The sequence below is a fragment of the Phalacrocorax carbo genome, chromosome 4, assembly GCF_963921805.1.
Source record: "Phalacrocorax carbo chromosome 4, bPhaCar2.1, whole genome shotgun sequence".
NCBI classification, from domain to species: Eukaryota; Metazoa; Chordata; class Aves; order Suliformes; family Phalacrocoracidae; genus Phalacrocorax; species Phalacrocorax carbo.
This window is the reverse complement of record NC_087516.1, coordinates 11907709-12051887: the sequence shown is the minus strand read 5'-3', so window position 1 is coordinate 12051887 and position 144179 is coordinate 11907709. Positions and strand designations below refer to the sequence as shown.

General features: G+C 41.6%; 2 protein-coding genes across 2 annotated transcripts; both read left to right on the top strand.

Moving 5' to 3' along the window:
* The first annotated feature begins 74129 nt into the window (after nt 1-74129).
* Nucleotides 74130-79829, top strand: GPR78 (G protein-coupled receptor 78). Its single transcript, XM_064449051.1, has 3 exons — nt 74130-74842; nt 75319-75432; nt 79393-79829. The coding sequence occupies exons 1-3, from the start codon at nt 74175-74177 to the stop codon at nt 79628-79630; spliced, it is 1020 nt and encodes a 339-aa protein (XP_064305121.1). The 5' UTR covers nt 74130-74174; the 3' UTR covers nt 79631-79829.
* An 18000-nt stretch (nt 79830-97829) lies between these two features.
* CPZ (carboxypeptidase Z) lies at nt 97830-134131 on the top strand. Its single transcript, XM_064449050.1, has 11 exons — nt 97830-98046; nt 110645-110668; nt 111901-112275; nt 113067-113279; nt 115395-115591; nt 116554-116715; nt 123330-123488; nt 127449-127584; nt 128662-128801; nt 131677-131776; nt 133563-134131. The coding sequence occupies exons 1-11, from the start codon at nt 97959-97961 to the stop codon at nt 133916-133918; spliced, it is 1950 nt and encodes a 649-aa protein (XP_064305120.1). The 5' UTR covers nt 97830-97958; the 3' UTR covers nt 133919-134131.
* Nucleotides 134132-144179: the final 10048 nt, after the last annotated feature.

Sequence of the window (144179 nt, the reverse complement as noted above, 5' to 3'; positions counted from 1 at the left end):
CCTCTCTGCATACCTAGCTGGAGTTTCCTTTTTTGCACCTTGTCACAGTTGCCTCCTGTCCTGCTGTTGTGCATCTCTGGAAAGAGCTTGGCTCTGTCTCCTCCTTAACCCCTTATTAGGCAGTTGAACACAGCAGCTGGGACTGCCCTGGCCAGGCTGAACAGGCTGGCTTGTCTCAGCCTTGCCTCACACACAGCGCTTTAGCCCCAGGCTGCCTGCAGGAGAGCCGGCTCTGGTTTGTGGAGCACCCTCTTGTACTGGGAGCCCAAAGATAGACACAGAGTACTAGATGTGGCCTGATCAATGCCAAACAGAGGGTAATGAAAAATTGTTGTTGGGACTTTCTTCTAAAACTACAGCATGATCCAAAATTTGATACCATAAATAGATAGATAGACAGACAGAGAGATAGATAAGGAAATAAATAAGTAGTATATTTTTAATTCCTTCTTGATGAAAACTGAGACATGAATCTAAGGAAGTAAATTATGTGGCTTAACTTACTGGCTTCCACAGTTTGTGCCACAGTATCCTTATTTCATAACAGAAGAAAGGTATTCCATGATTAAAAATTAATTAGAATTGGAGATTCTAATCAAAATAATTATGGATTTGTACTTTGACAATAAAAGGCAGTAAATGAAACACTGAAGTAGGAAAAATAGCAGCGGATGTGGAAGAAAGGTAAGTTTGCCTGTTTGGTGTTATCACTGATATGACAGCATAGTTTTAATTTCCTAAATTAAGACATACATGAAATGGAGATAAAAATAGCTTTTTTATTTTTTGCTCACTTTGAATCATGGGAATATGTTGTACTTACACTTCACTGCTAATGCTTTTCACTGAGGGCTAATGTAACCATTAACACTTGCACTTGTCAGCCTTTATGAGCAAACTGCTGGTCAGAATAAGGATTGGAGCTACTCTTTAAGGGGTGTCAGCTGCCTGCCTCGCTTGAGTGCAGAAGAAGTGAAGATAAGTCCTGGAGTTGTCACCCATGATTGTCCCTAGATCCTGTTAATGAAAAAAAATCTCACCAATCTCCTGCTGTCAAACATTTCATATTTGGAAGCCTGAAACTAGGGGTGATAATTCCAGAGTCATGAGCTCTGCAACTGCGGACAAGAATCAACAGTGTAAATACTGTAGCCACAGCTGATAGTGTTGATTAATAGGATTGCCTTGGATCCAGCTGTCCCTATCAAAAAGGACATTATTAAAGAATATGGGCTGTCAAAATGCATACTAATTTAAGGTTCCCAGAAAGTCATCATATGCACTATGGGGAAATTCAGCATGCTACAACAGGTCTATAAATCTCTACCTATCTTCCTGGCTCCTGTGTCTAGCACTGTACTGGTCTTCTGTATTGCAGCAAATACTTCAATTTATCTTTTCTCCTGTGTTTTCCAGTGCTTTCACAGCTATGTGCAGCCTTATGCCATCACACAGGTGTAGAGAGGCTGACTGCTGCACTCCTGGTTTCACAGGAAAGGATTTCTGGGCAAATCATGCCATAGGGAGAAATATACCTCCACTGCACTTGCTGCTTCTGCAAAGCATATTGCAAAGTCTGCCTGGAGTCATGTAAGTGTGATGCAAAGTTGTGTGAGCTTGTGTTTCGATTCTCATTTATCAGGAAAAAAATTAAATGTGAGAACTTTAATATGATAGAAATAGTTTCAATTTTCTAGCAAAAGGAGAATATTAACATGGGAAGATCCAAGTTCAAATTAATTTAAATCTTATCATGAAAAACTGATGAAGGTCGTCTGGTCGGAAAGACAGCTCCTTACCTGCCTATTCACAGCATGCCATTCGCAGAGGTGGTCCAAGTGAAAGGCACGGCAGAGTCCACCATTTTGTTTTCACGTTCATTTTGACAAGAGTCACTGGAAATTACCCTCGTAAGTCTGATAGGATTCCTGTGGCTAGCAAAAGTGGGAACAATTCAATATTATAAAGTATTTATAAGTCCCCAAGGCACATTTACAGATGTCCTTGGCAACATCAATTTCCAGCCTGTTAATAGCTTTAAAAGCTAAAAGCAGAACTGTAGACCTTTTCTAGGCACCAAAAAGCAGCAAATGCTGACAGACAAGTAGTAAGTAGGCAGATCCCTCTCTGCCTACCTCTGATAACAATCAAGTTGCTGTATTGTGCATTAGCTTCAGGGAATGGATTAGCCCTTTTGGCAGCCCACTGTAAAGCACTTTACAGTAATCTCATTTTGAGATCTCAAAGGCATGAATCATCCAGGTCAAGTTTAAATCATGCTTTGAGGGTCAGATTCCTATCTTACTTACACCACAATGACTATAGAGCTTTTGTGTTAGAGCCAATGTTGTTACACAGCCGCACAGCACCAGTATGCAGGTAATCAGGACGGGGCCTGCAGGGTGAAAAATTGGCATACTAGTAAATATTGGCTGAGGGAGGAAATATGGTTTACTATATACAGCAGTAAAGAATTAACTACTTCTAACATTGAATGAGGAGCTTTCTTACTGTAAAAAAAAGGGGAATGGTCCAATTTCAACTAAATATTTAAGGTTCTTACTGGTTAGGTTCCTACTTCTCCACTGAGTTCTCTGGACCTCTTCTATGGCCAAATTATAAGCATTTAACAGGCAGACATGAATATTTGAACACACATATCCTCCCATCACATAAAAAAATGCCCATCTGGCTTGGGATGAGGTCTCTTACTTCTGGCCACATGAAAGAGATGACAGACAAGAAAGGTGGCAGGCAGTGGACTGCTAGATGACTTTATCCAGCCCATGTGCTGCTCTCCACTCACATCTGAGGGTCCCCAGAAAAGAGGACTAAAGTGATGCTGGCTTTGGAGACCTGTTCTTGGGGCTGTATTGTCAGTATCGGCACTGTAGGCAGTATCTTTGGCATTTTTCCTGTTGAGCCTACTGACTTGTGTGAGAGTATGCTGCAGGCTGCATCCTCAGGAGTCACATGATTTTCAACCTCATATCATTTAAACAAGGTATATACCACCGAGCTGCTTCTCAGTCATGAATATCTAGGTGTGAAAGACCTAAATACTGTAGCCTCCTCAGACCTGCTTCTATTAATTTCTGGCAGAGCACATGTTTATACATTTTTTTGAGGCAGCTGACCCTGCAGTCTCTTTCCCTTCTCATCCCTACCTTTCCATTTAAATTGCTTACATTTTTCTCATTTGTAGGTTCTTGGCAAGTGGAGCAGGTTTGTTCCACTAAAGGAGAGAGCCAGGGGTGGGCCTAGTGCTAATGCAAGAATTTGCTGGAGTTGCACACAGCTTTTCCTCTGCAAACTGCTCGCTCAACCTGTGCACCCTTTTCTGAAGGTTTGCTTTGGAAATAATGTGCTTAAAAGCTGTCTGGATCTCAAGAACTTCAGATGCAGAGGATTTAAATGGTGTCCAGAAATCTAAAATGGAACAAGATGCTGCTCTGTCCAGTGACCTGGAATAAAAGCAATGTGGCTGAGAGGAGCTTGCAGGGTCAGGTAGTCCATGCCCTGCCTTGCAGCAAGCTCAGCTCTTCCTAGACTGTTACTGACAAATGTGAGTCTACCCTGTTCTTAAAAATTCTCCTGTGGGGGAGATTCTGCTACCTCCTGAAGCAAACTGTTCTGATATGTGCTTGTCGTCAGCTGCCTATTGATATGTAACAGCCCTGAGAAGTTGGACAGGTCTGAACCTAGGATCCCCTACTTGGTTATTCCGTTTTGATATAAGCGGTTTTGGTGTGCACTGGAATATTCAATTTTGAAGTTTTATGGGGTGGGGAAGACCAGAACTCTTGCTTCACATGTCAAGCATTTTCTCTGACTTTGAAATCAAAATGACGAGGGTCCCCCAGTAATTCTAAGCTCAAAATACTTGCAAGGCAAACTTATGGAAGCCATAATTTCTGTGGCCACTGGTCAAACTCAGAATTCTAGGATTGTTAAGCATCTGGTTGCACGGTGGGGAGTCTGTCAGCCTCGTGAAATGCATTTTTAGACTTTGCCACAGGCAGTACAGGCAAGGTGGTGGAAGGGCAGGCACATTTCCCTTGGAAGGGTAAATTAAACCAGTGTGTCCCTGCTAAATATGCAAATTATTGAATTGGCTTATTCCTGCAGGGGGGGAAAGAAATCCGGTTAAAAATTGCTAACTAGCCTTTTAGAAAACTGACCCACCACCATGTGTTTATCAAATACCCCTCAGGTAATTTTAGAGATGCTTTTGCATGGATTTGCTGGGTCACAGTACAGATGCAAAATTCTTTTAAGTCATCCTACAAGATTGTTTCTGTTTGTGTTTTCTTGTAGCATCCCTCTATATGGACAGACTCTGACCTCAGCTTGAAATATCGCCAGACAAGAGCCTTTCTGCGTGCGGGTTTTGGAGAAAGTGATCTAATAAATGGAGGGAAAATACTGAATTTTGTATGTGTGTGCAGTTTTGTGATAGTGTATCTCTTATTGCCTGCAATGTAATCAGTTTTCATTATGATTAATACCGCACTGCCAGTGAGACAAACTGCCTCCATACAGACATTCAGGGTAAGAGCTCACTGAGTGGGTTCACAGCTCTTGGGTTCACTTTCCAAGAACTTCAAAGACGCAGTTAGGCTTTTTTAGTTTGTCTGTTTTGCAGCCAGAACACCAATATTTATGATTCTGCACATGCTTTGATCCTTCTGTTAACGTCTTCATAGTGGCTGACAATGTTTTTGCAAAAGTTAAAAAGATACCTCAGCTCTAGCAAGAGCTTTTGCCTGTGGAAATAAACACTGCTGCTTCTCCCCTGTGAATAGTGCTGCTACTCAGCTGCCATTCAAGCCCACGGTTATGAGGAGCATTTGCAGAAAAATACACGCTGAAGGCAAGAGTACTTTCTTTTTTTGCTTACACTTTGTTGCCTCTCACAACAATTGGCTTTTAAATGCTTCAGTCAGTGACCAGGCTTTTCTTTGTTTTGTGAATGTTATTCTCCCACCCAGAAGCCTACAGCATCTACAAAACCACAGGTGGCTCCTTTACAAAAGATGTGAGGCAAAGCTATTTTGTCTGATGCTTGGGCAAGAGGAAGTGCAAACAAATGCTGCTCAATTACACAAAATGAATTGAATGGGAAGGCAGGACACGTCTTAGCAGAGTGCAGACAACCCAGGATGGGGACAGGACACTCTTTACTATGCAGTTGTTGTGAGAAATTCCCTCTCCGAAGCAGTGGAAAGGGACAGAGATGCAGCTGTCAGGCATGCTCTCCTTCATCCTCATTACCCTCATCCCCAGCACTAGAAAACATGTCATTAAAATATACACATCCACAAGTCCTTCAGCAAAGAAAGTCTATTTGTAATTGGGTTCATTTATTTAAGATGTCTTTTAAGTAATTCAGCTCCTTTCTGGAGCTTAGTGAGGGTCTCTACCTCAGCATCTCACACAGCACCAACAACTTGCATCTGGGTGATGTTTTTTGGCTGTTCATATGAAAGCTTTTCTCCATGAAAGGAGCAGAGAAGCAAAAGGAGCAGCAGAAAATACTGGGAAGATAAGAACAAGAAAAGTTCAAGAACAGGTATGGGTAGACCATGGAAGTGCTTGCAAGCATTCAGGGTAGGTTTCAGGCCCCCAGCTAAATCACTGGCATTTGGTTGTCTCTCTATGAACTATGCTTTTAAAAACCTGTTAGAGTTAATGGAGACAAGAGGGCTGTGCAGCTGACCAGACACAGGCCTGAGGGGAAACAATTGCCCTGGGGCTTCTCTGCCATAAAAAGGCAAGTGGGTCTCAGTCTGCACCAGCTCACATGTTAGTTGAATCTTGCCATGTATCTCCTCATTCTCCTTTTCTTCCTCTTCTCCTTCTTATTTTTCATTTGATACAGTTTAATAAGTATATAGCTGAAATGATTTGGAGGCTGTTGTGGTTTAATCCAGCAGGCAGCTAAACGTCACACAGGCGTTCCCTCGCTCCCTGCCACCCACCAGTGGGATGGGGGAGAGAATCGGGAAAAAAGGACAGTTTAATAGAACAGAAAAGGAAGAGATAATAACAACAATAATAATGGTAAAAGAATAGAAAGAATATACAGACTAAGTGATACACAATACAATTGCTCACCACCTGCTGACCAAAGCCCAGCCAGTTCCTGAGCTGTGATGGCTGTCCCCCAGCCAACTCCCCCAGTTTATACACCGAGCATGACGTCACGTGGCATGGAATATCCCTTTGGCCAGTTTGGGCAGCTGCCCTGGCTGTGGCCCCCCCCAGCTTCCTGCTAGCAGGGCATGAGAAGCTGGAAAGTCCTTGATTAGTGTAAGCACTACTTAACAACAACTAAAACATCAGTGTGTTATCAACATTATTCTCATACTAAAACCAAAACACAGCAAGGTACCAGCTACTAGGAAGAAAATTAACTCTATTCCAGCCAAAACCAGGACAGACACCTACAAAGACAACTACCACCATCAGTTGAATATGTAGTCACAAAACCAACCTTTAAAGGTTTGCAGATTACGTGTCCTCTTCTAGTTACAATCTGTGGGTCACATTGTGAGGCAAAGATGTTTTCCATACACAGCATTCTATGTTCAGTGAAAAAATTTGCCTTTCATAGTCTGTTTGCTTACTTGCTTGTAACTGACCATGCACAGTCCGTAGACCACCTTTTGATGTGAACTGTAATGAGAAACGCTGCTGTACTGACAGCTTAGGCATTTATGTTGTAGAGAATGGATCCACTCAGTACCTAAAATTAGGCTCATATTAGGTGGGTGCTTGCTTTACTTACCAGAAATACAGTCCTATATAATCCTGGAAGATACATCCCTCACCAGGAAATGCTCTCAAAGTAATTACAACAGCCAAGATTGTTATGTTTCCTCTCTAAGCTAAACAACTGCATTTCTTTCAGCTGCCCCTGAAAAGCCATGTTTCCTTGGGCTCTGATTATCCTTGTCACTCTTTTATTGACATGCCAATTGCTCCCCTCTTTCTCTAATTACAGTATTCTGGACAAGAGGCAGGATTCCCGCTGAGGCCATGCCAGAGCTGGAAGGAAGGTGAGGATTGCTTCACATCGTCTGTAAAACACACCTGCCTCTACAAGCCAGAAGGAGGTACGTAAATACAGTGCAGCTGTGTGACACAGTAAACTCATTCAATTTGCAGCTCTGACCCTCTTCTCCAAAACTTAATGCTTATCAAGTTCTTTCCCATCTTCTATTTGTGAGCTGATTATTCCTACCTTTTCACCTGTCCTTGCTGAATTGCGTCTTATTTTTTTCCAGACTGCTACTCCAGCTAATGAACATATTTCTTTCCTTTAATTCTACATCCAGAGAGCTCACAACTCACATTAACCTTCAGATTTTATACAAATTTCATAAAGAACACTCCCCATTCTCGTATGAGTCATTAATGGAAATACTGAGAAATGCCAGGAGCAAGCTGGATTTTTGCAGAAAGGTACAGGACATCCTTCTAGTTTGACAGTGAACACTGATAACTTTTGGCATAGGGTTTTCAGGCAATTGTATATAGCTTATAACAATTTCAGCTAGGGCAGTCATTTAGAAAACACAGTATAAGTACCTCCAGAAGAGTATTCAATCTACTTTAAAAACTTACTGTTAGACAGCAAAATGCCTCCTTTTTACCTGAATGCTGCCCAGCAGAGGGTCAGGGACTTTTTGCCACTATTGGCAGCAATAACTTAGGAAACCAAGCCTGGGAACCCCGATATACATGACATTACTCTAGCTGGTTTGAAAAAATGTTGTATTAATAGGCTTTTCATGGTGTTTTAAGTAAAAATACAACACATCACATCCATTTCCTTCAAGTGTTTTGGATCCATTGTGGAATAAAATGCATTAATTGACATCAGTTGGTCTTGAGAAATTCACGTTGCTGTTGCTGGCTTTTTGGGGGCTTGTAAATTAGTATTTTTGTTGCAGTATTTCAAGGAGTGTTGGAGTTGGCTCGCTAGGCTACACTTCTGACACTTTTGTCTTCCTACTCCAGCCTTTTTCTCTTTTTTTAAACAGATATGACACAAACTCTTTCCAAGGGTTCTGCTTTCACCTGTCCCCCATAATTCTCAAAAGCAGTCCTTGTGAACTGCCTGCGATCGCATCACTTGGCTCCCCATAAGCACCAGTGTGAGTTCTACTGGCTCAGACCGAGCCAGAAATGCAATTTATAGAAGTGTAGTATAATTTAGGTTACAAATAACTTCTGGAGGTCATCTATCGCAATCCCTGCTCACAGGGCCAACTTGAACTTATCTAAGCATTTTCTGCCTTTTTTTTCTATTTCCCCCACCCCTTACTCAAGCTTAAGATCTCTTTTATTAGTAAGGTTAATTAATGTAGCCATTTGATTACTCTTAAAGTCCAGAGAAGTCTAAACAAAGCAGAAGATAACACCAGAAAGCTGTTTATTAACTTTCTAGTCTCACACAGTGATGGAGCAGGTCCTTTTGTCTTCTTCTGAAGAATATTTTCATTGAATATTTCCCTTTTTTTCTGCCTGTACATTTGTCAAAGCGAAAAATGAACCACCTTTTGGGCATCTTGCCTCTACATAATCCAGCAACTACTGCACACTTCTCCTGAATAACTTGAATTAGCAAAATAATATTTTCAAGACCTTCCAAGAGTAAAAGTATTTAGAAGTGCAACTGAACTCTTCAGTCTTTTTCTTCACAACAGTGGTTCCAAATTCACTGTATATTTGTTTTTCAAAGGAACAATTATTAAACAATTAATATTCTTTTCAATACAAAGATATCTGATCCTTTCCTTACACACTTCAATGGAACCTTACTGCTTGCTTCTGATCTTGCCCTTTCTACATTGTTACTCAATGTAGGGCTCAAAACTGTGTCAAGAATGTGCCTCTTAGAAAAATCTGACCATAAAACTCAAGTCACTTTTAACTGGGGTGGTTTAAAAAATGTAAATACATTCCAATATTTATCTAGATTTGTTTTCATTGCCCTGCTAGACTTTAATCTGTCTAAATCTACAGTGTCAAGGTCATTTTCCCAGAATTACTCAAAACAAAAACCCATGCTCCTGTCTTTCATTAGACAAGAGTTATTTACAGGCCTATCACCTTTTGACACAGACAGTATAATAACAAATCTTATTTGTATTAACCTCTTGAATATGGTAGAAAAGCATGTTACAGTGTAGGCATTGGAAACTCTTCCTCAGGTTTGATCTCTTTCAGAAAGAAATCAATATAATTTCTAACTATTTGATTTTGAATGAGGCCTCTGGGCATTAACTTTATAAATGAAATATATTATCACTTGTATTGATTTTTGCTTGGGAAAGAAGGCTGGCACACAATTTGAACTACTCTGGGTGTCTTCTTGGAATAGCATCACTCCGGCCTGATAGTAGCTGATACGCACACCCAGAAGAGAGGAACTAGTTAATGCTGCTGCTGGCATGGAAACCAAACCAGCTACCACAAGCAACTGGCAAAAGTCTGAGAGCTGGATTTTCAAGGCATTTAGGTGTCTAAATGTTTGTGCAAATCCTGTTCTTTATTTGGTTGTGGTTTCTAAAACCCAAAGAATATGTCTACAATAATCAATGTGATGTCCAAGTGAATATGAAGTAAAATAGCATGCAAAGATAGTAATTTGAGTCCCGAAAGCAGTAGAGCTGTGTTAGAATTGCATTATACTGGACTAATTAATACTTCTTCTTGACAAGGCAGTTGCCTTGGAACGGGACTTTGCTGACAGGGTTGTAGCTGCTGAAGCTGTAGTCAGCTGGCTGAGCGCTGGGCTAGGTGCTCTGCTCTGCTGTACTGCCCAATGTGAATTCGTTGAGTCAATAGGATCAACCCATCATCACAGATATTTCAGTTTTTGAGAGCTAGAGACTTACAACTTAACTCTTGAAGGAATTTCAGAGTTGTTTTCTGCTTTTTCAAGTGAGGTTTAACTTGTAGCTAAAGCTTCTTTAAAAGGTGTTGCTTCTTGGGAAGTGTTATTAAAAAATAACCTGAATTAGGACTTGATATACCTCTGAAATGTTGAATGTTTGTAAATACTTAAAAGAGCATCACTTGTTCAGGAGATGTGGCATGTTAGTGTGCTTCAGATATCTTATTTCAGTATAATCATTTGTTCAGGGATACATTTTCATGTCTCACAAAAAACCACAAAGGTTTTTCCATTTAAACAAATCACTTTCTGTTACATGGGAATTTAAAGTAATTTACCTGTATATCTGTAAAGCAAATGCAATAAATACATTTGTCTTCTGTTTGGATTCAGCTCTACAGGATCATTTTCTCTTTTCAGCTAAGGGAAAATATGAAAGATGACTGAAAATGTATGTTGCAATATTGCAATGTGCTGAATTCATTCAACTGAATTTCCTAAGGGAAAATATTGAGACATCAGTATCCAACTCCATGCCTTGGAATGCCATCTAGTCATGTATAGACTCACCTTTTCTTCATGTAAAAGATGAAAACGCAGCTACATTCAGATCGTAATAAGTATTACTACTACATTTTTTCCCTTTTCTTTCTTCTTCTTTTTCCTTCTTACTTCTTTCTTCTTTCACCCTTCTCCTCTCTTTTCCCTTCTCCTTTCTTGTCTCGTTTTCTAAAACAGAAAGTAAGCGGGAACCTGTCTACCGCCAGGAAAGCGTGGAATAAAGGGAAGCAAAATCACAGAAAATGTCATTTTTGAAATGGTCATGTATGTCAAAGACCAACAGGGAAGACTTCTGCTAGGAAAACACACAGCAGAGGCAGGAGAGTGAGTGAATAGCTTTAAAGCGCCCTGGAGATGCAATGATGACACTTTACATGTGAAATACATGCACAAAATGCTGCATGGATTTAAACGAGTAAGGGCTCATGTAATAGTTATATATTGCATGGTTGTTTTTTCCGTACTTACTCACTGTTTCCTAACAGTCTGGTTTTTTACTACAAGGCTTCAGCTACTCCAATTTTAAATGTTAGTGCAATTATCAAAGAAAGTTGCATGAACAAAGATGTCTTAAAACACTAAACCCCGACATTTCATTAGTGTCAAGGAAAGCTCAGTTAGCTGCATCCAGAGCTAAGTGATCATATCTGAATGCACAGTCATGACCATGCTTGTGCAATAGGCACTCAATACAACTGTGTATGCAAATGAAGTCCAATATTTAACTCAAACCTCTGCAAATCATATCAATTGATAGCAGGTCATCCCCCCTATTTAATGAGAATATAGTCCATTTTGGAAAAAGTAATTGTAACAATCTTAAGGCTTCAGGAACTAAGTTGGAGTGCAATGCTCTCATCAAACATGTAGTTAAGGAAATTAAGGTTGACTTTTTGCCCAAATATGTTATAAACTGTATTGTGGCTATGGCAAAGAAAGTATTGGCTCTGTCAGCTATCTCCACTGTGAGGAAAGTGAGCCAATTTCTGCAGTTGAAGAAGCCTTTTAAAAAGCCCCTTAAAAATGGGGCCCAATTCTTCAGCTACAAAACAGGAGCAACACCCACTGATTTTAAAATGTGCCACTCATATTGTTCAGTCAGAGAAGAAAGTGCTGTGATTAAAATAACAAGAAATAAATTAGTTTTTTTGTCTAATAGTACTAAAGCACCAATTGGTGCCCATGTGTGGGGGTACAATGATGCAAACATTTAAACTGTTCAACTAACTACTCAATCTAACTTGTAATACATTTCAGGGTTTGATTACAGATGACAGCTTTATACCTTTTGCCATGCTACCATCAGGTTTCGTCCAGCTGGTAACGATGTTTTGGAGGAAGAGGAATCTATCTTTGTGATTGCAGCTTCTGTTTTCCAAAATATAGTAGCTTTGTGCCTTAGAATAAGGCAAAGGTGCACAGTACCTGCACAACGATTTCCAACATTTTCCTTAAGAAACTCTTATCTGTTTTCAAAAATCGGATTTTAGTTATAGAATATGATTCCTGATCCATGTGAAATGTTTCCTGTTTTTGCATGTCCATGTAGTTGTGATGTAGCTTGTGTGTGTTACCTTTTAGGGAATATACTCATCCCTATTCAACAAAGAATGGACAGCTCATGTATTTTTTTCTCTCAGAAGTACTAGGCTTTTCACTATTGTTTTGGTTTAGGTATTAGTCCTAAAGTTTTTCCTGGCCAAGATTCTCCTGAGTTTCAAATCTGTTGTTGGATTGTTGAGATACTTTTTAGTTATCTGTGGAAGTAATTTATCATTTGAGTGGCTTGTCTACAGTCAGCTCTGGTTGCTGGCACTAGTGACAGCCTTGATGAGTGCTGAGAATGTCACAGTCTACAAAAAAACATTTAAGAAAAATTGGCAGACCTGAAGGACATTCTTGTAGTTATATAGAATGGAAGCCAAAAGTTTGTTTGTTTTTTTTTTTTAAAAAAAAAACAACAAACAAAACAACAAAAAAACAAATAACTATATTGGAATAGGTGCATGAATGCATTTTAAGATAACATTTTGATAAATACTCTGAAATGTAGAGTTGTTTGTTCTCCAATATACAAAAAATATTTCTATGGAAACATTTATATTGATCATTACAGATGAGATGCTGAAAGATATCCCAATCAGATAAATTTACCAGGCAGGTAAAGTGTCCATCTACTACATTGCTGCGGTTCAGTGACATGCTCTCCCATCTACTTCTTGTCTACATAAGGTGTTATTTAGGAACAGCTGTTGCCTTTTAAATGAATGAATTTTGTCTTTATCAGAAGCTGTCAAATTTAAAGAAGTCTTTTTTAATCACTGAAGCACCAAGCTTTCCACTTAATGATGTATAACACCGACTTGGACAGAAATATACACCAGAACAAGACTAAATGTATCATGAACAAGCTCAGGTATTTTTGAATCACAGAACATTTTGTATCAGGGTTGTTTTAAAACCCACCAATAGCAGGTAAGTGCCTCGATGTAGTTTATCTCCTCAGCAATGTGGCCTGCTACATACATTTTCTTTTTACATCTGCTTTTTGTAAGAGATTGCCTCCAGTTCAAGGTCTTACCCTTATCTTCAAGAGACTCTAGGCAGGATTCATCAGACCAGATGTAGACTCCTACATCTGAGTGAGTCAGCACAAGCTCACTGTACTGTCAGTGAAGAGAAATAGGTGTTTGATGGCGGAAATCTTCTCATCCTGAGGTGAATGCCTAAAATAGTGTAGACAAATCTTACCCAGCAGTACTAATTTCTTTCTGTGGACTATATTTGGGTAAGATGAATTCCACCCGCACAAAACTGAACCCTCTGCAGCAAAGGGAAAAAGTGGTCTGCTGACTCTAAACACCAGCTGGATTATTACAGAAGACACTCTACTGCAAGTATTTCTCCCGCTGGGACTGACTGAGTGAACAGACAAGTGACAACCATTTTACAAGATGTAATGAATATTGGAGGAGTTGTGGGTTACAGGGAGGGCTGGATGTGAAAGTACACAGGACGTGGCAACATATCATGAGATACAAGCCCAACTGCTCTTCCTGATTTGGTAATCTGCCATGCAGCTCTTATTTTATGAGTATAAATGTACTCCTGTTCAATGTAAAGACTATATTTCATAAGTCAGTGACATTGGCTTCCTACTCCTCTTCTGGGAACAATTAAAATATTTCATATTAAATCAGTGCATATGTTGCTCCTGGTTATCTCTGAGATCACTTAGTCCTCCATATGAGCTGAAAATAAATGCTTGGGACATTAAAACTACTGCTTTTTACAGTGAAAAGTCATGCTGGGGAGTGAGATTTTCCAAATGAAGACTTGCTTTTAGAATTTGGTTCTCTATCAAGTCTAGCAGAGAGTGTTTTCTGACTTCTGTGGCAATGAAAATGTGCTTACTGATTATTTTCCTCTGTACAGCCTACTATCACTTGTCAAGAAGAGATGGATGTTTCTAGGTCTCCACAGGGGAATACTGAAAGCCAGTACATAGGGAATTTATTTCCTTACCTAAACAGCTCCTGGCTACAAAATAGGGTATTATTCTTTTCACATGGGCTGAGGGCCTTTGTGAAAGTATGCTGCTGTTTATGAAGACATGTCTGTCAATTTAATAATTAGGCAGATATCAGCTTTCATTCAGTGGATCAGAAATAATGTACTGATTATCTAATCCTATGTTGTTTTGCAGACTGATTGAAACAGTGTAGATGACTCCAAGCTTTCTGATTTCTTTCATTATCATTAACATAATTTTCTGTTCAGTGATTTTTTTAATAGTAATTGGTGCTTAGCATTTATTACCATTGTTGTGCAATCTATGCCAATACTACGAATTCCATGTCTTTTTAGCATTACACTAGTCTGTATGGTTTTGGATGAATGATACTCATGAGAATAAGTAGATTGTTAACTAGTTAGAATAAGGTTTTCTGTGTGATATGGTTTAACTGGTCGTGTTCTGATTCAAAATGACAACACTGGAACTCATTCCACAGAGCAAAATAAGTTACTTTTACCTGAAATTAGTAAAGGGGAAGGGAGACCTGGGATATTTTGAGGCTACGATGATCTTGCTGAGACAACTGCATATGATCCACCAGTTCCCATGACAAGAAGTAGGTTATCCAGCTGATCAAAAGTAGTCTCATCTCATGGGGAGCTAAGTACCTATTTGGGCTCACTAGCTAAGGTCAATACTGATTACAGCAAAATCATAGACACCATGATACCTATATTTTGGCACTCAGATATCTACAGTCTGAACTGTCTTCATTAAGCAGACCAAAAGGCAGTAAAGACTTTGAAGCCCATTGAGCTGCAGTCTGAAATTCATTTTTTCATTTTCTGTCCTTACTCAGTCCCACTGAGAACACTTATGAATTTGAATTTATGAAGAGCTTGTTCTGAACTTACTGTTTCAGGAGTGTGATGGCTTGAAGACACCATCCTTTACAAACTTGAAGGACATGTCTTTTTATAAGCCTTCACAGCAGACTGTCCTGTAATGCTGGGTATGGTGCCTTTGAAAAGAGAAAGTGAAAAACAACGGTCATATAAATCTACTTTACTAGACTTAGAGTATTTGATAAGAATGTTGTTGCTATGTTGTATCTTGTGTTTCTAAGAAAGATGTCTTCTTTATAAATTTCTTTCAATCCTCACAGTCTTCCCTTTTGGAGGTGCAGGTTGGTAACACTGCAAAAATAATGAAAACATACTGTTGTGGTTTAATCCAGCAGGCAGCTAAACATCACACAGGTGTTCCCTTGCTCCCTGCCTGCCACCAGTGGGATGGGGGGAGAGAATCAGGAAAAAAAAGTAAAATTCATGGGTTGAGATAAAGACAGTTTAATAGAACAGAAAAGGAAGGGATAATAATAATAAAAATATCGATCAAAGAATATGCAAAGTAAGAAATACACAATAAAATTGCTCACCACCTGCTGACCGAAGCCCAGACATTTCCCAAGCCATGGTCCTCCCCCAGGCCAACTCCCCCCACCAAGCATGATGTCACGTGGCATGGAATATTCCTTTGGCTGGTTTGGGCAGCTGCCCTGGCTGTGGCCCCCCCAGCTTCCTTCTAGCAGGGCATGAGAAGCTGGAAAGCCCTTGATTATTGTATGTGCTACTTAGCAACAACCAGAACATCAGTGTGTTATCTACTATCAACTGTCTCATACTAAAACCAAAACACAGCACCATACCAGCTACTAGGAAGAAAATTAACTCTATCCCAGCCAAAACCAGGACACATACTTCTGCCATACTTCTGTGGGACAGCCTTCAATGGGGCATTTGCCAATGGTTGGCTGGAGTGATTAAAGCCTGGGACATAGTCTGGGACAAAAAGAAGATTTTACTCCAAGTTCTCCAACCCATATCTCCCACATAGACAATGGCAAACACAGTTTAATGTTGCAGTATAGGGAAGGTAAGATGTATAAGTAGCAGTTCAGGTTTCTAGGACTTTTACTCTGAGTACTGGTAACTCAGGTTCTACAATTCCTATTGGTATGGGATGGATATTTTTTACCTGTTGCAGGTAGGAATATGTGACAACTAAAAGCTTGTAGAAAAATGTGGTGGCAAGTTTCAGAAAATGCTATTCCCTCATGAAGGACAGGGACTCAATCTGGAAGACAGACTTCACAGAGCAAGGAGGACTTGTAAGAGTGTAGATATGTATGTTAAGCTGGTTTCCATATCCTAACTTAGAAGAAACTTGTTACAAATTGCTTTAGAGATAAATCTAATGCAAAATGAAATTAAATGTGCATATGTTCCTCTAGATACACAGCTACCACCTTTTCTAATTACTCTCTTATTAATCACATCTGTGGTGCAAGAGCCATGCTATAGCTTGTGACTGACTCTCAGGTATGTTTGGAGAAGCCTATGCAGCTGGCAGACATGGAATATGTTTTCCAAATATGGAGAACTCCTCTTAGTGAAGGGTTAAAGTACGCTTATGGAAGGATGCCCTAGTAGGGCAACCCAAATAGCAGTTTTATTGCTCAAGTGTGGTATAGGTACTGCATCCCAGCCCTCAGACCAGACACGCATCTCAGTCTTGCATTGATCAAAGCCTTAAGCTAAAGGTATTTTTAACTCCGACATTTATAAACTTTCCACTGTGCTTTGACTGGCTGTACTGGCAGGAAAAGCCAGAGAGTGATGTGTCAGGCTAAATGGCTGTTATCAGATATTCCCACAGAGCTTCAAAAATAGCTGGTGAACATGTCTGGTAATTGCCACACTTAATCTCTGGATGGTTCCTGGTCCTTCTGCTGAGCTGCTCTGCTCATTCTTCAGTGCAGCTACGCCCATGGAGGTTTGAATCCATATCTCCTCATCCATCTCCTTCCTCTGCACTTACAAAGAAAAGTTGCAGTATCATGCTTGTAGAGCGCAAACATTGGACTTGATTGCAAAGTATCAGCCATTCAAAACCTCTGAATAGTAGGTTCAGGTCCCATTAATTTGTAATAACTGTAGAATGTGTTTTTTAAAAATATGCTGGCAAGCACCTTTTCTTACTACTTTCTAGCAGAAATATTACAGCTTCTTTTGACCATGTCTTCTGAGGGCAAGGTACTTAGCTAGATCAAACGTATTAACTTATTATTTCAAGACCCCATGCCAAATCTTACACAGGTCATAAACATTAAAAGCATGATTTAAGCAGCATTGAAGGTATGGTATCCAAAGTATCTCAGTCAGCTGCTGCCAAACCTGTCTGGTTGTAATGCTCTTCAGAAACCCATAATTCTGCCTGTGTGCATGCCCAGAACAGCTCCAGATGAGGCTGTGTCCTTCAGAAGATGTTGATATAGTACAGGGCAGAGGCACACAGAAATGCCCAAAAAGCAAGCCTAAATGCTTGACAAGCTCCAGCCCCTTAATAGTACTGATCTACTCTGGCTAACCACACTTCCTAAGAAGCAAACTTGATTTGCCTGGATGGATTTTTTAAAGTTAATACAGCTATGAGACTTCCCCAGTCTTATCTAGCTTATTCTAAGCCAGTATCTTTGCCCAGCTGAGCACTACAATTCTGGGATTTTCTTTACTTGTTCACAAAAAGGCTTGATCACATGCACAGAATAGAGTCCTTTATGGAGTCTCGTTACAGCAACTTTTCTTGGAAATGTGGACAGTGATGGTATCCCTCTTGGATAAAAAAGTCTAGTCCTTAGAACAAACCAGGCAGTAAGACCTCACTTCTACTTCTTCCCAAAAGAGGTTCCTAGACTTGCCAGTGTAAGGCCAACATTGTAATGGAAGACGGATCATTGCACACAAAGTACTCACCTTGAAATTTTACTTGCATACATTTCTTGGTCTACTATTCCCCACTTGTAAGCACCCTTTATTGGGCTGATGGATGTTTTGTATACTCTTTTAGGACATCTCGTCTCTTCCACATACAACTCAGAGTTCGGCTGCCCAACTCCATGCTCAGTTCTTTCTTCAAGAGCTTCTCTTGTGGGTGCTTTACCCAGTTACTCAGCCAAATTATAGTACTCCCAGCAAAATTAGTGGCTTATATGATGGTCAACATTTTGCGTATAGGAAAGAAAGTTGTGTCACCACAGTGTCTTCACCCAATGGTATCCTCTTTATTTGTGAAGACATGGAATGGCATAATCTACTCAGATAAAACATGCAAGATTACTTGCCTGAAAATAACAGAAGTTTTTTTTTTTCTAAATTTCAATGAGCCCACAAACTTCTGTCAGCTGCATCTCTTCTTATTGCTGAACTTCAATCAAACACATCCTGAATGTCCAACAATTAAAGCATTAAGTTGAGCTTAATGTCTAATTGGAGAGAATTCTCTCAGCAAGTACAAAAGGGCACTGTCTACTGCCTTCAGTCATGTTAGCTTTCAGTAACAGAGACAGGTAAACTAATCCTTTATTTCCAGCCAGACTACCCTGAAAACAGTCCAGGTCCCAGTGGGAACAAAAGATGCTCCTAGAAAAGTCAGTAATTAGACAACTTCAACTGCTCTACACAAATACCTCATTAAAGTTCCACCATATTCAAGTCTGCTGATGCATAAGACAGACGTAAACATCTCAGCTGAAAGCTTGTTTTCTTTGATTCATTCTCTAAAGGAAATATTGCAGAGACTGTTCATCTCTTTAGTCCAAGCAGATAGCTGTTTTTCTTCACTGATAACCCAATCAAATGTCTATTGTAACTGACAGAAAATTTTCCAATAATTTAGAAAGATCCCATAATTTGGATCAGGTCCCAAGAAAGGCTAATGCAGGGCCTGCAGAATAAACTCCTAGTAGCACTTCATTCATTTATCTTAGATGGAGGCATACTCTGCAGCTGTGCCTGGTCACAGACGCAAAGCGAATGTCAGCTAGAGTTTTGTTCAAAGCTTATATCCATTCGCTGATGTTGAGTCTGATACTTCAGAAAGTAAGATCAGAATGAATGTCTGATTTAGATTAAGCACGGGAGAAAGAGGAGCAATTTTGTTCATTTTTTCTAATTTGTTCACAGTGTTCTGCGTTGTTTACCTTGTTGTGATACAGCTGTCAGCAAGTGAAACTCAAATTATCTCTTGTGAAATATTGATTACAGTGATTGGGACACAGCATTTTCCTTGCACTAGGATCTTAATCTTTGACACCCATTCTTGATTTTACACTTAATCCCCACTCCACAAAACCCCATCCACTGAACCCAGTCAATAGTTTCTGCTGGGCACAAGAACACAGGGTAGTCCTAGTTAGCTTACTGCTTCTGTGTTAGATTGAAAAATCAATTGTCCACTTTTAAGAGTGCTGGTGCCAACTCCTGCCAGTACCTTGTAACTAGCCTGCTTGTGTCTCAGCTGGCAAAGCAAAGCAGAATAGCAATCTGTCTCCCTACACTTTGGCTAAATAACCAGAAATGCTAGAGAAAGTTTGTTTTTCAAGAAGGCTAATGACAGTTAAGTGGGATGTAACCTGTTCATATTGTATTTTTTCCTAACTGCTACAACACCTCTTTGGAAAGGACCTGGTCCTTATTAAAATGAATTGGGGAAGACAGGAGGGAAAGGTGGAGACTGAAGCTGAAAATCTGAAAAGCTTTATTTTAAGGTATTCACAGAGGAAACATACGACTGTGATGCTAATTAAAATAGTCAAAAGAGATTAAAAAAGAAGAGTCTGGAGCCAAAGAGGAGAAGCAGGGAAAGGGGCAGGCATGTGAGGCTTTATTTCGTTAGGAAACAATTCCACCTTTTTTTTTTTAATACAGTGAATTCTCCACTATTTCTAGGCTTTTTCTTCTAGGGATTTACCAATGAGGTTTGATGTTCAAGGCTTGTTTTGAAGCTCCCTGCACTGCAGTTTGCTGTTACAGATCCTGGGGACTGACAGATGCTCTGATCCTTCTTGGTGCTGTGCCAAGAGTGGCAGCAGGTAGTGAACTACATTGTATGCCACCAGCCCATATGGCATGTCCACACATTAATTAGTTCTCAAGAGTCAATCCTCCTGAGCCCACCCATTTGTTGCTTTCATTGACTACTCTCATCTCATTAATCAATGATCCCTTCTCCAAACTCCTGGGAAAGCTGGTTCATAGACCTGTAGCAAGTAAACCTAGAAATCTGGGGTTTTTTAGCATTGGCATTCAAAATGTAGAGGTCTGCAAAGCAAGGATGGCTTCCCAACTTTTACAGTTAGCACACTGCAGACTGAATTGCTGGCTTAGAAAATGATCATGCAGCATTGATGTACTGAAACCTGAATAACTGCAGAGACTTGGGAGTCTCTTCCCAGACATGCTCTCTCTTTTCATCCTCACTGGTGTTAGTTGTCACAGATTGAGTTCCTGACATATCTTGACATTTGGAAGCATATCCCTTTTCTCTAGCAAGACTCTGGGAAGAGAGGAGGAGTAACTGGCCACTTTACTCCAGACAAAAGTAATGAGAGCTATGAGGGAAAAAAAAGTTAGTTTTATCAGCTCCTTTTCAGTTACTTTTTCTGCTTTAAATGTATCCAACTAGAATGCAATTCCCATTATCTGCCTTAAACTGAAAAGGACCTGCCAGAACTTTTCCAGGTACTCTGTTCTTACATTTTTCTTTATGCTTGTTGATTATTTCAAGACACACTCCTATCCCTTAGGAATTTCATGCAGCCAAAGTCATCCCTTGCCTTTCAGATCAAACTTTCGGCCCAGCATTTCCTTGCTCTTTCCAAATCCCTGGGAAACTCTCTCTCCCTATCTCAGGTTTCATTATGTTTCTAAATAAGCCGTTCTTAGACTTGCAAATGCTGATGCTGCCTGCTGGACACTTGGCTTTGTTTCTACGTGAACTAGATTGTTATAATTTCCAGGCAGAAGCTTTGTCAAGCCTTGGACACATAGTTCATATATAGTAATGAATAAACAGAGGGGATGATAAACAAATAAGTAATTTTTTTAAAAACGTCTAGAGTTCCTTTTAGTGCTTGAGAAACACCCTTTCTCTTCAGAGTTTGAATCAGTTGCCTAAAATAGGTTTTGAGGACTAGCTGGGATGCCTTAGACTATCCCACCTAGCCTCCAGTTCCAACACAGAATGCCTACATCTCCTGTAGGTCCTGAGGCTATTCTGCCAGTCCCGTGCAGGTCTCTGCTCACTGAGAGCATCCTGCATGGCACTGGATGCATCTGTAAGGGCATGTAACCTGATACCTTAATGTCTCCAAATGCACTTCTGTTGTATTGTCGTTTCTTTTTCTCTGTTTTCATTCCTACACCCTCAACATCATCTCTGTTCTCCTCTAGTTTAATCTTGCTGGTCAGACAATCATTACTGAGGTCTCCCATGCCACGGAGCCAGCCAGCCTGTGACGGGGAGCTTGGGGAGCCCATCTGCAGACTGCAGTCTTGCAGAGCACGGATGAGGAAAAGGAAGAGGTCTTGTCTAACAGAATCTCACTTAAAGGGGAGATGCATCTGTCCTACAGTGCTGTTTCTGGATAACAGTAGATAGGCACACACCTACCAGGGGTATGAGGGTGCTGTAAACATGCTCTCCCTCCCCTCTGAGATCCAGCTGCATCACTGCTGCAAGGGCAGCGAGAACACATGGTGCAGCACCATGGTTTCGCTTTGGCTCCCTCACCCCAGGTGGTCTCTCAACCACAGGACTGTCCCTCTCCTGCCTGCTGCGCCAGGCTGCAGTGCTGCTCCTGCCATGACACCTTGAATATCAGGTCTGGGGAATATCACTTAAATTACCATACTGTTATTAATCACTTAATCTAGATTACTTTTGCTAATGATGCCAGGCTTTGTACATGGTTTCATGTGTTGGAAGAGTGTTATGCAGAAGGAATTGGTCACTGTGAGTGCTCTTGTGCTTGGGCTGGTTGGAAGGCAGAAGTTACAGCACTGGATTAAAATGAGTTTGAGTGCTGGCGCCTTACTTGCGGAGATTTCCCTCCCCTTTCTCTTCTTAAAGTTTGTTTTTATCTTCTCAGAAGGAGATGAAAAAGAGATGGAGACAGGAAGGGTCCTTTGCCAGGTCCTCACAGTTCTGCTGTTGAGCTTTCTTTCCATCAAAAATGAATAGTCCACAGTCTCTGTTCTACTTGCATGGGCATTACCCTGACAAAAGTGCTGGACACCACTGGCTCATCAGACAGTTATCTCACACATCTCTTAAAAACATATCCATGACAGTTAACTGTGATATACCTCTAGACTTGTCTGCTTTGGGATCAAGGTTTGTTTACATTTCTAAAGCAAAACACAGAGCAGAGAGGTGAGAGTTTGCTCTGGATAAATCCAGAGGATAATCTATCAGTCCATCATTATTGTTTCCACATAATCCAGAAGCTGTACCACCATGTGAAAAGAGGGTGTGTGTTATCCTGAGCACCACGCCACTGTCTCAGCTCTGCTACCTCCAGAGCAGAGCTGGATCATATCCAGCAAACATCAGTCCCCAGGAGGGATGTACCACACGTCTACCAGCCACAACTGTCCAACTTTACAGGTGAAGGGATCTGAATAATTGTCAACGTGGAATCTGCTTTGTGCATAACACTATCTTTGAACCCCAGGTATCTTCTGCACAACTAATATCTGATCTAAACATGATGACTGTATACCCAGGTGACAGCAGTGACACTCCCCTGCACAGCAGCTTGGGAAAGGCCACCTCTGGAGAGAAGGTGTCTGATGTTTACAGAGGTCATGGAGGTGCTTTCTTCTTCTCTTGGTGCACTGAGAAAAGGTGGGTGAGAGAGCAGGACAGAGAGCAGTCTTGAAGCATTCTGACCCTTGGTTGTAGTTTGGTCGCTTGTTCCTGCTGGTGGGAACTGGAGCAGCACCTGAGAGCCCTGAGCTGAAAATGAGAGCCCATCTATTAAGCTGCACAGGAACCAGCCCAGCATATACCTGTACTGGTGTTAGAGGACGTTCCAGGTATGGAGCCATTTAAAGGCCGTGTATTACTCTGTGTACTGCGATTGATCACATCTTTAAACATTTAGGTTACTTGCTGCTTTAAACCTCCCCCCACCTTCCAAATTATAGGCCCAGTATGTAAAAGCTCTCAGTTAAAAAGGTCTCTCATATATATGTAAATCCAACCTGTCTACAGCTTGTAGAAATTCTAATACTAGTAAGTTCATAGATCTGATTGCTTTGGGAAACATTTTTCCAGGTTGTGATGTCCAGAATGCTTGCCCTCTAAAGAATAACATTGCCTCTAACATGAAGATGCATGCTTGTTAAAAATGAATGGGAAATGTTACTCCAATACAGAAACCTATGAATTTGTCTCTCAGAGCTACACATGTGCAATCTCACCAACATGGCACACCCTCGCGAGCGCTTCCTCTTTAGCAAGAAAGTAAAGTGTGAGTGCTGGGCCATCTTGTCTAGATTGTGCTCTTCTTAAAAAAGGTTGGACTAGATGAGCCCTGAGGTCCCTTCCAACCTGTGATTGAATGATTCTGTGATTTTGTGAGATGTCTGCAGCTCAGAGCCTGGGGGGATCCTGATACTTGGCTTCTGCTCGTGTCCAGTCCAATGAACTTGCTCCTCTGCAGCTGCAGCATAGGCTCTGTGTTGTATGGTAAGATGATGTCGTGGTTCAGCCTCAGTTGGCAACTAAACACGACGCAGCCGCTCTCTCACTCCCCCCGCCCCTGTGGGACGGGGGAGAGAATTAGAAGAGCAAAAGAACTTGTGGGTTGAGATAAGCACAGTTCAATAATTATAATAAAAATAATAACTATAATGATTATGATAATAATAACAATAATGATAATATAATAAAATGGAAAAGGAAAAACAAAGGAAAAAAACCAGAAACACAAACAATTCAACCGCTCACCACCCGCCGACCGACCCGTCCCTGAGCCGCGATTGCTGCCTCCCTCCCCCGGCCAGCCCCTCCCAGGTAACACACTGGGCATGATGTTACATGATATGGAATATCCCTTTGGCCAGTTTGAATCCGCTCTCCTAGCTGTGCCCCCTCCCCTCCCGGCTTCGTGTGCACCCGGCAGAGCTCGGGATGCTGGAAAAGTCCTTGACTAGTACAAGCACTGCCCAGCAACAGCCACAACATCTGAGTGTTATCAACATTGTTTTCATACTAAGTCCAAAGCACAGCACTAGGCCAGCTGCAGTGAAGAAAATTAACTCAATCCCAGCTAAACCCATGACAGATGAATATTCGTATGATGTATAACATGATGAAAATGTATATCCATAAAAGTAAAATTGTTATAAGATACAGCTAAAGGAAAAGTCTTATGGTATTGTGATATAGAACAACAAATATACTTCCGTAATGAATTAAAAATGAAGTAAAATTGGGTACAGAACATGATCTTTGGTGGTGGTGGTGGTGTTATTCCAGATTTCAATACTCATTAACTTTATTCTTAAAAGGAGACAGTTTTCAGGCATAATACAGAATTTCACAGAATGCATATTTTATGTACTAATGCTGTATCCACATTCTTTTTTTAGCTCTGGGCAGGTGCTGGTAGACATTTAAAGAGAATGATTAAACCCTAGAGAGTTATTCACATTACCATCAAATTAAGGGATTTTCTATGTTCACAGTTCCTCTGTCTTCTAGCAAGACCTTTTGCCGGAAGTTAAGGGACATCTCCTCCTGTAATTCTCAAAGATGTAGCATAGATTCCCTGGAGGTAGAGCCTATGAAACAAAAAAGCCACAGAGAGGATGATGAGACAGAAAGGGCAAAAGTGGAGTGGAGGAGGGAGAAAACTCCCCAGCGAGACTGTACATCTGCTCAGCAGGGACAAGTGCACGGTGGAATGAAGCAGATCTGAAAGAGAAAATAAATAACTGTCAAGGTAGATAATTGTTTTGATGTTTTGCCAAACGAGTGGGTGTTCACAACAGTCTGAGGAGAGCATAAGTGATTTTGCAGGTGGTCCTAGGAAATGGAGGAGAGCCTGGGGACGGTGGTGAGGGAAGTGGATGTGCAGAACGTTTGGGAATTCATTGCGGTCTGGGAAAACAAACAGGAATCTGAACGTGAACTCGAACCTGCTCACGGTGCTTAAGGAAAAGCCCTGCATGTTACTGTGGTGGTAGGCAACCACTACAGAAAAGTATTCAGAGACTCACTTGTAAGGAAGGAAGTGCCTGAATGCTTTTGCAATGTAAAGAGACCAGAACTGAAAGCCACTTGGGGGATGGAGAATTTCCAGTCCCGTGTTGATTTTTTTTTAATAGGTAATTAACCTCACTCAAAAATCTCAAACCCTCATTTCTGCCTTGGCTTTTCTGAACTTCACTTTCAGCTGCTAGCCATTGAATTACACTGTGCTTTTAGCCTTATAGATCTTACTGGTACCATTGCATGGCCTTGGGTATTTTTTTTTGGTTTGGTTTGGTTTGGTTTTGACACATTAGTCTCATGCAGTGGATGTAAGAAAATATTTATTACCCTGGTTCATTTGTGTGTATTTTAGGGACATCTGGATTTTCAGTTACCCCTAAAAGGCTCCTAAAACACTTTAATATTTCTCAAAGGCAGACAGATCCTTAGTTTAAAGTGGGGTGAGGTAGGCAGAAGATGATTACTGTTTTGTAACACATGATAACATATAACACAAGACAGTAGGTGCTGTAAAAAACTGGTGGTAAGTTGGGGTCATTCACACTCTGGATTGCTTCTACCCACTACCCCTAGAATCTGCACCTGATACAAAAATCATCATGTAAATTTGAACAAATAAGAGTTCACATCTCACCACGTATTATGGTTCACGTCCAAAATACAGACCACGATGTGAAAATGAAAACTCCTAAAATTCTGACTTAATGTGCATAGCTTTTGTACTTCAGGACAAAGCTTGTCAAGTTAAGTGTATTTATTTGCTGAAAGCCATCTGCTGAAAAAAGATTTGTTGTTGAACTGTAATTCCAGGTTATTACTGCAAATTCTGCAATGGAAGGAAGTGGGAATTGACTACTTATTTTTCAGCTGGTCTAGACTAAATGCGGATGACAAGCACTGAGAAAAGAAACATCATTTCAAACACCAGGTTCTGCCTCATGGGAAAGAAGCGGAAGTAATTGATGTCTAAAAGTAAACTACTCATTAGGATGGACACATGTATTAGAGAACCTGCGGATGAACAACAGGATTGACTTCAGTCAGATTTTTTTTTCTCATTCTCAGTGTATAAAAATATCAGCAGTGCATAAAATAGATCTACATTGAAGCCAACACCACAGGCCACCCCCCGGGTAAGATGATTTTATATCCAAGTTTTCTTAAGGACTAGACCAAGGCAAGTTGCCAGAGCTATTTCTGTGGTTCCTCAGCTTGTCCTTCCACTGGGACAAGACTATTCACCGAGGTGAAGGTAGGAACATAATCTTCTTTTGCCAGCCAGCATTCTGTTGTTCATTATAAGCTTGGCTGTGTCTCTGGCTATTGCTCTAAGCTTGCCTTGGTGTTCTTTCACTTTCTTTTGTAATGCCTAAGTCTTCGAGCTGTCTGAAGGCAAACATTACTTAATGGGCAGTATGGTTACCGTTCCACTGCAGAGTAAGGCATGTGTATCTAGTTAATTAAAGCAAAGAGGGGAGAAGTAAGTACCTATGTTTACATAAATGTACAGACCCTTTTACTTAATGCTGTTTAGGGTCAGCAGGGCTGGGACCTAAGGATGACACCAGCTGGACAGGCTGCAGTGTCCCCCCAAGCTGGACCCAAGCCCTGGCAGCCAAACACCAGGAGGGGATGGGTGCTTTCCAGGCTCTTGCAGCATTCTTCCAAACAGCGAAGGGGCAGATTATCATGCTGATGGGAAACCAGTATAACCAGCTTTAAAGCAGGAGCTCTACTCCGACTTTAGGTCAAGGACACAGGGACAAAACCGCTGAATTTAGCAGGGCCCTTGGCTGCACTGCAAGGGGTGCAGCTCTCAGCACCCACAGGTTTCCTCAACACAGCAGCATCTGGGATTGTAAACCATAGAACCTGGTGGTTGATCCCAAAATAAAGTCAGTCAAGCTCTGTCCCAAGTCTACCCACAAAGTTGCTTTTTCTATCATCCCCCATCAAGGAAAATGAATCATTATGTACTCAATTTATTTTCCAGTGCTCCCTATTGATCATGTTGCTGTGGAAGGAAGAAGAGGCCATAGGGAGAGCACTGCATCTGGAAGGCAGGTGCGTTACCTTAACTGTGTGCTCATAGCCCCGTGCTGCTCTGCTGTGTCGTAGCGAGCCCCTGCGGCTACTGATATACCCATGTAAGGAAAGTGGCCTTTCCTACTACAGCCAATAATACACTCTGGCACCAGGGTCTGACACTTCTGCGGGTGTTAAAAAGCAGTGAGAGCACCTAACCATAGAGGAGGTCAGGAACCTGAGATCAGTGTTGCCATACCACAACAGGCAACATCAGTGAAGGATGCCTACTGAACAACACTCATACTTGCACTGTAGCCTGTATAAGAAAGGAGTTAAAGCACTTCTTTCATAGACACCGGTTAAAACCCTCATAACATGGGATTTAAGCTGATCATTTTAAGCAGAACCATGTCTATAAACATCTGAATTTAAAAATGGAATACAGCTACTCTTTCTAATGCTTTAGCTGCCTTCCCACTCACACATGCATTTTTGAAATCCAGGGGAAAAACTTAATCACGCACCTCAGGCAGTACAGGTACAAATTGGTCCTCTGTATTTTATAAACTGCCATAAATACATTATGCAGGAGGACGAATAAGCACTCTTACAGAGCCGTGATTGCTTATTATGGTTTCCAGGGAGTTTACTTCTGCAAAAAAAGGTGGCAATTCACTCACCTCACTCTCTGTTGGTCTTTAGTTTCAGTAATCACTGGATTTGGACTTATTTTTGAGTTTTTTTCTGATGACTAAGCAGCATGTAAATAGCATGTATCACTTCTAGTTATTGTGCTGGAACCATTTTTAAGATTGCTTTAAGACTTTAATTTTTAACTCAAAAGGTAGACAGGGTATTAATTCTTTGTGGACAAGATCATCAGATGGGGAAATTTCTTTGTCACTTCCCTAGATTAGTACCACCAGATTCAGCTGCACTTTCTAAGCTATTGTGAGTGAGAATGGCAGTAAGAACTCAATTTAAATGAATTTCTATTTCATAGGAAATTCTGACATTTGGAAACTTGTTCTCCTTCTGAAACTGAATGATTTGCAGTGCCTTTGGAAATCATGAAAAGGTCTGGGCCATTTTAAAATGCATCATTCTACATTTCTAGGAAATCTTGTACTGCATAGTTGAAATAAAGTCATTTCAATGTCAAAGTGTCATTAACTTTTTGGTAATGTTTCTTCTATGCAAATCACTGCTGAAAAGAGTAAACATCCCAGAGTCAGGCTGAGTGGTTTCTCTTTAACTTTCTTTTCCTGTGGTCCCAGAGGAGAGCTGTGGTGTGCTGGGGGATGAGTGAGCATCACAGCAGATGCTGCTTTTCCCTTCCACAAAAATTTCTAGCACAGAGAAGTGCTGGCTTTTCCCATGATGACGAGATACTTTTTATTCCCTGCCACTAATGAAGTGATGCTGCTATAGTGATGCTGTGCTATTGAAGTAGGTGTCAGACAGGTTAAAAGATCCTGAGGAGCAGAAGATGACACTGGTGGAAGGGGAGGGAAAGCACAGGCTGCAGTAACAGGTCCTGGATAAGGAAGATGACAGTGAGAAATGAAGAGAGAACCAGTGCAGCATAGAGGGATGAGACCTCAAAGGAAAGAAAGAAAAAGCAGCTTCTGTCAACAACAACAACAAAAAAGGAAACAGGATTTGGCTGAGGTTAGTTGGGAGTATTTCTCTGAAGTGATTGGTAGTTTCCTTCTTTTCAGGGAACCTGAACATCTCTGTTGCCCTGCCACTGCTGGGGTAAAGCTGAATTGCCCAGAATTATTCTCATACCCCAAGTGACTGTTGTAAGGAGTTTGCTGTTGTGATCTCCTACTGAAGCAGCCTCCTTGAGGTGTCTGTTGTCTTGCCTAGAACATGGTAAAACCAGCAGCTGATTTCAGCCTGGTTTGGTGTCTTAAAGATAATAAAATTCCAGTAATTTTTTTGTAGAAGTGCATAATGAAAAGGAGGAGGGGGCTGGGATCTTGGACTTCCCCAAGTTTGTACCTATAAATCCTGATCATTATTCTCATAAGTTCTCATTCTCTTGCCCTTTTCTTCTTCAGCAGCATGACATTGCAAAGCACATTACCTTTGCCTCCAAATGATATGAAGCCATGTGAGACAAAGAGCCTTTTAGTGAAGAGTTCAAGAAAAGACTGTCAGATAGTCCCATCTAGGTTGCCTCAGTGTTTGGAGCTAAGTTAGAAGGTGTTGCAATGCTATTTATGATGGGGGTTGAGAAGACAGAAATTAGACGCTGGCATATTCTTTGTGGTCTCTCTGTATTTGATGGGGGCTGCATTTGCACAAAGGGTCATGGCAGATGAATGGACGAAATGGTACAATGGCCCAGCTTCCACCCATCACATAAAGCAGAGCTGCGGCTCTATACCTCCAGGTATGTGGGGGGACCAGACGTGTCTGACCATTCTCCTCCTTCATTAAATCTACCTCTGCCCACAGTGATAGCTTCTCTTTTACTGACTTTCTGCATCCAGTAATAACAAGCCGTGGCTCCTGTGCTTGAAACCATTAAAGTCTTTTTTACTAGCCCCAGTTAGCTACACTTTTTTTGCAGGCATATTGCCTTCCACAGTCAGTCCTTCTGTCCACATCTGCTTCTAACTACAGCAAGTGGGCTGGCTGCTAGTTCTGCGTTTGAAAATGTTTTAGCTTGTAACCTGTTTTTTCCATCTTAGACTTCTATACTTTACTCTAATATTAGGTCTTAAACTCTTCTGATGCCAGCCATTAGCACCTTCCAGGACAGCATCCTTCATGGACACTTGTTTTCTTGTTTCCTCTATCCATCTTTAAATAAGCAAGACTCATAACTATAGGTGAAAGTGCATTTTTGCATTGTTGTCAGTTTACCTGTCCACAATAAATATCACATCTGTTTTCAGCATTTTTTAAATCTGCCATCAAAAATCACTCTCTAATATTTTAGAATAAACCCAAGCATATCTCACACTGTAATCCACTTATCTTGCCATTCTTCTTTATATATTTATTTTCTTCTGGTTTACCTTAATCCTACAAAATTTTGTATTTTTCTTCTTCCTCTTCTTATGCAACTTCTAGTACTGTCCTGTCAGGCTCCTGTCATAAAAATGGGTAATGAAAGTATTGCTTTTTTAAAAAAAACCCTCATTCATTAATCATGGTGACATCTCATATTAACTAGTTAATGTAGAAAGACCTTTGGGCATTTTTAAATCTGTCATTTCAGAAGAACTAAAATGAAGCAATAGTATTTCAGGCAACCAAAGAAAAATTCACCAAGGCAAATTTAATGTTATGCAACTGTTCCAAAAATATTCATTCTACACGCAGAACAATACACTTTTTAAAAGTAAAAATCAAAACACACCAGAGAATTTACATATGAAAGCCTGGCTGCTTTCTAGGCAGAATGTCAGTTCTGTATTGAATCCTTATCATTCTAAGGGCCTTTTCCTTGCAGTTAAAAAGCCCTTTGAACAAAATAGAATAACACACTTGTTAAATTTCTCAGATGTTTTTTTAAGGTGGTATACATACCTATTTGCTAGTGATGACTTTATAGGGAAGCAATATATCGTATGAATGGCCCTAATATGTTTATTCTACTCTTACTACCCCATGCCTTAGCCAACAAGTAGTCCCACAGATTTTTAAGGGGTTTTGTGTTATTTGAATAAATTTTGATACCTGAGTGATTCTTACTATCGTACTGGATAAGGCGTTGAATCTCTTGTGTAGTTTGTCACTGTCATTAGATGAAATTCCTTCTAATACACTCAATATGGAAATATAACAGAAAGTACTAGAATACCCTATGTCACCATAGAAGCCATGTATGATGGGAAAAGACTGTATTTGACAAATTGAGATAATTTTTAAAAAAAATATTCAAGTGAGATGGAAATGTAGAATGTTCAAAAGAGGAAGAAAAATAGTGGTGAAAACAACATGGGCTAGAAGAGTGCCTTTACAGGAATACACCTGAGTTGTGACCTGGCAACATCTCATGCTACGACCACTGAGTCCTCTTGTAAAGTTGCTTTTCTCACATGTGAAGAATACTTTGTCACTGCTCTTTTTTTTTTTTTTTTCCTAAAGAAAAATACCTTGTTTGACTGAGTGTGTATGAGGGCAGTTTTCAGATAGCGGTGTCGTAACAGTGCACAGGGGTAGTGGAAGTGGGTCTGTGACCTCCGATTGGGGTGACCCACACGCAGGCTTGCTAGAGGTGCTTCTTGCCCCTGCTGTACATTTCTGTGCAGTCTCTGATAGTTGTCCAGGTGCATGTTAAAGAGTTCAGTATGGCATTACAAGTCAAATTAATTATTTAGTCTGTATAAGTCTTGAATTCATTACCTTGTATCTCCACTGAGCACAGGGGTATGGCTACATAAATAAATTACTGCAAGATAGGTTGGGCACTTAAACAGTATCAGCTGCCCTGTGGAACTCGTCTGGTTGCACACTTTTACTCTTTAAAAATATGAGGAAATTTGTGATAACTTCTCAAAGTTTACAGTTGGACTCGATAATCTCAAGGGTCTTTTCCAACCTAAATGATTCTATGATTCTGTGATTCAAAGCATGTAAACTACTTTTCAGGAGAGTTTCTGGGAGTGGTTACTATGAGGCAGCTGACATGCTATACATCTACACTCATTCTGACATTTTGATAACTTTGCAATGACTCCCAAAATATGGGAATGAGAAGATCTATACACTGTTCTTAAGACAGCAAATGATGTTTTACTTAATTTACAGCTGATCCATCAAAGAACTGAATATTCTTTAAGAGTAGAACATTTTCTGGCAAATACTCGGGATATTTACAATTGACACTTCAAACTGTGGTTAACAAGGCAAAATATGACATGGAAAGGTCATTTAATCCGTTCCCTACCCAAAACAGGATCAACAATACATTTATGATTCTTTACAGAAGTTTGCCTAACCTTTAGCCGACCTCCAGGGTGGAAACTCTGTGACTTCCACAAGCAGTGAATTGAAATTCCTTGTAAATCAGAGCTTGTAATTAAAGAGTTTTCTTAGAGTCTTTAATTTTACCAGTGTCCTAGTAAATATTCTTTGTCCTATCTACCACATATAGGAATAACACATTATAACCTCTTTTAGCTAAAGGGACTTGAAAACTATTTGGCAAGACTTTAAAGAGTATTTTTGAACTCAGATGGTTTACAGTTTCCCATCAGTCTTCCAACAACTTTGATTCATGCAACCGTTCCTCTCATGCAACCAGAAGCAATGTTTCCCAGACTTCTGCCAGACTCATTCCTTGTCTCTGAAATTCCTCTCTTTCTGCATTCTATTTCTGAATGACATTTATGCAAAACAGCTGCACAATATGTTGTTACCCATCCTGTCCACTTGATTACTCTGCTTTATCGTAAGAACCTTGCACTTGTTGAATTTCACACACGCTAAATTTCATCCCAGTTTTGGACCATTGCTCCAGTTTGTCAGGATCATTATTAAGGTGTTATCCCATCCCACAGCCTACACACAGTCATTTCTAGCTTTGTATTATCTGCACTTTTAATAGGCATACTGACCATCCATCATCCAGATTATAAAAAATATTGTACAGATTTTTGGAGAACGCTGCTTGACAAGTATTTCAATTTTGTCAGTGAATCAATTAATTACTCTCTGGAAATGAGTAGCCAAACTCTTTTTTAGCATTTTCATTTAGAGCACTGGGAGTCTGTCCTAAGGCAAAGTTAATAGACTTACCAAAACCTAGATATGTGATAACTACTTTGTCTTTCCATCCACAAAGACTGATGATTCTATCATACAAAGAAATTTTTTGGTAGGTTCAAAAAAGATTATTCTTAGCAACTCTGTGTTATATGCTCCTTGTTTCCTTGCTAAGAAATAGTTGGCTAATCAAGACTTTCTTTGCTGATTTTCTTTTTGAAGATAGTCATGGTCTTTGGCTTTATAGAGTGATTCAGTGCTATAGCTACTGTTGCTGGAGTCTTATAAGCATCATTAGTTGTTCTGAAATTGCTTCAGCCAATTCCAGCCAACAGGATGCTGTTCTGTGCCTTGGAGAATTAAATACCTAACTTCGGTGTCTCACTGAGCAGCTCAGTAAATAGGAATACTGAAAACAAATTTGTTCCTCTTGATTTACATTGAACCAATTGGAAACACAAAATATTTTTTGATTTGGGTGTTGCCTTCACTCTGCTGATAAAAAAACATTACATAAGTGATAAAGCATCATTCATTTTCTAGATAGTGCTGAGATAAAATTGAAAATGAAAAATTTCTTCTGCCCTTCTTGTGATGGTTCTTTCTGTGGCAATGTCCTCTTTAACTGGCTATGATTGATTGTCTTTATTCATTAGTCACAGACTAGTTCAGCTAAATTTTTCACACATACACAGACAAAAAGCCAATCCACCATCAGTATATTTAGTAGAGAGTTTAGTCCACAGCTTGCTGCATTAACCTTATAGTAGAGTTGGAAGACACTTATAATCCCTGATTCTCAGAATCAACTACAGCTAAAAGTAGACTTCAGATCCCTGGTGGGTTTTCTTTAAAGTGAGCAATTTATATTGGGTACTTTGTGTCTCTGCTCAGTGACTCGTCTTCCATGTAACTTCTGTTCAGAAACTATAGACCCAAGAGTTGATTGTGGCATATTTGGGTCACTTCAGAGGTCAATTTTAGCAACTGAATTCTCTGAGGGAAATCTGGATCTAAGTAAGGCCTCTTTTACATTCTTGTTAGTTCTAACACTCTGTAACAGAGCAGACTGTCTGATCGTAAACAATTTTTTTCCCTTTAACTTAGTCAATACATTATATTCTTGTCTTATTTCTTCTTTCATATGTTTTGTAATCAGACTAAGTCAAAAGACACTACTGCATTCCCCACTTCATTAAAATTCTTGTTGGTTTCTTACTTTTTCATCCTCCCTCCTTCTTATGCCTCAACATCTGAAATTCTCAAGTGATTCCTTCAAGGTATTTCAGTCCATGAAAACTCCTCTACAGCTAACCTGCCAAAGTTAAAAGTCATTTGTTCTTTCATGGTATATTGCTTGATTTCCTCTGTGCTTGAGTGGTGAATGTACCTACCTTTGATCAGCCCCCTGGTTTCAACTATATCAGAATTCCTCATAAAGATGGTTCCTCTACATAAGTTTTAAAATGCTGAGTGCCCTCTCCCACGGGCCATCCCAAGGATGGCCCTCCTTATAGATACTCCCCTATCTTTATGCTCCAGGGTCTTTTTTTATTTGGCAGAGCTGAACCAGTGCACTGGGGAATGCCATTAAACACATGTTATGGTCTACAGAAGTGTTGTACTTCAGTTTAATTCACAGTGATTTGAAGGTGAACAAAAGTGGACACCATTATAAAACAGAATGGAAGGGTTCATATGGCTTTTGGGACCAGTTTAACTTTAGAGGTGGTTTCAAACATGTCTTGTGTTGATATTCTGCCATCTCTGTCTCTGCAGCTAGCACAACTGAAGCCTCTCAGTCCTGCCCAGAGTTGGGCTCGGCTATAGCAAAGCACAAGTCTCTTCCCACAGCTGAAGGTCATGAAACCATCCAGAGTCTGCTCCTCTCAATGTCTTTCCTTATGGATTGTGACGGTACTGACCACACTTTCATCCCACAGAGGTGGTACATGGATGGCTATGTTAATTTAGACCATTGTTCTTCAGATAGAGGCCTTTAGTTGATATTTAAGTAAATCTTACTTGCAAGGGTAGTGCAAAACTATTTTATGACTCAATGCCCCCGCTCACCTGTCCTTCCAATATGAGTACGTAAAGATTGAGAGAGGTTATTACTGTCATCTATAAATACATTAAGGAGACACAGGCAGCCTGTACAAGCAGTAAATGGCAGTTGTGCAAAGGAAAGGCTATTAAAGCCAAAGGCAATGTAGGTACTAATGGGTAGATGTGGTCTATGATTGCATTAATGATGAATATTAAAAGAAGCTTATAATACCAGAGTCCAGTGACTCTGGAGTGACTTTCCAGCAGAAATACTGGAGGCAGGAACCAAACTGGATTCCAAACAGAGCCTGAGGCACTTCTGAAGCTGTTTATGTAGTTGTTTTCTGCAGTGGTGGGCAACCAGCTGTATTGACCAAGAAGCTTTCTCCCAGGTCTGTGCTTTGTATTCCTAAATCCTTAGTGATACCTGAGGCACTGCCAATGCATTCAGCAAGGAGTGGGGCATTCAGTACTGCCCTACACTGCTGAAAGTTTGAAGTTACCTCAGTTTTGAGAAGGAGACGAACTAGATTTCTGGAGATCCTTTCCAGCCTTAATGTTTCTATGATTCTACATTGTTTTCTTTACAAAATAAAAATAAATAAAGAAGAAAGCTTTCTAAAGGTACAGGGAATTTTGGCTTTTCATTTCAAAAGCAGGAGCTGGTTTTCTGCAGCCCACTAACCTGCACTCCCAAACATGCTGATGAATTCCAGTAGCAAAGGCTTAACCATGCTGAACTGGATCCCTGAAGCTATTATGGAGTGGAAAGATTATTCTCCTGATTTGTGTTCATTTAGTATTTTCTAACTTGGGCAAAATTCCAAAGGTCGAAAACAATGAAGTTTGAGCAAGGTGAGGTAACTATGTCGGAAGATGCAGTTATACAACAGGGACACAGATCTGACATTGATACCAGCTATGTCAATTGTTTCTTTTTAGCCCAAGCTGGAGCTGAGATATGCATGTCTAAGAAGTGGTCAGATTTAAGCCTGTCTTTGAATTACTAGTCAGTGAGTAAGATTCAATTAGTAACTCCTGGGGTTCTTGAAGAGGCAAGTTCTTGCTGAACTGCAATACAATGTGATGTCATGAAGCTACTGTGCAGCTTGGATTATTTCAGCACTGTTATGTGGATGTTTTAACAACCTCAGGATTGCAGTGAAACAACTGTATTGCTGGGCCAGAGGATCTAAAGCAAGTTATGATCCTATATCTTACATAACTGTTCTTAGGGTCTCCAGGAAGTGGCTGCATTTCTAATAAATTTTCTTGTGGAATGTTTTCCTGGTGAACATTGCAACTGGCATTTTCTGTTTTATATATGACAATGAAATTAGTGCCTTGTACTTTCAAAAATGTTCATTAGTCAAGTGTAAATCAGAGGTGAACTGCTCCAGTTTATTGTTATTCTTGCAATAAGAAAATATTTTTTGAAGCTGGAATCATCCTATTTTATTTTGCTGTTACATTTGGGAAAACTTTGCATGAAATTATATTTACTTCTTGGATGGCAATAGAATTTTCTGTAATGGCTTGGCAAGTAAACAGCATTTCATTATTTCTGCACTCTGTGTCATTACATCATGTTAATCTTCCTATGGAGGTACAAATAAACATGAATTTAACACTGCAAAAAAAAAACATGTGTCAAAAGGCTATTCCTTTTGAAATATTAAATCAGGGTCTTACAATGTGAAGAGAGGTCTGTGTACAACGAGCCTGCGTTTTCAAACAGAGCCAAATTTTTCCAGGAGCTCAGCTTTCAGACCTAAAGAAAAATGGGTTTTTAAACTATGAAGTATCTAAATCTTCCCTCAGATATGAATGGATTATCAAAGGATTTGAAGTGTTGAACTCTCTTAAAATACCAGATCATTCATTTTGTTTCATGGTCTTTCAAAAATTGCCCCTACACTGTACATTCTTTATGGCTTAATCAATTTTGTGTCACACCTGTGAATTGCTATTTTCATAGAGATTCATAGCTGTAAAGCTGTTCTGATACAAAGCTTAATGCCTTTCAAATTACATTATTGTGTGAACAGATGTGTCTGAATAACAGTCCTGGAAGTGGAGGACTTAGTATCTCAAGTATTCATTCTCATTGTGTCATTTTCTTTAATGAAATCCTCCAAAGAGTGACAAATTCAGAGATAAACAGCAATTACTAATTCACAGTGGCTGGAGGGAAGGAACACCCGGCTGCACTTCATTGCACAGCTCTAACAGCTAACACAGCTTGGACACAAAATTGAAGGAGTTGGTCACTGGCTGATTCTTCGTAAATTCAATCTCAGTTTGGATAAAATGGGTCCATAAGCATAAATGCTTGTCTTCATAAAGCAATATAAAAGTACTTCTTTCTCTAACCTTTGTCTTATGAATACAATCTAGAATCTATTCTGCAATGCACATCGGTATTTTGCCTCAGTAAAATGGGATTCTTTTTAATCATCTGGTATGTAATAAAGAAAAAAATCCAGTGTGCATTCCAGTCCCTTTCGTGTCTTTTCCATCTTCTTGAGGCTCACTGTGTTCAATATATACATAGTAGCCTCATTTTACTTCTGGAGTTTGCCACCATGGGGAGCAACTATCACAGCCATTTAGTCATTGCCCATGCAAATGTAGTGTCTAAAAACATCTCTCATATTCAGGTTCTCTTCAGTCCCCATTAAGGTTTACTTTGCCTTCAAAATGTACTTCTTCCTTCCCTTGTCTGTTCCTTGGCTCTTGCCTGTTGACAACTTCCCATTCTCTAGGGACTGACTAAAAAAACTTTTCTAGGGCATGGACTTCAAATCCAACCAAAATGTTCTGCTTGGGTCATATCATGCCTATAATTCCCTCTTCCACCTTTCATATTAAATCCAGGTTCAGTGGTCACATTTCCTAAGTCATTTCCATGCTCAACATAAAATCATATCGGAACAAGACAGACCTGAAGTGGATATTCCTGAAGACTAATCTCCATTGCATTGTCTTTTTTTTCCTTAAGACCTACTAATGCAGTTTTCTTCAATGAATTTAGATCATAGAATCATAGAATAGTTTGAGTTGGAAGTGACCTTTAGAGGTCATCTAGTCCAAGCCCCTGCAATGAGCAGGGATATCTTCAACTAGATCAGGTTTTTCAGGTGGTCTCCTCTTGAACCAAGACAAAATTTTAGCAGTCGTGATAGCTCCTCTGTAACAAGGAGCTCCACACCTTCCTTTGGTATTTCTTCAGATGATTTTCATCCTACCATCTGATCCTTTAGTTTAGACTTAGTCTTTTTACAGGACATGGCAATGAATATCCAAACACTGTTTACCTTTTTTTGTTCCATCCAAAATATATTTTCCTGTTGTATTTCTTCCTCAGTCACATCTTCTCCAATGTATAGACTCCTGATCCATTTTATCAGTCCCCATGAAGAAAAGATTTAATTTTCCTTATCCTTTGCACTTACTTGAAATGAGGACTTGCTGATTTTTATATGCAGTATAGATAGAACCCTATACAAATCTTAACTACTTGTTTCCTTTGCTTCAGCAAACTAAATATGAAAAATATGTCTACATCTAAAAATGTTGAGTGATACCCATGAACTATTCTTCTATCCACATTAGACTATGAACTACATGGGCCAGTTACCAGATGCTAATTTTCCTTTTGAGTACATCTGCGTTAATACTGAATAATAATAATTAATTGAATATGCAAGTAATGTTTAAATGTCACAGCCATCATGTAGAGAGTTTTCATAAACACAGGTAAAATAGCAGTCAAAGAGTTCCACAAAGGACGAATCAGCTTGATTTCTTTTATATTAGCAATAGTTTAAACTCTGAATACTCAGTAGGGTTTTTTTTTAAGAAAATGCATCCATTTCTGGTGTTTGTCTGGAATTAATCAAATTTTAATGGTAAGAATTTAGTGCCTCTGGCTTTTGACCAGTGCTCAGAACCATGCTGGGAGAGTGCAAAAAGATCAGATTAGCTCACATTCTTTAGTAGCAATTTCAGGCTGAATTTTGCGCTAGGGGCAAGGATTAAATTTTCACTAAATACAACATTTCTTACTGTTGCTAACATAACTTTTTTTTGATGTGTAGTAAGGATTATCCCAATTGCTGGGCTATGAATAGGTTATTTTGAGGATTTTGGACACTGTTATGCATTTAGTATCTTCCTGTATTTGGTAAACAATCTTTTCCACTTTTTTCCTTTGGTTATTTTTTTTCATAAACATGCTGTTTCTTGTTCCATACACTTTTCTTTTTCCCTGAAACCATGCATTATTGATTTTTCTTTGTCAAAATTCATCTTATCTTGCATTGTGCTGAATTATAGATACACTGGAAGGTTAGGTGAGCTGCCTCAAACTGCTGAGAGATCTTATCTATTCTCATCCTGTTTCAGGAATAAACTGTGCTCTGTTAAGGTGGTTTTGCTGGAAGTCTAAATTCAGCATTCAGAACATGAATATAACTTTGAAAAATATTGCTGATGACTTGGGTGACAAGTACCCCTAAGATGCCAGAAGAATAAAGGATGGAAAATACATATTCTCAGTTATAGGACAGCAGTTTAAAGAAGTTTTGTTTTGTTTTGTTTTGTTTTTCGGAAGGATCAAGACATGACACCTTTCCAGGAGTCATTGAGTAGTGAACAAATGTTAAAATAAGATTCAAGTTAGTTGTTGGAGAAAGGAGGGTCTATAACCCCCAGATTAGCTTGCCTGTTGAATTGGCTCAGGTAGCAGATTTTCTCAGTCTCTCTTTAAGACTCATGCTCCATGAAAGCTGTGGACAAAACCTCCAGATGGCATGTCAAGTCTTCAGGTGGTTGGTCTTTTTTTTTTTTTTTTTTTTTTACTGTTAGCTCAATATGCAGTGAGAAGTGGATTCTAAATTTGCAGGTAAAGAAACATGCTGGGAATCAAATGTTTTCAATGTTGAGGAAGTAAATTTGACCCTGTCTGAATTCCCATTAATAGAACATGACCTACTTCAGAGTTTTTCTCAGGCTGTACAACACCAGCAAAGTGATGGGGTCACTGCTGAAATTCATTACATAAATTCTATGGAGCTTGGCATGAAGGGTGCCATGAAAGTGCTTTAGACTGTGATTTGGATTGTAGAAGCTCATTGACTACATACAAGAACCATAAGCATCTCTCTAGTGAAGTGGCATTTTCAAAGTAGAAGAACAAATAAGTAAGCAGATGTGGCAAGGTTATTTTGACATCTTGTAAAGCTGCTGTTAGTCAGGAATTTCCAAACTTGCTATACTGCGGGTAGTATCTTAACAAATAAAAAAATCTGTCAACTCATCTCTTTGTAAACATGCAGTGACTTAGAGTGATTACAGCAGTTGCAATTGTATATAAGTATTCTTAACTATTTTAAGGATAAAGTGCTGGCGCATTTCTTAAAAAAGTATCAATTTAAATTTTTTTTTCCCTCCTATATTCAGTCCCTCTACACCATTCCTATCTTCCTTGTTATAAATGCTACTCTGCCATGTGGGTTAATTCTGATTCTTCTAGCTGCTGCTGCACCTTGGGTACCAAGCTTCTGTTAATCTAGCTGTGCTTTCTAATAGTGCTTCCTGCTACCTACTAAGAGTCCACGGGCGAGAAATCTGATTTCTCTTTTGTCTGAGAACATAAGAACATAGTAACAAAAAGGACCACAAAGTTCATCACATCCTTTCCCCTGCATCTGCAGGAAGCCCTGCACTGGGCACGTAACTCCAAAAGGATGTGCTGAACATCCAGTCCCTCTGCCTTTTTTTGCCAGAGGATGCAAAGGGTTTTCAACATCTTATAACAGCCTTCAGATACAAATTCCTGACCTATCCAACCAGTAGGCTTCAGTCCAGAAATTTGTAATGCACAGACTGCCAGGGCACAGTCATTTAATAGCTGTAGATAATGAAGTTTGCTTTGTAGGGCAGGAAATCTGACACCTATCATTTTAAAATCAATGGAAGCAAGGACCTGTGGGCAGACCCGCGGATGAATTATCCATTACAGTTGATGACATTGGTGATATTTAAATTTACTGTCCCACACTGGCCAGCAACAGTCCAGCCCTGCAATGTGGCCTGATAAGTGTTTTCCGATCAGGTGACAGGAGGCTCTGCACCGCTTGATGGAGTTAGGAGTGAAAGTTGCTCACCATCACACAGGAGAGGACTGGGGAGAGATTTTCCTGTGGTTTGTTGACTCTCACGATGTATTTCTTTCAGCTTGCCTCCTTTCCTCTTTTGGAACTGTCCCTAGACAGCAAGGAAGATTACATTTTGACTACAGTGAATATCACTTCATTCATTATTAAATCAATACTCTTAGCCCTATTTACAGCCATGGCTATTTTTAAATTCTTCCAATGCCAGTTTTACAGGCACATTGATTAAAAGCTGATTATAAATGATAAACCAGTTTACCATTACTATAAACTAAGAAAAATTTAAAAACAACATAAATAATGAAGAACAAGCTGTTTCTTTATTTTCTTTCAGGTTTAATAGATTAACATTATCCATAATGTGAATGATAGCATCTCTAAAAACACTTACTACTTTTAGCCAAACAATATATTTGTCAGTGACGATGTCTGTCAGAAGAAATATCAACACATCTGCACCATTTGTCATGTTTTCCAGTGGTCTCTGCTAGAGCTTGGAAGAACAGTGCAAAGCATACAAAAAACCAAGAGTCTTGGTAAATCCAACACAGACTTTCAGGAGTATTGTTTCAGAGGCATCATCCTGCCAAGGAAAAATGTATGAATCAGAATGAGCCTTTGCACCCGTCGGTCTCAGGCCATCATTTTCCTTTTTTTTTTTTTTTTTTTTTTTTTTTTTTGAGAAGATTCCTGTGGTATTGACTTATTCATATTCATCTTTGTCCTTACTTCTCATCTTAGAAGTGACTAGTTAATTTAGGAAGTTTCTAGAAAAAGAGGAAAAATTAAAATTTAAAAATTTTATTTGGTAATAATGCTGTCAATAACATGCGGGTTAGACATGTCTGTGTTCCTTACTTAAAATAATGTACAACCCCCCCATGCTTTAACGGACTCCGTAGCTGACATGTTCAGCTTCCATTTCATTTAGTGGATTCCTTTATTTGTTCTACTTATTGCTTCCATTTCATCCTTCACCAGCAGCAACACTCTAAAATTTGTTCTTCATTTCTTTAAATCATTTTTCACTTGTTCCCATTACCAGTGCACTTCCGCAAGTCTCCCTTTGCAGAACATACTGAGAAGCCAATGTGGGTTTGACAGAAAAAGGCATCACTGGTGGAAAAGGGAATAAACTGCCCCTTTACTAGGAATGTTCCTCTTTATTGTATTGAGGGTTAAACCTTTATAGCAGACTTCTCAATACATTTATAATAGCATGAGCTGTAAATGTGCAAAACCTCCTCAAACCTGCCTATTATTGTTAAAAGTCTTTGGGTTCCTGGGGCAGAGGTTTTAGTCTGAGGCATCTCATTATTTAGACATTCAAGTGTAGCTGCAGATGATGTTTCATGAGTCAGATCTTGTGGCCCTAGCATCATTGTGCCTGACCTCTGAAGCCAGTGGGAGTCTTACATGGCCAAAGTAAGTGGCATAATGTTGTTAGTTAAAAAAATACCACATCCCTGGTTTGAGTAAGAGATGGAGTCCAAGGCAACATGAGTTAAGCAACTGAACAGTGAATTAATAATTCTGAAAATACTGAATAGTACTGTCAGTGAAAAACACTGGTAGTGGTCCCTGTTTTACTGTCAAATAAGAAACTTATATGTATCCTTTTAATGTTTGAATCAGCTTATACATCCGGTTTAGAAAAATGCTAGTGTATTTAGCAAGTATTTAATTAGATTTACTAGGAAAATAAAATAATGGATTTTCCTGGAGATCTAGACCCCAGTAAAGTTCCCTGGGAAGATTCAAGTTTCAGTTAGCTGTTGAACTATTTGCACTGAGCAACAAGAACAGGCTTTCATTAATTAAAAGCCTAAAAAAGGCTGTCATTTCTGACAGCCAGTGAGAAGCACTTTTCCTGAATGATGTCTTCACTAAAAGCTGCTTTGACCATTACCCTATGGTGACATTCCCACTGACACAGAAGTCCGCCTGCATGTGTCTCTGGGGTCCCAACCTGTGATCCCAGGGACTGAAACAAGATCTCAACACTCCTGAGTCCAAAAACTTCTCAAGGAGTACAGAGAACCCAAATGCCATTTAATGAAAACTCTGATTAATTTTCAGTAGTTTGTTTCAATGTAGGTATTCTTTTGTACTGAAGAAATAAATTATTACGTGAGAAAATCATGAAGTGCAAAAACTGGAACCAATTTATTTTAAAGTTACAGGAAAAAATAGCTAGGCCATAAGAATTAGGTGCTCAGACATTAAATGTTGCACTGTCCTACGTCTGAATTTGCTTTTCTTTGCCTTTCAAGTTAAAAAAAAAAACACCTCAAACTAAACCATCCATTATAATGTCAGTTTTGTTCATTTCTATTCATATCTTAAACCTGGCAGGACCATTGTGATCACCTACTCTGATTTCCTGCATGAAAATAAACAAAAATAAAAGACAGGCAACAGAACATTAACAAGTAATTCCTGTATCGGGCTCACAGACAGCAAAGACTTTATTTTTCAAAGAAAGAGATTTAATCTTGATCCTGATATTAAAAGCCGAGCGCATAAACCAGACTGAAAAAATGAAGACTGTATTTACTATGGCTTTTGCAAATCCATGTGACTAACTCATTACTTCCACTCTAAAGTTTTCAGCTTTGAAATGTTCATTCACTCTGTCTATACATTATAACCTGTATATAAGTGATACTTCTAATTGTGTCTGACAGCTGAAAAAATGTTGTGTTAGACACAAACTCTCACTGTTCTCCCCCAGTGCATTTTTCTTTCTTAGTAAGAGGAAGAGCAGTGAAGAAAATTGCTCCACTGTTGCTGATTTTTATTAGATTTCTTTTGATGAGGAAAAAAATTTCCACATAGAATACTCCATACACCCTAGAGGGACTGCTTGTTTTCATAAACAGCATTATGCTTCACTTATCTTTGGTTATTACATTTGAAGAGTAAATAGAACTGTGCATTGGATTAAGGGTAAAATCAGAGTATCACAGCACCTAGGTTTTAAGTACCCAGGCCATAGACAGTATCTAAAAACCAGAGTTAGGTAGATAACAACTTTATGTAAGTAATTTACATATATATGTATATATAATTTACAAATTATTTATTATAGTTTATTATTATAGTTTACAGAAAACCTCTGGATGTTCTGAAATACCCGTGCAGCTAGTAAGAAGCTGCCTAAAGTTAGATAGTATGAAAAAGTGGTGATAGGAAGATCACTGAAGTCCTTTAATTCTTCAGAGCTTAGCTTGACTCAGGTCTTCTGCCACCTGTAATCCACAGTGAGCTCCCTACCATGCAGACAGTAACCCTTGCCGTTATTTGGAAGAACCGAGGAAGGGCTGGGATTTTTCTTTCTTTCTTTTTTTTCCTATGATGTCTTTTTGTTACTGTTAATAGCTGTCAAATGTCAATATCTCTTACACAATATATGTATATTTATTGTCCTTCTTCTGCATGAAGGAGGGAAAAAGCCCACACCTGCAGCCTCCCAGAATGGCCAGAGAAAATGTATGTTTATGGGGAGGGGTATTTCCCATCTCTCTATGGATGCTGTGCAATAAAATAGCCTGAGGAGAAAAAAGTGGAAAAAGGCTTTATAGCTTGTCTTTCATATGAGTACAAGTCACTAAGATTCCTTAGATGAGTTTATCTTCCAAATTATGTCCAAGGTGAGCCTTTCTGCCTTTGTATTCAAAGACTCTTGAATGTATAATGCTCAGAGGGGTGTTTTGAATTCAGGCCCACAAAACCAGTGTGTCTGTATCATGAGGAGGTAGCCATGTGCCTCCTCTCCTTTTCCAAATGAGCAGTCTCATTGCCCTCTCCACAGTGTTGCTCAGTCCCAACAGAAAGCAGAGAAAAACACAATGATTCAGATCTTACCCTCCTTGGCCTAAAGATCTCTGTCTATCTGGGTTGCATGGAGAAAGCAACTGCAACCCAGTTTTAGGGGTGTTTCTGGCTGTGCTGGACATGCCCCATGCCTGTTGATGGAAACCGAGGTTTCCTACATGTTGGTAGGAAACCGAGCTGCCACAGCACTCCACCTCTGGATATCAGCAAGCATGAAAGGGCAGCTTAGGTGACATCCAGCAGCAGAGATGCTCACCAGACATTTTGGGGCATCATCTATTTTGCAAATAAATACTTACTCCTACTCTTCTGGATCAACAACCCTTGCACGATGAGAAAAATTATTCTCTTGGGTTTTTTTGAGATACCAATCACCTTGTATGATTGAAATCTCACATCATAAGGCATTTCCATAACATTTAAAAACCTGCATCAAAATACAGTAGAGCAGAATTCCTGTACAATTTCACTTGCCTCCTGCTTGGAAGGAAATGGCAAATGGATGTGCTCCCGTTGTAGACTTACCCAAGACATTTAAATGAAAGGGGAAATTTTAATATACCAATTTGTTCCTCTTCCCTTGAAATTTGAGTAGTTCAGTGGGTTTAATTTCTCTCTGAAGAAATATTAGTCCACTTAATATTAGATTAAGAATTAAGTGTTAAGACTGATAATAAGATATTTGGGATCACATTACCTGTGATTTTCAGCTGCTGAGCACCTTGCCTCAGTGAAGCTCACAGAAAAAACATGCAAAACCAAATGAATTGGCTGAAGGTCCACTTCAGTGATAAATATATTAAACCTCTCCAGTCAGCCACTGTATGCCATCAACTCATTCTGCTGGCAAGCCAAAAGGAGAGCTGGCTTTCCCCTGTGTTTATGCCAAACTTGGGCAGGTTTCAAAGAAAAGCTGGCACAGGGGCCCTGAACACCTCCAGGGCAGGTGAATGTCAGTAATCCTGCTTTTTAATTTACTCAATAAAAACACTGGAAGCAATAAGAGAGAAGAAACTAGAAGAATCTACAGAAAGTACTGGCCTTTTTTTTTTTTTTTAATAAGGAAGATCAGTGCATTTGATAGTGGGCATGTTTGCCAGCCGTGGCAGGTCCTTGAGCTGCGGCCCGCCAGTTGCTCTCTGAGGGGCAGCAGACAGTACGCCTCTCCCTTCTCCCAGACAAGGTTGAAAGCACAGTCAGGACTTCCATCCTGGCCTTCCCCAGTAAGAAAAAAACATTTTTCCCTGTGGCCATCCAGTGTGTTGTCAGACACTCTGACACAGAAATAAAGAAGATTCCAAACCTCTCCTTGAAAGCTGCAATTTGGCGCAGAGCAACCTCACTGCGACTGAATGCCTTAGGTAAGCTCATTGTGGTGTTTGTCCCTTTAAAGCATGCACTGTTCAAGCAATCACAATTTCTACCAGCCATTCTTTAATCAAGAATCTCTCTATCATTTTAAAATTTTTCTTTCTCTAGAGAACATGGGGAGTCTACAGAATAAATGAGGGTGGCATTGGGACCCTTCGTTTTACAAGTGGATGCTCTGTATGCCATCTCGACAGGACACACATAGTTTTTAATTTTATTTTTATAATCATCTTTTGTTGGCTTTGTTTAGTTTTACAGTTTATTAAAGTACACTGGAAAGCAGGAATTCAGGAACTGAAAAATATATTTGTGCCTCAAATATAAACAATGTTGCTGAAGCTCTTCCTTCTGAGTGATGCAGCCATCTCAAACTCCTGCCAGGAAAGCTTGCCTACGCCCGATCTCAACATGAGTCTCTCTGTCTGGCTGTTTCTGCTGTAAATAAAGTTACTCACTGGTGAACATCCCAGGAAACTTGCTGTGCATACGCACAGAGAACATAGATCCTCAAAAAAAGACTAAAAGAGGAGAGAAACAGGTGATGACCAGGATGAACTGAATGAACCGAGTAAGAAATAATAGAACTGGATTTCTTTTCAGTCTAGGACAATGTACAGTCCATTACTGAACTATACAGCTGGATGAAAGAGCCAAAAAGTACAATTTTGTCAGAAAATTAAAACCAACCAACACCCTATCAATAGTTGCTGGAGCAGTGCAATGTTCTTTTGAGTTAACAGATTTAGTTATATGTCTTGCTTGTGGATTTTCATGAATGCTATTATCTGGAAAAAATGAAGCGGTCATACTTTATTGATTGTGAAGTATTTTTATAACTTCAGCTGAAGCCCCAGTTCTATAGACACTTCACACATACAGGACAGTGAAGTCAAAAAAGCTACTTGGATGCCTGGGATTGTACATTGGTATCTTCAGGAGCAGGCTTTATTTTTCCTGGGCTTTATACTAGACTGTCAAAGAATAAATCCCAGCCCATGACTGCCCAGCAGTAAGCAGTCTGTTACTTATTCAGGTTGGTATTCGCTGTAGCTTAATTAGGAATCTAGGCTGTGCAGGTAGAGAATGGAGAGTGGTATGTTCCTGCAGAGCATGATTCAGAGCACCTCGTTTAATAGCCTAATGATTGCCTAACCTACATGCTCTGAATGCTCTCCTGGAGATGTCTGTCTGTCAGGAAGGGCTGGGCATGTCCAAAGTTGGGAATTAAGAATACCAGCTTTGCTTCCATGATCCTCTGGCTCAGCTCAGCACTGGGACTGTGGACAGCTGTTTGGTGTGAAAGAGCATTAGATAGGCTCCATGTCTGTTCTGTCTTTTGAAGGTCTTTTTGTTAATTTTGTCGATGTCATGTTGGTATGGCCTCGTAGCCTCCATTCCTCTGTGTCCCACAGTATGCCACGAAACCCACAGTATTCATTTTCAGACTCAGAATCCAGATTCTGCATCCTCCGAAAGGAAGCTTAACTTCATCTGAAGGAGTAACCAGAAAGAGACCTTTTCTGTTCTCCCTTCAGCATAAGAACAGTCTGGTTTGTGATGACTCCAATTTCACCCTGGCTTTACGAATGCCAATACATAAAGCAGTTTATTCAGTCTTCTCTCTGCCTACCTTCCTGCTAAGAGACGTTGGCTCAGCTGACAGCATCCCACATGGATTTCACTTGGGCAGATAAGGTGGAAGCCCTTAAACAAGGTGTTTGGAAACCAGTAAGGCTTCCTTAGTTTGGGCTTTCCTTTGAAGGTCCTCAACCTTGATGGGAGGCCAGGTCATAGAAACCCAGTGCACTTCTGAATGGTGTTCTGACCTGCAGGACAGTAGTTTTCCTCTCCAGCTTCCCTGATGCAATCTCTGCATCCTGAAATTTAAATTTTTATTTGCCACATGCAGCTGTCTCTATTACAGCATCAATCCATTCATCCTCAGCAAGTGGGTGGACTTTGTTTCTCTTTTCTGTCAATAGCAAAACTGCGTTTAGCCACTGTACATTCTTATTACTCATAACCGTTCCTAATAAGCCAGTCACCCTTTTCTTTTTTACTTCCCTGGTTTTAGTTAAAAAAGCTTTAGAGTGGGATTTAAACTTGACACTGATCACTGTTGGCAAAAAAATGTTAATGACCAAGAAAGGTAAAAGTATTCCTTTGACTTAAAAAGCACCTGAGGTTACTGCTTGTAAGTCTGTTATTTTGGTGAATTTTGGTACAATCCTGTCATTTACAGCCCATGGATAAAAAAAGGGGTTAATCTTTAAACCAAGTCTAAGGCATTGTAACCCTTCTGAGGAGTTTACTTTCTGTCAGCCTGACTTCTCAACTGGTCTGATAAAGATGTGAAAGATTTGATCCTGAATTTACTGAAACTAGAGTAAATGTTCCCAGTAATGCCTGAGCTCTGTTGATGCAATGTACATTATTAGTAGGACGAAGCTGTTTCAAAATCGTGGTTTTGTTTGTTCCAGTAAGTCAACCTCCAATGTAACAAATTAACTGGTCACATTTCCTCCATCACAGGAGGTATTTTGTACCCCTTCCATTTACAAAACTCTTCCTTCAGGCCTTTAGGGGTCTTCTAATTAAAGTGAGTTTTCAACCATAACAGCTCTCTTGATGAAATGAAATAAATCTACATGTTATCAAACTAAGGCCACCTTTCCCACAAGAACAACACCTCCTGTATTGTTCTGTGGGAAAAATCTCTATAAACTGCAATTCTGGCAACTTCTATTCTAAGATAACATCTCTGAGCTGTGGATTTAAGACCCCACTGTCCTTCTTTCCCTCACTCCATATGCCCGAGGAGCCTAACACTGGCCCCAGATGAAGGGACATCACAGCCAAGCCAGCCATGGGGCAATGTAAGCTGGTACCTCAGCTCTTCCCCCTTGTAGTCCAGTGATTAAAGTGTATTTGTGCAAATACACATCGATCTGCAACACGGGCTCTGCAGTCAGAGCGAGCAGAAAGGCAGATAGCTTAGGGAAAGTAAAATCTTACACAGTCACAGCAAAACCCTTTATCGGTGTCTTTCACCTCAGACAAGCACTGGGATGTCATTGCATCTGCCGTGTTATTTGAAGTGCTTCTGCAAAGGTCTAATCGACAGACCCACAAAAAAGCCCAGTGTTCAGGTTATAAAGAATAAATTGGAAAAGTCCGAATACTGCTCTGTCATTCAGCCCAATATTTTGTAAAGTGTTTGAGCTAACATGGGGCTGTAAGTTTTATTCAAATTCATATTAGTGTGCATTTCAAGGTGACTGCACTCTTTATTCTGAAAAATTCTTCTGCATTACTTCATTCAGACCTATAAACACTTATGGAAAGCACACTCTAAAAATAAATTCCTTTTGCGCTTCTCTCATTTAAATTGCTTTCAGGAAAATGCTGATATCACGAAAGAGGCACCCACATCCATATGTTTACATTTATAGCAATTCTCAGTCACTTTTGTAATGTTAACTAGGAAATTATGTTATTTGAAAAACCTGTAATTACTCACAGAGCAGCACTCTGTCTTCATATTCACTGCTCTTATTAATGTTTATGGTACCTAAAAAAATTGCACTCGGATTCAGGGCTGAGGCACACAGCTGAGGCAGACAATATAAATAAAAAGAGGCAGGCTTTTCCCTTTAGGTGATCACAGGTCGGAGTGACCACCACCAGGCTGCGTACAAGGCGGGGGAGAAGAGACATCACAAGATGGAAGGTGTGTTCCTGCTGCAGAAACAACATGGTCTGCCTGCAGCAGACCTCAGCTCGGGAACAGTTGTCTTAGGGTTGGTACCAAAGAGAGGTTCCCCTGCCCCAGACACTTCGCGGGGAACATTCTTTTCCAGTCATGCGTGTTGACAGATGGGTCTGCATGGGGTAATTCAGCTCTCCTGAATGGTGGCTGGTGGCAGCCGTGCGGTGCCAGCTGATGTATCTCCTCCAGGTGCGGGAAGGGCTGCGGGGAGCGGTGCCCTGCTGGGGGGCTGCTGGGCATGGGAGGAACATGTGCAACAATTTTTGAGATCAGGAATTGAACTGGTTTGGCACTGGAATAAAACCAAAATCTTCAGCTGTTTGGAAAATGCATTCTTGTCAATCAACTTTTTCGAGCAAAATGAAAATCTTCCTTACTCTTCTCAGAAAGAAATAGACACCCTATCATGAAACCCATAAAAATAGATCTTCCAACATCTTTGTCGTTCTTGGGATAATAGTTTGTTGAGTTTTTTTTTGTTGGAAGTATTGCAATCTAACAAACGCCTTGAGCAGCTGTGAATAATGCATCATAGATATATAGATCCTATGGTTTTGCTCCTTACATAGTAGGTCCCACCTGGTCATGTCCCACCATGAGAGGCAAAAGGTCTTTGATGCTCTGTGTGAGTAGCTGCTTCCTCGGCAGATTGCTGAGGTCTCTTTTTGGGGTCCACTTTGATGTAAATAATAAATAATAAGTGCTTTGTGCACTTGAGAAGTATCGAAAGGTTGCATGTCACAATTAAAATGTTTGTTGAAAACCAACAAGATGTTCAAGTTTGAAATGTAATTATACTGTTGGGGAAAAAAAGTTGTTCTGATCGCTGCTAACTCGGGAAACAATATTTAAAATAAATTTTGTATTGACTAGATGGTGTCTATTGTGTCTCAGTGAGAGATGGCTCTTTACAGTGCTGCGAGTGGCTTGTTCTTGCTGTACAGTTTGTGAGTACATCAGAAATACACGGTAGTCACCTAATTACAGAGCAGGTACAGCGTTATTAGTGACGCGCAGTTCAAAATGGAACCATAATTATGTATGAAGATCACTACAAGAAACACTTAATTGCATCACTTACTGCTAACAACTTATAGCTACTAGCATGCTGCTGAGTGATAAAAGCAGTTCTTCCCCACACACTCCTGGGTCGTATAATATGCTAAATCTCTGCCAGGACAGAGATTGAGGAGAAGGGAGTACTTGTATCAAGGACTCAGATATAGCTCTCTAGAAGAATACATTTTATCTAAAGCTGAGTGGAGCTGCTTACCTGTTTTTTACTGCTCAAAAAATGTCCTCTTTTAAAAGCAAAACTTCTCCCAGTGATTCTTGATATTCTTTGGATTTTTTTATCTGTTGTCAGATGTGTAGCATATGAAACAAGTTATAAAACACTGCAGTTATAAAACAGTGTACACTTGTAGAAATGGTTTTAAACATTCTATTGAAAATTCATACATTTATATGTCCGTATTCACATATTCTTATAGTTTACTGTAGTTTCTAAGCATAAGGGTATTTCTAAGAAGTAAAAAGGTCACATTTTTAGTTTAAAATTTTGATTTCTCTAAAATAATCTTGAACAAAAGTGGGGCATAATAAATTTTATCACATTTTGAAAAATTTCCTGAAATTTTCAGTTCATGTTTCAATGTGTTTCAGCTCTATAAAGTGTATTGAGGTTTGTTATAAGAACTCTTGAAGCAATAATATAAACATTTTTATAGAACAGCTTGGGGCTGCTTTCCAAATTAATCTTTTAAATATTTTTGAATTTTCATACTAAAATACATAAAAATAGTATATGCTTAAATCCATTTATTAAAATAAATGTAATTTATTATTAAAATAAATATTTGTTTGAACTTGCTATTAAGAATGGGAATTTTTGTGATTGAAGAGGAAAATATTGGATGTGTATTTTTATATACTGCTTTTTGTTTTCTTGCTTCAGCTCAATATTTACAAACCCATGATAATGAAGACAGTCCTGTAAGATAAGGTTAACCTGAGTTTTCACTTTCAAAGGCAGGTAATAGAGACCAGGCTGTATATATATAATTTTATTAGAAATATTATCTTTCTATTTTCTTGAATTTAAGCTAATGCTGTATACCTTCTCCTTTTTTTAAAAAATGTATTGCAGACATTATCTAGAACCAAGTCTAATTAGTATTTTTATTTTCCTGCACAGCTAGGGGGAGGAAAAAGCAGAGCTTTTGCCTTTCAGTTTTCCAGTACGGGGGAACTGGGAAACATTCTTGCTGGCAACAGAATGAATTGACAATTTCAATTACTTTTCTTAAATGGTGAAGATCCAGGTCTGAATCTGACCCTTTCATCTCTAAGACCTCACAAGGGAAGGGTGATGAGTCACGTGCCATGGTCCACACCTTGGATGCTAACACCAGTAGGCAGGTGTCAAGCAGTGGAAAGCACCTAAGCAGTGGCATCTCTTCCCTAAGGAAGTCAGCATCCAAGACTGGAGGCCTCTGGGCCTGCCATAGGGATGTCCTGCCTTCCAGATTTCCTTTTACTTGACTGTTTCCTTTATTTTTAACTCACAACTCTGTCTATGAAATTGATATAATGTCCACCTTCTGGAAACTGGAAACTTCAGGAATTCTTTAGGATATGTACCTATACAAAAACATACATATATGCACACATACCCATATATATTTACAACCTGCATATAAATATATATATATGTATACATTCACAATCAGTCCCATAACCCCACTTCTCAGTTTATTCTGGAAGTTAAACTGTGTCTTTACAACTGCCTGGGGAATGAAAATAAACAAAGAGGACCTGATGACCCTCCAGATGCTTTCTCAAAGAGTCTTAGCAGTGGGGAGAAACTCCCTGCACAGCTGACAAAATAAGTGATCCAGTGGTGGAGGCTGCATACTTAGATCTTACACCTGGGAAAGTACTGCGGGTCGTGAGACTCCACATGCTGCAACCCAGTGTCTCTTCTGAAGGTAAAGGCATGGGTGGTATGGGGAGAGCCCTGTATTTGCTCCCAGACTGGAGGCTGTGGCTTGGAAAAAGAGAGAGTTATTTCAATAGGACTTTGCAGGCAATTAGCCTAAGGCAGGGAAAAGCTGCCTGCAGCTTCTTACCAGATGCTTTCCACAAATAAAATGCGGGGGGAGGGGGGTGGAATTTGAATCACATTTTAAAAATTATTTAATAGTTATACACAGGAAAAAATTATTTCTTCTGAGCTATGGATTTTCTTCTAATATAGTAGAGACAGAAGTTAGTAACAGCTATCAGGAGGTTTGTGTGTCTCCGTTGCAATGCACCTGAAAATGTGTAATGTCAAGAAGGAATGAAAAAATCAAAAGTGAAAATCTCTGTGAGAAGAAAGGGAAGCAGAGGATCTTCAATTCACATCACTCTAGAGAGGTGAGGCTTTTGATGCACACTAGAGCCCTTATATATCTGTGACCTAAGAAAAAAAGAAGGTAATTGACTGAAGGGAGGAGGAAGTATGTTGAAAAGGAGAACAAGAAATGCACTATGAAATTGCAGTCAAATGTATAAATCTGTGTGGCTGTAAAGGACTTCTCAGCATGATGTTGTGGCCATGTGTTTCTTGGCATTTTCACAAATGGGAAAGTGCTTCTTCCTGAACTGGCAATTGATCTGCTCCCCAGTGTTAATGTTAGCGTAGTTGGGACTTTACATCTGCTAACTTGGTGGCTTTCCAATTGATAAGAAATATTTTTATTTCTGTCTTAATTAATCCAGATGCTGTCACCTTTGGTCATCTGACATGGTATCTATTTAATAAACAGGCTCATTATTCTCCTTCTGCCAACTTGCTTTTCTTCATCTTGGCTCTGCCTTTTCTGCCCTTAACATCCAAATTAGTTGCTTCACCTCCTACACCCTGCCTGTCTGCCCATCGCTTAAAGCAGGAGTGAGACAAGCTCCTGCTTTCAATATCAGGGCCAGGCTCTAAAACATCCCAGAGCATTTGTTAACATCTGTCTTACAGAGTAAGTCAAGTTTTGCCCTAAATGCCTGGGTGGGGGATGCTCTGAGGGCTACAGTGCTGCCACGGTGGGCCGGGGGGGATGCTCTGTGCTCAGGCACTCCGTGGGCAGGAGGCAGGACAGCAGCCCAGCTTGTGGGAGACAATAGGGGTTTGATTTCTGTTTAGATGCAAGTTCACTAGGCATGGAAAAATGCACTTTTCAAAAGCATTTAAGACACCCATATCTGGCAGATATTCACATCGGGGTCATTATTTCTTTCCTCCTCCCTGCCCCCACATTTACCTGGCTCTGCGGAATTCCGGAGTATCTTCCCCAGACCAGGGAATGGGAAAGAAAAACTGAGAAAATATGAAGATTCCTTTAGCATGTTCTAAACAATATATATTCCCTACTTCTGGCATTTTACCTGATTATTTTTCTGGTTTCCTAAGAAAATGCTGTCTTGCTACTTGTCTCTCATTTCTTATCTAATAACTTGCATTGGCCAGTTTCAACAAAAAAATGAAAGAGGAATGGAAGTCTTGGCCGTAGTTAAGTTTAACTAGTTCTGTTAAAGAGGGTGAGGAGAGATAAGCTAAATGTCACCACTGAGGAAAGACAGGCAGAAGGTAACTCTGCTGTAGACTGTAAGTCAGTCAGCACAGTCATACTTCTCTGCGCTGTTGGGAGCAAAGGCGTGCTTCCTTACACGCTTAGGCACAGCACCAGGCTCTGCAGCTGCTATGGATTTATATCCAACCAGCTTGGGTCTGTTTGCACATGCTCAGACTGACATGCTTTGGCATTATCGAGAAGAACCCAAGAGCTTTTAATATCAATAAATGAGAAAAGAACAAACTATTAAAATATGGTGTAAGGAATAGAAAATTGGTAGTGATTTTGAGGGGGAAAATGTCAAATTGAGAAGCAGGAACATTATAGCTGTAGATATTTATTTTCTCTGTTCATATGCCCATTTTCAAAAAATTGATTTTAAAAGACTGCTATTATTAAATATGACTGATTCTTGCCAATGACTTTAAACTGCTCTAAAACTTTCAATCTGTGCACAGCTAATAGAAACCCATGATGTCAAAAACTGGTCAGACAGAGAAGGGTATGTTTATTATTACAGTAAGCATAATAGACAGAAAGGGAGAAATAAAAGCAACAAAGATCTGAATTATCAAAAATTATATGTTTTCCATGGAGGCAACTCTTTCCTAGGTGGATGATCACAAGGAAAACTATACGAAGAATTAGACAGGAGAGTCCAGATTTGTGAGGATGGCACATATATAGAAGAACTTCAAAATTATTTTTCATGGAGGCCATGAAATGACTAAGTGACACACTGAATACTAGTTGGCTGAAAGGTCAAGAATTTGTGAGTAATGTAGATCAGATCATCAGCACTGAGATGAGTGAATGCTGTTCTGATCAGGCTTATGTTCTGTACCATATATGCACCGCTGCCATCACTGGCCATCACATGTATGAAGTGGATGCCCAGGAGGCTCCATAACTATACAGTTTCTATACCTTCCCCCAAGGCTGTTACATTCAGAAAACTCTTTCTAATCTTAATAGCGAATTAAAAACATTTACCATGAAAGGCCAACAGCCATAAAACCACAGTGTAGCACAGAAGGAGAGGAGGAGAAATCAAGGACGTCACCAGTGTCCTAGACACCTGCAACAGTTAGGTGAAGACAAGACAACCAGGAGAACAATCTCAGTGAGTGGGTCTTTTTTTGTACTGCGCAGGAAGGCAAAACCCCAATAACATGCTAAGCCTGGCCATCTGACCCAGGGGGAGACTCCTGTTACTGAAAGGGCAACTGGTTTGGAAAGGACTAATGGGCAGACATCAGACTCCCTGCCCAGTGCAATCTATAATAAAAGTTGCCAGGACCAGTATAATAACTATTGTCAAGCAGTGTTTTGTTTGTGTTATGACTACTCTGTTCCATTTTTTGTTTATTTTTTCCATGTCTCTCAGATGTGCTCACCAACACTATTTCTGCAGGAAATAGTGTCTTCTGTGCCTTGTTTACATAGCTGAAACACACAGCTAAACTAGTGAAGCAGGGTTCCCTCTAAGACATGCCTTTGTCTATAATGCCGACATGAATGCGTACATTTCAGGAATTCTACCTTAAACAGATATCAGAAAGATGTGCTTTACTGAGATACCTCAAGTCCACTGACTGCTCATGAAATTTAGTTTCATATATACTAACCCTATCCTGTACTTTGGTTGTTTTGTTGATTTTAATCCCAACCTTAAATCCATTCCTGTGAGAAGCTAAAGCCCAGCATATAAAAATTTCACCAAAAAAAAAGGTGGTCTTTTTTGAAGCTGAAGGAACGCAGTGTAAGGAATGTGAGAAAAATGAGGGCATGGCTTCAGAGTAAAAACATATAATGTTGAAATACAAGGATTATTAAGCAGTGTCAAGAAAAAATTCCATGGAAAAATGCAATGAAAAGTTACTGTACTAAACATGGAGATTAAATGCAGCAGCAATTAGCATATCAAACATATATAGATCCTCCTGCAAATGGAGACCACAATGCCTCAAATTATATGTCATGAATTTAGCTCACCAAGGAATAAACTTCTCACAAGAATAAGTTGAGGTTTAAATCTTTTTCTCCATTCTTATGGGTCTTGAAAACAAATTATTTGGGGTGGGGGTGGGGGTGCTAAGAGAAGGTGGAGGTGAGGCGGACAGATAAGTGAGATATGGGGTAAAACCTTTACCTTAATCAGACAGAGCAGAAGTTTAAATCTATCTCTCTCCCTCTCATCCTACCTGAGAGCTCAGTCCCAGCAGAGTGGGAAGAGAATAATCTTTCTACCTAGGAAAGGTAAAGATAGAAAACCTTCATGACTTTCTTGCTAGAAAATCTTATCCAAACAGACACAGTCCTGCCAACAGCTTTGTTTTAGTGGATTGATACTTTATCGTGGTCACAGAGCCACAGAATCACAGAGTGGTTGAGATTGGAAGGAGGTAATTTGGTCCGACCAACCCTGCTCAAGCAGGGCCACGTAGAGCCAGTTGCCCACGACGATGCCCAGATGGCTTTTGACTACCTTCAAAGATGGAGACTCCACAACCTCCCTGGGCAACCTGTGCCAGTGTTCACACTTTCACAATAAAAAAATGTTTCATGATATTCAGAGGCAACCTCCTGTATTTCAGTTTGTGCCTGTTGTTTTTTGTCCTGTCACTGGGCATGTGGAAAAGAGCCTGGCTCCATCTCCTTTGCACCCTCCCTTTGGGTATTTATATACATTGATAAGGTCCCCTTCTCTCTCAGCTTTTCCTCACAGCTTTTCCTCACAGCTCTTTTTCTCTCAGCTTTTCCCCACAGGAGAGAGCCCCAGTCCCTTCGACACTTTTGTGGCCCTTTGTCGGACTCTCTGCAGCCTGCCCATGTCTCCCTCGTACTGGGGAGCGCGGAACTGGACACAGCACTCCAGGTGTGGCCTCACCAGTGCTGGGTAGAGGGGAAGGATCACCTCCCTTGACCTGCTGGCGATGCTTTGTCTGATGCAGCCCAGGATATCATTTGCCACATTTGCTGCACTTGCATTTGTTGTTCACTCATGTTCAACTTGGTGCCCATCAGGACCCCCAGGTCTCCACCTGACTCTATAATCACCACTAGTATCTCCACGATATTTCTCTCCTAACCAAAATACTGTGAAACAGGGTGTTGCTTCTAATTTATGTCAAAACCTCTTTCTGCTGGTCTGGGAAGCTAAAGAGGTATAAAATGATTACTTGTACCTTCAGTTCAAAGCCCACCCTCTTCATGCTGCCAGAGTGGTGCAAAGGGAACTTGCTGAAAATACAAGTGAAGTCCATTATTTGAATTGCATGCTGATAATGAACCACTGCATAGAGTATAGTAATTTTAAGAGCCAGAGTGGTTTAGAAGTTACTCTTGCTAAACTCTTCTCTTTGTGATCTCTTCCTGCAAGAACAGCAGCAGTTCTCAGCCAAATAGTTGTGCCTTGTCAGAACTTACACATGCTCTGTTTTCAGGGGATTGTGTCGTTATTTTTACCCTGTTTTAACTCATGCTGTTCAAAATGCTGTGAAGCACATCCCCCACTGACACACCAGTCCTGGAACACAACCACGCAGTTTGCTTCATCTTCCCTGCAGGGACCACTGAAGTTATGACAATCTTCTCTGGTACTACAGATGAGAGACAAAAGCACTTTTGATGAGACTGTTGTTTTTTTTCCAAAACACTGGCCCTACTGATTATTACCTGTTTGCACAGCAGATGGGGGAAAAGAAATCCATCAGGAATGGTTACTTTTCTTCCTAAGAGGTTATGAGACATTATTTTGGGTTGAAATGATTCCAGGATCCACCGGATAGTCCGTTTTATTCTTATAGCATAGCTGGGAAGGCACTGAATGGAGAAAGGTTACAAAGACTAACCCTTGCTTTGCAGATGTGGTTTCTTTTTTTGGTGCAAGCATGATTTTTTTTCCAAGTCACAACAGGACACCAATGGAAACTGGGTCCCTAAATGCCTTTGTAAATCAAAGTGAAACTGTAAGTGAAAACTAATGGGTTCCAGGCTTAAATATGCATGTCTCTGAAAATTTCCCTCACCACCCATTCTAATATAAATGTGTGAAGGGAAAATTGAGAATGTTACATATTTAGAGTTCAGTAAAGCACTTGGCACTGTGCTTCATGAAATCTTACCGCTAAATTAATTCTGATTGGCTTGCATAGCAGCATACTGATGTGGGCTGAAAACTGCCTAACAGATTGTAAACATGTGGCAGTGATAAAAAGTCCTCCTTCTACAGTGTTAAAGATATGTGTCTAGTGGCATATACTGTAGGGATTGCAACTAATCAAACCTCATTATATTATATTAAGAGTATAAACAGCTTCAATATTAGCTGAAAAGAGAGACCCAAATCTGGAAAGACTGAAGTATGTATAGGTTTGCAGAGGTTTATTAATCTTTTCGAGGTCTAGAGGTCAAAAACCCTGAATAGAATAGACATACAGGGCAAAGAGATTAGAATGAGATTAATTTCAACAAAAAAAAAAGATCTGTGAAAAAAACAAAAACCCACAAACCACCCAAGGAACTTAATAATAAATGCAATGACTGGAAGGCAAAAGACTGGAAAAATATAATGATTTATTGACAATAATCAAGAAGTGCATTATACAAAATTTGGCAATATGATGCAGCAAGAAAATAAGCCAGTGATTTCACAGTGTGTATACAAAAGCATGATGTAAAGGACTAATTTTGTTGTGATGTTAGCTATTAACCATGCTGATCAGAATTATTTCACTACTATTGCTTGAAATCATCTTCTTTCTCCAATGAAATATAAAAATCAAAGGGCTTTTCTGTCGTGCGGCGGAACAGCAGTTTGTATATTGAAGCTCTGAGCTACCTTTGGCATTGCAGAAATACAGTGAGTAACACAGATGCCTTTTCTCTATAGCTTCAAGATGACTACATCCTTCCTAAAGACTGCATTCTTCATATTGCCTGACACATATCCAAGGAAATTCAGAGAAGTAAAACAAACAAACAAAAAACTGAACTGTGCTTGACTGCGAGGAAAGACTGAAACAGCCAAACCTGCAGAATTTTCTGAAAAAATGAAGAGGTAGTAGATGTTTTTCTCCTCAAAAATATTTAGAGCCATTTTACTCCATTACAGGCTCACTGAAATCCATTGGAAAACCTAAGAGTAAAATTAAACATTTTTCATACTATTGAGAATTTCTGTAGCATTCAGAATGTGTGAGTATTTTGGAAACACAAAGACAAACACAACCCCTTCACTGAGGAGCGCGTAAATTAAGAATTATTCTACAATCATTTCACTGTAGTTTTACCCTGACACAACCTTATGATATATCAGTTGTTTCACAGAACCCTTCCAAATGCTAGATCTTCAACTTGTGATAAATCTGATTTCCTCTTCAAGGAACAAGGAGTTATTTACTAAGGTTTAATATTGCATAAATAAACGGGTACCGTTGATAATTGGTAACCATATAGCACGATCATGCAATAAATGACGCTATATTTGCACTCCCATTAGCCTTATTTCACTACGTGCAAAAACTTGTTACATCCGTATCTTGGGAGTTCTGTAGCAGCTACAAAGGATGCAGCCTTTTACCATCAAAAAGTCGGGTTAAGAGCTGGCAGGTGATCATGTACTCATAGGTGTTGTAATGTAAACTTTTATTGAGAGGTGTTGGGGGATGCTTCTCCTTCACATTTAAAAGGGGGGAGAAAATGTAGGTTTGATCTCTAAAAATGTGAAGTCTTTCTGGTGAGTGGCTTAACACGCTCCGCTTTCATTGACATGAAGGGAATGGGCCAAGTTGTTTCAAACCCAAGATAATGAGAAATGTCATGAACCTTTGAGTACCTTGATCTATTCTGGCTTTATTTGTTATCTTCTGACTGTTTTCTGCCCCATTGTCCACCCAGTTCTCAACCAGCTGGTTAACAGGGAACAGCACTGATGAGTCTGTATTTGGGTATTTGGGTACAGTTTCATAACAAACAGGCCTCCAGTGTTTTCAGCTTGAAAAAATGGCTGTGAACCTGTATTGGAACTGAACTTTAATCTGAACAATGCAAAACAGAGTGTCTAGGTTAGTCCACCAGTTAAGTCAACATACATTTATATAGCTACACTGCTACTTTTACTCATTTTTTCAGGTATGTGGACAATAAACACATGCTTTGGCCAAATAACCAATTTGCTTTTAGCCTGAACTGGCAAGGCAGAGATGTTTTCTTGTTAATCATCATCCATTAATGCTTAGCCAGCTGAAAAGAACCCTCAATATGACACCCCTTGCTTTCCAGCACTAATGCTATAAATTGAGAATAATTAAAGGCAATCAATGATGAAAGAAATAGATGCTGGGATACTGCAGTTTATTCTCGGTGTGGCCAAATATATATATTCCCAGAGGGAAAAATAAGAATTTAAATTCTGGGTTTTTTTTTCTGTTACTTATATCATCCAAGGAGAGAGGACAGACTTAGGAAAAAAAAAAAAAAAAAAAGAAAGGTATAAACCAAACTGCAGAAAGATAAATAAAATGAAAATAAACAAATAAATCAAATAACATTAAACTGGATCACTTAGATATTATTTTTCCCAGTTAACATAGACTCTACTTCTGCATTCAGCATCTGATTAGAAACCTTATCATTTTGTTTTCATGCTACTTTTTGTTGCTTAAACTGGAGGAAAGCACTACCAGTTTAACCACAAACTATGGTTTGTCCTTGTCTGTAAACCCACTTGGAAAAGTAAGGTATATGCTTAGTCACTCCAGTTTAATCTTACTGAGTGCCTTTGGGAACCAGGAAACTGAGGCTTCAGCAGAGCTGCTGGCCTAAGCACTGCTGGAAAACTGCACAGCCAGCTGAGCCTGGAATAAGAAAAGGGAATGGGTATGAGCTGATCACCCATCTATTGGGGAGGGGGAAACACCGCCCTCAGATCTGCATATTGTTTTGCCGTTAGCTGGAATCATCAGGAGCTTCATCAGATTAAAATAAGCAAAACTAGTTTTGTACCACATTCAAGAAAGAACAGGAGTAAAGCTGGCAGATCAGGAAGGCTCTCCATGCCTCCAGCAGCCACTAACCTTATCTTAAAAAAGCTAGTCTTATAAAACAGCACACATTGTTTTATGAGATTGCAGCTCTTGTTTCTGTTACAAGATTGCTCCTCATAGCCCGAAGAATTGTCTTGCATGTCATTTATATTCAAAAACATAATTTGGAGATTCTGAAGATAGAAATGGCCAGATTTCCATCAATACTCTCATAAAAGTATCTTTTTTTCTCCAACAATGGAATAAGGTTGTCAGTTTTTATTTGTGAGCTGGTTGTTATAAAAATCAATTTACATAAATGGCAATTTTATGTTGAGAAATACCATCAAATTATTGTGTTTCTTAGAGAATACCATGGGAAATTGGTTTTGGTCTGCAATATTTAATACTTTGATTGGGAACTTGGGACATAACATGAGATCACTGATAAAAGCTTCAGCTCAAATGGAGATAAGTAACGATGAAGAGGAGAGGTCTGTAACCTAGAGTGGTCCAGATCACTCAGCTAAATAAAAAGTACTATATAGCATATGCTTTAAAACAGCCAGCGTAAGATTATACCTGAGGGCCATTTAATTTAGTTTATATTGATAAGAAAGAGCCCTCTGAACTTGGGAACAAAGCACTGTAACAAGAATTTTCAGGTAACTTTGAAATCAGCTGTATCTGTTGCCATAGTGTGACTGTTTAATATATGCCTTCTGCATATAACAGAGTGCTTCCATAATCAGTGCGGTGGTCATTACCTGTTGTGACCGCATCTGGGCTTTATTGTGGTTTCCATTGTGAAAGACACATGTTCAAGTGGAGAGGGCTCAAAATAAGAACTGGAAATTGGTGAACTTAATCTGTTAGTTTACAGTAGCAGAATTAGCTAACCAACTCTTTAATCTGGTGAAGAAATGTATAAGCAATCCCCTGGCTGAAGCTAAAGCTGAACACATGCAGTTCAGAAATGAGCCATACCTTTTTCAACAGTGAGAGCAATCAGCCAGGACAACTTTGGTAGATCGCCTGCAATACATTCCCTGCATAAGACTTTTTTGCCATCAGGATTAAATTTTTATTTATGCTATAGTCCAAACAAGATAATATCATAGCCATTTTTGACAGAATGTCAGAAGAAATTATCACAGCTGTTTCCTTTATTTGGCTTTATGATCTATAAATCCTCTTAATATAACTTGATTAGTGATTTTTAACATTAGCTAATTAAAGAAAACACAACTTTCAAGGCAATACTGTCTTTTAAGCTGTTATGCACAAACCCATTTAAAGTTAGCAAACACCTTGTTTTCAAATACTGCTATGCAACATAATTGGAAAGAAATAGCACATACATAATCTCAAAGAACATGGAGGATTTTGTAAAATGAGCTTAAAAAGCTGTTCCTGGCACATTTTTACTAGATCTATCCATTCACAAATAATAAGAAATGCTGCTTATAAGTGTCCTGGTTACTGAGGCCAGCAATAATTGATATTGGTCTATTGTCATGACTACTTTTCTGCAGCAGAGCCTGTACTCCATGTAGTTTACTCCCAGTCCACCATGACTCATGTTTGAGGTCCATCCCTGCCCTGCGTCCAATACAATGCTCAAAGACCAGTCACTGAGCTCCCGCAGGCAGGGTGCCACCTGCTCCTGCTCTAAGCAAGAGCTGCCCCCACTGACCTGGCACACTTCTCAGCTGGTATGATACCTCCCTTCCATCACTGACCTTAAATGATCAGGCACATGACCAAAGATGACAACGTCTCATGCTCATAGCAGATGATTTTTAAGGAATTTGTGCTTTTCACATGTTGCTTGACTAGCACTGAGAAGTATAATTAGTTGCTGTTTCTATAAGGGTAATGTATAGGAGCCCTTAGCCTCATAAGCAGAGGCTAAAAGACAGTGATTTTTATCTGTCCTGCACACAGATTTGATGATGTAAATATGACATGGGACACAACAAATTTTGCAAGTGAGAGGAGTTGGAGTTTGAGTAAGGATGGATAAAATAATGTAAGATAACGAGTGTACAGGCTGATGGCTGCTAATCAGGAATGGACAAGAAGTAATTTTGTGAGACATTTCAAGATGTTAAATTTGTTTCTTTTCAATGTCGGAACAAAATGAAAGCTTTCCAAATGTTTCACTAAACCATAGACAAGAAATGGCTGCCTTCTGCTACCCGGCAATTTGGTTACTGGCCTCCGCAGGCTCAGACCCTTGTTTGGGTTAAAACAAGGCAGATTTTTTTTTACCCCAGATTACTCAGGCAGATTATGGAATTAAACCTAAGGTTTTCCTATCCTAGTTGTACACCTGAATTAGCCCAGCTAGTGAGGGGGCTTTCCCAACACCTGGAACACCTTTTCTGTGGGGAATAAAGGCATTTTTCAGATGTCTTTTTTTAAAGTTGCTATGTCAAAAGTACCAGCAGCTGGGTCTCTATTAGAGTGGCAGGGAGAGCTCACAGCAGCTCTAGTCACCAGTTGCCCAGAACTGCTCTGTGTATGACAACAGACCAGTGTATTTTTACTTGCTCAACTCACTGCATAAAGCTAGATGACGGGTACAAAGCTCTGCTTAGCTGTTTCCAAGACTACTGCTATGTGAATGAAAACAATTATCCAGGAAAGAGACAAAACCTTAAATGACCTTAAGAAGCACAAAAATGAACATAATTATCAAAAATAATAATTTAAAATTCAGAATAAATTAATAATTTGTAACACACCTCCACAGAAATTACAGAGGTTACAAAACTCAGGGGACCTCATCAGCGTAAGGAGGAAAAAATCTTGTTCTGAGAATAATTGATTTGTACTGGGATCCAAAGTGATGGTCAGACAGAGCACAGGGTAAGTTTTCTGGTGCTTCTGGGTGACTGTGCCTAGCCAGGCATAACAGAGTGCTTCAGCTGTGGATAATCTCCCAGAGCCCTTGCAGAGGGAAGGAACAGGTGGCATTTCTTCTTCTACTATCTGTGCTAGATGTACATGCCCACCGTCCTCCCTCAGGGCCAAGGTTTAAGGAAGCAACATGCAAAAATGCTATGTGGGAAACAAGCAAGAGTCCAGCCCGAGGGTTACTCAACTCCCTGTGACCACAGACGCGGGAGAGGTCAGGGCAAGGTTATTCCACCATGGTATACTGGGGAAGAGTGCCCTTCTTGTGGCCTTCTACATAGGTGGGCAAAGGTAGGTGTGGAGCTGGGTGAGGCAAATGGTTCCCCATTCCTGTGTGTTTCTGAAGACCTTATTGACTTTGGCAGCATTTGTTTGTGGCGGGGCCCCTGGCAGAACTGGGGACTGACTTGTCCCATGTTCTCCAGATGAAAGCACATCTCAGGTAACAGTGAGAGTAAATCCCATGGAGGGGTGTGATATTCTTCAATTCTGTGCTTCTGGTGGGAGACTGAGTCTCTCTTCCTGCATAATCGGAGGGGATGATTTGGGACTACATGTTATTATTGTTCCTAAGCAACATCACTTACTGTGGGAACCCCTGCTATGCCAGTGTGCAGAGTTTGCATTATACAGTGTCAATTTTGTCCTGGCAGTTCCTTGATTTTCTTTCTTTACCCTAATGAGAGGGGGGCTTTTTGGTGTTGGGTTTTTTTTAGTACACTCAGTGAAACATGCAGTGAAAGGTGTGCGATAATAGAGACTCCAAGATAGCTGTGCATGCACAATAACCTGTGTTCACATTTAAATGTCTTAGCCCCAGAGAGTATTTTTATGAAAGCAGCATAGTACAGGCCTCTTTATTACCTGCCAATTCCATTTCTTTGAGTGAAGTCACTTCTGAGCCAGAGTTTTTTTCTGCAAGTACATGTTCCTGCGGATAGATGTGGGGGTGGGTAGGCAGGGGAAAGGGATGGGTGTGATGGGAGGACAGTACCTAGATATTACAGAATTGCTGTAGAAAATATCTTGCTATTTATTCCTCGAAGCAGATGGTGCCAGTTGATTACCTTCACCAATAGAAGCTGTACCTGTTAGTGGGGGTGTGAAGAACCCTCTCTGCAGTGATATCTTAGGGAAAGGAAAACTATTGTTTAACCTGTGCAAGCAAGAACCTGTCACTGAAAGATTAATATGTGAAGGTTTAAGGGCTGGGACAGGGGAAGCAGGGTCAACTCTGTACAACACAGGGCTATTGCTCTGAATTATGGGGACCAGACTGCTACACATCCATCCCGTAGGAGAGGATTTGCAGAGCCGAGAGGCGCTGTGCCATAATGCCACAGCAAGTTGTCCCACTGTGACTGCTCTGGTCATGTCTGTGTTCAACCGATGGCAGCTTTTCCCAGCTCTCTCTGTTTCTTTGACTCAGTGTCTGTTTAAACTGCTCCTGAGCACACAGCTTAGGAAAGAGCTCTTGGCTGTGTGCATGCACTCCTTCCTCTACAGCCATCCAAAGGGCTTTGTGCATCTCTGTCCCTGAGCAGCTCAGCAGTGATATCTGTCAGATTAGCCCTTCCACTGCACAAGGTGGGGTTAGGTTTTATCTTGATCTGCTTGCTGAGAGTGTTTTGTATAATAAATCACTATAACCAAAACGGCCCCCATCATACTGTTTCTGAAGCTTTATATTTGATTGCTTTCATTTCCACTGTGGTGGTTTTCCCAGTGGTTTTAAGGGATTTATCTTGGGTTTGCACTGACTCAAGGAAAGCAGAATCAAACCGTCTGGGTAAGATGTGTGGGGGATTTTGAGCAAGTAAGGCAGGAAAAGGAGAATTTCTACAGTACAGCAGAAGAACACATGCTGATTTTTTCATATGTTGGTTCCTGGAACTTCACTGCAACAGTAAATAAATTGCCTCAGCAGTTTCTGAAAAATGCCATTTAATGTTTGCTGGCCCCTGGGAGTGCTAAACATTGTCACATTTGTTGAAAATGCCAGTAAAAGACTCCTGGGAATTTCATCCACATGCCTGCAGCTTTGATAAGTTTTATAACAAGCTGGTGTAGAACAGCACTGTTAGTATGAACCCCTGTGTTTGTGAGGCACTGTGGAAAAATAGCAAGAAAAATGCTCTTTCATCTTTATGTCTGTCAGGTTAAAATCTATCAATATACCAAAGCCTTAAGAAGTGAACAAAATAGATGAAAATGGAAGAAGGCTGCATGTGCTTTTACATGGGGATTCAGTAGGACTCTACTTTCCATTTTATTTTTTTCTGAAGACTGCAGGAAAATTGTACCTTTGTAAAATGAAAAAAATCTGCTTATGACTGAATTCTGGTTAAGTCCTTAATGTTCCGTTAAATCAGGAATAATTCTGTTGTAGAACTAGTCTGAGGAAAGAACTGGCATAGTCCAGGTATTTTGAAGAACTTGACGCTGAGTTACGGAAGACAGAGATTCAAGTTCTTGTGCCATTTGCTGGAGGGAACAGTACTCCTTCATTAATATTTCAGACCTGTATTATAGCCATAAAGATGTTGGTAGTAAAAGCTAGTTAGTGTTTGTTTACTTCGTGACACATACTTTGCTGAAATCAATATCTTTTGCTGCTCAGCAGAATAGCATCTTTTCGCATTCATATTTTTGCATTGTACTCTAGGAAAATCTGGTCAGCTTTATTCCAAAGCAGAATCTTGCAATCTAGAATGCTGGTTCTACCTGATGCCTTGTGTTATGGAAGAGGAAGACAAAATGAATTGGTGGGAGAAAGAGGAACCATTGATGCATATCCATACAGATCCATTTTTAGAACTGTATCTCAGCTGAAACTGTTTTCCTTTCATCTTCCTGTACCCGTGCATTTCCATAAGAAACATCCAGAATAGAATCACAGAATCATTTAGGTTGGAAAGACCTTTAAGGTCGAGTCCAGTTGTAAACCAAGTCCACCACTAAACCATATCAAGTACCACATCTACATGTCTTTTAAATACCTCCAGAGGTGGTGACTCAACCACTTCCCTGGGCAGCCTGTTCCAGTGCCTGAAAACCCTTTTGGTGAAGATATTTTTCCTAATATCTAACCTAAACCTCGCATGGTACAATTTGAGGCCATTTCCTCTCATCCTGTCACTAGTAACTTGGGAGATGAAACCGACCCCCACCTCGCTACAACCTGCTTTCAGGCAGTTGTAGAAAGCGATAAGGTCTCCCCTCAGCCTCCACTTCTCCAGGCTAAACAACCCCAGATCCCTCAGCCACTCCTCATAAGACATATTCTCTCGATGCTTCGCCAGCTTCATTGCTCTTTGTTGGACATGCTTCCAGCATCTCAATGTCTTTATTGCAGTGAGGGGCCCAAAACTGAACCAAGTATTCAAGATGTGATCCCATGAGTTATTTTTACCTGTTTCTTCAAACCTCAGCTCCATCTTCCAAAATCAAATATTTTCTCCTTGAATTATTTGGAGGTCAGTTTTTGTAGACTGTAGCAATATGTCTAGTTTGCATAAACACAAACATGAGCCAGAAGATTTTTGCAAATGTATAGTTTTAATACATCTGCAAGATTATCTGTTGAACTACTAGATTCATTACAATATTTAAGCAATTCTGAAATTAATTTCAGTCAGCAGAACTGCTGCATGGTTGAGCTCCATATTTCTTTTGCTCTTCTCCCTTCCCAGGTAGTTATGATAAATACATATGGTTTTTACTGCTCCAATTTTTCTCCCTGCAAAGTAGGGTCTACAGGATGAATGTGTAGACCTTGCATTTTGGCTTTGTTCCATTTTAGGAAGAGCTTTATGACAAAGCTATTCCACAGGTGGTAAATATGCCCACTGGAATTCTGCCACAGGAACAATGTTGCGGAATTGTATTAGACTGATGAGTCAGGCCTTGCATCTTTTCTGAAGAGACTAACAGCATGTCAGTTATTACTATCTACTTGCTTATTTGTTTTATTGTTCCAGAAAGAATAAAAGCTATGTTAGCCTAGCACGTAAGGATGCCCTGCTTGTTCAAAAGTTCAAATCATAATAGAGCAGGACTCTGAAAAGAAAGAGAGAATAAAAAAGAACGAGGGAATAAAAAAATTAAGTTACTGCTGAATCCTGATGGCCTGAAGGACTCTAGCTTCACTAGAGGTTCATTAACTAAAACTAATGCGACAACAATAACACACCTGCTGCCACTGTGGTGGTGAGAGGATATGTCCATGTGCTTGTCAGGAACTATGAGTACTAGGGCTGTTTGCAGAGCATACTGAAAAATCTCATGGGTATTAACCATTCTTGCTCACTTTGGAAATGGGTCACTTTTTAGCAAGTGGCCTAGAATGAAAAGCTTTGTTCCTAACATCAGTTCTGTAAGTCATTCCATTTCCCCCATGTGTTTAATATAATTTAATCTCCCTCTCTTCACCTATCACAAAAGAATCTGGGGGAAAGGGTTGATTTTCTTTGTACTTGCAAATAATTTGATATAATTTGTTTGAGATCTCCTTCTTTCACAGTGTTTTCTTAAAATTAGAGCCAAATTAAATGTGTTCCTAGCCATTGCAGAATACATTGATTAGAGCTGAACTATGTTCAGTTGTGATCTACATTTAAATTTGCATGACTCGTCTCCTGGAGTGAAACTAAAAGGGATTTTGAATCATCCTTTCCAACAAATACAGTCCATTAACCATTAAATCCAATAACTTGTGGCCAATAGTTTGAACAGATGAATGTGTAGATTTAATGAATGGTGCAGCTATTACAATAAAAGTCTCAAGTACGTACCTGATCTGTACTAACTGAATAGTCTATGTCTATTAAAGGGTAATTAATGACAAGCACCTCTTTTTTTCCCCCTTTTCTTATTTGTATTGCAGCAGTCTCCACCGTCACCAGTTTCAATCAAGACAGCACCTTTGATTATGAAAGTAAACACTGTAAGATCTTGATTGGGAAAATATGTGGGTTTAGTGTGACCATCGTGAGCATTTGCAGTGATTTGCATATGTCTGCTTATACGCAAAAAGGTAGCATGGGTATACGAATTCTCAGGGGCTAAGGTGGCAGATGCTTACTTTTGCAAACACAGTGGCAAGCTGAATAGAATAGAATAGAATAGAATAGAATAGAATAGAATAGAATAGAATAGAATAGAATAGAATAGAATAGGATTGGATTATTAAATTTGCAAAAGACTTCTAAGATCATAAAGTCCAACCATCAACCCAACACCACCATGACTCCTAAATTATGTCCTGAAGTGCCACTTCTACACGTTTTTTGAGCAATTCAGTGATGGTAGCTCAACCACTTCCCTGGGCAGCCTGTTCCAGTGCCTGAAAACCCTTTTGGTGAAGATATTTTTCCTAATATCTAACCTAAACCTCCCATGGTACAATTTGAGGCCATTTCCTCTCATCCTATCACTAGTAACTTGGGAGAAGAGACCAACAGTCACCTTGCTACAACCTCCTTTCAGGCAGTTGCAGAGAGTGATAAGGTCTCCCCTCAGCCTCCTGTTCTCCAGGCTAAACAACCCCAGTTTCCTCAGCCGCTCCTCAGAAGACTTGTTCTCTAGACCCTTCACCAACTTCATTGCCCTTCGTTGGACATGCTTCCAGCATCTCAATGTCTTTATTGCAGTGAGAGGCCCAAAACTGCACACAGTACTCGAGGTGCGGCCTCACCAGTGCCGAGTACAGGGGCACGATCACCTCCCTGCTCCTGCTGGCCACACTATTTCTGATACAAGCCAGGATGCTGTTGGCCTTCTTGGCCACCTGGGCACACTGCAAGGTTTTAAACTAAAGGAGGGTAGATTTAGACTGGATGTAAGGAAAAAAATTTTTACCATGAAGGTGGTGAAACACTGGCACAGGTTGCCCAGAGAGGTGGTTAATGCCCCATTCAAGCTCAGGCTGGGCGGGCCTCTGAGCAATGTGACCTAGTTGAAGAAGTCCCCGCTCACTGCAGGGGGGTTGGACTAGATGACCTCTAAAGGTCCCTTCCAACCCAAACCGTTCTATGACTCTGTGATTCTGTGTTCAGCCAGCTGTCAACCAGGACTCCCAGGTTCTTTTCCACCAGGCAGGTTTCAAACCTCTCTTCCCCAAGCCTCTTGGTCTCACACAGGTGACTTTTCAGCCTCATGAGCTGCAAATGGGTGTTTGAACATCAGACTGAAAGATGGCTGATATGAACTGTTACGGGTTGCTGCTTCTAAATGAGAAAGGGTCAGCAGAGGACCCACATCCCGCAGGAAGTTATGCATATGCTTAACTTGTCACATTGACAAAGGCCCACTGAAAACAAAGGGGGAAATCTAACAACATGATCCCTGCTGGGTTCTTTGAGCCCAGGATGTTGTTGCAGGGGACCATACAACTACTCTACGTGCTAAAAAGTAGCATCATATTTTTTCCTTGCTTTCCGTTACTTGACACCTTTTTTTTCCCTTGTCTTATTTTGATGTGTTCTTTCTCTGTTAGTTTTCAGAAACAATTCATTCTTCATTTGAAAAGGTTGTATGAAAGAAAATTTTGTGTATGTGTAGAAGAGAGAAAGAAAGAAAGAAAGAGGCAGAAGTTGCCTTCTGTCTGGATCCAGCAGGAAATATCTTCTGAAGTAGCTATCACAGTAAGAGAACAGCACATCTAGGTTGTCTCTGTGGTGATATAAAATAGCATCTACTCCACTTGACATCACTACACAGATAGCCTCTAACCCCAAACAGCTGACATAAAAGCTCCATAACCTTGTGATACTATTAAATGAAAGGTAGGTCACAGATGGGTTCTGACTGGCAGGAACCTTATGAATTGCTGTTGTGAGAGAGGGAGTAATGGAAGAACCTCCGCTCCACATGGATACAGCCAGCTTCTCCCACGATGGTTCAGTTCTTCCCAATCCCCCTGTGCAGTGTTCGTTCCCTGATGATAGAAATGCAACAACTGAACTCTGAGCAAACTGGTATTGTCATGTTTTTATTGATTTTTTTCTCAAATGTTTACACAGATATATATTGGATATTTTTTTTTTTTGTCAAGAATAAGCACTGTCAAATGCATCTGCTCTTTCTTAACTTTGGAAATGACAGCTTTCTGATCAAAGAAAACATTCATTTTCTTTCCATCCTGAGGAATAATATAGTACTGGTTCTCTTCCAAATAACACATCTTGTGTCTTGTTGCTTTGCTCTTTCCTTAAGACATATAACATACCATAACAAGCTTTTCAGTTAGTGCCTGATCCAAAACTTTTAACTGCAGTTGGGGAAAAAGAAAACAACGACAACAAAAACCCCAAACCCATTGCCTTCAGGCTCTTTCAAGCAGTTTTATGTGCAGTTATTCACACAGTGGTCACTCTTGTGTGACAAGGCTACGTTGTAGGGACAATATATGCAATACAGAATTTCCTTAGGATATTAATAGCCATTTTGGAGTGCGGGAAAGCTACCTTTTCTTTTTCTTCATGTCAGTCCTGGCGATCAACTGTAAAATGTGACAGTAATTAGACATGGCAGCTGTTTTCCGTACCAGTGTTTTGTTGCACCAAAAACTTACTCCCTCTTTTTTTTTTCTTTTTTTTTTTTTCTATTTTTTTTTCTTAATCTAAGATAAAGATTTATGGCACCTTTGGGAATTAGTCATGTGATCCATTTTTCTGACAGATGCAGAGGGAGAACTTCTGGCCTCTTTCATGTCTGTCTTTTCAGCTTTTGCCACACCATGATAATTGAAATTACCTTTCTTACCATCGCACTGTCGTGTTAACAGTGTAAATGGAAAATGCCAGCACTACCCTAATGTGGGCACTTGTTCAGCTGTTAAGACATTAAAAATGGGGGAGTCCAAGCAGCCAAAGTTTCTAACCAAGCAACATCCCTCATTGCTGGCCAATGGGGACAGTGTAGATACCCAGAAGACAGCCATAGCTCCTCTAGGTGCTATGAAATAAAATGGGGGAAAAGGGCAAGTAATCCCTCAGGTGGACTGGGGGAAACCTTCCAAGGGGCACAGGCACTAGCTTTTTGACAGGTTCCAGGAATGTTGGATGCAACCACTGTGCTCAGGGTGTGCCTGACCACAGCGCCGGGATTAAACTACTAGCAACTCGTCGCCAGGTCTGATCCTCCCTGAGCTGCGCGCCTTAGCGGAAAGTTGGTCTTCCTGTTCTCTCGCCCGCGGTCCGGGAATGGATCAGACCGACTCCGCGATCCCTGGCTGAGCCTGTGCCTCGCAGCCGCTCGTCTGCGCATGAGTCGCCGCGGGAGGCTCCGCGGCTGGAGTATTTCAGGGCTGGGCACCGGGGGAAGATGCTCAGTGCCTGAAGGAGGCCGTGCGCCCGGCGGAGAGGGAGCCGCGGAGCGCGGCCTGAGCCCGGGCGGGCGGCCGTCGGGGCAGCGCCCGCTTCAGCACCTCGGACAGCGCCGGCCACCGCCGCGCCCCCGGAGCCCGATCCGGCGCCGCGCCCCCGGCCCCGCTCCCCTCTACCCCCGGCTCCCCGCTACCCCCGGCCCCGCTCCCCTCTACCCCCGGCTCCCCGCTACCCCCGGCTCCCCGCTACCCCCGGCTCCTCGCTACCCCCGGCTCCCCGCTACCCCCGGCCCCGCTCCCCGCTACCCCCGGCTCCCCGCTACCTCCTGCCCGGCTCCCCGCTACCCCCGGCTCCCCGCTACCCCCGGCTCCCCTCTACCCCCGGCTCCCCGCTACCCCCGGCCCCGCTCCCCGCTACCCCCGGCTCCCCGCTACCTCCTGCCCGGCTCCCCGCTACCCCCGGCTCCCCGCTACCCCCGGCTCCCCGCTACCTCCTGCCCGGCTCCCCGCTACCCCCGGCTCCCCCCTACCCCCGGCCCCGCCCCCCTCTTCCCCCTGCCTGGCTCTCCGCTACCCCCGGCTCCCCGCTACCTCAAGCCCGGCTCCCCGCTACCCCCTGCCCGGCTCTCCGCTACCCCCGGCTCCCCTCTACCCCCGGCCCCGCTCCCCTCTACCCCCAGCTCCCCGGTACCCCCGCGCGGCTCCCTGCTACCCCCGGCCCCGCTCCCCCGGCCCGACTCCCCGCTACCCCCGCCCTCTATCCCCGGTCCGACTCCCCGCTACCCCAGCCCCGGCTCCGTTTCCCGGGCGCCCCGACTTCCCCCCTACCTCCGGCTCCGGCCGCTGGGTGCCCCGGCGTCCCTACCCTCGGCTCCGGCCCCACTCCTCCCGGAGCCCGCTCCCCCTCTGCCTGGCACCGCTGTCAGGGGACCCCGGCCCCGCTCCCCCGCGGGTCCTCTCCCCTCTGCCCCGGCCGGCCGCCCAGCCCCGCTGCCCTCGCCCCTCTCCCTGCACCTTCGGCTCTGCTCCCCGCCCCCCTCTTCTCTGCCCGAACCCCGCTGCCCCCGGCTCTGCTCCCCGCTCCCCCGGCCCCCTGCCCCCGGCCCGCGCCGCCGGCAACATGCGCGGGCGGCCGCGGGCGGCGGCAGGCGAGGCTGCGGTGCCGGCTCGGATGCCCCCTTCCTCCTGCCCTCGCCCGCTCCAGGCGACCCGCTGAGAGATGGACTTGGCAGGCGTGCTGCTGGCGTTGCTCCTCGTGCTGGTGCTGGTTGTCTCCCTGCTCTCCAACCTCCTGGTGCTGCTATGCTTCGTCTACAGTACGGAGATCCGCAAGCAGGTCGCCGGGGTTTTCCTGGTGAACTTGTCCTTTTGCAACCTGCTCCTCACCGTCCTGAACATGCCTTTTACCCTGCTGGGGATCCTGAGGAACCAGCAACCCCTCGGGGACTGCGTCTGCAAAGCCGTGGGTTTCCTGGAAACTTTCCTGACTTCCAACACGATGCTGAGCATGGCAGCGCTCAGCATCGACAAATGGATTGCCGTGGTGTTCCCGTTAAGCTACACCAGCAAGATGCGGTATAAGGACGCTGTGATACTGATGGGCTACTCGTGGCTCCACTCCCTCACGTTCCCCTTGGTGTCCTTGTTTTATTCGTGGGTAGATTACAGCAGCGTTTATGCCTCTTGCACCTTGCACCTGAAGGAAGAGACGGAGCGGAGAAGGTTTACGGTGTTCACCATCGTCTTTCACTCCACCAGTTTCATGCTGTCGCTGGTGATCTTGTGTTTCACCTATTTAAAGGTGTTGAAAGTTGCCCGGTTCCACTGCAAGCGGATAGACATTATTACCATGCAGACTCTGGTTTTGCTGGTGGATATCCACCCCAGGTAATGCGTGCGTGTCCGTACCCGCAGCCCCGGGGCGCTTGCGGTAGGTACCCGGGCGGAGAGGATGGCTTGCCTCCCCAGCACCCCTTCCTGCGCTCCCGCCTGCCCCGGCCACATGGCGAACGCTTCTGCCTCTAGTTTCAGACGCCGCTTGTAGTGCCAGAAGACGATGGTTTGTGCATTTGTAGCCTGCTTTGTTTAAATGCTAGTCCCGCTCGCCGGGTGCTCCCACTTGCCCCAGCTCCCTTTAACGGGGAGCCGCTGCTTTGGTGAGTACGACCGTCCCCAGGCTCGGCGGGGCCGGGGCTGCGCCCCCTCCCCCGGGCGCTGCCGCCCCGCGGGGCCGGCGCAGGGGCTGCCCCCCCCCGCCCCGGGCAGGGGCTCCGGGCCGGCAGCGAGTGCTCCCCGCTCCCCGGGCTCGCGTCTCGCCCCTCGCTTCTTGCCTTAACCCACCGACCGCTCTTTTCCCTTCGCAGTGTGAAGCAGCGCTGTCTTAACGAGCAGAAACGGAGGCGGCAGCGGGCTACCAAGAAAATCAGTATTTTTATAGGGTCGTTCGTGATCTGTTTTGGTCCTTACATTATCACCAGGTTAGTATCGCCTGTTGGGGTGGGGGACTTCCCGGGCCCCGTATGCCCTCTGATGTGCAGGTGCTCGGGGGGGGTGGGGGGTGGGGGGTGGGGGTGGGCTACAGCTAATTTTGGGGTTCCAGAGCCTGACAGAGACCTGGGGCCGGTTCTGAAGGGCAGAGCACACTCACAGGCACACTCACACACTCCGACCCTGCCCGCAAACCCAGCCGCTGGGCGAAGCCTCGGCAGCCTCTGGCTCTCCTTTCCTCATTGCAGCCAGGTCTGGGCGCCTCTGCCAAGAGCAAGAGGCTTTTAGGACAAGTACCAGGAATTAATTACATGCCAGTGGGAGATGAAAGCCGTTTAAAAGCCTCGCCACCCTTCCTTTTTAGCACAATCTGAACGACAGAGAGGAAAGCAGACAGCTTTTCCTGATTAGCTCAGGTCTTTTGTTTTTTTAAAGGCATAAGGCCAAACTTGCTGCTTTAGGAAGCCGAGGTAACATAATTTAAATATATCTAGGCTGATAATTTGTCAGATAAGCTTTGTGTCTGGAAACATTAATGTCTGTAAATATATTGCTAAGGTGCAGCACACCCTTGGTGACGAGGTGTGAGAGTTATCTCCCAGGAAAACCAATAATTAAACTTTTAAAAATAGGAAACACCATGCTCCTCAACGGGTCAGAATCATTGGCATCCACCCCGGTGGTTTGCACCTTTTGAAGTATTCATGTATCATTCCCATTCTGTGCTTGCATAGTCTTTTACATGATATGGTTATTATCTTTAAATCTTTGTAAATCAGTGGGCTGGACGCCAGTGTAACTCTACTGAATTGCAGCACCTCAGGATTTAGCCTTTCATCTCTGAACTGACATGGGCTACATCTTTCACTAGTGATTTTTTAAATATTTCCCACTTCACAGTGTGCTCAAGAGAAGTGAAAATAACTGACTTCTGTTGAGGGAGGTGCAAAACCACCCTGGTGAGGCCTTCCTCATGGCAGCTGCCAAGCTGCCAGGGTCTGCAGCCACACCAGTTTACAGAAACTGGCCAACTTTAGTGCACTGGTCTTACACAGTCACATACACATAGGCCACTTATGATCACTTGTCATTGCCCTAAGAATCTGGGTAGGGGGACAGACTGAGGCCAGTGCACAAAAATGACAATGTTTTTTAACCTTTAGGATGACATTTCTTCCAGTTCCCAGTTGAAAAGGATTCCTGATTGCCTGGATAACTGCATTTTTTTTTTCTGCAGTTGAAAGGATTATTACAAATATTAACATTACATCACAGAGTTAAAAGGTTATTTGACCACTGGTCAGTAATTCTGAACCATATTCTATTAACTTTTGCCATAATCAGGATATAAGTGTATTGAGCAAAGTGGATTTTGCCATCTTCTTTCCATCTGAACATTAAGCAGCTCAGCAAATTCCAGCAGTGCCACATTTTTCAGGGTGCAGATATTTCTCAAACTTCTAAAATAAAAGTGAATTCCATCTTCAGACCTTGCATTTGGCAACTGTGAGGTGGTGCATTTTCTATGTGTGGCAAACTAGCATCTCATGTCACTAGAGAGAAGGCTGAGGGTTGGTTTATATAAATGTGTGTGTCAAGGTATAGCTTCTGTCTCAGTCACAAGGACCAAGGTGGTTCAGTGACAGCAAAATGGGAAGTATTTGGGGAGGGCATCCTCAAAGGTGCCTTGCTCCGAAGGCAAGACTGTGTCCAGGCAGCACTAGATAAGCCATGGTGGTGGAGGTGAGGTTGGAGGAGTTGCTGCCATGCCCGTTTCTCCATTCTTCCCCCATTCTGGTTTTTAGGGGGGTGGCACCGAAGCAATCTCTATGGAGGCAATGTGAGAAATGTCCTCCCCTGTTTTCTTGCTCTTTGGCCTGGTGACTCAGGTTGCATTGTGAGCTCAGTATTTGCTCCTCATTTCAGAAATGTGAATGAGATTATGATCATTGGCAATATATTCATCTGTTCACTAAGAGCCGACAGATTAATTTGATCTTTTTTGTAACAGCACTGAAAACAAGAAAATGCTACTAAGACGCATTCAGATGGATATTTCTAAGGCTGACTTGGTTTGGCCAGGCCCTTTATCTTATTAAAATCTGTATAATTTTCCTTTTGTTGGCTTCAGTGCAATTAAATTTGGGCCCATAATACATGGAGGGGAACACATAGTAATACATCTATTTTCATGTCTGAAAGATACCTTACTCTTCTTGTTTAGTGTCTTCATAAAAACATCAATTTTGTAAATATCAAATATAAATATTTCTTCTATTAGGATGATATACAGGATGGGACAAACGTAAGCAACCATGCAGCAAGTGTCATTAATTGTACATTTATTTATTTCTCACATTTTGTGTTTGATACATTTATTTATTCCTCACATTTTGTGTCTTCCTGTTCTCTCTGTTTTGAATTCACTGGAATTTTTTCCAAGCAGCTTCAGACAGAAGTCATTTGTTTTTTAAATGCACTTGCCATAGGAATGATTTCACTTTTACGCATGCAAATGAGAAATTTTCCTGTCAGAGTTCAACCACTTGTTGCAATGTTCAGTCCTAGTCAGCTTTTCTATGCAGAGGGACTGGAACATCTTCAAAAGTCAACACCCTGCAAGCTGAGAGCTCTGCACTTTGGAAAGAGGCCAAAAGGTTCTTCAAGCCTTGAGAAAGCTTCTGATCTTACATCTTCAAACAGTGATGTTTTAGGGTACAGAAAAGGGCTATTTTGTCTCATGGTGCTTTTGTTTTCTTCTGGAATTAATATACCAAAATAGTATATTCTTGCTGCTGCAAAAGGTTTCACAAAAGATGTACAGATAATAAAAACTTCTCACCCTGTTCTTTCCACCTTCCTGGAGAGTTTACCCACTGCAGATGAGCTGTTTGCCAGACATTTGCGGAATAGTGTGAAGCTTTTGTCTCATTCCTGTGGAAAAATTGTTTAACTTAGTTGCAGTTTCTGCACCCATGATTAATACACCCTTCTCAACTGAGGTGCTGAGGCCACTAATCATCCGTGAAGCACAGACCAGGAGACACAGGTCTGGAGACAGCTGGCTGGTCATATAATGATGATAAAAGTGTTGTCTCCTTGTTTTCTTTGGCCAGACTAGCGGTCAGCCAAGTGCACACAGAAACTTTCACAGGTAAGTAGATGCAGTTGTGTTCCCAAGCATACTATAAGATTGCAGGTGCCACTCAAATCTCTCCCAGATACTGCGTGCTGTTCTTCATATTACAATGGTCAAACATGAATCCTCTTAGCTTATGTGATCATTCACAGCAGTGGTGTAACACAGGTGCCCTGTTCTGTACCTGAGGAGGTGGATTCAGTGACCTAGACCAGGTTTCTGGTGTCATTTGAGATGCTGCACAGTATCCAAAACCTTTACATATGTTGGCAGGTATGACACAGGACCTAGGGGAGACCCACCACTTCCAGGAGCAGCGGCCTGATGCCAAGGGAGTTATGCCCAAATGTCTCAAGTGTCACTGGACAGCTGTACTTGGGCAACTGAGTTGAGCGAGCCTGGATGCCCTGAGTCACATATATCTATCTCAAGCTTGTTGTGGGAGAGGAGTAGTCAATTATGTCACCAAGATTTTGACCACTTACTAACACAACTCTCTAAATTCAGAAAGTGAGCAATAAACTGCAGCACTTTCTGGTGTCTGATGTATGGGAGCATTAACATTGAAAACACACTTTTTCTCTCTTTCCATAGAGGGAATGATTCTTGTCTCCCAGTGGCCTTGCTAGGAAAGTTCCCTTTGCCTTTATTGAATCCAAGGATTAAGTAAGTACAGGGCCCTTCTCACGCAGGGACCGTGTACTGTAAGAAAATAAGTGCTACTTTAATGTTTCATGAAGCATGAGTTCAGCACTGGGCTCAATGTGAATATAACACTCAAGTGTTTCCATCTCTCTTTAATGTTTAACAGGTTGATAGAGCTCCTTCCTTTTGTTACCATAAATTACTACTGGGGAATTATAAGCAAGTGCCTCACCTACAGTAAGGCTGCATCAGATCCATTTGTTTACTCACTTTTACGTCAGCAGTACAAAAAAGTTCTGATCAACATCGTCAATAGGATGCTTAAGAGGGACCTGTATCCATCATCGGGGTACAACAGCTCTCTCGACACTGAAAACGATTACTGCTTGCACAGAACAAACTAACAACACGAAAAGCGTTCCCTTTTGAGCAAGACAGGTGTTTGCCGCTGCTGGAAAGCTGCCTTTTCTCTCTCATGCTGACAGTGGTGACAGTGTCTCCGGGGTGTGAAAGCTGCATTAATGCGATGCATTTCATTGTGGACTTTCAAGAAAGGCTCTTCCCTGGTCTGCAGCCAAGTACGGTATATGGCAAAGCCTTGTCCCTGAGTCAATGGAGTAAGCTTGAGTTTAAGAGAGCCTTTGGAGGCTTTAGAGAAGCTTAGAGAGCTTTTAATGTTGCGTTTCTGAAGACATGGTATGTTTTGGAGTGTCCCACACCAGACGTGATATTCCAGCGTCTTCTGGGAGCACAGAAATCCCCGGGTTGGAAGGAGAGGCTCAGAGTCTGCCGTGCTGCATATGTAACTTGGCAGCCCTGGATCTGCTCCGTTACTTTTGAACATTACAAATAAGTCTTTTAATTGATTGATTTATTGTATTGGTGCCTCAAGTGAGTGATATGGGTCAGCACTTTGAATCTGAGATTGTTATTATTATTTATTACTAGGCATCATGATTGTAACATAGCCTTTAGGAAGTGGTACATATATTTGATATGCCAGTATTCTATCAAGCATAACCAAAGTCCACATATCTGAGTTACTAATATTTAGCACTTCAGTGGAATGTGATTACAATAATTGCAGCAACAGTAAAAAAGACATATATGGAATTTAGTTAAATAGCACTGTAGTTCCATCACTGAGCTAGTAGCCCTATTCAAACAGGCTTTTATTCAGAAAAAAATCAGCTAGACAGTAGAAGTGACAGATACCACTGTGTTTAAGATACATTACTTTAGAAGCTATCTGTTTTCAAAGAACAGGTTAAAATATATTAATTCTTTTTAAGGGATATATAATGTGTAAAATATTTCATGCATTGGCTATATTTGGTGGATTGTAACAATATTGTACAATCTTTTATTTTATAATGAACAATTAATCTGGTGATTTTAACTGATACCAAGAGATATCTGAGAGATGTTATAACAGACCTGCTGCCAAATGCCCAGAAACACAAAGCTGCTTTACTATTATATGTATTTTTCTCTTTTATTTATTTTTAAATCTAAACAGGCGTTGGGAAAAAAATGTGGGAATTATTTTTGAACAATATTCCTTTGATTATTTAAGATACAAATCAAAATATTCTATGGCATTCAATAAGCTACTATTTTCTAATTGAGTATGTAAGGGGAAACCTAAAGCAACTCTAAAATATATTTTAAGAAAAAAAAGAAAGAAGACAGTAAAGAACACTTATTTTTTATGTAACAATGGACTTGACCCTATTAAGCATTGAGAAGGCTATTCCTTGTCAAACTAAGCATATAAGCATGTGATTAGGCACAAATATAATTTCCTTTGAAGTTAACAGCTCTGTTCCCATACTGAAAATTGAGTACACTCTTAGCTGTTTTGTAAAATCAGCATTGAGCAGTCGGCTTATCAAGAGGGTTTTTCCCACCATCCGTAATGAGGAAGGAGAGCATCTTATTGCAGTCCCATTGAAGTCAAGGAAAGGTGATGCTGCGTAACAAATACAGTGTTCTCTTATCTCCTGCTTTTAATCTCTGAGGCCATTCTGATGCTTTTTTTTTTTTTTTGCCATGCAAGTACTTTAGGCCTCTGTGTTTTGCATCTATAGTTCTGCCTGTGTTTAAATTGAATGTACTATAATGGTTTTGTCTCCTTAGTAAAGTATTTGTACTCTCTCCAATTTTGTGTAAATACAGTATTTAAAAAAAAAAAAAAAAAGCGTTTTCTATGGAACCTTTCCAGTTTTACTATCTTCCTCTCTGCCTCCACACGCCTCCCCCCTCTGCCACCTGATGCTTCAGTCTTTCATTTCAGCTGCAACACAGGACCAGATATCTCGGGGGGCGGTGGGTGGCAGGGATGCTAAGTTTTCAGTTATTTTTCAGTCGGTTTTGTGCCAAAAAATTTTGATAGACTACAGAATTTATCTGTGAAAGAACATGAGCTTAATGATACCTAAAATTGTTAGCTTACCTTTGGTTTCCTAAACAAAAAAGTACTTACTTTCAGAAATGAATGTGTTACATACAGTGAAGTGTATTAAATTGTCACCTCCAAGACATACAAATGAAATAAATCTTTACTTCAATTTTTTTCTACCTTAGTATCAAGAAAATAGTAGAGGAGAGAAAAAAAACTTTAAAGTTATTATAGTAATAAACTTCTAAAGCTATTAAACTATAAGTCACATTTTAAAGGTATAAAAAAGGACATAGTTAAACTGTTACATCTGCTATTAAGTAATGAAACCTATTCACGCCAGTTGAGGGTGTTGTCATGCACACACTTGGCAATACCACTCAACCTCACAAAGCACAGAACATTTCTGGAGGTGCTTAGGTCTAGGAGGGGAAAAAAAACCCAGATTTTGAGCATTCCAGAACATCTTTTAGGTTTAATTTCCACAGAAAATTAAGAACTACACTTTGCCCACCATTTTTTGTGATGCTGCAAAAAGGATCAAAGTATTTAGTGCTACAGCGGAAATAAGAATATATATCTTACACGAAGGGAGCGTTCACCAGAGGTGGCAAGGTTGTGGATTCCCTCTTACTGACAATTAAGGTAAAACAAACATTGGATACACGGTCCTGACAGTAGGGTTCAGGTTGGATCAGAAGATTTCCAACAAAGCTAAAGTGTGATAACCAAAATGGCATCTTGCCATTGACACACTGTTACCAACTCAAAGGTAGTGCTCCAGGAAACTTTATCTGGATTTCCTGCCCACTGGCCTGGAGTGGCTTTTGCTACGAGACAGGAGACTGGCAAACACCTGGCAGGTGTGTTGTGGAGGTGGAAATGCCATGGGGGTCAGCCAGAACTGCCTGATAGGATGACTTCCCTAGCAGAAGGAGCTGTCAGACACCTGTGGCTGCTTAGGGAAAACGATGGTGAGTTGTTAAAAAAGTGTGTGAGAGAAGCATAGTTTTCTAGTAGCAGGGCCTAAAAAGCTCCTGTGCTGTGATTTTTCAGCTCCTGGTTGCAGTCTGAATCAGTAAAAAAGTCCTCTCCCCTTCTCCAAACTTGTATTTTGGCTGCAGAGACGGGAGTTGAGAGCTGCACCTTCCCTGGGTGACACCCTCATCCTGGTGCCAGTCAGAGTCTAAACTCTGCAGCACAACAAACCTTTAATGAGTTCATGCAACAGAGGAGACATTTAACTACTTTATTTTTTTTCTTAACACATCACCACCAAAGTATGTCCAAGCCTCATGATTTGGTTATTCTTTGGCGAGATTGGGGATAGAGTTTTGAATCTGCCCTTTCAGAGGAAGGACACGAGTCTGCATGCCCCATTTCCCAGGTGAGTGCTCTGATGTTTGTTTATCACAGACAGTTGCTTCTTCCAAAGGAAATAGAAACTTTTTTTTTTTCTTTGCTGAGCACCTATATTGCAGGTAAGCTCTGAGACAGAGTCAGAGTTAGTTTCTGAGACAATAAAGGTGAAGTAGTGCTTAGACTACAGGTTCCTAAAAGGGTTAGGTACGTGCTGGAACGCAGCCTGCTAAGTCCTGACAAGATAGATGTGCTTCAGTCCCAGTGCAAAAATGAAAATAGCTTTCTTGGCTTGTACAATTCTGAAAACTTATGTGTCCCTGAGCTTAAACAGCAGCTGAGCAACAAGGACCCTGGGTTCTGTGAATTTTCACTTCACAAATTCCTTAGCCTCACTGAAGAGCAGGCATGTTATTCATCTGGGTAAATCAGCACCTAACAAACTTTTGCAAATAATCTGTACATCTTAGTGATTACTGAATACATATTTATTTTGTCCTAACACAAATAATAGTGGTACTGAACCTAAATTTCAGAGCTAATTGCAATGTTAATCTTATTACACAGTTAAGCATGTGGGAAACAAAGTTCTTCAATGTAAGTGCTTTTATATGACCAAAGAGTGATCATCCTCTCTGCTACTAGGGGTTAAAATAATGAGCTCTTCAAGAAATGTAGCAGCATTGAGCCTTGTTGAATAAAATAAGCTATGACAAGATGTTCAAACTAATCTAGGTAAAGTGCTTAAAAAATAAGGTAAACCAACAAAATCCAAACTGAACATAACCATCCTGCATGAGGGGAAGGTTTAACTACATCACCTGGAGAGCATATTTTCTGTTGTATTTAAGGCTTTTTTCCCCAAAATAATTATGTGCACTTGTGCACACAGAATGAACAAGCAGCTCTGTGTCTCTCTCAAAAGCACATAGCATATTTCAGGATTGAGAAGTGCAAATGGCTGGTTCGGTCTGGTTCAGGAGGACACCTGGTTTGTGGGAGGTGTTAATTACACAAGTAAATTGGAGGTTCTGCGTTTTATTTTTGGAAAGAAGGTCCAATTAATATTTAATGTCTCAGCTGGAGACACAGCAGAGATGACCTTAAGAAAGGTTGTAAATATATGAATATCTTTCAGTGCCAGAAGCTTGGGAGAGCAAAATGTCACCTGGCAAAGTATATGCAACCAGCTTCTCCTCTGAGCTGGAGCTGTTTTCCCTTGTGCTTATGGGTGCAACATAGGCCAAATGGCTGGTCCCATTTCTGCATATCCCTGGGTCTTCTTCCTTTACCAGAAGGTTTTCCTTGCCAGGACACAAGGGTGCCTGATGCAAACTAGATGCTTCTGCTCTTTTCTGTAAGTGAGCAATGCATGAACCATGAGCTGCTCCCAGCCAGGCTTCTCATACATTCTCTATGCAAATGAAACATATTGCAAAGCATATATGTTAAATGTCGTAGGGTCCATACGGTTAAAGGTATTTTTGAGTGTTGAGAACTACAAAACGATCCAGTCCACTCACACCACTTTTTTAACCAGATGCCCTCCGAACTGTTATAAACCGTAACTCAAGCATATTCATTTCTGAGTCCAATCCACTGTCACATATTGCCTATGCGAGTTGCTGAGCAGCCCACTGTGGGCATTAAAGGCTCTCCAAACATAACCCCAAAGCATCCCCTTTGGGACATAAGTTATTTGTTATGCATGTTTCATCAATTTCACTGCATCCTGCTGTTTGCACATGGCATATGCAGGTTTGTATCCAGCAAATTTGGAGCAAACTATCCAGCATATATTTAAGTTTCCAAGTTTCCTTTCCTAAACTAAATGGACTGAAATCTTGAAGCACTTTCCCAGAAGACCCCTGCTCCTCATGCCCAGACCTAGAGTAGCTTTACTTTACTCATTTTCTCAGTTTGAAATTTTTTTTTCAGGTGAAGGCTTGGCACTCTAATTGTATTTCAGTGAAGCCTGACCTTAAGTGGCAGACTCATTACCACCTCCTTTTCACTTTTATAATTCCTGTCTTTACATATCCAACCACTCTGTTCTCTTTTCTTGCAGCTGTCAGTCCTGACACACATTTTCAGAATGTTTTATCGAAACCAAATAAATTGCTCAGTGCCCTTGTTCTGTGGCATGGCACTGGAGGTCAGGTTTGTGTGTGCATCTTCATGAGAATATTTAAGCATGTTTTACATCTTCTGTTTCATATTTTTCCTCATTCATGGTTAAACAAAATGTTGATTGGTGATAAATGACCTTTGTTTCATGAATGACTGCTGATCGCTCCTTACAGTTGCATAGCTCAAACTGGCTTCTAGCTTGAAATCCAGCTTTTCAGCAGATCAGACTCTTGCTGCTGCTGCTGAAGCCTGCTTTAGGCATTTAAAATATCTTTTGGGGTCCCCACACAGTAGTATGAATACTTCATTACCATTTTATTTTTACTACCTTGTTGGAATCCAGGGAAGTACTAGAACTGCTTCTGTCAGGAGACCTGAGGCACAGACTGATAAAAGAACACACAGCCAAGAAAAGATCAAACTGCATGAAACACAGTTTGGAAGATACCTAGGAATGGAAGACAAATGCTTTTGTTCTGAATCTGTTGATCTCTTGGTCAAAATTTCTCAGCCACTTAAATACTGCGCTTCTCATGATGGCTGGGGATGCCTCAGAGTTAACAGTGGAGCTGAATGCCCAGGAGAAAGCTATTTAGGATATAAGAACAAGATGTTTCTCCTCCTGTCCTGAGGAGCTGACCACACCAGCACCATATAAAAAGGAGTGACAGAGACCCTTTACTCATAAAACACAGCTGCATGTGATGAAGTCACTTCTCCCTTTTATGCTTTTCTAGATGGAGCTTCAATGGTCTTCTCTGGATGTGTGAGCTCAGGCTGGGATCTCTTCTCCTTGGAGAATGTCACCCTGGCCAGGCTGGAAGCTAGGTAGAAATGGGTCCTGTGCCCTCTCTATAAAGAAAAATTTGAGATGCTGTGTATGAGACAGCACGGACCCTGTGTACATGATGGTGAAGTTTAGTGGGTAGGGCCCTTATCGCAGGGAGGGAGATGATGCTCCTGCTTCTCCTCTGAGAGCTGCTTATACCTGATCTATGTATTGCATCCCACTCATTTTGTTAGTGGGCAGAGGCATAACTGAAGGGGAAAATATGTTAAAGGGTAATTATCCTGGCTTCACTGACTTCAGGTGGAGGTGAGCCAAGATCTTACTTGAAGGTTTTCATCAGTAGAGTCCAAGTCTGAATTTGCAGAAATTTTCCAAGAGACCATTTAAGACCAGCTCAGTTAAGAAGTCTACTCACCGAATTAATCACATTCAGAAAAATTAATCCCTGGATTCTTGTATATCCTAGCAAAACACATTAACGACACTGAATGGAAATGTAATCTAAGATGTGGAAGTTTTTCTTCAAATGATAACATAAAGGTATTAAGCAGACTGAAAATGCAGATGGTATGACTATAAGAGGAAGCTGCACTCCAGTCCTCTGACAGTGGCTTACACCTCTGAGCCCTGTTTTCTCCTAAGCTTTCTCATGTCTCGCTGTATATATCCCTGCTGTCCACTCTCTGATGGATACCTGTGGCTTGCTGAGCATCTACAATCACTCCAGCCAATGGAATTTGGCACTTGTAAACTCCTTTCTTCTAGACCCACAGGAGCAGTCTGATAGTGGTTCTGAAAGGTGGTTCAAACCCAGGGTTTGTTCATTCCTTCTTAAAAATCATGTTTACTTTTATTACTCATAAATTCCCATCTACTCAGTTATTTTCATCTCTGGGCTTAGAACTGAACAGACCCAGAAACAGCAGCATTTGCTCTTTGCATCTCTGCTAGCCTGGGCTCCCTTTGCAACTGCTAAAAGCCCAGTCAATCCCCACACTTCCTCCACCTTCATCACCTTTTAAAGTCTCTACCTGCCCTCTGGTTTCTCATGTCACCTGAAAGCCAGGCTATTCAGACCCTTTCTTTATGTATTCCTTCAGGCTATTGTGCTGGCATTCTCACTTTTTTTTTCTGTGGGGATTTTTGTTGTTTTTTAATTAGTTTTCCACTGACAGCCTTTTCAGCTTTTAATTTTGTGCAGCTGAGCAGGATTGTAAAATGCAAATTAAATAAACTAGAAAGAAAGCTGTGCCTTTCACCTTTTTTTTTGTGCTTGACAAAGAAAACAGGCAAAGGAATCAAACCAAGAATCTTACTGAATCTATCTTGTCCCTTGGGATTACAGCCTACCAATTTCTGCAGTCAGTGGCACAGACGAGTAATAGAACTACTGTCACTTTTTCACTTTCAGATAAAATTACCAGATATCCATCTGTGGCTGAATCAAGGTGTTCAGCATGAATTCCTCATAAAAATAAAATTCTTACTTTTAGAGCATCAAGAAAACTTCCCACCTACTGTCCCAAGAAACCTCGTGAAGGGAAGATTGGATGGAAATACAACCTACCCAACATGGCTGCATAGTGTGTTTCTCTAGGCTTGTTCTGCAATGGTTAAATGTCTGGTTTTGCCCTGGCAGCTCATAGCCTCTACTTCCAGCGCTGATGCTCTCAGGCTCAGCCCTTGGAGTGTCAGTCACTTTTTGACTTTCAATTGTACATTATATGAACCTGCAAAAAAACAGATAAATGGATCCCAGGACCTTTTGCCTTGTAATTTCCCATACTGCTGCTGCATTGATTTGATGAGTCTTGAGGGTAGCTGTTGCTTGGCAACTTGAAGCTAAACAGGTCCAACAAAAGGTGGAGTATGTAAATGGCTTGCTCTGAGCTAGCGAGGTTTCTTGACATCCTGACTTCCTCACAGAGGAAAGCTGGAGATTGGATTTGCCTCCTGGTGCAATGTAGTTTACTTCAAGGAGAAAGAAGGAGCAATTGAGTTGTGCCTAGCACAGTAATCTGTAGGAAAAATCATGTCCTGTAGGAATTTTGCTGGATATCTGTGCTCCGAAGGTGTCCTGCTTAGAGGCGGTTTAAAGATAGGCTCTGACTAACCAAAATTTTGATAAGCAAAGTTAAGGTTTTTGATGAGCCACTAGTTCTTTTTTGTTCCCTAATCATAGTAAAAGAGTAGAGGTTAACTCAGTGAAATGAACAGTTGAGAGAAATTAAAATATACCAATCCCCAGTTGTGATAGGGAGTTTACTATCGCAGTAGCTCAGGGAGCTAATAGTGTGGCCAGGACCACCGATGACAGCCTTTGGGTTGCTAAGGGTCTCGTCCTGAAGCCTTGTAGGATGAAGAAACCTCTCCCATACAGATTAGTTTGATATGTGGATGATAAGGTATTTCTTATATCTGTACAAAACTTAGCATTTTGGGATCAGATCTTTAACCAGAGCAACATCATGACACCAGTAGCACTAGACGACTTTACACTGGCATAGGTTTTAATCCAAAATGCTGGCTCTTTTCAAAAAGCAGGGGAAAGAATTTGTCTGCTTGATGGAGCTGTTCCCAGAGTTTAGCCCATGGCTGGTATTGTTCCCAGAGTTTAGCCTGTGGCTAGTAATTAAGATCCTATAGCCTTTCTTTTTCTCTTCCTGGCTGCTCTGTTCTTGTTCTCCTGACACTTCATAAATGTGGCTTGGCCTGTCCTATACAACTTATTTTCTTCAGACTCCTGAATACCCTATTAGTCATTATTTGGCCAAGATAAAAACATATTCAGCAGCTCAAATTATTTCTCATGATGAGTCAATGCTTAAGCCCCCATCCTATTAGTTACCTCTATCCAAATCCCATCCAATTTGTTAATGCTTTTCCTGCGATGAAAACACTCATGTTTTTAATGTCATTGGATGCACAACAATGTGACAGAAGGGTGGCACATAGCAGTGCTGTGCAGGACTCTAGCTCTCTAGCTGAACCCTGGAACAAGTCACATGAGGCAGCCCTGAAGCAGTGACACCGCCACCCCCCAAGATATTGTTACAAACTACAAATAATTCGGGGACCTGAGACACTGCACATGGGTCTGGCATGGGTTGTGCCCTTGTAGTCTTTAATAAAGTTGGGAGAACAGCTTTGAGGCCAGCTTGCTCTCTGTAGATCAAGCAGGGTGTTTGTGATGCCCCTGTGGGGCTGGGTATTGTGCTGCTGAATATGCTGGCTGCATGGGATCCTGCATGATCCCAGGGATGGTCTCCAACCTGATGTCTCCACCTTTGCTGTCCCTATCCATCAGCTTTGGTCTTTGTCCTTCGAGAGCAATTCGACACATCTTCAATCTGCGCGTGGCAAGTGGAGCTCACCTGAACACCACAGGCTAGAGATAATGTCTTCCAAAGATTGTCTGGAAAAAATGGACCTTACAGTCGCTTTATATTTGGTCTCTGTAGTTTCCTCTCATGGTTTGTAAATTCTTTGAATTAAAGAAGAAAATAAAAACTGAACTGAAATTCCTTATCTGTTAAAAGACTCTCTGTTTAGGGGGAAATTTGGGCCGTGCCACTCTTCAGAGTTGGAGCCTTGATATAGAAAACAAATCTTAAGATACTTAAAAATTATCAGAGCCCAGATATTTAGGTGGATGAAGACTCTCAGTATATTGATATGTAATTTTAAAGTGCCTAAATACCTTTAAAAATATCTAGTTTTAACTGGTTTAACAACCTGTTTCTCCTGACATTGTGAGGCTTGGATGTTGATTTGACTTGGGAGTTTATTTCTGAAAGTGAAGTTGAAATCCTCAGAGCTCTCATGCCGATATCATCCAAAATAGCTACTGGTCCTTGTTGTTTGAATTTGGCACCCAGTTGTCTGGAGAGTGTCAGCCTTGGAGGGCTTGATTTCCTGGAAAGTATGGAGGATCTGCTTGCAATGAACTGGGGTCCGTTAAGTGTTTCCCCCATCAGGTATCTACAAACTAAAGCACTCAAAGTCACTTTTTCAAAATGCTTCCCAGCACCTCTGAGAATGCGCAAAGCAAGCCCTAGAGGACTTCTTTTGAATGTTTTGGCATTAATGTTCTGTGAGACAGGGAAAAGAGATGAAGTGAAATGAGTCTCAAAATAGGACTGTCAAGTTCTTTTCTGGTAGAGCTCACATTAATTTTTAATACTCCATCTGTGATCAGAAGAAAAGAAAGACCTTTAGTTCTCAGCACAGATCTTTTTTTGAGCATGCTTATTTTTCCTTGTAGCCGTTACATATTCAGTTCTATGATTCACCAACTTATTTGTATTATTTTTCTTGCTTTATGGGAGTCAGGCAAAGTCACCTTTTGGCCTCATCTTGAACTAAGACCGCAAAATGCATTAGCAGTAATCTTGCTTTGCTACTTTACATGTGGGAGCAATAAGAGGGAACCTTTCAGAGGATAACAAGGTCCTTGTGTCAGTTCTATCTTTTTAGTGATTAAGTTTAAATAATATTGTGTGCTTATAGCAAGGTTTGATAATTGGTGCATGTTACTTTGCACATGTTCTCCTGGATATAGAATCATATTTATTACTGTTGTCCCTTTGTGGTCTCATTCTACCATCTGGTGCCATGTTCCCTTCCAGTTTTTTGTATCACTTGTGCCTTTGATCATGGCTGAATTTTAACTAGACATCATTTTCTCCTGTCATCAAAAGAAACTTTCTGAGTGGCTTCATTTCTTATTGATTAGCCCAAATAAGCACAGAGATCACATGAAGGGTATGCTAAAAGAAAGGCATGTATTCAGCCGAATCTTTCTAGGAAGGTAAGGCTTTCTCCTGCTTTAATTGCGTTGTTCTGCATTATGATAGGATCAGTTCACTGGATCACCTGGAAGTGAAGAAGATATAAGGAACTAATTTTGTGGGTCATTGACTTAGTTAAACTGTGACAAGTCAGAAGGTGAAAAGAGAATTTAATTATCACTGGCAACACTTGTATTGAATTTAAATTATTTAAGTTTTTTTCAAGAGCTGCAAATTTATTTATATTATATTTAATAAGGGAGGAAGGAAATATCTGTGACTAATATTAATGGAGGGGGGAAACCCCACTCACTCATTAATTGCTTTTGTTTCTGGTGTGTTAGGAAAACTGGGTGAAAGAATTTGGCAAAACAAGCCAAAGTGTCAGAAATAAACAGAAAATAATTAAGGTCCAATTCTGGAGCCATAAGAGGAAAATTAATTTTTGGAACATGGCTGGACTGGTTCCCTCTGGGGAGGTCTACCAGAACATCACTACTTCTCCCCTACTGCACTGGTACAAATATGGATTTGGTCAATAGTGATCTAAAATAACTGCTAGAGGCTACAGGGAATTTGTGAAGTATTTGAGATATGTAGAAAGTTGCAGTCCATGATCTATTCTAGCTTAAACTCTTAGGGTACAGCGTAGGAAAACAAGAAAACTCTTCTTTGTGTGGTCTTCCTCTACTGTCTACTCTTAGTCTTTCCACCTCATTTCTGGTGCTTGAGGTTTATGCGTGGCAGTTTCTAAAGCTGGTTTAATCTTGTGGGTCATAAGGGGAAGAAATTGAAACTTGACAAAAAAGGCACTGCTGAAAAAATTATCTGTGAGAAAGTTAAAAATTCCCCAAGCATAATGGAGATGATCCCAGAAGGCACAGAGGAACATCCCAAAATATCTGCTCCTCTTAACAAATGCAGAACCCAGAATAGTCTGTGTATCTTTACAGTGAAACAGCCATTTCTCTTTTCCACATGTATATGAACTTGAATTAGCAATATTTATTTAGAGAACAAAAGTGTCTTCCTCTTTCCTAGAAGCTGAAAGAGAAGCCCTCATGGGCCTTTCTCAATCTCTGCTGTCACATGAGGCACGATCAGGGCATGGGGGGGGTAAAGTCTTGCAAAGATAGGTAGAATAGTTGTTTGGTTGTTTGTTTTTAAAGTTGCTGTTGCTTTCCAGGAAGTTGCCAATTCATTCCCCGTCTGTCCTGAAAGCAGATCCTCTTTGCCTTGTTCTGCAGGAACTGGAAGGGGAGGGGCAGGATGGGGGTTGGTGTCTGCTGTGCTAATGAAAATATCTCCTGATTCATTTAAAATACTGCAAAGTCCTAAAACTACACCTGCTGGCTTTGTACTGGAGCAGATGTGGTGTGCTGCCCTATACCATTCTGCCAGCTTCTCTAGCACCTAGTGGGGGAGACAGTTACAAGCCATGAAGTAGCATTTTGGTCTGCTTTCAGTCTGTTTGTGTCCTGCAGAAAACAGTTACCTAGATGGTGCTGCTTCTGTTTATTGTTCAACCTCTTATCAGCGGAGTCAAAATAAAAAGAACCTGGTAATGAAAACCAGTCTGAGTCTGATATATCCCCCTACTAAATTTCTCTGACAATAGCAAGAATCATGGGAATGTAAGCAAGTTAAATGTACTATATTTAGTCCCACTTTGAGTACCTGCCAAGGACATAAACCAGTTTTTGTATTTAGTCCTGTCTGAGGATTTTTGGATTGCTGCTGTAGGCTAACAGAAAGGTCTGATCAGGAAAGAGGTAGTCAGCAACAAGAGCTAGTAAAAAAAAGAGCTAGTAAAATTGTTTAACAGTTTATTGTAGTGATTCAAGTGCAAATGATTAAATGCAGCTGGTGCTGCTACAGCTGCTCATCACTCTGGGTTTTGTTTGTTCATTTTTAAGAATCATTTAGAATTGGGGTGAACACAGAATATTTAAGCCTAAGCCAGAACTTGATGTCAACTCCCTGGAAAGTCTACAATATTTACTGAAGCCCAGGACTGAAAAGTCAGAGGTGGGGAAATCCTTCTAATCCCACCCATCCCTTCCCTAGCTGCTCTTAATACTTTCTAGGTTTTGGTCATACACTTGTGCAATACCTGCTAGCAGACCTGTTTGATACAGTCAGTGTTAACACAGAACAAACATATAAGAAAGGCAAGTGATATATACAGAGTGCTAATAACAGGCTGAAAAATAGCCAAACAAGGGTGGCTGGAAATATTGTATGGATGGGAGGAGCAGTAGCTGAACTACTGTCCCCCTCAGAAAGGTGTGGGTCTACAAGGAAACACAGAGGCAGCACCTATGCACAGGGGGGATATGGACAGAGCTTCACAGAAAGACACACTGTAAAGACAGGGATCAAATCCCTTGGAAAGGAGGAAAAGAGCAGGCAATCTAAGGTATGAGTAAATTAACCCTTCCAAACCTTCTGTTCTCTATGCCTTATGGCGTGCAGCCATGGAAACATTTATATAGCGGTGACAAACTTATAACCAGGGGAGGTTTAGATTGGATATTAAGGAAAATTTCTTCACTGAAAGACTAGTCAAGCATTGAAACCAGCTGCCCAGAGAAGTGGTTGAGTCACCATTCCTGGAAGTACTTAAAAGATGTGTAGATGTGGTGCTTAAGGACATGGTTTAGTGGTGGACTTGACAGTGCTAGGGTAATGGTTGGACTTGAGGATCTTTTCTAACCTAAAAAAATTCTGTGATTCTGTGAAATTTACCTTTGTTGCTAATTACCTTAATGTCATTCTTAGGCCCCCCTCTACCCTACTTATGCTCTAAATTTTTTATCTTGGTACCAAATACACATCCTGCTTGAATGTAAAAGGTGTGTGGAAGCTGAGAAACAAAGAAGTTTGGAGTTTATTGGATGCCAGCTATTGAGGGTTTTATTTAGTTGGTGTAGTGGAGCTTGTCAAGGATGTGACGTTTGCAGATGCCAGATCCAGGCAGTTGGCACCTGGGGATTTCCCCTTCCTGGGTGTGCTCTGATGCCCAGGGGTCTCTCTGTCCCAGACCTGTGGGTGCAGTTACTGCTGTTCCCAATTGCAGGTTCAACCAGCATTGAGGATGAATCCCACAGTGGCATGCACGCACACATGTGTGATTCCAGAAGAACCCTGCCTTTCCCAACAGCATTCACATAAATATAAGTGCAGAGAGCCCGGTCCTGTTGCCCCTCTCTGGCTGTTCAGCACTGAGGTTCACTAGTGAAAACATACAAGCTCCCACTCTCTAGGTTCATATGTACACTCACGTTCACAGATCCCTTAAATATCAGCACGAGCTTGCAGGCCATGTCTGGGCCCGGGGGCCCCTTATCCAGCCCATGATTCAGACCTGGAGTCTTTCCAGTCACAAATCTTGCCTGCTAATCCAGACTGAAGTTTGCTAGCAAAGTACACGTGCACACACATGGACATAGGATTATACTCACACAGGAACTATGAACACATCCAGGTCTCTCCAGCTGCTGACACTTCGACCTTGCAGCTTACACCTTGTTCTCTCTGGTTGCTGGCACTTCGACCTTTCAGCACTCACACCTAGGTCAGAGAGGGAGATTACATAGGAGGGAACAAAAAGTTAAGAAACAATTTAATATGAAAATATACTAGATTGCAGGGACCAGGCACAGGACTCAGATGAGCACACTGCCCAGCAGTCTGCCTCATGCAGCCGTTCCCTTTATCCCCCTCCTCTCCGATTTTCCTACTCTTGTGTCTTGCTGATCCACTCTGGTCCTTCCCTTTGCTCCCTCCCCTAAGCAGGCCATGTAAGTTTTGCACGGTCCCTGAAGTCACTTTTAATATCCCATAATATTAATGATAATCACATTTCACGTCTCTTATCAGTGGCAAAGTTCAGGCTGGCACTCTGCAAAGCTACACCCAAATCGTTGCTTTAACAGCCCAGCAGTCAGTTCCCAGCCTGTTTGGTCCGTGTTAACACCTCCTTCCTCAACTGCTTGTTAATTCCCAAGTGTCTGTATGTTTAATTTATTACTTTCCTTGTTACTTATTTATTCTGCCATACCGAATAGTTCTTAACCAGATAACTTACTGAACCAAGTGTTCCTTCATTGTGCATACCTGTGCAGAGTTTACTCGGCAGTATGGTGTGTATAGGAGCCATACAGCACATCATACCCCAGGTGTTGCAGGGGATGAGCTAACCCTGAACAAGGCCAGTTCTTCCATTCTCATGTCTGGAACAAACCTAGATGTTCAAACCTCATGTATGGGTAATCTCTGACAACAATGCCAAAAGCCTCTGTCTCTCCTGCCCAATACTTCCTCTTGACCCTGTAACGAAGTCAAGAAAAATCAAAACGGAAATACAAGAGCTTTAAAGGTCTCCTAGGCAGCCCTCTGTGCATGGTTATGGTGTGGGGCAGGATATAGCCCTGGAAGCACAAAGAGTGGGTAGAGCTCTGCTCCTGTCATCTGAGATGGTGGCCCCTTAAAGCCACTCTGTAGCGCTAGACAGTGTCATAAAGAAACTCAGGGTGACCAGCGGGAGTGAGGGACCACGTTGCAGCTGTGTGTAAGGCAGTAGCTCTGGTCCTAGAAAGCCTGCACTGAAGACCAAGGAGTCCTGACCCTTGGCAAGGCTAATTAGGCTGAGCGTATTGCTATGAAGATGAGACACAATGTTCTTTTTGTTTCAGAGATCATCCAAGGTAATCACTAGGTTGAACACCCTTATGAAAGACAGAGGAAATACTGCCATTTGATCCTGATGAATATGATACGATGGCCCAAAGGCTGGTTGAACTGGGGTGTGTTTGTGGATATCAATGCATAGACAAGCTACAAATAATATTAGATGGATACAATAATCTTGAGAACAAAAAATGTATACTGCAAGCATTTAATTCAGGGAAATAATGAATAGACAGTCCCAAATGACACCAAATGAGATTCCCAGTGTGATGAGACTTTCTCTCATTAGTATTAGAGATAAAGTATGGAGCATAGTATGAATGTGGAGCATTGGAGTAGGACTACCAGTAGTGGTGAAAGCAGATGCCAGTGGTTTGCAAAATGTTTTGGGGGATCCTGGTAAAGTGGACTTACATTTGGTATTTTAAAATATGTGGTCCTAAAGTACGCTGCATCTAAACTGGGGCCGGCGGCCTGAAGTGCAGTGGAGACACTAACGAGGATATAATGCCTAGGCTGCAGGATGGGAAATCGAGTGAGAAATAGCAGTCAGAAACAAAACAAAATGCCAACAAGAAAAAGGCAGAAAAGGGGAAAGCTGACAGGAGTACAGCTACTGAAGGATTAGTTCTGCAGCAGAGCTCACCTCAAAAAGAATTGGGATGTATGGGAGAGATGTCACTCCATACTCTTAAGGGCTGCAGAAAATTACAGGAAAGACATCAGCATTTCCAAGACTGGGGTCAGCTTCTGTTTGCAGGTATAATCTCCACATCCTGTTTTGCTGTAAGGAATTTAACCACATCACTTGGGTAGATCTGGGCAGCCTCATTCTTTCCCTTTAGCGCAAAATGCACGGCCCAGGCACACAGCAAACCTTGGGCTCAGACGCACCCTTGGCTGTCCCTGAGCACATCAGGTATGAACGTGGCAGTTTGGTATTCAGAGCAGCTGACTGCAGGCCACCGGGGAGCTGGGCAGAAGGTGAATTCTCCTGCGCTTGGACTTTCAGAGCTGTGTTGGTACTATCTTTTTTTTCCTTTTTTATTTTTTTGAGGGTCCAGACATGCTGCTATGTGATCAGGGCAGGAAAAAAAGGCAGCTAAAGAATATTCTTGCCTTTAAAAGTTTGTTCTTTGAATCCTGATGGGCTTTGGTGCTGTTTACTCCCAAGACAGGCTCTGTTGTCTCTGGATAGAGTAGGAAATCTTGGAGGCAAAAGCCACCCTCCCTTGCAGAGGCTGGCCGCAGAGGGCCTACTTTACTGCTGAGCTTCCCAACCCATCTAGCAGTGCAACCTCTTCCAAATATGGCAAGACATCAATTGCTTTTCGAGACACATACAACTTTCTCCTGCCCTGCCTCTTTGGTGTGTCTCCCTGTGGGTTTATTTGATTACATTATCATATAGCACCGTAACTCCCTACTGATGTCTCTGACAGTGATCAATAGGAGCCAGTGTGCTCCAACTGCAAGGACAAATCCTCTGCTTTCATGAGTAAGCAGGTACCTATCCTCAAAGGAACATAGGATGCTTTGGTCTGTTTTAGTCTAGATTTTTGAAGAAAAATTCCTTTTCCTGTGATGTAGGATATTTTTTGATATGTAGATAAGAAATGAGGAGTTCACGTCCTGTTTAAGACAAGCTTCTCCACCATACCTGTTGCATAAAGATAAAAATATACAGTGTGTATTTCTCTGGAAAAAAAACAAAATCAAACAAAATAACTTCAAAAAACAATCAATTTAAGATAAATTTAATATAGATTTACCATCCAGTTAAAGCCTGTATTGCTGTTCTGGGATCTTATCCACATTTTTGTGAGGTTTTTTTGTTTTGTTTTTTTTTAAGAATAGACAGAAAAGACTGACAACACCCCAAGTTTGCTTCTGTAAACTGCTTCTTACCTTAAGTAAAATTCCCAGGAGGAGCATGAGGAGGGGAATCTTGGTGGCTATTTTGTGGGTTCCCTTTCTCTCTGTGCTGGAGGGGATGCAGATTAACGTCCCTTCACTGTCATGTTGTGTTTTAAACTTGCAGTTCAGTGGGTTGTGAAATACCAGTCTCTGGGAGGAAAGTTGCTTTCGATTGTTTGCTTTTCTCTGCCTCTTTTCCCCTGCTCTCTCCAGGCAGTTGCTCTCAGCTTCAGAAAGACATGTTTTAATGAAACTCCCATGTCCCTTAAGAAAACTGCTGCATGAAGACCAAAGGCATCGGCCCCGTGGCTGAGGAGCAGGCAGGCAAACCCCTGCAGGGACCCCCTTTTGCTCAAAGTGTTTATGAAATTGTAAACCAGGCTGCAAGAGAGAGACGGTTGGGAAGCAGAAGGGAGGGGGAGCTTATTCCTCCTCCCTCTCTGTCTCAAAGTCTTTTGCTTTCCAAGCTCAAATGCTAGCTGAAATCTGACGCCTGGACTGCTTATACTGTGGGACGTGGGCATGCCCTTGCAGTGCACTGATTTCCTCTGCAGCTTGGAGAGCCAGAGCCTCGCTGAGGCTCCCAGCAGAGGAGCCGCTCCATCAGGCAGCAAGTGCCACATCATTGTGCTGCCTGTGCAAGGGGCTCCAGCATGGTCCTGAGGCTCCTGCTCCTTCTTGGTGGGCTGCTTAGGGCCACCGAGCCAGCGCCCCGCTGTGAAACCGGCCAGGAGACCCTAGGTAAGGCTAACCACCCCAAAAGTCTCCCTTCTTCTCTCCCTCCTCCTCCTGGACATCAGCAGAGTAAAGAGCTCCAGCTTTGAGGTGAGGGAGGTAGGAGCTGTCCCCCTCTCCTAGAGACAAGGGGATCAGCTCTTTGGAAATCTGCAAATTGCCAGTGATGAAACTGGGGTTGTGCTTGGGAAGCGTGAATGGAAAGGCAGGCAGCAGTCTGGCTCTGCAATAGAAAACCAAGTCTGTGATGTAAGGGAATATAATGTTTCTCCATCACCATCTTTTAAGACCATGTGTAGATTGTCTCTGTCAATTTACAGAGTTCCCAGTCAGTAGGATCCCCCTCACTGTCGTGGGGAATGCGGAGGATTTGCCCCATTTCTGGCCTTGCCTTCTAGGAATGTGGCAGTCAGATTGCAAGATGAACTTTCAACCTGTGTGCTTTTCTGCTTGAGAAAAAAAAACATCTCCTTACATTCAGCTTTAGGTCAATTATTTCAAGTCCAAAGTATGAAAAGATTTATTAGGATCTGACAGCTGTAGGGTGTGTTTTAGCTTGCTATAAGCAATATGGAATTTGTATTAGTTGATTGGCTGGAAAAGCAGATTTACCCATGAGAATAAAGGTTAGATAGGAACACGCTGCTGAATGAATTGAAAGCTTTTGGTGCAGTAACCAGTTGACTAACAAAAAACATTAACAGTATCTTTTTAAAGTACTTTTGATAAAGTGGACTTGAAATCTGAGTTCATCTATGTGGGGACAGTGGAGAGTTGAATTCCAGTGTAGTGACAAGGTCTATTCCAGGAAAACTATTTACAGAGGTTTCAAACTCCAGATGATTCAGAAAGACATTTATTTTATGGGAATAGAGGAAGGGATAAGTTAACCTGAAACTGACCTTAATGTCACCCGAGGAAGTGCAGCTATATTTCAATACTTAAACATAAGCTGTAGACTATCACTGGCATTGAACTGCTACACGATGCAGTCCATGTGCCATGTACTGCATATAATTTGAGAGTGCTGTTCCCACGAACATCAAAGGGAGGTCTACCGCAGCCTGAAGGGATTTTATTTTTGGATAAAGCTGCACAAAAAGAAGTGTTGTAGACTATTTACAGTGAATTACAGGAAAAGGCTGCGTGGTTTGCAGCATGACCTTTCTCTGTGAGGTATGATTCTGCTCCAGTTCCAGCTGATCAAAGTTTTGCCATGGGGTGTTACTCCTAGCGACCACAAATGTAGGGATCATTGAGGAGTAACTCTCCTGTGGCAGAATGTTTTGTGTGTTTTGGCAACTCGCTGTCTTTAGGGGAGGGTTGAGGAAAGGCAGGCAATGCAAATATACCTTGCATGTGGTGGGACTGGAATAAGACCCTATAGGGGTGGCTAATGGTAGGGAAAGTGAGCTGCCAGTGCCACTATCTGGTGTGCGACATGAGGAAGGGGCACACTTCACACTGGAGGGGTGTTGGACCAGGGAATAAAGTAGCAGCTTGGACTTTGAGAGACTTGCTAGATTTCTTTACAGTCTTCCTTCTCTAAAGCGACGATGAGGTCATGTCAGGCCACCCGAAAATAAAGGGGACTGCAGTGCTGCACATGTTCACTAATAGACCTTGCAGGGACCTCCCCTCAACATCCAGGGCAGTACGTTATGTCTTCAGCTGTAGCAGTGGGAGCTTCTCCCCTGTTTTGTGATCCCTCATGCAGATCTCTGGACCTCAGTGGTCAGACCTGTGGTGCCCTGCTGAGAAAGACCAGCCTGGAGCTGCTTGTACGGGAGAGAAGGGCAGCAGGAGCCAGTGCCACTGCCTGACTCCCAGCAAGGCTGGAGCTTCTTTCTGCCAGCTGCCTGGCCTTCTCAGTGATATTTGCTGTGACTCATTTTTCTTTTTAAATAAGAAACCAAAATGAAACATGGCTAACAATACCGAGACCCTTACAAAATGCTTTGTGCTTTTCTGTTTAGTAAAATAAGGAGATTACTACTGTCAGCCAGCCCCACAATATGGCACAATCATCACACATGCTGTGGGGAGTTTTCTGAGGAGCAGCTGGGAACCATGGCACTGAGAGAGGGCAGATCCCTTCTCCCTAGCTGTGCCCTGTATCCTGGGGGAGCTGGTAAGCCACTGTCTCCACCAGTGCTTAGATGCTACGTTGCCCCATTGTGAGGCAGCACTTCCAGACCCTGATGAGTTTTACTGGCCTCGTAGCCTCTAGTTTGGGTGAGAAAAGTACAGCTTAGCATGCTTCCCCTGAAAGATGGGCAGCCTTTGGTGGAGGCAGCTAACAGCACGGGTTGCTGTTTGATTATCAGAGTTGTGCAGCCTGCAGGTATATCAGTCTGCTGCTGACTGATGTATTCCAGTGGTATTTAGCCAAATGCAGTACTTTACCATCACTGACAAGAAAAATAACAACAAAGCAGAAGCAGGCTGAAGTCACATGCCTTGAAATAGTAGAAGCAGGTGAATTCCCTTGCAACCGGGGCCAGTTTTGCCATCAAGATGCTGCCAGGCATTGGGCTAAGGCTGCAAAATAACAGTGATAAAACCTTTCCCGGGCGCTTGCGTTCAGAGCGCGCTTTACTGGGGACCCTTAGGGCGGAGGTGCCGAAGCGCGGGCGCGAAGCCCCGGGGCTCGCCGGCGGCGCCGGGCGGCAGCACCCGAGCGGCGCGGGCTCCGCCGCCGGCGGTGGTGCCACCGTGTGGCTCCTCGGCTGCTGCAGGCGGCCTCGGGGGCGCGCCGGGCCTGCACCGAGTTCAGACGTGAAGGGGATGCCGGAGCCTTTGCCAGCCCCGCTCCCCGTCCCGTACGTGGGACAGCCCGTCAGGGGTCTGCTCAGGACCGGAGCTGTTTGACCTGAAGCAGCGGAGGTGGGAGAGCAGCTGGAGGGCTGCTCCTGGGCTAGCCCTGGCTGGCAGCTCGTCACCTGTGGGTGGCCTCCACTCCCAAGCACCTTGGTGTTTCCCATCACCCTGGCTCACTCTGCTCCTAGGCCAGACATTGCTGCATCCTGAGGGTCTCTGAGATTAACCACTGGAGATGGGAGGGTGTGGGGAGGTGTAAGGAAGAGAGCTGGGAGAGAAAAACAACCAGGATGGGAGGCAGGGGACAGGTATTGTATTTCTTCTGGAGCCCAGAACAGATTTTGTAGCACTGGCTCCTCTCTAAGCTATGCCACTGGGTAAGACCGTCTTCTGGAAAGTCAGACTGACAGAAAAAGTGGCTTCACGTACAGATGCTATACCTTTCCTCTCTCCTCCTCTGCTGTTCTCATCTCTGTAGTGTGCTTTGGTTTTTGCTAAGGGAAGAAGGGAAAGCCATTTCCTTCCATAAGCTTCACGGTGGCCCTGTTTTTGTGGGACCTGCGCATACTAGTTCACCTGCCATGGACATCTCTAATGCTTGTTTCCTGGTGAAACCCGTGTCTTTGTGCCCACATGCAGGCAGAGCTTCTCCAGCTACTGCTGCTGTCATGCGTCTGGCTGCGCTGGGTGTCCTGGCAGTACGCCGGGATCTGCTCCTCTGCCCCAGGGCCAGCGGTGCCAGCTGGGTCCCTCATCCTTTGCTGGAGTCTCTTTGCTGGGCTTTTATGACTGCTGAATCTTGTCTGGACAGAGACACCCTCCCAGTTGGGTGCAGCTGTCACAGATCAATGGAGTTTAATGGACTTAGGGTTGCTCTGCCCATTGCAGAAATAAACCTGAAATTTCAACCCATTTGTTTATCCTGTTGTAACTCCATTGGTTTAACTGGCACTATTTCAGTTTTACAGGGTTATAACAGGACACCCTTATCTAGAAGGCAATATGAGTTTAAAGCATAGATTTAAGTCAAGGCTGTTGAATTAACTGTAAATCTTTTGCAACATAGAAATACCACATTTAGCTAAAACTCAACTACCTACAAAAGAACTAGATGTGATGTTATTTACAATAGTTCTTATACATCTAAACTAATGAAAAGACAGAGCTATGCTAGGGGGCTGCATACACTGTGTTTGAAGAGGATGGAATGGTGTTCTGGCAAAGGTTTTGGAAGAGTGGTAGCACCAAAGATAAAAACCTCAATTTTTCAGACATGATCTTCTGTACCATGGCATTCAACACAGTTGAACCAACTCAAAGGTAAGCTTCTGACTCTGTGGTAAGCTGTTGACCAAAGCACTTAGAGAGTCCTGCTTCCTTGGACAGTGGGAACTGCGCTATAGGGCGCGTATGGTCACAAAGTAAAGCTATGGAGGCATCACAGCTCCAGATTACAAGGCTAATAAGTGTTTTCACCCTTCTCCAGTCACCCTGACAAAAATTTGATCCTTTAGATGCTAGTTGTAGAGATTTTCTGACCTATTCCACCTTCTCACCCCAGATGTTGTTTGAATACCTGCATCCCCCAGATCTGCGCTGATTTCTCCTTCCTTCACTGACCACTGAGAGATGATCTCTGTATCTCTCTAGATCATCTTGGTGCTTGCTGAACAGCAAATGCAAGTTCAGCAGCAGCCCAGCCACATGGGCAGCCCGGCAAGTCTTCAGCCAATTTGGCAACTGCCGGGCCATTTTGTTGTTGTTGTCTTCGTTGCGTTTTGTTTTCTCAATCAGTAATTTTTCCCTCACAACTTGGAAAAGACCTCAGCTGAGGCCAAAAAAGTGCATTTAGTGTCTTTTGGTTTGGGGATTATGCTTCTGTTCAGGGTTTTCAGCTGGGATGACTCTCTGGAGCAGCACTTACTGGCCAGAGACACAACTGGGGTGACACTAGAGATCCTGTCACTAGGGGCACCAAGACAGGCAATGGGGACAGACAGGCAGACAGAAATACTCTTCATCAGTTCTTTTAGGCTCCTACAACTGCAGCCCTCTGACATGCATCTGGACAATTAGAAACAAGGGAAAATTACTAGCCACTTTGAGCCATTGCCAAGTGGCAGGTCTTGGTGGGCATCTGCACAGATTTTGACCCGTGGTCTGCAGGTTCTGTGAACTCCCATCACCTATGGGAAAGCCTCAGCATCTTCTCACTGGCCCCAGACCAGTCCTGTGAGAGAAACAGCCCTGAAGAGCCAACTGCAGTGTCATTGCTGTGGGAACACCTTCAGTAATTCAATAAAAATGGGTGTTTAACCGAATGCTGGGCAGCAGGTGAGTTAGAAAGAAGGGTGATTAATAACAATGCTGGCCTGCATCTTCCTGCTGTGATCTTGCTCTGCAAAGTGAAGGCAGATTAAGCATTAATCTCTTTCAGGTGCTTTCAGGCTTCTTTATGTGAGGGAGCAGGGCTAAAAGAGGCCTCCTCACTGCCTGCATGTTGGACTCCTGCATATCGCTTCTGCCTGTTTGCAAACACATCACTCTCCTGGGGCAGTTACAGCAATTGCTGGAGTGGGAGATTAGTAACAGGAATTCAGTCCTCTACTCAAAAGCTTTGATGTATCCAGAAAAAGGAGTTAACCATGTGGGCTTCTTTTTGCAATCACTCCTCTCTTCTCCAGTTTTCCTGGAATTCCTTCTCTAGCTGAGGATCTTCTCCACTTCTGCCCCTGCCTGTATGCCTTAGATATGTAGCTGTCTTCTCTCCTGTGCTTTCTGCCTAACGATTTTCCCCCTAGCCAAGCTACTCCACTGCCTCATTCCTCTGCTACTAGTCCCCTTACTTCTCCACTCCTCCTGCACCCTCCCCCTGGCAATTCTGATCCATTATAGTATTCTGTAATGGATCCTGTCCTGCTCTTGTCCTTGTGCTGTACCTGGCTCTGGAGGCAGGCTGTGCTTTGCCATTTGTAGATGTTGTTGCAATGCTTTGCAGAATGGTACAGCCCAGCAGTGTTTGCATATTTCTGCTGATTTTGTCTCCTTAGTGTGACAAGGCAGATTATCATTACAACGACTGGCTCGATGAACTGTGTAGAACCACAAGGTTTCTAGTATGATATAACTGAAATGCATTGTTTGGAAAGGCAGAGGTTTTGACTATAAACAGACCAAAATGAACACATATGCCTTTCAGTTTAAAACAGAATTGTAAGAAACCCAGAAAGCTGGTAGGGGGTGTGTGGTCTGTACAAGATAAATTATCTTATAGTGTTCGATCTGTTAGTCATGACAATGCAATTGTGCAAGCCTCACTGAATGATTTAGATATTTTGAGTTTAAGACTGGCCCTTGGTCTTATTCCACAGCCTCAAGCACCCAAGTCTCCTGTTGGCTTTGCTCTTGAAAAGGCAACGGGCCAAGCCATGGCACTGGAAGTAGCTGTTGAGCTCTATTGTCTGAGTTAGGGTTAATCATAGCAGCTTGCTTCTTTCAGTGCTGAATCATCAAGAGGAAAAAATGTAAGCTTGGCAGTAAAATATGTATGTGCTGCATTGTAGATTTTCAAGCTTGCCTTTGCAAATTAAAACCAGAAGTGTATATTAGAGAGAGGGCTCAGAAAGCTTGAAATGGCTTTTCTCTTCTTCAATAAGTTATTTTATCCATAATCTTAAATAGAGGCTTTGCTACTGAAAGGACTTTTGTAGCTCTGGTGGAATAGCTAGAGTACAAAAATAAACATTAAAAAATTGAAAAGGTTGTTCTGGGTCAGGAAGAAAAAGGTCTCTCTGTACCAACCTGTCCGCAGATGGGACTATGAGAGGAGGCGGCACTGTCTTCCTCTGAGCCCAGGGAAGCTTCTGTTCAAAAACTTGAAGAGGTTTAGGCTCTTTCAAGCACACAAGAAGCAGTGATTGAAGGCTGCCAAGTTAATCTGGAGACCTGAGAAAATCTGTGTGTCATTGCCTGTCACTCCTTTCGTGAAAAAGAGAAAGGGAGTGACTGAACTCTTCTAGCTAGCATTGCTGGAGCTTCAACACAATGAGCTATAAGGGGTGGGGATTGGGATTTGCTGGTCATTTCTACATGCAGAGACCCAGACCCATGGGTGCAGGGCACCAGTAGCAGAGTGTGGAGCTGCAGCCTGGGAGCTGGCCTTGGAGACTGCAGCCTGCTCTCCAGGCAGGCACACTCTGGCCCAGTTACGTGTATCCACACTTATTTATATAAGTACACACACTTGAGAATTATCTTTGGCCCTTGCAGAGCCGCACCCTCCAAAACATATGCAAGCATTGGCGTTAGGAAACATAGGAGAAGTCCAAACAACACATCCTCACACATGGACATTTAAGACTTGCTATAAAGCAAGGTCTAGTATAAGCCAGAGCTTTTCTCTTTTGCTTTTATGTATATTAACTCCTGATAACCTGAAAGCTCAAGCTGTTGTACTCCTGGGTGTTTACATGACAGAGCCGTGGCTGAGGTACGGCTCACGTGGCAGCTTGCAGGGGGCTGTCAGGGGGAGAGGTGCTGCAGTTTGGGCAGAGCTGGCCTCTGAGATGGCAGAAGAAGCTGCATAGATGTCTCTGGCAGAGAGACATGGGGAGAAAACAGCACAGTATGCTGCAAGAATGTGAGGTTTAGATCTAGGTTTAGGACCCAGGAGAAAGGAGTCAGTTTTTCTGCTAGTCAATGACTGAGTTTTGGTAGCTCCGATCTTGTGATGGGCATCCTAGGCCAAAAGTAGTGGAAAAGCTTTGTCCTTTGCTGAAGAATCACCCCTGCTTATCACATACTGAGACGAACAGCTTCAGTTGCCATGGGAAAGGTTTATATGGATTTGGGTTCCTCATCTAAAAAATAAATCTGTCCTCCAGTCAGCATCTTTGTTAACAAGTAATAGCCATGTTGCTTAATAGATTGCCTCTCCCTGTAAGTACTGTAAAAATAGGAAGTGTAGAAGCCAGGTACCAGTCTGAAACCAGAGTTGCCTTTACCTCTCCTGGGCTAACATCTACTCCTGCTTGCAAAATGATCCAGTCCTCTTGTGAACCCAGCTACAGTATATGACTTAGCAAAATTTCACATGTTTCTTCCATCAGCTATCTATTGCTTCCTGACACCTCTCCTTCTGGCCAGCTGGGCAGAAGGAGGCATCTGCTAAACACAGCAAGACTGCTGCTGCTCTGAGAGCCAGAGCAGGGGGAAGGAGCAGCACCGTGCCCAGACCCTGCCTGCTACATTTTCCCTTTGGTTTCCTCTGCTTGTTCCAGCATGTTGCTAGAATACCTTTTTGCTCCAGCTGAATAAGCAGAATACTGAGGCACCAGTGAGAATGTGTTTGTGCCACGTATCAAACTGACTGATGGCTATAGCACTCCTGCACAGTAATAGCAGTCTGGAAGGTTGTGTGTGCCTCAGTTTTGTTATTTGATCAGTGCATGTTGGAGAGACAAAAAAAAGGACGTTTTAGCTTGGTCACCGAGCCAGCAAAGGGGGAATGGCTCTTACCTTTAGGGAAATGTGAGCAGTTGTGGAAAGACCATTCGTACTCCCCAGATGAACCCATGAAGAACTTTCAGCACACGTGACCTTCTAGTCTAAAATAATAGCTACAATACAGCTGAGGAGAAAAAAGCGTCAGATTTTTTAGCCACCCTTCAGTGAAGGAGGTTCATTGCTAATGACCCTGGTGATAACCAGAGATCGTGTCACTCTGTTCATTGGGACATGGCTGAACTCAAGCCAGTCCCATCCACACCAACTTTTCCCCTCTGCATGGAACATACGGCTGGCTCCAGACTTGTGTCCAAGGCTTCACAAACTGTGAGTGTGATGGCATTGCGATATAAGACTCTCCAGATTCAGGAAGTGACATCCAATTTTATCAGCAGGATTAATTGCTGGAGCTCTTACTAACAAGCAATCACTCCTTTCTCTTTCCCAGCTAGCATTGTACAAAATGCTATTCCTTGATTATTCCCAGGTGTAAAGCTGCATGCAGTATCTGGCTGAAATGAAGCTTTTTTAGAAATGCCTCGATCTTAATAACTAACTCACTAAGGGGATTGTGCCTAACTAAGGGAAACACTGAAATCCTGTAACAGAAGGCTCTGTTGATGAACCAGGTATTGTTTATTGCTATTAGCATAATGTACCAAGCCAGGAAAGGAGTTTGTATGGATATAATCTTTTCCAGCTTGCTGCTTACTAGGACTTGCTGGTGTTGGAGATGGGCTGTTTCAGCTGGTTCTGATCTCTCATTTATTTTATGAGGTAATGTGGATCAATGACAATTCATAATATAGAACCAGAGTCATTTCCAGTTAAATGTCTCCCTCCAAGATAAAATTCCAAGGTTAAGTTTGTTCTCATTGTAATTATTTTATTTTGGCTAAAGAATGATGAACTCATTAGCAACACATATGCAGATGATTACATTTAAACAAATATGCCAGGAGTAGAAGTTTAAACTTTCCTTAGTAGGAAAAAAGAAAACATTTGTCCTCTTATGAGGACAAATGTTTAATTCACTGAGTGAGAAGCTGGATGCCTGTCCCCCCAGTGAGAGTCAGAAGAAATAGCAACATAGCTAGATCCTGAATACATCACCAGGAAAGCAGAGCCGTTGGCGTTTAAAAAGCTTGCACATAGTGGCTTAGCTCCTGGTGAAAACAGCTCCGATACCTTGGTAGCAATATTTTTGTTTAGTTGCCGCTATTGGTGAAGGGTAATATAGAATCATTGGCTACAGGAGCAAAAGAGGCCTCTCCTGGGTCATCAAACCATGTTCCTTCAAAATCAAGAGCTTCATTTATTTAACCTAGTGAATCGAAAGCTAAGGGGATCTGATTGCTCTCTGCAAACAATGAAGACATGCACCAGGGAGCACAGAGAGCTATTTAAGCTAAAGGACAATGCTGGCACAACACCGCACAAACTGGCCACAAATACTTTTAGGCAGGAAATTAAAAGGCAATTTCTAGCCATTAGAGCAGTGAGCTTTTGGAAAAGCTTTCCCATGAGAGTAGTTGGGGAGGGAAATAATTAGTTTTAAGATGTTATTAAAAGGATTATAAAATGCTGCTGCTAGAGATAGGATGAAGTAGGATGGGGAAGAAATACGTTCCCTCATATCCACCAACGGTTTAACTGCTTTACAAGAAAGCTATGCACAGCATTATGTGGGACCAATACATTTGTTAGGGGAAGATCTGTAAGGCATGTTGGTATGTACAAAAGGACTGACATGGACTTTTAGACCAGACCAGATTACTAAAGACCTACATTTTCATTACTGAAATTTCCTAGGCAACCAACTTACAGTTTTTAAGCACGTCTAGAAATCTTGTCAGGTTGTGAGGGCTGGGCAGCTCAACGTCTTTTTCAAACATAGGCCTGATTTCTTACACAACCACACTCCAGATATATTGTCAAGTCCTCCCTTTTTGAAGTGAATTAAAGACTGGCTGGTCAGTGTGCTTCTCTGGCCATGCCCTGCACCTGATCCCTACCATTTGTCCTGTCTTCTTCTTAAACTCCATTGCCAACTCTTTGCCTGGGTGAAGGTCTCTTTTTTTGTGTGTGTGGATGGGGGTGTATGGGGGTCCACATGCCAGCCCCTGCTGTGAGACCATGGGTCACAGGTGCTTGTGTGTCTGGGGTGCGGCAGCTGGAGGGACCAGAGTGCACATGCCTTGTGTGTGTACGTCAGTGTGTGCAATTGCTAGCAGACACCCAGCTGGATTAGCAGTGGACAGGACGAAAGATCTGGGACCTGGGTGTTTGAGTGGCTGTGATCCTGGGCTGGATGCTGAATAGACTGGAGAGTCTTGGAGTTGGCTACGGAGGAACCAGGAGGTCCAAGCCAGCTATTGGGAAGACCTCAGTGTCTGGAGCTTGGCTACCAGTGAGAACCTAGGTCTGGGCCAGCTACCAGAGAGACCAGCATGTGTGTCAGTGCATGACACAAGTGGGTTATCAGTGGATCCAGGAGGCAGCTACTGGGTAAGCTGAGCCTAGCTACTGGGGTTCCTGTGTTCCTAAGCTGAGCTACTAGAGTAATCCACCTGTACTTCTTTTCCATCCTGATTAGCCAGAAAGGGTAACGGGATGATGCTTTTGGGGCTGGTTGTGTTTGCTTGTAGTGTTTTTTTCTCTGTGCATATATCATAGAATCATAGAATCGTAAAGGTTGGAAAAGACCCTTAAGATCATTGAGTCCAGCCACCAACCTACCACTGCCAAGTCCACCACTAAACCATGTCTACCCTTCTTTTAAATACCTCTAAGGATGGAGACTCAACCACCTCCCTGGGCAGCCTGTTCCGATGTTTCACAACCTTTTCGATTAAGAAGTTTTTTTTAATGTCCAACCTAAACTTCCCCTGATGCAGCTTGAGGCCATTTCCTCTCATCCTATCACTAGTAACTTGGGAGAAGAGACCAACAGTCACCTTGCTACAACCTCCTTTCAGGCAGTTGCAGAGAGTGATAAGGTCTCCCTTCAGCCTCCTCTTCTCCAGGCTAAACCACCCCAATTCCCTCAGCCGCTCCTCATAAGACTTGTTCTCTAGACCCTTCACCAACATCGTTGCCCTTCTCTGGACACGCTCCAGCACTTCAATGTCCTTCTTGTGCTGAGGGGCCCAAAACTGCACACAGTACTCGAGGTGTGGCCTCACCAGTGCCGAGTACAGGGGCACGATCACCTCCTTGCTCCTGCTGGCCACACTATTTCTGATACAAGCCAGGATGCCGCTGACCTTCTTGGCCGTCTGAGCTGCCTCCAGGCAGCTGTCCAGCCACTCCTCTCCAAGCCTGTAGCGTTGCATGGGGTTGTTGTGACCGAAGCGCAGGACCTGGCACTTGGCCTGGTTGAACCTCATACCGTTGGCTCCGGCCCAACGATCCCAGCTGTCCAGGTCCCTCTGTAGGGCCTTCCTGCCCTCCAGCAGATCGACACTTCCACCCAGCTTGGTGTCATCTGCAAACTTACTGAGGGTGCACTCAATCCCCTCATCCAGATCATCAGTGAAGATATTGAACAGGACCAGCCCCAACACTGAGCCCTGGGGGATACCACTCGTGACTGGCCGCCAACTGGATTTGACTCCATTCACCACCACTCTCTAGGCTCGGCTGTCCAGCCAGTTTTTAACCCAGCGCAGAGTGCACTTGTCCAAGCCGTGAGCAGCCAGCTTCTCCAGGAGAATGCTGTGGGAGACCGTGTCAAAGGCCTTACTAAAGTCCAGGCAGACAACGTCCGCAGCCTTCCCCTCATCCACTAAGCGGGTCACCTTATCATAGAAGTGGACCAGGTTAGTGAGGCAGGACCTCCCTTTCATAAAACCCTGCTGGCTGAGCCCGATCCCCTGGTTGTCCTTCAAATGCCGTGTAATGGCATTCAGGATGATCTGCTCCATGACCTTTCATGACAGGCCTGTGGTTCTCCAGATCCTCCTTCCGACCCTTCTTGTAGAGGGGCATCACACTCACTAGTTTCCAGTCATCTGGGACTTCCCTGGTTGACCAGGACTGCTGACAAATGATGGAGAGTGGCTTGGTGAGCTCCTCTGCCAGCTCCCTCAGTACCCTCGGGTTGTTGCCATGTAATGAGTGCCTGTTGGGAATACGTGCTTGTCCCTGTATGGCTGGACCTCAGGACATAGAGCTGCAGAAGCCTCTGTAGGGCTCCCAGAGTGGACAATTCCTAACATGAGGGAGGTACCATGGATACTTGCCCCATTATGCTTTTTTTTTCTCTCTTTATTTGCAGGTCAATGCCAAACTGTACAGAAAGGTATGATGTGACTTTGCTCGCTGTCCTTGGAGAATCTCAAAACCTTAAGTATTTCTTCATTATTTCCTGAAAAGTTTTCTAATGTTGGTGCTATGGTAGGTGTTGTTCCTAGAGAAACAAGCTCTTTCACACAAGGTAGGACTTTGCTGCTGTGACAATGGTATTTGTTACCAGCCAGAGACATTAGCAAGGGAAGGAAGCTCAAATGTAGGCCCATTACTGTAATAGCAATTTTATGAAAACACATCTCTCTATTACTCTCTTTTCACCTCTGAGTGGGTTGAGAGTATTAACAACATTTATTCCTCCTAAGACCTCTTAACTTCTTAAAATGTGTTAGTTTTATGAGAATATACATGTAAGCACATTTATGGGCCTGCTTGCCTCTAAGTCCCAGAATAATTTTTTATCCTTCTGGGCAATTTCAGTCAAACCTCACAGAGGGTCTGCATTTTCAGAGATATTAAAGTCTTACAAATTTTGTGGGCCCAATCAAAGGAGAGAGATATCTTACTGATACCTTCCCAACTAAAGAAAACTTATATGATCTCACACCTCATCAGTGAATCCATACTAAAAGGCAAGGACGGGGAGAGAAGGATATCACAAATACACTTTATTCAGGAATCTGAGTTTTTCCATATTAGACACCAGCAGATTCACACCTCAATAGGGGATTTTTCTCTCTTATGGATTCTCTGGTGTTTAATAAATTCAAACTGTATTCTTAATTTAAATCAGGTAAGATTTAATTGAGTGTGAGACAGCTTTTCCTTTGGAAACCAGGCTTTATTAATTTTGGTGGTTTCCAAGCTATTTGTTAAATGAGCTCCCATGTGGGCCTGGAACTGCAGTGTTTTCTGGCCAGGGATTTGTCCTTTCATTGCTGTTCTTGTATTAAATTAAGAAAATAAATCTTATTTTAGGAACAGTGCTTATCAATCAGATAACCCTGATGCCCCATCAAATTGTCAGGTGCCATTTAGATTCTGAATGACCTCCACTTGCATCAAACTGTTTGCAATCTATCTCCAGGCCAAGCAGATTTTCCATCATCTTTCTATAAGTGGTTTAGACATCAAATTCGTTTGAGAGTGTTGCAAACTGCCTCCAGTCTACCTGTGAACCAAAAAAATAAGTTCATTGAATGTGTTATTTGTTATGTTGTCTTTGAACTATTCTGAGTGTCAGTGAGACAAGTTATTTTTCATATGTTCATCTCCTTTTCATAGCAAAATGCGTGGACATTGCCTTAAGTTCTTGTACTGATGTTGCCTACACTAAAACGATGTATCCTAATTTTCTGGATCAGAAGTCTCGAGAAGTGATTGAGTACAGCTCCGAGTACATCCTCATCAGCGTGCTGCACAACTTGCTCCAGGGAGAATGCAATCCGGACCTGAGGCTCCTGGGCTGCTCGGTGCTGGCCCCGCAGTGTGAAAAGGACAAAGTTATAAAGCCCTGCAGGCATGTCTGTGAAAACCTGAAAAAAAATTGCCTCTCTGCCTTTGATGCAATAGACATGGCTTGGCCCTATTTCTTAGACTGCGATCGCTTTTTCGCCGGGGAGGAAGAGGGATGTTTTGACCCGCTGGCAAAGCTGCGAGGTAAGGAAGGAAGCCCTGCCAACACATCTTACTCATCTAGATGGGAAGGGTCTCACCTCACTCAGCTTGACATGTCTATGGCACAAAAGCTCTCTGCTTGTCATCTCTGCTTGTTGTCTTTCTAGACACCTATAAGGTGTGATTAATTTTGTTCCACCTATTTTAAACACTTAATTAAACTGCTCAAGATGCATCTGTTTCTCTCCCTCATATACAAAGAGCATCAAGACAAGCAACTCAGAGCCAGATGTTTGGGCTGCCAATGTGCATTTAAATAAGCCCTGCCCTGTGTGATAGCTGTCTGTATATTTGAAATACTTTATTTTAAAACTGAAACTTTAATGGACTCACAAATTCATGAATACTTGACAAGCTTAACAGCTCATTAAAATAATCTCATTAATGATTGTCACAGCTTTTTGTTTGGATGAAGAAGAACCAGACAGCTGAAGACAGCTGAATCTCATAAAAAATGATTTTGATCCACAAGATTCAAAGGGAAAAATCTGTACATTTTGTGACTAAAATGTGCTAAGCATGCCAAAGGCCAAATTATAACTGCAGATTGAACAAAATATTTGTCAGCGTGCATATGCATTAGTATGATTTTGCAAACAAAATATGCCACAATAGACAGTGTAGGACGTACTACATAGATTTAAAGTTTCGAGTGCAGCTGTATTTTCTATAATTCTACTACTGAAAAAAGTATTTTGCAGAAAAGTACAGGCATTCATACAGTCCTCTGAGCACCATGGTTTTAAACACTCTGTTACAAATTTTCTTTGCAGGAGAAGTAGATGTTGAGGAAGATTTGCCTTCAGACTTGCCAGCAACTTTTATTCAGTTCAAACACCATTCATATTCCCAAATGGTGAGCATGTTGAAGAAGACTGCTTCTAAATGCTCCCATATCGCAACAACTTACAGCATAGGTCGCAGTTTTGAAGGGAAGGATCTTTTTGTGATTGAGTTTTCTACCAAGCCTGGACACCATGAACTGCGTGAGTTATATCAGTGTTGATCAGGTTGCTTGAGGGAACTCCAGATTATGTGAGTGCACACAGGTCCTTGTAATGGGATATCACTTAAACTGTAAAAAGCACTGATTCAAAAACATTTCTCCTTGTCTGTGTTCCTGAATTACAGCGATAGCTGATGATTCACTGTAGCAATTACAGTCCAGTTGCAATTTCCCAACCTTATGACCTCAGTTTATGACCATGGTTGACGTTCCTTGTTCCTAGGTGTATGGCCATGTGCTTGGTTGCAGTGATATGGCTATTATTTATTTGTGCCCAGCATACGAAGAATTTTAGATAGTTTTCTGTTACTGACCTCGTGTCTCCAACATCAACCACCTCCTCAGTCTCCTTTTACTATCACTGTACCATCAAAACCCTACACACTTCCTACAAGGAATGCCTGTGCCTAGTCAAAACATAGTCCTTCACATCCTAAAGTATGTATGACTTGTGAGAAGACCCCAGACACAGAAGGACGCTGACATCAAAATAGGGCAATGCAGCACAGAAAACAATCCTGAACAAAGATTCAGGTCAGTGCAATACCTGTCAGTGTAACAGGTGAAAAAGGCTAGAAATTTATGTTACGATAGTGCCTTAACACCTTTAGGATATGTGTCCTCACAACTTTTCTGCAAAGGGGAACAGTGCTGTTCTCTGTTTTGTAGGTTCATCACTGAGACAGCATAGGCCAGACTTTTAAATGTTCTAATTCTTCAAAATGTGGATAATTTTCTTGAGGAGTATTAGGTATTATTTGCCAGTGTCCAGCTCCTGGCTCCAATATAGTACCTAAGTCTGGCAGACTGCTGTGGCCATTGCTGCATACCAAGAGCCTTAGGTTGCTTCTTATCAGACTAGCTCCGGCATCAAAGCAGCCTCGGCAGTCTAGTAGAACCGAACTACATCTGACTTAATACTTTATCAAGATTATAATCTCAGGTCAAGCTACTGTGTTCTCTGTGTGCTATGCCACAGGGGAGGCAGAGAAGACAGTGAAAACTGGTGTTAGTTTTATTTACACTTGGCCTCACTGCCTTGCATGGTGTAGAGGTATTTTGAGGTGCCTTTAAACTTGATCAAGATCCCAGTAGATGTCTTTAACAGAGCAAAGATCTACATTAGTATTTCCTGGCCTACCATCCTTCCTGTCCTGTGTAAAGAAAAGAAGTTGCAGGTATCTTTTTAAGCTGATACTTCATTTGCCAGGAAAACGCAAAGCCTATGAATCAGGCTTTTAAATTAAAACTGTGATATGGCATGATAAAAGATGGTAGTTTAACAGATTACCTAGCATTTCCTTCTAAATCTGTTGCTTCACGCTGCTCAGGACAGCATTAAAAAAGCATGGAAATAGCTCTAGAGCTGGAGATTTTGACAGCCTGAGCAAGCTGGCATAATAGCTCTGTGCCAGCCCTCCTCCAGTGTCTAGTGCTTGAGGTTGGCCAGGGTCAAAGACAAAGATGAAGGGATAGGAAAGAGTGGCTCCAAAGTGCATCTATTTTCTACTTTCCATTAGTCTCTAAGGAAGGATGGAAACGGAGAGAACAACTGGAGGGAATTGTGAAGTTATATGTTTCTAATAGTCTTATTCCAAGGCTATTTACCCTAAAAGTCACTTTTTATGCACGACCTAATTTCTGTTGCAAATACAGGGGTAATGTATTACACATCTGCAGGTCGTTTCTAGGACCTGTGACAATATATGGCATTGAAGCTGCCCAAGGTAAATGAGAGTGCCAGGGGTGTATTTTGTTCCTTCCCAGCCACAGCTTGACTTTTTTTTTTTTGCAACATTCTTTGTTCACAATTAATGATTAGTCCAGCAAAAGCTTAGAGCAACAATTGCCTCTTACAGTTTGGGATCCCGAAAGTATGGACTTACTTTGTTTCACTCTATTTAAATTGTCACTGAACTGACCAGTAATGGAGGCAAATTCACCTGGAACTGGTGTGCCATTTACAGGAACATATGCATTAGTTTAGTGTAAATAAAACTTTCTGACTCATCAGTAAGCTGTTTGGGTTACTCTGCTTTTGGAAACCATCCAGGTATAATCAAATTAAAGCATCTCATTACTTCATATTTCACAGTCAAGCCAGAATTTAAGTACATTGGCAATATGCATGGAAATGAAGTTGTGGGGAAAGAACTGCTAATATACCTCGCACAGTATCTGTGCTCGGAGTATCTTCTTGGGAATCCTCGCATCCAGACCTTGATTAATAACACCAGAATTCACCTCCTACCTTCACTTAACCCTGATGGGTATGAACTGGCTGCAGAAGAGGTAAAAGATTTTTTATAAGGGAATGTTCAGTGCTTCATGTTTCTAAAATTCCCCATGGGAAAAGACAAAATGGGAGAGGATTGTCACGTATGGGAGGGAGTGTTAATAATCAGCAGCCAGGATCCCAGCCTGGTTTGGTGGTAGGCTGCTTTCCAAAGGCCATGTGAACAGAGCTAAGAGGAAATCAGAGCCATGTTTGTCATTTTTCCTCCCTGCATGTGCTGACTTGGGAATGACTGTGTTACTTTTTCACACATTTAGCACTCTCTATCAGTTCTAGAACAAAATGCCCACTGACTCACGTTAATGACTGTTAAGTTATTTTATAAGGAAATGTAATTTAATACCATGGAGTAGATATTTTTCCTTTTGTAGAAGAGCAGGTGTAATAAAATGTGAATATTTTCTGTACTATCACGCTTTCATAACGGATGGCAGTTTTCATAGATCAGATGGTGTCTGGAGGAGATCTGTGAAAGCAAAACTTCTATTATATGTTACTTGACCTTCTTCTTTTCACCTCACTTTTACCACCAGCACCATTAGCATGAAAATAGGTCCTTTCTTTTTCTGTGTTGCTCATGTGGTGAGCTCAGTCTGTTGTATCGGTCTGGGGTTATTGCATTCTGCCTGATCTTGTCTTGGAGCATCAGCTGTATTTTCTTTCTCTCCTCCTCTAACCCACTCTGCATGCTGCTCTTTGCTGAGTAAGAAGCTGCTGTGTTCCTCTCATGAGTCACATCACTGGTGAGTGAAATGCTTCCTGCATGCTAGTTACTGCATTAGTGTTTATGGGGATAAAAAAATGATTAATAAGTGTCATTTTTTTAACAGTAAAGACATTTTTAGTTTACTTCTTTTAAAACTTCCCCTTGATTAAAATGGCGTTTTAAGCAATTTCCACAGAGTGATATTTTGAGACAGGAAGTTATTCTGAGGTTGGCTTCTGTATTATAAATTAGGGAGCTGGTTACAATGGATGGGTCATTGGACGTCAGACAGCTCAGAACTTGGACCTGAACAGAAATTTCCCTGATTTGACATCTGAGGCTTACAGAAGAGCTGGGATTCATGGGGCCCGCCTTGACCACATCCCCATTCCACAGTCCTACTGGTGGGGTAAGGTATGAATTACAGATTTTATAAATCACATATACTACAGAGCAACCCAGGAATTAAGAAAGTGAGATTGCTTGGTCTGAATTTATTCTCTGCTAATCGGATTTTATAAGTAGGACTCTAAACTGCACAGGCTCAGAATTGGCATGAAAAATCATGGTGTGGGTCTGGCCAAAGAGGCAGGTGTCAAAATCATTGGAAAAATTATTGGATAATTCAGATTTTGCTGTTTTAGATTAAGAATCATGATTGTTAGGAAGGGGTCACGAGCGTGTAATAATTCATCATTAGTGATTTAAACTGTGGTAGCATGTTAAAGACTTTATGGACTTGGCGCTCTTTGCACTAAGCTCTGCACAGGTTTGTTGCAATAGTGGTTTCTGCCTTGGAAAACATTCAAAGGCTTTATTTGAAGTTTTGTGGCATCAGCTTTCCACAAAAAGGATAGTTATAAATGAGTGTAACAAGCTGAAGCATTGGAAACGGCCTGTAAGGCTGCAGTAGTGATGGAAGGGAGAGTTACTGCTGCCTCCAGTGCCGGGGAGCAGGATGGAGGCAGCACTGCAGGTTCTCACACTCATCACCACTAAGTTTTGTGTTGTGATGTCCAGGAATGCAAAGCTCAGTCCTGCCTGTGTTGCTGGTAGCCTGGCAGGCCCTGGCACTAGCAACTCTCATGAGAACTTAGTTTGCCTTAAAAGAAGAAACACAAGAAGCCAAATTTCTTCTGCTTTTAAATTAATTTTATTCTAATGCAATTTTAATTGCTAGCACAAAGCCTCAGAGACATGGGGAACAGGGTTGTCTCAGCAGCTGGTGGATTAGCAGAAGGTTTGAGAGGCCATACTTGAGTTTTCTACTCTGCTGTAGGTGATCCAATATGAAGCCAGGTCTAAATCCCAAAGGCTTCTCTGATGCTGCCCCAGTGTTTTGGTACCCCATTTCACAGTAGTGAAACCTAGATAAAAGCATTTTACTTTCTCAGGATAATGTGCATATGAAGATGCAAGGCTGAGAAAACTCAGTAATGCACGTTGTATTAGACTACTTTTTCGACAAAACTAAGCTCAAGAAGGTAATTGTACAGGTGCCAGTTCATGCCACTGGATTTCTACATGAGTATAAGGTCACAGGCTTAATAGTTTCCAAGTTTTGACTGAATTATAAGAGATAACAGTGAGCTGGTAAATAAAAGTAGAGTGCAGAGCCTCAGATGGGAAAGAAGGGTTGGAGCATGTGGTGCAGAGCATGAGGTCAAACGAAAACAGCTGAAAAAGGAGGGGATTTTAGGAGAAAAGTCTAGAGAGTGAGTAGTTTTGGTTCACTCTATTTGTGCATAGTAGTTTTCATGGCTGTACATCTAAGAACCATGTGTAGCTATTAAACTGAAAGCTTTCTTCAACAAATTAATGGTGTATCTATGAATATGAATAATCTTAGGAATATAATAAATCAACAGCCATTACAAACACATATATGTTTCTAGCTCACTGGGAGTCACTGTGCTATTTCAGATCTTGCAGAGCCCATCTCTCGGTCACACCTTCTAGGTTCCTGATTTGAGAGCAAGCGTTGTCCTGCTCTCAACCTTGTCAAGGTTTGCCATTCCATGCAATTGCAGGTCTGCTACCTGCCAGGCTTTTTGACCCACATCAATGTATGTGCTTTCCTGGGGGAGATGCTTACAGGGAGATGTTTCCTGTCTTAGGAACATGAACTCACAGCCACTTCAGTTCTTGCCAAGACTATATAGCTCAGCCACCAAGGACTGCCACCACCCTGTCTACAAAGATATGGATAATAAGTCAAATTGTGTCTGCAACATCTTACTTACCAGAGTCCATCCTTTGCATGGCCCTTTGCAGAATCAGTAGTGAGGATGCCAGTCTCCTGGGAGCACTTTTGTGAACTGTATTGTCCCCTGAACTATGTGCAGACAGGCTACAGATGTGCCTGGTGGCACACCTAAAAACAGTCATTGAAAATGCCTTTAGTTTTCCATGGAGGTATCCAGAAAAGCTGCTTTTGCCCTTTCGGACTGGACATAGCGGCTGCACAGCAGACTTTGAGGTATGAAGAAAAGAATGGAGATCTCCCTCCAGCCATATGCTCACTCTCTCTCTGCATCCAGAGCTGCAGGGTTGAAGACCCAAGAACCACTGAGAGGTGACAAACACAGCTTTGACCCTGGGGTGTCTGTCACCACAGACAATGGACTAAGAAGCCCTGGCACACAACCACCCTCTGTCTGAGCTCTGCCTCAGTGGGTGCAGACCTGGGGTTATAGATACACCCCTTCTGCAAACCTTTTCTTGTTTTTGAAGAAGAAATTGAAATAAGGTGATGATCTAATGATTCATTCCTCACAGCACCAAACCTCAGGGAACCTCTAGATATTCTCTTGACCCCAAAGTGGGCCCTGACCTAAATAACACCCAAAGTATCTCCAAATCTATGTGCTTTGCAGAACAAATGAGGGAACAAATTTGCTTGTGACCTGGATAGCACCACAAAATCTCTGTGACGACTGCAGTTTCACATGGTTCAGAAACCGGGCAGTAAGCGTTCTCACAGCCTCAAGTCCCTCTCCTTCACTGGTGGTATCACAGGACAGCCAAATCAGCTCTCCCATCATGAGCTTCAATTTTGTCAGGCAGATGAACCCGTGGCTCTTACAGTAGTCAGCTCTGTGCATGAAAAAGCATTAGATTGAATGTTTCAACACCAGCCTCTCAGCTTTCATTTACTTAATAGTGTTTATTACCTGCCTTATTAAAGTAATTATCTGGCTATTGCAGGGCATTGTATAAAGATCAGAAAATGGAAAGTGAGCTCCCAGCCAACCCATAAACTCAGGAGAGCTCCTGCCTCCCTGTAACCCTTGCTGTACAGCGCATTTTGTTCCCTGCTATTATGAATTATTGCAATAAGCTGTCTGAGGGCTCAGACTGAGAGACTTCAGGCTTCATCTGAAATGAAGTCAGTTAAATTGGCTTGGTTCAAACAGAATTTGGAAGTCTGTGCCAGTGGAGACTGGTGTAGTCTAGGAAAATGAGTCTGGTTGCTTCTAAAAAGGAAAAATGAAATCTTTGAAAGCCACAGAGACAGTGACTAATTGCAGTATAATTGACAGGAATGAGATTCAGGTTTAAAAAGGATAGTGGCCATTCCCTGTACTTACACAGAAATAATTTAGCTGTTTTCTAATTGTGCCCCAAATTGTCCTTGTGAGATGGATACTTTAAAATTGATCTCCTCTGACTAAAAGCAAAAGCCCCTGTGGGGGGGGGGAAAAATCATCAAGCCCCACAAAACCCACATTAAAGGACAAGTCTATGAATAGTCAAAGGCCAGAGTGACACAGATAGCATCTGATATCATCCAGTGGAGCTGAACCAGGATGTGCACATTTCAAAGCCTTAATCACTGCACATGATGTCACTGAAATGTTATTAGTATAAAATTAGTGACATTGAAACTCCTGATTTTCCACAACATTCCCTTCAATAAGACATTGGCTCTGTGACACAGCAATGTCTTGTGGGTTGTGCAGGTATCTAGTGAGCAAGTTGGCTAATTGGGGAGGGAAGGAATTTAGGAGCTCTCTGAGTAAAACTGTCCATTTCACCCTTGTCCACTGAATTGCAGAAGCAACTTAAAAATCTTCTTATCAAGGCCTGAGACTCCTGTTTGAAAGCAGAGCTGATTCTGGTGTCACTCTGGCTAGAAAGCGGGAGCTGGGGCAGCTGCAGGTAGGGCAGGGAGCTGCTGAGAGCTTGGGCAGCATCTTCCTGGGGAGTGCTGGTGCTGCGGGGCTTGGAGGATGCAGGCTTGTTGCCAGTTCCATCCCTGGAAAGGTGATGGAACAGTTCATCCTGGAGGTCCTCTCCAGGCATGTAGAGGAAAAGAAGGTTATCAGAAGTAGTCAACATGGATTCCCCAAGGGGAGATCATGCTTGACCAACCTGATAGCCTTCTGTGATGGTGTGACTGGCTGGGTCGACGAAGGGAGAACAGTGGATGTTGTCTATCTCGACCTCAGTAAGGTATTTGATACTGTCTCCCATAGCCTCCTCACAGGCAATCTTAGGAAGTGTGGGTTAGATGAGAGGACAGTGAGGTGGATTGAGAACTGGCTGAACAGCAGAACTCAGAGGGTCGTGATCAATGAGGCAGAGCCTGGATGGAGGCCTGTCACTAGCGATGCTCCCCAGGGTTCTGTGCTGGGCCCAGTCCTGTTCAACATATTCATCAGTGACCTGGATGATGGGACAGAGTGTAACCTCAGCAAGTTTGCTGATGATACCAAGCTGGGAGGAGTGACTGATACACCAGAAGGCTGTGCTGCCATCCAGCGAGACCTGGACAGGCTGGAGAGCTGGGCCGAGGGGAACCTCATGAAATTCAACAAGAGCAAGTGTAGGGTCCTGCACCTGGGGAGGAACAACCCCCCTGCACAGGTACAGGTTGGGGGTTGACCTGCTGGAAAGTGGCTCTGCTGAGAAGGCCCTGGCAGTGCTGGTGGGCAGCAAGCTGACCCTGAGCCAGCACCGTGCCCTTGTGGCCAAGAAGGCCAACGGTGTCCTGGGGTGCATTAAAAGGATTGTGGCCAGCAGGTCGGGAGAGGTTATCCTCCCCTTCTACTCCGCCCTAGTGAGACCACATTTGGGGTACTGTGTCCAGTTTTGGACCCCCCAGTTTAAGAAGGATCTGGAACTGCTTGAGCAAGCCCAGTGGAGAGCTACGAAGATGATCAGGGGACTGGAGCATCTCCCTTAGGAGGAAAGGCTGAGAGACCTGGGTTTGTTCAGCCTGGAGAAGAGAAGACTGAGGGGGGATTTCATAAATACCTATAAATATCTAAAGGGAGGGTGTCAGGATGATGGGACTAGGCTCTTTTCATTAGTGCCCAATGACAGGCCAAGGGGCAACGGGCACAAGTTGGAACACAGGAAGTTCCACCTCAATATGAGAAAAAACTTCTCTCCTGTGCGTGTGCCAGAGCAGTGGCACAGGCTGCCCAGGGAGGCTGTGGAGTCCCTTCCCTGGAGACATTCAAACCCCGCCTGGGTACGTTCCTGTGCCCCCTGCTCTGGGTGTTCCTGCTCACAGAGGGAAGTTGGACAAGATGATCTCCAGAGGTCCCTTCCAACCCCCACCATTCTGTGATTCACCTTACAGCAGTGGGAGCCCTCAGGTTCCTATTTCTTCCCAAGTACAAGGTACAGCCTTTTCAAATAACACGGTTGCAGTGGCTGGAGGCACTAGTTCAGCTCAGCGACAACAGAATGGTGTCTTAAGGAAACCTGAAAACTAGGACGACTCAGATAATTATGGTATCTGAAGAGAGGTAGCCTCCTGCCTGGGTCAGGAATGGGCAGGGTGCCATCTTAAATCATTCCAGGTAAAACTGTATTTAGACACGGCTTTTTCCTGAGACCCTTTGCTTTCTACCTCATTGCTGGGAGCTGTAATACATCCATGGTGCATCTTTGCTTCACAGTGTTTTTCTTTGCTCCACACCTAAGTTTGTGCTACCCACTGCATCGCCAAAGCTGTGATTTACCAATAGCAGAATAGGGACCGATCCAACGAAAACAGGAATTACTCTTATTGCAACCCTAATGTATAGGTATTTAGTTTTTTTGTTTATATTGTTTAATTTTGTTTGTTTGTTGTGTTTTTTTTTGTTGTTTTTGTTTTTTTTTCCTGCACATTGCTGACTTAATTCACTGTTACTAGCCATTAGCCACTCTGGGATCCCAGCTGAATGATTTTCTAACGGCTGACGGAATCAAAACAGAGGGTCATATGCAATGTTAGCAGCCCTATAGAGATGCTGGACTAAGTCTGTCATAACAGAACTTGCTCATTTTTTTTTAAACCTGCATATCTGCACTTGTGCAAAGCAGAGTCTGGATTCGCAGCCTCTGCCCTCACCCGCTTCTCCCCTGGGAACGGCACCAGCTGCAAGGAAAGGAGCCTTTCCTCCTCCAAGGGCGCTGCCGTGCTGGGCTTGCAGGGACCGGCCGCCAGGTGACACTGTTTCCCCTAAGAACTGGCACTGGAGCAGGTTCGTGAAATTACTCCTCAGAAAAAGGGGATGGAGGAGCCTCCTGCATGTCGGGGGAGATGGGTGCCTGAGCATCTTTGGGAGTCCGGTGCCAACTCCCTTGGCAGCTGTTTCTGAGCCTGGACTGTCAGAAAGACTACTTTTGTGACTTACCTGCAGGTAAACTGCAGTCACTGCTGTGCTTTATACGCATTAGTTTTCCTTTATTTGCAGATGAACCTGGACTAAAGGATAGCAAATGAGATAATGTATTTCCAACAAGAGCTGAGAATTACAAACTGATCCCTGTGTTCCAGTTATTCTTCTGTCAAAGTTTCTCTTCCTTTTTTTATACAGTTTTTCCACAGTGAACAGTGTTGTCTCCTCTGTTCCCTGGAGCAAACTGACCCTCTTCCCCCATTAAATATGGGAAAGAAGAGCCCAAGAACCTCATGGTTCTTCTGTCTGACACACTGCCTTCTCTGCTGGGCTTCATCCTGCCCAGGGCCAAATCCCTTCAGAGCTGCATGACTACTCACAGATTTTTTTTTTTCTCCTGGATTTCAGGTGGCCCCTGAGACAAAAGCAGTCATGAAGTGGTTGCGGTCTATCCCGTTCGTGCTCTCTGCCAGCCTTCACGGGGGTGAGCTGGTTGTGACCTACCCCTATGACTATTCAAAGCATCCTATGGAAGAAAAAATGTTCTCCCCCACACCTGATGAGAAGGTAATATTGGTTTTGCAGGGTGAGCAAATCAGTATGGTTTCTATGTGCGGAACTATGGAAACTTTTTATTTTAACAAGTAACAATTTTGATTTATTTGGACTGTATACATGCATGTATAGGTATGCATGTATGTATTAGATATGTAATAAATCACATGTTTATATATATAATGCACATATATATGTGTGTATATATAATATGACTTATACACTTATTTAATGTGCTGTAAAATATAGGATCATTTACACACTATCAGATTTATCTGTAAAGATTTAACCATGTTTCATGAGGCCAAACATGATTTAACAAGGCACAGGTTAAGAAAAGCCATGCTTTTACTATTTAAAGGATGAAGGCTATGATATTTTTACCACTGATTTCCAGAAGAAAAGGAACAAACCTGACCAGCAGTGTTATTTTCTGGTGAAAACTGTAGGACAAAGAAAATAAAAAAAGACCTGCTGCCATATGGTGGCAGCCTTGTAACATTTATTCCAGGTCAGATGAACAGGAATGGTTTTTCCCTCTCTGTCCCTGGAAAGTTCCTATTTGGGACTGACTGTAAATCTTCTGTGAAATTTTTTGCCATCTTTCCTGTTTCCCTTTGATTTCCTCAATCTAGTATTCATTGCTGACATGCCCACTAGGAGAACAGCTAGCTTTTCGGCCTTCTAGTGTATGTTAAAAATGTCCCTGGTCTCTTAAGAAAAAGTGGTTCCTTATATAATGAACGGCAGTTGAAAATAATCAGAAGTTGATCTTTGACTTGAAACATTTTGTATCTTTGAACATATCTCTGGGCTAACTTCTTCTAAAGTGATAGTTCTCACCAGCACCTATTAAATATTTAAATATTTATTACTATTAAACATTTTATATATCAATCCATTTTTTCTGAGCTGTACAATACCTGCTGACTATGCGTGTGTGACGATGATTTAGCAGTAAAAGAGACCAGCACTGGGCAGTAAAAAGCCCATGTAAGAAATGTCTGGTGGGTCATAATGAAAGCTACAGCAGGTCTTGGGGAGGACTAGGGGAAATCACAAACCTGTGCACTTATATCCCATCGCCTGGGCTAGGCATATCCTGATTTACGCGTAGGTGGTGGAGGAATATGGCCATGTGTGCCTTAGCAAGAAGTTCATCTGTGGGATGGAAAGACAGCAGTCCCTCCATCTCCAGTCACGGACAGCACATGAGTTTTGAGTGACACAGTGCAATCACACATACAAAGTGCTCCATCCCAACACGGTGCACAGCTGGGCAAGCCCTAATGGCATCCCTGGTTTGGGACAGTGTGAAATATGGGTGTTTACTGCATAGCCAGTGACTGCAAAGCCTGGGAAGATAGCTACAAACTTTGAAGTTTAAAACATACAGGGAAGGGCTGGGGATGTCCTCAGTTGAATCTGATTTTCCAAATGAGTCAGCACATGAACCTTAGCATCGCTACCAATATCACTTTAAATTTTCCCTAGAAAATGATAAAACCCGTATCTGTGAAGTGACCTGCATTTAAGTAATGTCACCTGCAGCTGCTGCTGCCAGAGAACCTGAATCCTGAAATACAGCAGCTTGTTTTATCTGCCATACATCAGCCATAACCCTTGTTCTGACTGCTGACCTGTCAAATTTGCCATGCAAGGGGAAACAAGGCAAGTTTGCAACCTTGGCTGCAGCGCAGGGTGAAATGCTGCAGTGCAGGTAACAGCCAGAAATTAAAAGTCAAATTCTGCAAAGTACATTCAAGCCAGATTGCAAAGTGCTGCCACCTCCCTTTGTCCCTCATGATGTATGTGCTGCATGAGGATCCTCTCGGCAACTGCTCCAGGACACTGCAGATGTCAAGCCTCTTTAGCCTGCATCACAGGCTGGGGTGGTACCTGCTGAGACCAAGGAGTCTCAAAGTTGGACCATGACCTTACACTCACATTCTTGCACCTGGTTCAGCTCACCTAATCCAGAACTTTCCCATCTTTTGCCTTTTGTGGTGATGGATGTTTTCAGCAGGCTTTTGTTGCTTTGTGTTACACAAGAAGCTGCATTGATGCCAGGGTTCAGGGGAGTAGAAAGGTGCACACCAAGACAAGTTCAATCCCTTTGGTGAATGGAAACATTCCCTTCCCTCCCCCTGAAAAACCCAACCTGTGACAATCAGTGGGGTAAAAGTGCTGACCAAGGTGACAACACTGATCCTGTTTTACGAAATGAAGCATCATGCTTCCAAAGATACAAGTATTCCTCTGTGCTTTTCCCTTTTTTTCTGTATTACACCTAAATGTCTAAGTGTTTTTGAGGTCCATGACTAGTCATATCATAGCTGCTAAGTAATAATAAATGTATTGCTGTCTGAGCACATTTTAACTTTTTTTTAAAGTTTAACTTGTTTTTTTAAATCAAGTTCACTTGATTTTGGATTTCTCACTTTCTCTTCTCACTACTGCCCATCTTCATTCACTTGCACCAGTGGCCAGGCAAAAGCCTTATGCCTCTTGGTGTGAAACAAGAGAAGAAAGACTTGTTCCCTGGAAATAAAACATCTGCACGTGTCTTTGGGAAAGGTGAGGAACATACTCCTGAGTCACATAGGCACCTTCTAAACTTTTAGCAAATACCTTCCACAGAAAGTTCAGAACTGGAACCCAAATTCCTGTAGAAATTAAAGATATCAGGCCTGGCCCCAAACTATTGGCAGCAAAAGTTCTTCTTAACATATTTAATTAACATCCATTTCTTTCCAGCAGAACTTTGAAGGAGGTGTAATTGTCTGGGCTGAGCAATACTTAGACACATAGAACCTCAAGGGAGATGCAAAAGCATTTTGTATTAAGTCAGGATTTTTAGTGTCTAGTCATTAGAAGTGTTCTGGTAAATTGTCTTTACACTTACAAATCACTCTCTTTCCACCTTTCCTTGGTCACCTACCTGATCCCATAATTAGCTCAGCTTTGTGATTATTAGAAACATTTATAAATATTAGGACAAAGTTGTGTGCTTGGTCATTTTGGTCTTGATCCTTGATGACAACATCAAGGATGAAGTTTTAGGATCACTTCTAAAAGTGTCTTAAGCAATATGCAATGAAACTTATGATGTTGAGTAGTAAGGTCTAGCAGCATCTGCAAATTGCTGCCATTTCCATGTTGAGATCTGAAACTATAGCTTTGTAGATGAGGTTCACATAAACAGAAAGGAGAAGGGGAAGTTCTGGACAAATTTGGAACAAACATTGGAGAAAAATAGCAGGAACCTGATTCAAAGAAACAGTTTCTGCAGATCACAGCTGTTTCTTCTGTCTTTACTATATGTACCTGTCGCTTTTCCTTTCTGGGTGGTGACTGCTCTGCTTTTCATCAGTATCAACACTCTCAGGAAATCAGTGATGACATCCTCCATCACCACATCCTATCCTTCACTTTTTAGGAATGGTTTCTGCCCCACAAAGAAGCAACTGACATTGAGATCAAATTGGCAGGTTGTCCTGTGTGAGTGATAAGTACAAAGCAAATCGACACTGTCTATTTTAAACAGCAGTGGCCAATGTAAAGACCTCATTGGGCTGAGGCTGGTGTAGGTATTTTTGAAAAGGTAAAAATAGCTAGACCTAAAATGTAGTGGGGAGAGCTAATTTCAGCTTTAAAACCTGGGACTCGAAGTACAACCAAACAAGCCTTCTACTCCTGCCCCAGATGATAGGCTGAAGCCAAGTATCACAAAATCCACTGGTATTTAATGTTATTTCTGGCTAAATGTATTGGATTGCAGAGAAGGACCTTGAAGAAGGCGGCAAGAGAAAACATCCTGGCAGAATATTCTTGCATGGAAGCTCACCCCCTCCGTCAGCCTCGAGGACGCAGGGCAGCTCATTGTCTGGGCTCGCAACAGCAATAGTTACTAGCAGAAATGACTGTTTACAGTTTGTAAAAGCAAATGTATTTCAAACTCTCTTGTTACAGATGTTTAAAATGCTGGCTAAAGCCTATGCAGATGCACATCCTGTTATCTCGGACCGATCCGAACTCCGTTGCGGTGGAAATTTTGTAAAGCGCGGAGGTATTATAAACGGTGCAGAGTGGTACAGCTTCACTGGAGGTAAAACCACTTTACCATCATATCAAGTGAGGTAAAACCTCTATATGACCTTTATGAGACACAAGGGTTTGAAAGAAATAAGTTTATTCATTTCAGTTTGCTTTAGGTCAGACCCCTGCAAAAAGTAACTTGTAAGGGATTTAAGTAGCAAAATGTACGTTGGTAACATTTATATTCAAATATCACGGGATGTATTCAGCCCTGATATGACCTGAGAAAAGTTAACAAGTTATAAAACGGTCAAATCTGTATTGCACATTAATATCATTCTAGTTTTAAAATCTGAAATGTAGAAATAAATGCTTAATGCTATGTTCTCATTCCTTAGCAGCATGGATTTGAACCCATCCTGCAAACTATGCAAGTGCAGTTTAAATAAACTCTTTTTTCAGGAAAAACTACAACAGAGACAAGCATCCCATTCATTTGTGCTTAGGTAGCTAATTTGATTTCCCCAATAATAGTACTTAGTTTTCTTCAGGATTCCTGGAATACTGGCATGGATGAAATATCAGTGTTCATAAAATTTTCAGCCGTGTTTCAGTTGTGTTTTCAAATAGGACTCAGCTGGATCCCCAAATAGTTATGTTGAAACTAGGCATTTAGAGAGCCTTGGGACATGAGAGAGAATTAGGTTTAAATATCTTTGGCTTCCATTCGTCTGAAAATTATATCCAATGTCTTTTGTACAGAAACAGTTTTGAACATACTAATGGCAAAAGGTCATATCTTTGCTGGTGACCCATGGCAATCACCTCCGATACAGCCGATTATCCAATTACCATGATTAACCAATCCTTCTCTCTCTATCGCTATTTCTTAGTCAGGTGAATAATAATTTTAAAATATGCTTTATCACCTGAAAGAAATGTCATTGTCATTAGTTAATTTGTAGTTGAAACAAGTTGTAGAATTGTGAATTTGTTGACTACCTTTTATATATTGGCCGCACACACTCTTTACAGTATGTACATCCACACCCATAGGGATTGCATTCAGCTGACTGCAACAGCAAACCTCCAGTTAAGGGTTAAATGGCTTGTTCATGATCTCTCCTTTTTCTTTTTAAACCTGTAGGTATGGCAGATTTTAATTACCTTCACACAAATTGCTTTGAAGTTACTGTGGAGGTAGGATGTGAAAAGTTTCCCTTGGAGGAAGAACTGTTTACAATCTGGCATGAAAACAGAGATGCCCTGCTGAATTACATGGAAATGGTACGGCTCTGCTTTTACAGACCTTGGTGTTTATGGCTTTTCTTCTTAATTCTTTGTCAATATTTGCTCCTTTACTGTTTCCCTAGTTATGAAGGAGATAGCACTGACTCAGTCATCACTCTCCATCTGGACCCCAGTGCCTCAGTTTGTCCATCAGGACACACAGATAATACTTTGCCTATCTTGCAGGAACGATGGAGATCGAGGACTGTAAAGGCCTTGAAAATAGTGAAAAGGGGAATTGTCTGTAAATACTTTGTGCAACATTATAAATCAACTGTCCAAAATGTAATGCTAGAGAAAACCCACATATTCAGAAAAATACAAATCAACCTTTCTCTTGAAGAATAAACCAACCAGTGATTTTTAATAAGTTTAAGCTTAGCAAAAACAAATACCTCATTGACAATAAGTAAGTGAACACAGAAACAGAAGTTGCTCATCTTTCTCTCAGCCATTAGTACATTAGCTTTCTGTCATGCCTTATTTTGATAGAGTACACAGTAATATAAAATTGTTAGGAGTGTTTTTATGGCCTTTCTAAGCAACCTCTTGCTACTTGTGGTAAGTATTATCATTCAATAAAGTCTACAGTACAGACCACCAAACTCATTTCATTTTACAGCTGTCTGATGAAAATGAGTTTTAGGGAATCCAAATGGAGCTGGGATAAATCCATATATATTGCAGTTGAAGTCTTCAAGATGTAAAGATTTTTATAGTGTGAGATACTGTAGAAGTCTATGCCGGAAAAGCTTTTTGAGCAAATGCAGGACAGTAAGCAAAACAACTTTGTAGATAAGGATGACTGAATTACTCTTGATAAGGATTAAGTCTGCCATAACCAATTCAAACTTTTCTTATTCTGATATATACCAGGCTCTTTGGTCTGTGTACAAATCTACTTGGCTTAACACGCAGAAGTCGAATTAATTTTCATAAGCGCCGACCTCTTCTCCCCATCAGAATTGGTATCAAAACACTCGCCCGAACTTGCGTGGCACAGACTTGAGGCAAAACCAAAAATAGTGTATTTACTAAAGCAAAACAAAACAATATTGTTACAGGCATTTCAGTTCTGTTACTTTATCCCGTCATGTTGTAATTGCAAAATTATTATTGAAGTTGGATGAGGTCATACTACTTCGAGTATGTCTATAGTGTAAATTAAATTTGGGTCTGAGATTACTCTTCTGACCAGATTTACCCACTATCCATATGATAAATCTTCAAGTCCATGCTGAAAAGCAAATTGCAGTGCTTCATCATAATAGTTCTTAAAGGACATTTTTCAAGTCCTTATGCTGAGTTGTTCCCAAATCCTCCAGTTAATAGCTCCACTCAGTATGGAACAGCTATATAACAAGAGCAGTGACAACACAGCCTCACCTCAAATAAAAAACTGCTGTCACTAGACTAGACTTTCTTTTTCAGCTTCATATAAAGAATTACTCTAAAGTTTGGTATTTTAATGTTTATTTTTAAAAATGTCTATATTCCAATAGAAAAGGAAATAAATTTTTCCATTGTTTTGATGCTTTATTCTTTTTTCTATTCTTCTTTTGTGACAAAGGATAATGGGGAGGAAAAAATGGGAGGAAGAGAAAGAAGGGTGGGGGGAAGTGAAGAATGGCTCAAGTTGATCATAGCAGTTCAGGGGGGAATATCAAAATGGAATTACTTTACATTTAAAAAGGTCATATAGAGTTTCCAGTAGAAAATCTTTTCATTTTGGAAGGTTGCAAAAAGAAGAACCTTAAGAGGTTTAATGTTTAAACGCTTGGATTTTATTCCTGTTGTGTTTTGGTTTGCTTTATTGAACTTCAAATATAGTGAGCTGTTTGTGCACCTCCTTGTATGACAGAATTCACACCACTCTTAGTTTGTCACCAAGCACATTTCTCATCAGCTCAAGCAGCTGGGTTCTGCGCTTGTAGAGAAGTAAAAAAGGATATTATAGATACTTCTATCATGACATTCTGACATGTAGTGAAGTGTGGGCAGCAGAGCGATGATGAGTTCCAAGTAGTTAAAGAATTCCCTCACCTATTCCTATTCACTGGTATTAAATAAGAATATTAACAAATTAATAATTATATTAACTATTATTTACTGATTAATGTGCATTGGTGTATTTGAGACTTATTAACAAATATTGTGTTAAAGATTGTACATTAAATAATACTAATATAGAAGTATTCATCTTTATTATTCTTATGCTTCTGCTCTCTTCAAATTAGTAACTTGTCTGTCACAAGACAGTTTTTCAGTTTTGGCTCTTTATCTCTAAGCAGTTTGAGATCCTTTTAGATGCACTGAAAGAAATGAAAACTATGTATTTCAACTAATACTATGGACCTGGTTTCCTCACAGAACCCATATTAATTAATTCTACTGCCAGGATGGCAGTGTATTGTTTGATAAGTGGTTCTGTCTGAAAGCTAATAATTATGCTTGATTCTGTTTTATTTCATTCATCTCTTAGTGCTGCACTTTGAATAGATTAAAGGGCCATTGTTTCATGCTGAATTAACTTCACCCATAGCATCAGTGATGCCTTCTCATTGTGTGTAGATGATCGGATTGTTTTTTGAAGCCTTAACTTTTCATTCCTTTGTGGTTCTGCGTCTGGGGCAGACATTCAGAAACAGTCTTTAAATACTGTTGTCCGATCATGAGGTGCCAGTGATCTGTGCAGAGAAGGGACATTCAATGCAGAGCCACATACCTAGCCCAGCATTAGCACCCACAAGCCTCTCCAATGCGTTGCACCTCTTGAAAGTTGTTTCTTCTCTACAGGGGTTTCCTAGTAGAAGATGAGGAAGTGGTACTGTAATAAATTATTCCCACCTAACTCTGCTTTTTTTTTTGCCAGGTTCATCGGGGGATAAAAGGAATTGTGTCTGATAAGTTTGGCAACCCAATAAAAAATGCTCGTATTTCAGTCAGGGGCATACAGCATGATGTCACCACAGGTAATATTTTTAGTTTGAGGTTTTTCCTGGGGCAGGGTGAAAGCACTGAGAGCTTAACCTGCAAAAGCCTTGTCATATTTGATAGAAATGACACCTTAACAGAGAGCTGAAGACTCAGCTGTGGGTTTGTTTCTAGCATAACAGGAGAGAAGACATGTCAAACTGGCTCTTCAGTCTGTCATGTCTCTGGGATGACGCAGTCCTTGCTGTTAAAACTTCTACTTGGAACTGTCTCCTGTCCATCAAAGCCAATGTATCTTCAATGAGATTCAGAAATCCACGTTTATGTTTCATGTTTGAGGGGGAATATGGCAGTAGCCCTGCTCAGGGGCTGTAACTCAGCATGTAAAGATGTGGAGCCCTCATAGAAGTTAGTTGAAATACTGTGAGCGTGAGGTGTAGGCATCAGAGTAGGGTCCACACAGATTTTAGCAACAGGAATAACTGCAGTGATTGAAGGACAGGCAATATTTTTTGTTCATGTGGAAAAGCATAAATATATGCAATTTTTGGACACTAATTATATCAAATGCAAAAAACTAGAATGTTGACTTATGTTTACTTTATACCTGTCAGTAGCTTGTAAGCATGTATTGAGGCATATGCAACTGTTAATTTTCACAGTCATAAAGTTCTGAGCTTTTAGACTCTCACTGAAATCAATGCTCTCACTTTATTATTGATTTTAGTGAGAACAGAGTAGGCCATAGAAGTGCAAAATAGAAGACATGAATGGTAACATTTTGCTCTAATGATAGTTGTTGAATCAATTTGGAAAGCCAGAATGGTTTATAATGTAGTGGATGCTTTCCAACTTTCAAAAAACCTAACATTAGAGGGGATACAATAGTGGAGATGATGCAGATTCTTGAGGCTGGTGGGAGACTCTGGCATGAATTAGGGTCTTTTTCAAACTTCTTCCCAGACAATGGCTTTCCATTGGCAGTGGACCTTTAAAGAATTAAGAATTAAATAAAAATGTGTTTACATTGAAGGAAAAAGGAGTATTTGTTCTTGAGTTAGGTGGGGTTAAGGATGTCATATGATTAAAATGTCGTTTAATATCAGTCTTATAAAAGACTGAGGAATTCCATGAGCAAATAGCATTAATGCAATATTAACTGAGTTGATAAACTTACCATTCATAGTAGAGGAAATATAAAATGACGAATAAATATTCTGTTTTAAAACTCCCTGCTTTTGCCTCAGGCTCTAACCTTCAGCTGGAGGAAATTTACACCCATTTTACAGTAATGGCAATTTATACCAGCTGCAGCTCCGACTCCATGGTCTTACACGCTATAATGTCTGCAAAGTAATTGAACGTAATATAATAAAAGCGGGGATTTCTTAGCTCCTTAGACATGTTCTATATACATATATATATGTATATTGCAGCCTGGATTATGCTTTCACTTTCTTGTTTCACATAGTTTTAAATTAATTTTATTTCTTTGGAGTTATTCCTTGTAGCCCAGGGAAAGCAGCATGAAGGAAAGCTTCCCTTCCCTGTGATACAGGCACAGCAGTTACTGACATTTTGTGTGTGAATTTTACTCCATTAGTTCCCATAGGCCAGATTTTCACAGGTAGAGTCTCCTTTTGTCATTCAAGAGTCTGCATTTGAACCTTTTTCAAAATCTGAATCAAAATCTGAAATCCTTTCAAAACCTGTCCCCTAAATGCTTGTGCTATCTGCGCATGCACATGTACGTAAGTATGTAACTATAAAAGATGCAAGGCTAAAAACTAAGCTGAGTTTTGTTGTGTCTTTACCTTTCCTAAGCTGCTGATGGAGACTACTGGCGACTCCTGCCTCCGGGGACATACATAATCAGCGCGCAAGCGGCAGGGTACAGCCGGGTGATGAAGAAGGTCACCCTTCCTGCCAAGATGAAGCGGGCTGGGCGAGTTGACTTTGTATTGCGACCTGTTGAGGCTTGGCCCAACAAGCTCCTCCGCCGCTCAATGGAAGATATGTATGACCCGTATGACCCGCTGGAACTTTTTGACCCTCATGCCCAACACAGGCAGCCCGAGGCTCGAGGGGGGTCACCACCAGGCAGGGAGAAGCCCTGGTGGTGGTCTTACTTCAGCTCTCTAGACCTGCACAAACCACTGTGGCTACTCAAGCAGCACTGAACGGTGTCACCGTGCTCTGCTCACCTGGCTCTGCTGCCCTTCCACCCAGCTCCAGATGCCCTCACTGCTCTTAGCAATATTTAAATCTGTTTAATTTGAAAGTACAATGTTAATTCAAGTGCGCTTACTTCTTTTGTTTTCTCTTCACACACAACTGAGTATGTTCAAGTGTTTTTATGTATTAAAAACAATGGTGCACACCTGTTCAAAGGCCAGGTTTTATGCAGTTTTTTTCTTGGTAATGCTCTGTACTTCTGCCCATGTAGTTAATAATCACTTTCGTTATTTATTAGGTTCTAAGTACCTGCAGGAAAATGTTCCTTATCCTTTAATGCATTTTTGTACGTGTCTTAACATATTAATGACTATGTACTAAAAACTTTCAGAAACATTCAGAAAACTCTTTTATTTCTTCTTTTTGTATTATTTTAGCATATAAAGTTTGGTTGATTAACTCTTCTAATACAACTCCCAATTATTTTTTTTAAACCCACTATGTGATATTAGTATTGATTTCAGACAGAAAAAGAAAATCATTAGGTATTAGGAATTTGGAAATAAATCTGCATCTGAATAACATGTTCAGTAGAATGGGCTGCTCACAGGCAGGTCAATATCACTGATAACATATTCTCACAAGTAAAGTTTCAGAAGTTATCCTTTGAAGACATACATATTACAAGTGTTAAATCTTTACAGCCTTCATTCCTTGAAATCTTTTGCACCATGAGTAGGCCCACCAAATCAAGAAAAATGTTTGGAAAGCAAACTCTGTTCCAAGGAGTCTGAATATCCAATCTTTATGATGTTTATATATTAATATAATTTGAACAGTTTTTACTCTGTTAAGCAAATACATTTTTAATCCATTTGAGCAAAATACTGAAAAATACTTTTACTGCTGGAAATACACACACCCTATGACCTCATCTAGAAAAAATACATGAGATAATTCATGAGCAATTTAGGTTAAAATGTGACATATTAGACTAAGGTTGTTAACATCATGCCCCATTTTGAGTCTACGTACTTGTCACTGAAACTTACAGACACCAAAGATAGTAGGGTAAAGCTAGGTGAGTAGCAGTCTTGCAAGATGCTGTCCTCTCTCAGACATCAGAAGTAATGTTTTTTTAGGGCGATTCAAAAAAATATCCTTGATTTTGATGGAATACATAGGCTCACGCTTCCTTTTGGCTTGAACTGGTTAATGAACTCTATATACTCACAGTATTTCCTCATCTAAATGCCATAGCATGTGAATAGAGGATTGTTTGGAGCTGATGTACTTATTGTGGGAGCTGTCTGGATTGCCCTTTGATTTCTAAAAACTTTTTTGCTCATCTTAGGTAAAGAATCCCAGATTGCATGAATCCTATAGTCCCTGTGCACATATCTCATACTATAATTGCCTAAGAAGACCCAAGAGATGAATGATCTTAATTCTGTAACCAGATGTTGCACATGTCTAAGTACCTTATTCCCAGCTGTAATCTGATTGAAGTTAGGAGTCTGTTATTCATGTGCTTGAATGTCTGCAGGTCTGGAGACTATGTAAAAATGAAAGAAAACAATTTCATAGCATTAACAGAAAGTAATTATATGGGAGTGAATGTACTGCATGCACATGGGTAAGAGTTGCTTGCCCAGGCTTGATCAGTTGAAGAAACCCTGAATCCTAAATGTCACAAAGATAAGTGAGCAAGAGAGACACCTCCAGACTTTATTTCCAGTAACAGGTATTACTACTGTTTTCTGTGGTCATTGTTTTAAAGCCACCATCCTGAAAAAACAGTGGTAAAGCTAACAAAATCAGAACAATATGCCAAATTTTTGGCTATTAGCTACTCTTTTTATGCACAGAATGTCTTGTACACTTAGAAAGATGCTTCCTGTAAGTATTTCCTAGATTCTTACAGGGCTATTTAGATTTTTTCCAAGTAATCATAGTAAACCCCAGCCAGCTGAAATGCAAAACAGAATGACTGTGCAGAAAATACACTTCTTTCCCGAGTCCTGAGTTGAAATAGCAGCAGACAATCAAGACTGGGGAAAGATGACTTTCTGGGAAAGCTGTAAAGATGTGTTATGTTTGAGGGAGTTTGAAATCCTAATGTTCTATACTAGTAGGTCACTAATGTGAAACTGGTATGATAGAGCAAGCATAGTCCCTCTGTGTCTCTCTGTCTCATCCACAAAAGGAGGTGTCCAGCAGAGATAAAGTTAAGATCAGACTTCTGCTAGTTCACATGCAACAGTCTTTAGAGATGGGATGTATTAAAGTGCATTGAAGCAACTGTGAAGCTCTTGGGAAAAGGTATGCCTCGGTCTTCTGGAACTGCTTCATTTTTTTATAAGGTAAAATCTTCAGTTTTCAGTTCCTTGGAGGGGGAAAAGACTTCCAGAACTCCTTGGGTGGCTCTCAGAAATCCTTTTGAGTTTAGATTTGATTTAGGACACCTTTATTGGTGATTAGAAGAGAAAGGAAAGAAAGGAAGAAAGAAAGAAAGAAGAAAAGGTCAAACCAGCCAAATAACAATGCAACCAAAATTAGTATCACCTTTCCATTTCTATTAGAGATTAATACAGACTCAGTTCTACATTTATCTGAGAGAGAAAGTATTGGTTTGAATTTGTATCCTGGACTGGATTACATAAATCTTCTTCAATATTTATTTCAATCAAGAAATGTGTGTTTAATATCAGATAGTTTTGTTAAAAAAAAAAACAAAACAAAGCAACCCACTCCACAACTCCAATATGGTTAAAGGGATTGTGAGTGGTGGTGAAATTTAAGCAGCTGTAGGCAGCTCTGTAATTAATACATGAAAATGAACACAGTGATCAGCTCTCTTATACCTCTCTCTGGAAGATGCTCATATGCAGAGTTTAGTGGAATATATAGTTAAAAGCATATTAAATATTTTCTGAATAGAAATAGGGATGGAAATGCTTCAATGAAATGCACTCCCACAGCAAAAGTGCAAGTAATATAGGAAAGAAGTGAAAACCAACCAAAGGTCCCTGTCAGTCCCTATCATGCTTAAACCATGCCTTACAGACTAGGCTCGGTCTTTTTCCACTGCTACTTTGGAGCCTGACAGGTTCAGCAGCCAGACAGTGCTGTCAGGAATTATAGTGTGTGTTCATGAGACTCCCTCTCCTTTTAAGTCAGAGTCTACATAATTTTTTTCAATTACCTTCCAACCACATATTGAACAGTATTGATGTATGTTTTTGCAACATCCTCCTTAATAATTAATTTCCTAGTCTCCACGTTTGTTTCAGAGGTGATCTTTACCGTGGAGCCAAAGTTTTTCTGCACAAAGCAATCACATTAATAAACATTCTGACCTGCCAACTGTCCAGACTCATCACTCTGCCAGCAACGAATCTTCCCAACAATTCAAAGCGTGCAAATCTAAGTAACATTACAAGCATAAAAAGCAAAGAGAAAGGTCTGTTTATGTCATATGTGCAATTTCTTTTACCTTCATATTGCAGAAAAAGTTCAAGAACACAGACAAAAAATACCAGGAGATAAATTATGAGTTGTGTGCATGCATTATACCCAAGAAGCTGTGGATCTCTGTTCCGTTCATAAAAACTTTTTAGATCAAAAATAACAATACCAAACAAGGGCAGAAAAGTTTGCAGCTGTTGACTTCATGTAACAAAATGATGTTCCAGTCTTGGGCCACCCAAGTACAGGAAGGAGAATCTTTATTTTCCTAAAGATAGAAAAAAAGACAAAGGTATCTTAATCCAATTGCCTGAAAACAAAACTCTAAGTTTCAAAATCACTGACTAATAGAAACTTTTCCTGCTATCATTTTTCATACTGCTTATACAGTTCTTCTCCTTTTCGTGCTTCAGTTTAGCAGCTAAAGGGAAGCACTCCAAAACAACATTGCAGTGTGTTCTGAGTGAGTTCAAGTCCTGAGAACCAGCTGTCGAGCACAGTTTGCCAAGCTGATGCCATTTCTTTGTGTCCATCACTCTAGTATTGCACTGCAATTCAAAAACAAGCCAGAGATGTCTTTAACCATTATGAATGCAGCTGTCAAAGTGAGACAAGACTGTATGTCTCTGTGGTGGTGCCTACAGACAGACTGGAAGACCTCTGTGATGGGTGGGTAGCTCCCCCCCAGCAGTGAAGCACTGAAGATGCAGCCTTCAGGAGACAAGGAACAACAGGGAATGGAGCTGTTTGGGTGGCTCAAATGGAAATGCGAGCTGAAGCCGATACACCTTTTTACAAAGCTCCTGTCAGAGGTACTCCCACACTGCCTTCCCTCACTGTGTAATATCTGACTTTTGAAGCCACCACAGCATAAGAAGTGTGGATGGAGAGGTTGTAGTGTACTTCCCCTCCTGTCTTGGTCTTCACAGCATGTCGGAGGAAAGATTCCATTTCTTGTTTGTCTTCGCTGCTGTCATGTAGTCTCAAGTTGTGCTGCTTCACATCTGCTTCCTTGATGGTCAGCTGGACATCAGCAAGGAAGTGTCCTGCTTCCAGCCACCCATCGTGCATGTGGGGGACACCAGAAGAAGGGCTTCTCTGTGCGGGTTTTTTGGTACCCATGTTGTTTCTGGCTCCGGGTCTGCTTAAATGAATGGGAGATTTCCCCCCAGTTTGGCAGCTCCTTCTGGTTTCCAGGGCCACCAGTGTCATACTGGTAAGCAACACTAGCGTTGGTGTAGCCATGGCAGCATTAGGGAAGAGGATGAGCATCTCTACAGCACGCTGTCAGGAAGCATCTCATTGTAATACTGGGACTCACCCGGATTGCTTTTATGGGCAGAACTTGGAAGCATAACACCACTTTCCCATCCTGCTCTGAGAGGATTATAGTCCACAAGGCCAGCTGGCAAGGTGTGGTCATATCACTGAACAGGCATATAAATAATTTTATAAATATAGGAATTTTTGACAGGTCCTTGCTACTGCAGTGTCTGTGTGGAACCGGATTATGGAAAGGGATGTAGCATTTTTTAAACATTTTTAAGAATTTGCATATATATCTTTGAAATACATCTATAATTTCAGTGTATAGGTCATAACTTCGAAAGGAGACAAGAGCAACAATAAAAAATCATCAGTATATGTTTGTAACTAACCTTTGTTATCAGGGATTATTTTAAATTATGGGAGAAGAGGCTTAGAAGTTAAATATTTTTCTAAGAGGTTAAATCACCTTCTAACAATAAAGTTAAACAATAGTGATAATGGATGCTTGTACTGTTCTTAATTTCCTTCATGATAATGTAATTTAAATATTATTTATTATTATTAAATATTATTGTGCACTCAGTAATGTAATGCACATGCATGTCTTTCAGTTTTCTCTTTCTTCCACAAGGTACATATTCTATATTTTCGTGCAGTTAATACTGGCATTGCTCTACACTGGAACTGATTAAGCATTTTTTCTTTTTTGTTTAAAACATAGTCATTCAATGAAATTTACAAGACAGAGGCAGTGGAAAATTCCGTTCTGATGAAGTCAGGATATTTAGCTTTTCACGATTCACACAGAAGCACAATTCTGAAATACCAGTTTCTTGCAGGATGGAAACTTCATTTTACGGCTTGCACCCACTCATGTTTTGAGGAAGATCTTTCTAATTTCTATTCCTTCCCTTTTAGGAACTGTGATTTAGTGTGTGAAGAACAGGCTTGTTCTTCTTTCCTCCCTCATTAGTAATTGTTATTTTGAATAATTGGATAAAAGTCTTAAATTGCAGTGTTTGATTTGTTTTACTGTTTTAAGGAAAGATTTTTCCTGCCATAATGCAAAAGCTGTTAATTTCTCATTAAAAATTCACTGAACAGCCCCAGACTATTCAACGTAATACATGCTATGCAACGTATGATGGGTACTACCGTTTATCCTACAGCTATGTGTGTAAAAATAGCAGCTGTGTTGCAATAATTAGAAATTGAACCTGACCAGTTTATGAGGTAAATTTACAAGAAACTTTAAGAACATAATTATAACCTTTCGCACAGAAATTTGGTAAGTAAAGGCTTTAAATCTCTGCCTAACTTTGAAGGCTCTGTAATTCCTAACTTACAGCCAGTTAGATGTGCCGTAGCTGTTTGAGTTTTGCTGCTTGGCACGCACAGCACTGCTCACGCCGTAGCAGGGCAACCATCACGACCCTTTCACACCACATTATGCTAACATCCCAAATCAGTTTTACCTGTTGCTTCCTTCTGCTGCTGAGCCCAAGCAGATAAGCCAAGCTCTGCACCGTATTACTCATGCAGGGCAGCGGCTGCCTCATGCTCAGGGGACTCCTTTACACTGTTGTCTTTGAAGAGGGGTAGTTCAGCTCCATAGGAGAGTGCTCCTGCTCCTCCTCTGTGACTCTCTTCCCTAATTTTAATGCTATTCCTGATTACTTGCAATAAAACAACACTGGTGGTGCCTCTGTGATAAGATATTTAAGAAAGGGTAAAAAATGCACAGCAGCTGTGAGAGATGAGTGACAATATATAAGAGAAACAACCCTGCAAACACCAAGATCAGTAAAGAAGGAGGGGAAGGAGGTGCTCCAGGTGCCAGAGCAGAGATTCGCCTGCAGCCTGAGGTGAAGATCATGGTGAGGCAGGCTGTCCCCCTGTAGCCCATGAAGTTTAGTGGTGGAGCAGATATCCACCTGCAGCCCATGGAGGACCCAACATTGGAGCAGGTGGGTGCTCCCTGAAGGAGGCTGTGACCCTGTGGGAAACCTGTGCAGGAACAGGCTCCTGGCAGAACGTGTGACCCATGGAGAGGAGTCCATGCAGGATCAGGTTTCTGGCAGGACCTGTGGCCTCACAGGTGACCCACACTGGAGCAGTCCATTCCTAATGGACTGTACCTGGTGGGAAGGACCCGTGCTGGAACAGTTCCTGAAGGACTCCATCCCATGGGAGGGACCCAACGCTGGAGCAAGGGAACGGTGTGAGGAGAAGGAGCACCAGAGATTAGGTGTTACAGACTGACCACAACCCCCATTCCCCACCCCACTGCGCTGCTCAGGGGGAGGCGGAAGAAGAACCAGGAGTGAAGCTGAGCATGGGGAGAAGGCGGCTGCAGGGAAGATATTTTTAGTTTGGTTTTTCTTTCTCACTATCCTACTCTATTTCTAATTGGCAATAAATTAAATTAATCTTCCCCACGTCAAGTCTGTTTTGCCTATGACAGTAATTGGTGTCCTTATCTAGACCCACAAACTTTTTCATCTTACTTTTCTTTCCCTGCCTTGCTGAGGAGGCGTGAGGGAGCGACATGGTGGCCACTTGGCAGCCAGCCAGGGTTAACCCACCACATAGTGTCTGCATGTCCCAATGGATTTTGCACTGAGTGGCATGGCCTCTATATTGTGAGATGATATTTAACATGGGTTTTGAATTCCCCTAAGCATCAGGGCCTTAAAAATAGAGGTGTTGTAATGATGAGGACAAAGTATGCTTGTAAATCTATGTAAGCAGGCTTGAGGTGTCTCCTAAAGGGCTGCTGGCAGTCCTTTCAGCAAACTGGCTGCTGAAAAGCTAAGGGATTGTTTAAGACTATGGAGGTGATGACAGAGTGAGGATTGGGTCATATGGCTTCTTGGCTTCTTCAACCACATGGAAACCAATGGCAGTTCTTCTAGCGTGTATTTCCATTAACTTCTGCTTGACTGGCAGTGACTAGTAGGCTAGCTGAAACAGCCCTGCGCTTACTCTTCACTCAGGTACATGCACAGCTTACTATATAGCCTGCTCTCCTCAGCTGCACAGTGGTATTAGTTTAGGTGCAGTAGCAGTGATCCATTTTAAAAATGAGAATTTCTATTAAACCTACACATGTAACAGCTAATGCAGATGATAGCAATAATACATGATTAACGATGAGTAGACTGGTAAAACGCGTGTAAGTTAGATTAATAAAAAATTACTTCAGAATTCACTGCTTTATTCATCTTTAACAGGAATAAAGATAACATTTGTCATCAGAAAATAAGGTTTGATAGATAAAAATCACAGAGAAGTATGCAGTAATATATTGTAGAAAGCAACATACTGCTAACTAAAACAAAAATAAGACAGCATATCTCTTACACTGACATTAAGTAGCATTTTATGTCTGTAATAATATTTCAGCTAAATATATATATATTTGAACCATACAATCCAGTATTCAAATGAACATTATTAAGTCATACCTTGGATGTCTCAGTTGACGTTAATGCCAGTCACAAATGTAGTTATAAATAGTCCATAAATCCACTAAAAAAATCAAACTGCCAAGTAATATCTTTTGCCCTATAGAAGGAGTAAACCTCTGGGAGATAGATCATGTACATGCACAAAGAAAGGAATACAGGCAACACATATTTATACATGAATATAATCCAGGGGGAAGGTGACTTCTAAAAACAACAGCTTGTGTATTGGGGGAATGGAGGGTATGACTGCTGCTCAGCCTTGGAGAATACTTTATCTCCTGTGCAGTCCAGAGGAAGCGATACCCAGTCGAATCATAAACGTACTACAAACTTCAAGGAGAAGTTAAGAAACTGGACTGCACAGGAGTTAGTACAAAATAAATCCATCTAAAGGTAAGGATTATCAGACATGGATAAGGCTGGTTTTATCATCCCTTCTGATCGTTACCAGCACTTTGGGGAGAGCAGAATAAAGCAAGATGGTTGTGTCTGTGCTCAAATAAGACAGGCCCTTGCCAGGGCTGAGCTCTGGGATGGCATCACAACCTGCTGCCAGGGCTGGGATAGCACTGAGGCGGGTCCCCACGTGTCTCCACATCCCTGTGCCCATTGTGTGAGTCCTCATTAGGATTTAAGGAATGCCATGAGCCTTTATTAACCCACAACATGTTTTAATCTTTTTGTTACCCAAATGGACAATCCTCTAAATGAAAAGCTAAACTGGAAAAGGGATTTTATATTTATTAAATTAAAAATGTCACAAACCAGAACTACAAAAATTAACAGGCTTGTCTGGAACATCTCTTAATTTAGTCTCACTCATACATACCTACACACACACACATATACACGGAGGCATATATTTATGTAATGCATGTATAAAAAATAATGGTTTATAAGTTACATAATATATTTCTAATTATTTTCTGCTCCTATCAAAAAGGAGTTTGAGCCATTAGGAATAAAAAAGTAATATTGTCTTTATCTATATTGGTTCTGATTTCTGAAGACTTGATAAATATTCCTTGTTTCAAGTCAAATAACAAAGGCTTCAAAAGCAGGTGGGTCACAAAACCCAAGGCATTTGTCTTAATTAATTTTTTATCAGCTAAACTGAATGCAATATTCATGTGACCAAAATATGAATATGTGAGTTTTCTGCCAAAAATTAGCACTGTACAAGTGAGTTATTTAGTTCTGCTACTTTTATTAATGTAAAATACCAAACTTAGGCAGTTTACAAGGTGCAAGCCTTCAGTAACAGAATTACTAATGAAATCAAAGGTGACATCTGAGCAGGTTAAAGCAGCAATAAGGCTAAGTGGTTAGGGTTACCAGGAAGCAAACAGAACAAAGAAACATGGCAGCTAAAGCAACACTGTTGTGTGGCTAATGCAATGCCCAACACAATGCTTTTGCCCTCCAGTAGCTAACTGGGAAGTCAGAGGTTTTTGACAAAACTTCTGTTTTTTCACTACTGTTAAGACAGGAATGGAGAAAGGAGAAACTTACTTAAAAATTAAATGCAGACCAGTCTGTCTCTAAAATAAATTACTGCAGCCATTTGAAATCACTAAGAAAACATTTGTCCTATTTGTGTAGGGGGCATATGAAAGCCCATTTCTGACCAGAACATCATTTCATTTTAGACACAGGAATTGGGCAAATCCATATTTTAAAATCTCAGAGCCCTTGCTCAGTTACTCCAATCTGTGTACCAAAAGTATGCAGGTTACTTTGCTTCTATTAACAATGCTCACTTAAATGTCTGCTTGCAGCCTGCTCAGAAGCATCAGTCTTGGCATGCTCAGGGGTACAGCCCGTGTTTTAGTATCTGCTGGGATTCACAAATTGGATTTTCCTCTGAACACCTCCCCTGAAAGTCTCGGTCAGGTTAGCACTCACATTGCTCGTCTGAAAAACTCCATTGGCTATGTCAACTTGCATTGAAAGCCCAGCTAGGGAAGGCAAAGACCTGTCTTCAATAGCCCAGTGTTTACAGTACAGCTGCTACATGTTCAGCTCTCCCCTCCATGAAAAGTGCTTTGGTCACATATTT

What these genes read in the sequence shown, in the direction of transcription:
- GPR78 (XM_064449051.1), top strand. Translation starts at nt 74,175, where the DNA reads ATGGACTTGGCAGGCGTGCTGCTGGCGTTGCTCCTCGTGCTGGTGCTG. An exon ending in CTGGTGGATATCCACCCCAG is followed by an intron (nt 74,843 to 75,318) that starts GTAATGCGTGCG and finishes TTCCCTTCGCAG; the next exon opens with TGTGAAGCAGCGCTGTCTTA. An exon ending in GGTCCTTACATTATCACCAG is followed by an intron (nt 75,433 to 79,392) that starts GTTAGTATCGCC and finishes AATGTTTAACAG; the next exon opens with GTTGATAGAGCTCCTTCCTT.
- CPZ (XM_064449050.1), top strand. Translation starts at nt 97,959, where the DNA reads ATGGTCCTGAGGCTCCTGCTCCTTCTTGGTGGGCTGCTTAGGGCCACC. An exon ending in AACCGGCCAGGAGACCCTAG is followed by an intron (nt 98,047 to 110,644) that starts GTAAGGCTAACC and finishes CTTTATTTGCAG; the next exon opens with GTCAATGCCAAACTGTACAG. An exon ending in CCCGCTGGCAAAGCTGCGAG is followed by an intron (nt 112,276 to 113,066) that starts GTAAGGAAGGAA and finishes TTTTCTTTGCAG; the next exon opens with GAGAAGTAGATGTTGAGGAA.